This window comes from Dendropsophus ebraccatus, chromosome 13, assembly GCF_027789765.1.
Source record: "Dendropsophus ebraccatus isolate aDenEbr1 chromosome 13, aDenEbr1.pat, whole genome shotgun sequence".
NCBI classification, from domain to species: domain Eukaryota; kingdom Metazoa; phylum Chordata; class Amphibia; order Anura; family Hylidae; genus Dendropsophus; species Dendropsophus ebraccatus.
The window spans coordinates 78,511,805-78,655,983 of NC_091466.1; the positions used below are offsets into that span (position 1 = coordinate 78,511,805).

At 47.0% G+C, this 144,179-nt stretch overlaps 4 protein-coding genes across 8 annotated transcripts in view; 2 read left to right on the top strand and 2 right to left on the bottom strand.

Moving 5' to 3' along the window:
* Positions 1-11,479: 11,479 nt before the first annotated feature.
* CALM1 (calmodulin 1) lies at positions 11,480-18,757 on the top strand. Its single transcript, XM_069951161.1, has 6 exons — positions 11,480-11,592; positions 13,909-13,939; positions 14,902-15,045; positions 15,664-15,770; positions 15,855-15,990; positions 16,496-18,757. Exons 1-6 carry the CDS (start codon positions 11,590-11,592, stop codon positions 16,522-16,524), a joined length of 450 nt encoding a protein of 149 aa, XP_069807262.1. The 5' UTR covers positions 11,480-11,589; the 3' UTR covers positions 16,525-18,757.
* A 13,842-nt stretch (positions 18,758-32,599) lies between these two features.
* Positions 32,600-94,213, bottom strand: TTC7B (tetratricopeptide repeat domain 7B). Of its 3 annotated transcripts, XM_069951213.1 has the most exons (22): positions 93,975-94,213; positions 88,022-88,176; positions 82,446-82,614; positions 79,551-79,681; positions 74,192-74,313; positions 63,857-63,935; positions 63,597-63,769; positions 63,457-63,520; positions 58,689-58,826; positions 57,767-57,850; positions 57,161-57,265; positions 56,961-57,078; positions 56,158-56,215; positions 55,529-55,601; positions 53,165-53,325; positions 51,817-51,933; positions 51,637-51,734; positions 49,537-49,680; positions 48,505-48,558; positions 45,051-45,191; positions 35,821-36,023; positions 32,600-34,248 (listed from the first exon to the last, which is right to left on the bottom strand). In XM_069951213.1, exons 1-22 carry the CDS (start codon positions 94,093-94,095, stop codon positions 34,027-34,029), a joined length of 2,730 nt encoding a protein of 909 aa, XP_069807314.1. In that variant the 5' UTR covers positions 94,096-94,213; the 3' UTR covers positions 32,600-34,026. The 3 variants fall into 3 exon arrangements, with proteins under 3 accessions (XP_069807314.1, XP_069807313.1, XP_069807312.1); XM_069951212.1 differs by lacking the exon at positions 49,537-49,680 and having other exon boundaries at positions 48,505-48,567; positions 93,975-94,211; XM_069951211.1 differs by lacking the exons at positions 48,505-48,558; positions 49,537-49,680 and having other exon boundaries at positions 93,975-94,210.
* Positions 94,214-97,297: 3,084 nt separating this feature from the next.
* Positions 97,298-139,929, bottom strand: RPS6KA5 (ribosomal protein S6 kinase A5). The gene is made up of 17 exons (XM_069951047.1): positions 139,754-139,929; positions 123,744-123,815; positions 120,574-120,792; positions 120,155-120,270; positions 119,079-119,186; positions 118,121-118,204; positions 116,448-116,551; positions 115,938-116,088; positions 115,078-115,239; positions 112,620-112,745; positions 111,858-111,991; positions 111,104-111,197; positions 110,676-110,846; positions 110,230-110,421; positions 109,362-109,521; positions 103,452-103,615; positions 97,298-103,191 (listed from the first exon to the last, which is right to left on the bottom strand). Exons 1-17 carry the CDS (start codon positions 139,809-139,811, stop codon positions 102,958-102,960), a joined length of 2,349 nt encoding a protein of 782 aa, XP_069807148.1. The 5' UTR covers positions 139,812-139,929; the 3' UTR covers positions 97,298-102,957.
* A 318-nt stretch (positions 139,930-140,247) lies between these two features.
* The window catches only part of DGLUCY (D-glutamate cyclase), an 86,252-nt gene continuing 82,320 nt past the window's right edge, over positions 140,248-144,179 (top strand). For 2 of the 3 annotated variants that reach the window (XM_069950724.1, XM_069950726.1), the window contains exon 1: positions 140,248-140,349. The gene's annotated coding sequence lies outside the window, so the exon portion shown is untranslated. The remainder of the gene's footprint in view (positions 140,350-144,179) is intronic. The other variant, XM_069950725.1, reaches the window with a different exon arrangement.

A 144,179-nucleotide genomic window follows, 5' to 3' on the forward strand; every position in this document is an offset into this window, starting at 1 on the left:
CGGCTGTGGGGTTCCTCCTTAGTTGTCCCGGCTGTGTGTTTCCTCCTTAGTTGTCCCGGCTGTGGGTTTCCTTCTTAGTTGTCCCGGCTGTGAGTTTCCTCCTTAGTTTTCCCATCTCCGGGTTTCCTCCTTAGTTGTCCCGGCTGGGGGTTTCCTCCTTAGTTGTCCCGGCTGTGTGTTTCCTCCGTAGTTGTCTAGGCTGGGGGTTTCCTCCTTAGTTGTCCCAGCTGGGGGTCTCCTCCTTAGTTGTCCCGGCTGGGGGTTTCCTCTTTAGTTGTCCCGGCTGTGTGTTTCCTCCTTAGTTGTCCCGGCTGGGGGTTTCCTCTTTAGTTGTCCCGGCTGGGGGTTTCCTCCTTAGTTGTCCCAGCTGGGGGTTTCCTCCTTAGTTGTCCCGGCTGTGGGTCTCCTCCTTAGTTGTCCCGGCTGTGGGTCTCCTCCTTAGTTGCCCTGGCTGTGGGTTTCCTCCTTAGTTGTCCCGGCTGTGTGTTTCCTCCTTAGTTGTCCCGGCTGTGGATTTCCTCCTTAGTTGTCCTGGCTGTGGGTTTCCTCCTTAGTTGTCCCTGCTGTGGGTTTCCTCCTTAGTTGTCCCGGCTGGGGGTTTCCTCCTTAGTTGTCCCGGCTGTGGGGTTCCTCCTTAGTTGTCCCGGCTGTGTGTTTCCTCCTTAGTTGTCCCTGCTGTGGGTTTCCTCCTTAGTTGTCCCGGCTGGGGGTTTCCTCCTTAGTTGTCCCGGCTGTGGGGTTCCTCCTTAGTTGTCCCGGCTGTGTGTTTCCTCCTTAGTTGTCCCGGCTGGGGGTTTCCTCCTTAGTTGTCCCGGCTGTGGGGTTCCTCCTTAGTTGTCCCGGCTGTGTGTTTCCTCCTTAGTTGTCCCGGCTGTGGGTTTCCTTCTTAGTTGTCCCGGCTGTGAGTTTCTTCCTTAGTTTTCCCATCTCCGGGTTTCCTCCTTAGTTGTCCCGGCTGGGGGTTTCCTCCTTAGTTGTCCCGGCTGTGTGTTTCCTCCGTAGTTGTCTAGGCTGTGGGTTTCCTCCTTAGTTGTCCCGGCTGTGTGTTTCCTCCTTAGTTGTCCCGGCTGTGTGTTTCCTCCTTAGTTGTCCTGTGGGTTTCCTCCTTAGTTTTCCCAGCTCTGGGTCTCCTCCTTAGTTGTCCCGGCTGTGTTTCCTCCTTAGTTGTCCCGACTGAGTATTTCCTCCTTAGTTGTCTTGGCTGTGGGTTTTGGGTCATTGTCAGCTGGAAGACCTGGCCATCTGAATAGAGACTTGCTCATTATTATCAGGAGGCTTTCACAATCACAATATGGTTGAATATAGCATTGCCTCTAGTTGTAAGGGTTCAGCCCCAGCGTCCAGAGGCCCATGTTTCAGAGAAACTTGTCCGATTAAAGTTGAATTGGGTGATGGGTCCAGATGGAATCCACCCCAGAGGTCTCAAAGGACTCTGATCTGTTTGACCAATCACTAATCGTATGCTGGGCCGTATAGCTAGAAGAATAACCAGTAGGAAGAGGTGATTGTGATCCCTGTATAAGTCCCATAGTTGGCATCCCAAACCTATTGGCCATTTATGACAGGCGGGGAGCTGCCATACGTGTCTCATACTCATTTTAATGAGCTATTCCAAGATTAAAAGCTGTGACTAGTGTTGAGTGAACTTTCAGAACTGTTCTGGTTTGGCAGCATTCGCAGAACCCAAACACTGGCCATTTGACTTCCGGCGGCTGCAGAAGTTTGAATACAGCCATAGGCCATATCCCTGTCTTTCTGGCAGCCCCAGGGCTGCATCCAACTTCTCCAGCCACCAGGAGTAGGGATGGTCCGAACCCTCCGAGGTTCGGGTTCGTATGAACCCGAACGCTCGGCATCAGGTTCCCGCTGTCTGCCCGCTCCGTGGAGAGGGCGGATACAGTGGGAGGACCGCCTGGAAAACTGGGATACAGCCTATGGCTATGGCTGTATCCCAGTTTTCCAGGCGGTCCTCCCGCTGGATCCGCCCGCTGCACGGAGTGGGCAGACAGCGGGAATCATTACTGAGAGTTCGGGTTCGTACGAACCCGAACTGAACTTGGTTCGGACCATCCCTAACCAGGAGTCAAACCATTCGCATTCGGAGAACGTTGCCAAACCCAAACAGTTCTGCAAGTTTGCTCAACACTAGCTCTGACCTATACACAATAACTAACTAATCAGTGGGGGTCAAATCATTAGGAATCCCTCTTATCACAAGCCCCACAGCCAAAGATCAGCATGCTGCAGTGCAGGGATCGTGCAGCATTGTAGCCAATGAACAGGATCAAACTACAACCCATGTGGTCACATCTGAGCTCTCCAGGAGACATATTTGTACTGCTGGTTTACATCCCAGATGAGTATCTAGACAGGATACAACAGTAGCAAACCCTCAGCTATGAGGAGTATTAGGTCTGTATAGATCTCTGGAGCGGCCCCCTTAAGGTGAGCACGGGATGTAGTGTCAGCTTATTGCGGAGCTTGTGAGGCCGCTCCCTGCCTGAGGGCGTTTTTTTTTCTCTCTAGTGATGTGACATGTATGGCTGCTCTATCAGCTTTTATTGAGGCAATCCTTTCACTTGCACTTTGACCAGTGCCCTGAATATCATAGTAACATAGTTAATAGGGTTGAAAGAAGACAAGAGTCCATCAAGTTCAACCTACAGAAACCCTACTGTGCTAACCCAGGAGAAGGCAAAATCCCTCACGAAGCAGATGTCAATTGCTCCATCACAGGGAGAAATTTCCTTACCGACTCCAATGGCAATCAGAATAATCCCTGGATCAACGTATCACCAGAAATCTAATGCCCATAACTTGTAATATTATATTTTTCAAGAAAAGCATCCAGGCCTCCCTTGAACTTATTTAATGAATCAGCCATGACACCATCATGTGGCAGAGAGTTCCATAGTCTCACTGCTCTTACAGTAAAGAATCTGCGTCTGTGCTGGTGGTGAAATCTTCTTTCCTCTAGACGTAGGATGCCCCCTTGTCATGGTTACAGACCTAGGAGTAAAAAGACCACTACAAAGATCTCTGCACTGTCCATTCATATATTTGTACATTGTGATCAGATCGCCCCTAAGACGTCTTTTTTTTTTCTAAATGTAAATGACCCCAAGCTTGATAACCTATCCTGGTACTGTAACCCCCCCCCCCATTCCCTTAATGACTTTTGTCGCCCTCCTCTGCACCCGCTCCAGTTCAGCTGTGTCCTTCTTATATACCGGTGCCCAAAACTGTACACAGTATGCCATAGGTGATCTGACCAGGGATTTATAAAGAGGCAAAACTATGATTCTACCTCTGTAGCCCCTCTACAAGGTCATTAACCTAAATATTAAAGTGGACCCAACACTGACCCCTGCGGTACCCCACTAGTATCAGACACATAAAAGATGTAATAAAGATTTCAGCACACTGCCACATACCTCAGGCAATTTCTTGTTGCTTTTTGTCAGGGTTGCATGCTTCACCATGCTCATATTGTACGCTGCTACTGAGGGTGCGAGCTGTCATGTGGGTGGTCATAACACCAACTAGGATCAGAAGGACTTGGGAGGAATATATTGCATCAAAAACTCCTGCATCCACAATTGTGTCAATGAGTTACACCCTGAACACTCCCCGGTGACCCCCAGAATACACAGCTTCTTGATATTGGATTCATGGCCCTGTTTCTTAGTAGCTTTGTAATACAGTACAGTCTACGGAAGACAGAAATTACACCAAGAAGAGAGCTATCAAAACTTGTCACCTGCAGAAGCCAATCATTTGCCAGCCTTCAATTTTTAAAGGCCTTTTTAAGAATGAAAGTGATGTGATTGGGCGTACACTCGGCTATGTAAAGTTCTGGATCTCAGTACAAACAGGCAGTGTATGTCCTTAGAGCAACCCATGCGCATGCAGCTTATACAAAACTAGTATTCAGATCCCTCATATCGTGCCCTGGCAGCCAGCATGTGCTCTAATACAGTGTTGCCAACCTTTGTCTCTCCAGCTTTTGCAGAACTATAACTCCCATCATGCCCTGAGGGGTTCCCAACCTGCAGTTCTCCAGCTATTGCAACACTACAATTGAGTGTAGTTTAGACACCTTAGGAGCTTCTTTTTTTTTTTACTCTAAGAGCTGTGAATTTGTGGAGTTGGTTCTTTACTGTAAGAGGGGTAGATCTCTGGAATCTCTGAGAAGCAGTTTTTTTCTTTTTTTTTTTTTTACTGAAATGGTCCTATTAGACAAATGATTGACGATCTCAAACAAGAGCTTTTGGAAACAACCTGAAATTGTTCACCGTCACACACAGAAAGAGCTTGTTAGTTACTATCAATAGTACGATCGTTTACTTCTTCTGATCCCAGCAAAAGAACGTACAATGTGTATATTTAGCGAATGATAAACAATGATTTTATGGTCAACTCAAAAGATATGATACTAAACACACAAACAATTTTACGCACGGTAATTGTCCCATGTGTCCCGTGCTCCAGGCCGCCGCTGAAGCCGCTCCCTGCACCTGTCATGTGTAGTAGATGCCAGATCCTAAGTCCAGGGGCCCGGCGACATCATTTCTTTTGCTGCCGCTAGCAAGCCAAGCAGGGGGTAGCGACCTGGGGATCACTTGCTGCAGCAAGTCTATTCCCCTTGTGGTGGGCGCTGGTGTAGACCAGTAGACCCATGCAGGTGGAGACCTGAGGAGACAACTCGATGTTGGGAGCAGAATCTGTGCCTCTACTGTGCTAGCCCCAACCACTTCTGCTTGAACTGCCCTCAGCGTCCACAGAGGCCAGGAAACTCTCGCACCTAGGTCGGGAAGGAGAGGCCTCCCTAGGTGTGAATATGACCTCTCCACGTTCGCCCTTGCTGGTCACGGTCTGGACTCCTTGTGGACAGTGTTTCCAGTCCAATGCCTTCCTGGACTCCAGTTCTGAAGGCAACTTCATTGCGGCATCCCTGGTCCAGAAGTGGCGACTCCCAATGGTCCGGCTAGCCAAACCGTTGACTATCTCTTCAGTCACCAGAAAGTCCCTGAATAAACTGGTACAATTCCAGACCGAATCAGTGATCCTTCAGGTGGGGACGCTACATACATAGAATATTGCCTTTTACATCTTGTCCCATTCCTCCTTGGCTATACTGGTGGGTCTTCCTTTCGTTTGCAGTCCTCCAGCCTGGACTTCTTCGCCATAGACAGATTTCTTCAAGCCAATCTCCTGCCTCAGTACCAAGTTCTGGCGGTTGTGTTTTCTGAGAAGGAGGCTGACATGCTACCACCTCACCCCCCCCCCCCCCCACTGCCCTATAGACCTTCTTTCTGGTGCTACTCCTCCTCGTGATAGGGTGTACACCCTCTTGGTTCTGGGGACTGAAGCCATGTCTGCCAACATTAAGGAAAACTTGCAGAAAGGTTTAATCTGTAAGTCCACCTCACCAGCTGGTGCCGGTTTCTTCTTTGTCCAGAAGAAGGACGTCCCTTCCACTGATCTCTGAATTGTTAGACCATCTTTGCAGAGCCAGGCTCTTTATGAAATTGGACCTCAGGGGTGTGTACAATCGTGTCCGAATTGGTGTAGGTGACAAATGGATCTTTTAACACCAAGGCTGGGCACTTTGAATACCTGGTCATGCCCTTTGGCTTGTGCAACGCCCTGGTGGTCTTCCAGGAGTTTTTCAATCTTCCGGGATCTCCTCTACACCTGTGTTGTCTATGTGGACAACATACTGATCTATTCTCCAGACTTGCAGACCCACGTGAGACATGTTCGTGAAATGCTGCTAAGGTTGAAAGCCAATCACCTGTACACCAAATTGGAGAAGTGCGTGTTCCATTGGACTAGCCTTCCTTTCTTTAGGTACATTGTCTCAGACCAGGGTCTGCAAATGGATCCGGCAAAGCTCTTGGTGGTTCTTCAGTGGCCATGTCCTATTTGGCTTTGAGCTATTCAGCGGTTCTTGGGGTTTACCAACTATTTTTGGCAGTTCATTCCCCACTTTTCTACCCTAGTTGCGCCAATTGTTTCCCTGATCAAGAAGGCATTAACCAGTGGCTAGTCAAAGCAGAGCAAGCTTTCTCCAAGTTGAAATCTGTCTTTACTTCAGCTTCTGTTCTGTCTCGCCAAGATTCCACGAGGCCATTCTCCCTGTAAGTGGATTCGCCTTCGGGCCATCCTCACACAGAAGGACTTGTCAGGAAAGACTCGAACATGCAAACTTTTTCTCCGGCTGGGAGGAATAATACCATTGGAGATTGGAAGCTACTGGCGTTAAGTTGGCTCTAGAAGAGTGACTTCACCTCCTGGATGGGGCAAGGCACCCAGTTAACATCTTCACGGACCACAAGAATCTTCTTTATCTTCACTTGCCCCAGCAACTAAATTCCCGGCAGGCTAGGTGGTCCCTCTTCTTCTCCCATTTCAGTTTTGTCATACACTTTCGCCCAGTGGAGAAGAATGTGAAGGCCGACACCCTCTCTCTTGAGCCTCTGATGTTCTTGGTCAGGAGGACACTCCCCGCCACATCATACCACCTGAACGTCTAATGCCACTAGCCACCTCAGTTTTTCAGAATCTCCCCCCTGGCAAGACTTATGTATGCCCAGCACTCAGGAGAATAGTTCTAAAATGGGGTCATTCCTCCTTGATCGCAGGTCATGCAGGAGCCCATAAGACTGGACAATTGATTTCTCATCACTACTGGTGGTCGAGCCTATCAAAGGATATCAGAGACAAGGTGGCTTCTTGCACCACTTGTGCCCTGAGCAAAGTTCCCCGCCTGAAACCAGCTGATTTGCTTCAGCTTTTGCCCATTCCAGACCACCCCTGGACCTACTTTGCCATGGACTTTGTCACTGACCCTCCTCCACCTGCAGGTCAACTGGGTGGTTACAGATCGGTTCTTCAAAATGTCCCACTTTGTGCCCCTTCCGCTCCTCAACTGGCCAACCTATTCTTCCAGCACATCTTCTGGTTGCATGGGCTTCCATTGCATATTTCAGATAGAGGATCTCAATTGGTCTCAAGGTTTTGGTGTACCCTCTATTCCCAACTCCCGGTGAAGCTAGACTTTTCTTCGGCTACCCTGAGACTAACAGCCAAGTCGAGAGAGACAACCAGATCCTAGGAAACTATATTTGTTTCTTTGTCTATGCTCACCTGGATGATTGGTCCAGTCTACTTCTATCGGCAGAGTTTCCTTACAATCATCTAGACTCAAGTTCCAAAGGCACATCACCATTCTTTATAATCCACGGGCAACATCTTCACCCTCAACTGCCTCTGTCTACATCCTCCGAGGTAACGGCCATGGATGAATTGGTGACTTTAGGTCCATTTGGGACACGCCAATCCCTGATACGTGCAATCGGTCAGGTGAAATCTCAGGTGGACAAGAAGAGGAGGCCTTCCATAACCTTTGCTCCCAGTAACTAAGTCTGGATGTCTGCTAAGTATGTGTGACTGAAGATCCCTAGCTACATGTTGGGCCCACAGTTTCTCGGACCATTTATAGTGCAGAGACACATCAATCCAGTCGCCATCATTGTATGATGGATCCTATATGTGATCACTGTGTGATGGATCTTATATAATGTGATCGCTGTATGATGCTGCCTATATAAAGTCATTGCTGTATGATGGATCCTATATAATGTGATCACTGTATGATGGTACCTATACAAAGTCATTGCTGTATGATGGATCCTATATAATGTGATCGCTGTATGATGGATCCTATATAAGATGATCACTGTATGATGGATCCTATATAATGTGATCGCTGTATGATGAATCCTATATAAAGGGATCACTGTATGATGAAGCCTATTTAGGCTATGTTCACACGTTGTATCGAACCGGCCATTCCGTGACCCGGCCCAGTCACGTAACGGCCGGTCTCTGCCAAGATCATCCCAACCTGTACTGCAGTACCGGCCGGATGATCTTTATGGCTGTAGTGTTCTGATGCAGGCGCATCAGCGCACGCCCGCATCAGAACTCCCCATAGCGCACAATGAAGCAAGCGGCCGGAGCCACTCGCTTCATTGTATGAACTGACAGGGTTTCCTACGGCCGCAATTCACTGAAAACTGACATGTCAGTTCTTTGCGGCCCGGCATGGGATCCCGGCCGGAGCGTATACGATGTGTATATGCTCTGGCCGGGATCCCATAGAACAATAGGCTATGTTCCCCTCCGCACAAAGTACGGCCGATGTTGCCGATGGCAACAACGTCTTTACTTTTACGTAGTGTGAACATAGCCTAAATGTGATGACTGTATGATGGATTCTATATAATGTGATGACTGTATGATGGATTCTATATAATGTGATCACTGTGTGATGGATCCTAAATAAAGTGGTTGCTGTATGATGAATCCTATATAATGTGATGGCTGTATGATGGATCCTAGATATTGTGATAGCTGTATGATGGATCCTATATAAAGTGATCACTGTATGATGGATCCTACATAATGTGATCACTGTATGATGGATCCTATATAAAGTGGTTGCTGTATGATGGATCCTATATAATGTGATGGCTGTATGATGGATCCTATATAATGTGATCACTATGTGATGAAACCTATATAAAGTGGTTGCTGTATGATGAATCCTATATAATGTGATGGCTGTATGATGGATCCTATATAATGTGATCACTATGTGATGAAACCTATATAAAGTGGTTGCTGTATGATGAATCCTATATAATGTGATGGCTGTATGATGGATCCTATATAATGTGATCACTGTATCAATGTTATATAAAGTGGTTGCTGTATGATGGATCCTAGATATTGTGATCGCTGTATGATGGATCCTATATAAAGTGATCGCTGTATGATGGATTCTATATAATGTGATCACTGTATGATGGATCCTATATAAAGTGGTTGCTGTATGATGGATCCTATATAAAGTGGTTGCTGTATGATGGATCCTATATAATGTGATGGCTGTATGATGGATCCTATATAAAGTGGTTGCTGTATGATATATTATGTGATGGCTGTATGATGGATCGTATATAATGTAATCGCTGTAATGGATCCTTACTGATACTATGTGAGTGTGTAATATAATAGTTTGTATTATGGCATCCGCTCCCTTGTACATACATTACAGCAGAGTATTTATAGTCCTCTGGCTGGTATGCAGACCCGCAGAGTACTGACAGGACACAATCTGATCACTGGCACACTGCACATTCCTGTGACATAATCATGACTGCACTGTACAGGGTGGCACCGCTCACAAGTCAGACCTAGGTGCTCATCCTGAGCCTCCTGGTGCATGAACAGCATTAGAGGAGGGGAGGAGTAGGTAATGAGAAGGTATATGTTATACATGAGGGTTTGTGTGATGTTTATTACTAAGGTCACAGTACACATGGAAGGTTCATGGTTCACATTCTAGTATAACCTGATCTGTATGTGGGCAGGGAGCAGGGAGTGACCGCTGACTTCCACTCATGAATCCTATACTATGGGTTATTACATGGAAGCTGCGACTACACCCCACCTTCTGTTCATTCATAATAAACCCAGCAGCAAGGGTGACAAAAAACTGGTAATGTGCTGGTGAGTGGAAAGCAGGGGTCTCAGTGAGTGCAGTGCTGTATTTAGGGGGTCTCAGTGTGTGGAGTGAGGGTGTCATCAGGGGTCTCAGTGTGTGGAGTGAGGGTGTCATCAGGGGTCTCAGTGGGTGGAGTGAGGGTGTCATCAGGGGTCTCAGTGTGTGGAGTGAGGGTGTCATCGGGGGTCTCAGTGGGTGGCGTGAGGGTGTCATCAGGGGTCTCAGTGGATGGAGTGAGGGTGTCATCAGGGGTCTCAGTGGATGGAGTGAGGGTGTCATCAGGGGTCTCAGTGGATGGAGTGAGGGTGTCATCAGGGGTCTCAGTGGGTGGAGTGAGGGTGTCATCAGGGGTCTCAGTGGGTGGAGTGAGGGTGTCATCAGGGGTCTCAGTGGGTGGAGTGAGGGTTTCATCAGGGGTTTCAGTTAATGCAGTGTGATGTGATAAGGTGTCTGAGTGAAAGCAGTGTAGGGTGGTCAGGGCCCTGAGGGTCTCCTCAGTATCAGGATGAGTGCAGTGTACAGCAGGGCTCTCAGGGGCCGGGGGTCTCAGGGGCCGGGGGTCTCAGTATACAGCAGGGCTCTCAGGGGCCGGGGGTCTCAGTATACAGCAGGGCTCTCAGAGGCCGGGGGTCTCAGTATACAGCAGGGCTCTCAGGGGCCGGGGGTCTCAGTATACAGCAGGGCTCTCAGGGGCCGGGGGTCTCAGTATACAGCAGGGCTCTCAGGGGCCGGGGGTCTCAGTATACAGCAGGGCTCTCAGGGGCCGGGGGTCTCAGTATACAGCAGGGCTCTCAGGGGCCGGGGGTCTCAGTATACAGCAGGGCTCTCAGGGGCCGGGGGTCTCAGTATACGGCAGGGCTCTCAGGGGCCGGGGGTCTCAGTATACGGCAGGGCTCTCAGGGGCCGGGGGTCTCAGTATACAGCAGGGCTCTCAGGGGCCGGGGGTCTCAGTATACAGCAGGGCTCTCAGGGGCCGGGGGTCTCAGTATACAGCAGGGCTCTCAGGGGCCGGGGGTCTCGGTATACAGCAGGGCTCTCAGGGGCCGGGGGTCTCAGTATACGGCAGGGCTCTCAGGGGCCGGGGGTCTCAGTATACAGCAGGGCTCTCAGGGGCCGGGGGTCTCAGTATACAGCAGGGCTCTCAGGGGCCGGGGGTCTCAGTATACGGCAGGGCTCTCAGGGGCCGGGGGTCTCAGTATACAGCAGGGCTCTCAGGGGCCGGGGGTCTCGGTATACAGCAGGGCTCTCAGGGGCCGGGGGTCTCGTTAGGTTACAGCAGGGCTCTCAGGGGCCGGGGGTCTCGTTAGGTTACAGCAGGGCTCTCAGGGGCCGGGGGTCTCAGTATACAGCAGGGCTCTCAGGGGCCGGAGGTCTCGGTATACAGCAGGGCTCTCAGGGGCCGGGGGTCTCGTTAGGTTACAGCAGGGCTCTCAGGGGCCGGGGGTCTCGTTAGGTTACAGCAGGGCTCTCAGGGGCCGGGGGTCTCGTTAGGTTACAGCAGGGCTCTCAGGGGCCGGGGGTCTCAGTATACAGCAGGGCTCTCAGGGGCCGGGGGTCTCAGTATACAGCAGGGCTCTCAGGGGCCGGGGGTCTCAGTATACAGCAGGGCTCTCAGGGGCCGGGGGTCTCAGTATACAGCAGGGCTCTCAGGGGCCGGGGGTCTCGTTAGGTTACAGCAGGGCTCTCAGGGGCCGGGGGTCTCGCTCAGTTACGTCAGGTTGCGGGGTCTCCTCAGTCACAGGACGAGCACACTGAGGTACAGTCCCGGCTGAAGCCAATAGCTCCGCCCCCTCATTCCTCGGCAGTGACAGGCCGGGGGCGTGGTTTAGGGCGTGTCCCCTGCAGCAGTCCCGGCTCCCGGGCGGTGTGTGGCCGTTGGCGGAGGGATACGCTGTTATAAAGCGCTGCGGCTTCACCACACACCCCCAGCACTCTGTGGAGCTCAGTGCGCCGTGCGGACCTTCTTCAGCGTCTCCCGTCACACGGATACCTAATCCTCCCGCCTCACCGCCATGGTATGTATCCGCCGCCTGTTGTGTCACTGCTATCCCCGGGGCCGCTCCTCCGCTAGCCGGCGGCAGCCTCCGCCTCATTGCGCCGCTCTCTCCCGGCTCTCTCCGGGCTGTCAGCGGCGGGCCGGCTGTGAGGCGCCTCTCCGGGGGCGGGGCTCTGGGCTGCGGGCGTTGTTGCTGCCGCGCGCCCCCGGACGAAGACGCGCAGCTGCTGCAGAACCTCTTCTATAGATAGTATGGACTTCTCGTCTACATCTCTGTAGGGCGTTATAGTGCCTAGGGCTCGGCTCTAGTCACGTGGCACGGTCTGTGGGTCACGTGGTGTTGCTGCACTCATTCATTATGTAGCAGCCATATAACGCACTGTCTGCGTTGTGACTGCTCAGAGCTGCGGGGTCCTCTGTCAGTGCATGCTGGGAGTTGTAGTGCAGCCATAGCTTGTGTGCCTGTTATACTAGATCAGGGGATATGTGTCTCAGTAACCTGTCCTGATGTCTCCTGCAGGCTGCACTGCTGCTGTATGGGCTCCTTATGCCCTCTGTGCTGCTGTATGGGCTCCTTATGCCCTCTGTGCTGCTGTATGGGCTCCTTATGCCCTCTGTGCTGCTGTATGGGCTCCTTATGCCCTCTGTGCTGCTGTATGGGCTCCTTATGCCCTCTGTGCTGCTGTGTGGGCTCCTTATGCCCTCTGTGCTGCTGTGTGGGCTCCTTATGCCCTCTGTGCTGCTGTGTGGGCTCCTTATGCCCTCTGTGCTGCTGTGTGGGCTCCTTATGCCCTCTGTGCTGCTGTTTGCCCTGCAGTCTGTGGTGTCATTCATTGCTGCATGCAGAGGTCTTACGTTGCCTCCAGCCGCCCAGGGATCATTGTCTACCATTATTATAGGACTGGGCTCTGTGGCTGGAGGACTAAGGGCCCTATTCCACGGAACGATTATCGTTCATAAACTCGCTCCAACGACCGCTCGTTAACAATCACTAAACTATTTATATTTTTTTTTTGCGAATGATTACACATAACGTGAAAGATATATGTAGTGTAACGATTATTGTGCGGTCGTTACACGGTCATTTAAAACGTTTGCCGGGGTGATCCTGACCTTACAACACACCTACTTTTTTAAACCTTTTTACAGACGACTGAAAGATTTCTAACTTTACGAACCAATTAGCGAATTATCTTTCAAAGACCAACGACTCTTTTTTGACATGCTGAAACAGTTTTGAACGACAGTATAACGATTTCGCCTTGGTCGTTCGCTCGTTAACACCAATTGGACGTATCGGTTATCGTTAACGAGCGGTCGTTGGAGCGAGTTTATGAACGATAATCGTTCCGTGGAATAGGGCCTTTAGATGGCTGCTAGCCGGCTGAAGCTCCATGCTCCTCCATAGAGACTTCCTCCTGTATAGGAAGCTTCATAGACCGTGCAGATGTCTCTAGGATGGGGAGTCCTATAGGTCTATGGTGGTGGCGGCAGCATACAGTGCATTAACCCTTCACGTCAGCACATATGTATGGGTACTCTGGATACAGGATCTGGGCTTACTGTAAAGCACTGTTCCCAACCTGTGTGTATTATAATTTTTGTATTTTTTTTATACGTAGACATAGGAGCAGTTCTTCGCATGCTTGCCTTGCACTGTCTAGATATGGAAATGACAAGTGATACTTGGCATTGCCTATTTAAACATTACTTGTGCCCAGAAATCACATCATAGGGAGGTGGGGGCAGGGCGGCCGAGCTGGGTTACAGGGAGCCATTTATACCCGATACTGGATCCGCTACTCGGGTGTTACTGATCGGAGATGGACAGGGGATCTGTCATTGGGCTGGTGCACCGCCTGGTAATATGGGGGCTTTACGTGCCGCCCCCCCTCACATTGCAGGATCTGACCACCTACTTGCTGACAGTGGTATTTGCCCCTGAACAGGGCTAATAGGACACAATTGTGTTATATCTGCCCCATCCTTTGAATCATTGTTCCACCCTGCTGGTGCTAAACTACAATTCCCAGCATGCCCTGAAATAGCTGAAGAGCCACAAAATAGGGACACGTTACTGTGATTACTTCCCTGCGGGTATAAAGGTCTTTGAACTAATGGCTCAGTATTTGGCAGCTATAAAGGTCCTTCTTGGCATTGGGTTGTGCAGTATTTTGCAGGTCTATAATAGCTGCCTGTATGTCTGGTGCAGCCGCCTGGTCAGGATTCCAGCTCCGCCTTTTATGTAACATGGCTGGTTAATGCCGATCATCCGGTTTCTGTAAGGTTTTTGCTTCTGGGTCTCTAATGCATTATGTTTTTCTGTCCTCTTTAGGCCGATCAGCTGACTGAGGAGCAGATTGCTGGTGAGTAATTGCTTTTTCCAGCGAGCGGGGTAATTTGGTTTGCAGGCTGTTCAGTCCCTTGTTATCCAGCGATGACTAAGCTTGTTTAGAGAGCGGAGCCCGTCTGTCATCAATCACGGCTCCCAGTCCTGCTTCTGCCGGCTACTATACGCCATAAATCGGTGCATGCTACTGCAGAAGTGGACGGCTTGTCTGCTTAGTGTCACTTAGAACCAGCCATGGAGCAGGAACTCTCTCATCACTTCTCTCTGCCTTATAGTGACTGACCCCCCAACAATCTAGCTTGACTGTGCCATATTAGAACCACTGTAAGGGCCTGTTCGCATGTCACTCATGGCAAACAGGCATGACAGTGTTAGGTTGTCTAGCAATGGAGAAACATGGCTGTTTTGTTTTTGGGCTGGGAAACAGCGCCACTCAAGTCCACAAGTTGTGTGTGGTATTGCAACTCAGCCCTGTTATTGCTTAAGCTTACCTGCAATGCTGCAACACAGCCTGTGGTCTGGTGTGGCACTGTTTGTGGACAAAACACACACCCACACACACGAGCCATAGTAATGAGTCTGTAATGCTGATGCAGACGTGGCTCCTCATCTTTACAACTCCAGTCATGCTGAGAAAGATTTCAGCTGTGGGGAAACTATTCCCATCATGCTTTGGCTACCAAGGCATACTGGGGGTTGTATTTTTGCATCAGTGGGAGATCCTCAGGTTGAGAACATTGCTGCGTAGGATCATAGGGATCCGGAATGTGAAGATCATGTACAGACTTGTAACATCTGCCGACATCTTCATAGTTTGTCCTAAAACAACTTGTCTAGAGATTTTGTAGTAACTTGTCTGTGGGTCGTGGCTCTTGTGGGGGTTTGGGGGTCTAGATTTGTTTGGTGCAGGTAGAGCAGCATTGGGTGCATGGCTTTTTATACAATCATTAACTGGCTTTACCCTCTCTTCCCTTTCAGAATTTAAGGAGGCTTTCTCCTTATTTGATAAAGATGGTGATGGCACAATTACCACCAAGGAGCTGGGCACAGTCATGCGATCATTGGGCCAGAACCCTACAGAAGCAGAGCTGCAGGACATGATCAATGAAGTAGATGCTGACGGTAAGTGATGAACGGTGTTCTCCATCTCAGACTACAGCAACAATAGTTGGATCATATTCTTACACAACAAGCCCATCATTGCTGAAGGTATTAGTGGTAATTTAGAATGTTTTGCATGCTGGGATCCCTTGGTGAGGTGGGTGTACCCCCTTGTATGCACTATGATCTGTTGTATTGCAAAAACATTTTTGGCTTTTTGTCTTAGCGCTCATCCTGATTTTTGTTAGATCAGAGGATCATGCTTTGAGATCTCAAGGTATTCTCCTAGAGTGCCAAGGCATTCTTCTCCGGACATGAGCCCTCTGCTCTTAATCATGGTACATTAACACGGCTCTAGTGCTGGACGGCAGCCAGAGGCTGGCGGTGCTGACAGCCACAAGTGGAGCTTACAGGGAACATCCCTATCTTTTTAGTATGTTGTAGACGGCTCAGTGTCTAGTTATGCAGAAAGTAATGTAGAATAGTGAGAGCAGCAGGCATGGGCAGCTGTAGTAGGTGGCCTTTGGGGTTTGCATGGTGGACTCTTCTGCAGCCCTTAGGGGTACAGGTATTCACGAATCAAGCTGTTAGGTGCTTGACCTCCTAATACACTAAGCTCATTTCTCCACTCTTATCCAGGCAATGGCACAATTGACTTCCCTGAATTTCTGACCATGATGGCAAGAAAAATGAAGGACACTGACAGTGAAGAGGAGATCCGTGAAGCATTCAGAGTGTTTGACAAGGTAACCGATCCTGTGAATAACGTGGCTCATTCTGTATCTTGTGCAAGAAATGGATGGGCCAATCTGACAATTGTTTTCTTACAGGACGGGAATGGCTACATCAGTGCAGCAGAGCTCCGCCATGTAATGACTAACCTAGGAGAAAAACTAACAGATGAAGAGGTAGACGAAATGATCAGAGAAGCTGATATAGATGGAGATGGGCAGGTCAACTACGAAGGTAAGAAGTGCTCATGGGGTCCTTGATTTACTGCTACAGAAAGGTCTTAGAGTGGTCTATGAAGGAATTGACATTTTTATAAGCAGTACATGGGTAAGCGATTAAAGAGGTTCTGCAGCTTTATGCACAGTGTGGTAGGGAAGGGGTCTTGTACTAATCCTGATGGAGAGTTAAAGTGGATTTATTGCATTTTGGATGTAGTCAAATGCATTTCATTCACGCCATGCTCAACTTTTCACAGGGAACTTGGTAAATGTTGCACTTGGCATTCAAGTGTTGGCTTTCTGATACTTTGGTGAAGCTTCTGCGTTATCAGGCAATGACACTGCAGAGTATGTGTGGCAGGACAATGCAAACTGGTGGATTGTGACCCTGCTAGAGGGGGGGGGGGTCATCATTTCCTAGGACTGTGCAGGACCTTTTACAGTGCATGACAGCAACCATGTGCTGTGGACCAGGCCATCTATCTAAATCCCAACTAACTTCCATGTTTTCTCCTTTCTAGAATTCGTACAGATGATGACTGCGAAATGAAGAACTCTCCCCAATTCCCCCTCTAGAAGAATCAAACTGAATCTTTTACTTACCTCTTGCAAAAATGTTCATTTACTCATTCTGTTTCTGTATAGCAAAACTGAATGTCAAGAAATACCTTCTGTCCACAAAACAATCTGCATGTAATGGTTGGTGGTCCTGTCCCCAAAATGATGAGTTTAAACATCAGTTTTACAGTATCTAAATACTCGTACTACCTTTTACCAACAAGGAAACACTTAGAGGACTCCTTAAGCTCCATTTGCTAATGATTACTCCACTGTTTGGGCTGGCCAGTTTTACATGCATGCAGCTTGACAATTGAGCACAGTCAGACCTTTGTATTTAAAACCAAGAAAAAAAAACACAAAAAAATGTAAAAAGTGATTCTGCCATCTCTGGTGGATTCGATTTCAATTTGTAGTATAAAATTGTCATAGCTGGTTTACTCTAAAAATTGGTTTATACCTCAGGATGGTTTGCAGCAGTATGGTTGAAGGATACAGATGGCGGAAGCTGCCCCCCTCTCCAATATCTCTGAATAGTTCTTGTACCTGCTGTGCTCCTGGATGACGACACTACCCGGGATGACATGTCTGTTCTAATCTCAGTCTAACATGTGTTTGTGCTGCACTTGAGAGAAGTGAGTGTTGGGCTCTTACCGTTCATGTTTTTAATAACAATAGCTCATCGATGGGGAGCGATCTTTGGACTCTTGGCATTTTTAAAGAAGAAAAAATTAAATGTCTGCACCAAACTTGGAGACGGCAGATTCCTATAATCTCCATAGGACTTCAGCACAACGATTGAGGCTGTTCAAGGGGAAAAAAACCTTCAAAAAATGTCCATTCCAAGTTGTAAATGCTAGTTTTTTTTTGTTTTCCAATAAAAGACCATTAGCTTAATGTTATATATTTTTTTTTTTCTGTTGACACTTTAATTTATTCATCCATCCATCCATGTACAGAGCGCTTCTCATGGCTTTGCTGGTTAGAGATCCTTCTAGTTGCATCTGTTCTGTCTCCCTTGTGTAGGTCCCATAGTGAAGCTTTGTACAGGCTCTTCTGATGGGTCCGGGCCCACGGCAGCGAGTGTATATTTTATAAGCCGTGTCTGCTGAAAATCACCTTTTTTGAATTTTTTTTTTTTTTCATTGACCTTCTAGTCTTAAAGTGTGGCACATGGAGGAGCCTTTTATATGCATGCACAAAGCTGAATTAAAGGCACATTTTGGCTGTTCTGAAAATTGTTTTTTTTTTTTTGTAAAACTGAGGAATTAAGGTGCGAGTCCTAGGTATGAGCACTGCGAGTACCTAGTCAGTGTTGCTAAGCAAGACTTCTCAAGTGTTTATGGCTTTCTCTAAGAGTCTGGAGAGGTGGTGGGTTTTGGGCTGATGCGTTTTTGTTGTGTTGAGCAGGATTTTAGGTGGTGGCCTATATTAACGGCTGGATTTGCCATTGCAGAGTATAGACATTATGACTTGATAAGGCTTCCTGATCTGTGAGTGCTGACTGATTTGCACTGATTTCTATGGACCTAGATGTGTATGCAGTGGATTGTTGGAAAAATGTTTAGGCTTTTGAGGAGTTTTGGGCAGGAGATCAGACGGTGCAGCAGATTCTACCACATCTGGCTGCAGCCTTGGCCAAAAAGCTTTGTAAACAGGCTATGGTCTCCCCTCCTCCCTACCCATATCCATGCAGTCGGATTCTGCTGAGACCTATGTAGGTAAGCTGTATTCGGCTTAGGGATAGTGTAGCGTATGAGGAGACTGGAATATGTTGTTTTGGCTACTTTGGAAAATTATCTTAGTGGGCGCTGCCAGTCTTCATTTCACTTATTGATCTCCTCGGCACCATTAATACATTTTGGTAGCAGAATGCCAAAGATTAGAACATGCATTGGGCGTGGCGGTGGTAGACAACAACACTTGGTGCACATGGGGTAGGCCAGGATGAGGCTTTAAGTGCGTCTCCTGCTTTTCATTTCCCATCTTTGTCATTTCTGGGCCATCGTTGGTGGTGATCACGTGTGGGTCAGTGGACGTGGCACTCCTCCTCCTGCGCTCATTCTACCATGGCTTGACTGGAAGCTTGTGCTAATTCTGAATCTGTGCTTGCACTTTAGGGAAAAAATAAAACAAACACGCTAAGCCTTGAAACAAAAGACCTGGATAGAGTAAATGGCTGTCCTGTATTGCAAATGAAATTAATAAAGCCAAATAAAAACAAATGTCCCTTGTGTTCACTCATATTACAGGGGATGGGTAGATGCAGTCTGCGCTCTATGGGACCATACCACCAAATAGAAGCAAACCATCATGTGTCTGGACCAGACCAACGCAGCTTTACAAACTAGACCTAGAGCTACCGCTGTGGAAGGTGCTATGTCTGGGTCTCTGCCCATAAGATGTGTGTGTAAAGGGCATGTCCAGTGTTCTCGTACACTGTTTAGTGAGTACTCACTGTAAAACATGGTGCCTCTGTTCAGGATACTCTGAGAAAGTATGGGGAGCATCTCTGGTCTCTGAGTACTTGTTCTCTGGTGCATTAGGCCAGTGTGACACAATGCACAGTAGTGTACAATCTTCTGGGCTATAATAAGTGCAGTATCTTTTGCTTTAGACAACCAGTTGAGGTAAGTCTGCAATATGTACTGCATCATGTCTCCTGTGGGAGGGGGGGGGGGGGGTTACTCCGGGTTCAAAAGAGGAAAATATGTCAAATACTTCTAATAAAACAACTTTTTTAAGGTGTAGGAGTTGTTCCAAATAGAGAATTTCTTTTACACATGTTCCTAGTGTTTCTGAATTGTAGCTGAGGTGGCAGTAAGGCTGTGTGTCGTGTAGGACTCACACCGTAGCTCAGAATAATGCTGCCTCTATCCTTATGTGGGAACTCTGGCTAAGAAAAATGTGCAATCCCCACCTATAATCGCATAGGTTTCTATTACATGAATTGGTTTGTCTGCAATACATCCTGACTCACACCCTGAAGCTGCTGGAAATCCTCACTGCCTGCTCCACTTTACCCTCCCCCTCCCTTCCGAGACACAGGTCACGTGATCTGTCTCTTCTGTTGCCAGGCAAGCTGTAAAACCTCAACGGTAACCGAACCCGCAGACAGGCAGGTATCTGACAATAGGTTCTGAGGTCCAATGCAATATATACAGTCCATAGTGACAGTGCATCTCTCTAATATATGCAGTGCGCATATATATATATATATATATATATATATATAAAAAATATCAATCATGTATTATTAGAAAAAGCATCCCAGCTTCAGTGCAATTAACCAAGAAAAAATAAATAAAATTCTGCAATTTGTCACATCCAAATGGGTTTGGCTTCTACAAGGGGCGTGGTATGAAAATCAATTATTCAATTAATGGTGATGTTGATTTAGGCCATAAATGCCCAGCCCTACCCCATACTGGCATTATCTCCAGACATTCGGCTCACTCTTTACTCTCCTTGGAATTTAAAAGAAAGTTAACTGACATCTCTCTGCACTTTTTTTTTCATAGCAGATACCTGGGTGTCAGTCATTGCTGTGTTTTCTTAGGTTATCACTTTCTCTGCTCGGCTGCAGATTTGTCATCGGGTTATGCGGCAGTAGCTGCAGGCTCCATGTTTAGATTTCTTCATAGCAGCTTATGTGATCGGCGAGATGGAATCCAGAGCAGCGATGCCACCTGATGCTGCCCGCTCTCTAGACTCCTTTGCCTTTTAAGTCCTTAGATCCCCTCTGCTTGGTGAGTCCTGGAGATTCCTTCTACTCCTTAGCAGCTGTGGGGGAGGATGGTGCAGGAATCAGTACACACAATGGAAGAACAGGGGTTAACCTTTGGCTGTGATGATGTCTTTCATATTTTGTATGAATTAAAGAGTTGTATGTTTGTAATAGTTGGAGATCCCCAGTTTAACCTTCAACCATCAGGACATTATGGGAGTTGTAGTATTGCAACAGCTTGAGAGCTGCCCATTGACCTTAGGCTCTCAGAGCATGATGGGAGTTGTACTTTTGCTACAGGTTTAGGAACACTGGCTTATGTGATCTGGCAGGGTTATCTTTGGCATATAGTGGATTTGGGCTGTGTATAGCATCTAGGATCTAATCAAAAACTACAATGTGAGACAGGAAATATGGAGGAACAGGTGAAGATCATACAAACTCCATGCCTCTGTACCAATATGCCTCTGTACCAAGGTTCTGTTAAAGTTAACCGATCATCTGGAAATTGAGTACTAACAGTGTTACATTTTACTTAGGGACTTAAGTCTGCTACAAAATAAAGAGCCATAGGGGTGTGGCCCAGACAGTTCTGAGCTCTGATCGGCTGGGTCACACCTCTTTGGCACTTACCTGCAGCATATTTTTAGCAGATTAAAAGATAATATACAGTGCTTGAAAAAAAAGGCAACCCTAAAAGAGCACATCTTAGATCTCCCTGAATTAAATATTCCAGTTGCAAACCCTCATTCATTACGTAGTGGCTCACATTGCAAACAATAACAGATAAAAATGATCAATGCTAATCAAAATGAATATGTTCTGGAAATCAGGCTCGTGACTAATATTCAAAATCACATTAGAGGCTGATACAAGCAGTGGAAATGTCTCAAATCAAGGTAATGAGGCTCAGTAGGTGACTGGATTAAAGCACCAGTCACCTGAACAGTCTCTGTGGCGCAACGTAGCATTGATGGATGGAACAAGACACGATATCCCAGATGTGGTGGGTTAGATTCAGGTCTGGGGGAACGTGCAGCCCAGTGCATAGAATCAATGCCTTCATCATGCAAGAATTGTTGACAAATCCAGCCCCATGAGGCCTAGCATTGTGCTGCATCAGAAGGAACCCAGGGCTCACTGCACCTGCATTTAATCTCACAATGGGAATCTCATCCTGGTACTAACAGCAGTCAGGATATGAAGGCACATTAAGGGCTGTGCGACCCTTCTACGAAATTCCTCCCCACACTATTACTGACCCACTGCCAAACCAGCCACCCGGGAGGACGTTGCAGGCAGCAGAATATTCTCCCTGGCGTCTCCAGACCCATCTGTCATATGCGCTCATTGTAAACCTGCTCTCCTCTGTGAAGAGTACTGGGTGCCAATGTCCAATCTGCCAATCTTGGTTTTCTCTGGCAAATGCCAATTGCCCTGTTGGGTGTTGGGCTGTAAGCACATAAGTAAGTGCATATTGGGCCCTTATATCACTCTCATGGAGTATGTTTATGACAGTTTGCGCAGACACATGGAGATAAGTGGCAGCTAGATGTCATTGTGCAGGGTTCGTGTGGAGCAGGTCCTGGGTTGTTGACCTCCATGTCTCCTGGTGTACTGGCCTGTCTCCTGGTATCTGCTCCATGCTCTGGCCACCACGGTTTCTCAACTTTGACTGGTATCTGCTCCATGCTCTGGACACTACGGCTCTTTCACGTCTCCTGGTATCTGCTCCATGCTCTGGCCACTATGGCTCTTCCACGTCTCCTGGTATCTGCTCCATGCTCAGGACTCTACGGCTCTTCCACGTCTCCTGGTATCTGCTCCATGCTCAGGACACTATGGCTCTTCCACGTCTCCTGGTATCTGCTCCATGCTCTGGCCACTATGGCTCTTCCACGTCTCCTGGTATATGCTCCATGCTCTGGACACTACGGCTCTTCCACGTCTCCTGGTATCTGCTCCAGGATCTGGACACTATGGCTCTTCCGCGTCTCCTGGTATCTGCTCCAGGATCTTGCCACTACGGCTCTTCCACGTCTCCTGGTATCTGCTCCAGGATCTGGCCACTACGCCTCCTGGTATCTGCTTCATGCTCTGGACACTACGGCTCTGGGCATGGTCCTAACCGACACAGCAAACCCTTCTGGCCAAAGCTCACATTGATACAGTGCCATCCTGCATAAGCTGCACTACCTGAGCAACTTGCGTGGGTTGTGGGATATCGCCTCATGCTACCTCTAGGGGGGAGAGCAATAACAAAATGCAAGTGACCAAAACAGTCAAAAAGGATAAGAACAGATGAATAGATCTGTGGTAACCACCTGCAGAACCACTGCTTCATAACTGGACAGGTTCACAGAGGTGTCATTGACTTGGAGATACATTGTGCTGTTTGAGTGCTCCATTTATTTTAGCGAACATTGCAGGTATCTTTTCCTTACGTACTATGTGACACTGTCAGCACTTTGGTCCTGCTATTCCAGGTGACAGGTTCACTTTAAGAGCATTTACCATAAGGCGCCCCTATCTGTCTCTGAGCAGGAAGCAGTATCTGATACTTGGCTGATGTTTCAAAACTTAAATTTCAAGATAATTTTTCTCTATGGTGGAAACAGGAAGGAAATAGCAAAGAGAAGCTGAAGCCTGAAGGTGTAGAAGAGAATAGGCTGGTTTCAGGTGCCAGCTTCTATCCACCTACACCAGATCCTGTCCCTCCAGATACAGGACATCAGGTGCATTAAAGCCAAAGACAATGGGACAAATAACAGCTGTGATATATTGATCTGGTCAGTACAGGCTCGTTTGCTGCAGACCTCTACACAAATATAAACCTAAGTGAGTGTGCATGTATTCTCAATAGAGACAGGTGCATAAGCCACTGGTAGACACCTCTGGCCCTCCACCTTTTATGCCCCCTAGAGAACCTCTGACCTACACTCAAAACCCCTCGGTTATCCCTCCACGCACCCTATGCCCCCTCAAGACTGCTGTTGTCACCCTCCAGACTCTTCCAGATCTTCCAACCTCCTCCAGATTCCTGTGGTGGCATCTTCTCTTCTTAAAGAACAAAATGGTTGGAGATTCACTAAATCCAATATATCCCTGGAATGTCTCCTCCAGATTGTAACAATTCCTTTACCGCCACCTGAGTATTTATGGAGAGCAAGCTTTGCTGCCCCATGTTTCTCTCTTGACGTGTCAATGTCTATCTGATCCACGAAGCAGAAAACGAGCCTCACCGGAGAAGACAACCCCTTACCAACCACCGGAGAAGACAACCCCTTACCAACCATCGGAGAAGACAACCCCTTACCAACCATCGGAGAAGACAACCCCTTACCAACCACCAAAGAAGACAACCTTTTACCAACCATCGGAGAAGACAACCCCTTACCAACCACCAAAGAAGACAACCTTTTACCAACCATCGGAGCAGACAACCCCTTACCAACCATCGGAGAAGACAACCCTTTACCAACCATTGGAGAAGACAACCCCTTACCAACCACCAGAGAAGACAACCTTTTACCAACCATCGAAGCAGACAACCCCTTACCAACCATCGGAGAAGACAACCCTTTACCAACCATTGGAGAAGACAACCCCTTACCAACCACCAGAGAAGACAACCCTTTACCAACCACCAGAGAAGACAACCCTTTACCGACCAGCAGAGTCTAATCCCGATACTGCTGGGAATATCAATATTAATGTGAGTCCATATAGATAGAAAGATAGATAGATAGGAGATAGATAGATAGATAGGAGATAGATAGATAGATAGATAGATAGATAGATAGATAGATAGATAGGAGATAGATAGATAGATATATAGATAGATAGAACAAGGTGGGGCTGAGGGATTCCTTTTAGGAATTTCCTATATAAATCACAAGAGACAACAGATGGGTGTAATGGGGTCTTTGGGTATGAAATGATACAGAGACCTCTGCAGCTATGGATTATGGTATAACCTGTAATATATATTGTAGTTCCTGAGGATGATCCTACACGTTACGGTGAGCCGAGACTTCCAAGAGACTGAGGGTGACAAGATAAGCGCATCCACCCCAGGATCTTTCTTAAAGAACCCTCTTCATTGTAGGAGCTGTATTCAGGATCAGGATATTGTGAGTTCTGGAGACCTTGCCCGTCCCACCCAGTGCGGGGGTCTACACCTCACCCTGTGAGAGAGATGGCGGGTGGATCAGCCACAAACCACCAATAATCTTGGCCATTGGACTTGCCATGTTGTGTAGGACACATTAGATATATGACATTGGCTGCTAGAAGCTGCTGCGTCTCGTCGGGCGGGATGAGCTGCAGCGATCACCATTTGCATGGAGCAGACAATAATTCCATATATGGTGGGAATGGGGCGATGCTGCTTTTCCCAGGCTGCAGGCTTCCGAATAGCTGAGCGCTGTGAGCGGTGACCCTCCATGGGCAGAGGCGGGGGCACAACACAGGGAACTGACCCAGGGGGCTAACACAAGACCGGGCAGGCTGTTGTATGCCTGATACTAAGGGGGGGCCAGCAGCTATATGAATCCACCCGTTACAGGCATGTGGATTATAGGACTTGGTCCCTTTAAATGTTAACCCCCTCGCTGCTGAAACAGCCACCCGCTGACAATAGACACAGCTGCAGTATGAGGGATGTGCACACGGTGCTGGTCCTTCATCTCCGGCTGCAGATCAGTGCAGGAAGGAGGCGAGTGCTATGCTGGTTATTGACAGATCCAGAACATGCCAAAAGCACCGCAGCTCCTCTGCATTGCAGAACTCCTGGGCTCAGCATCATCACAGGGAGGGCAGGCGGAGAACCCAGGGTCACAAGCAGTAGCCATACAGGGATGGGCTGCACTGACTCTCAATACAATGGATGATGCTGTGTGAGCCACCTGGGGCCACACTGGGGTAAAATGGGGCTCTGGGACACCAACCTCTACTCCCATCAGGCCTTGACACTTACGACTGTAGCAAACAAGCCCTTGCATGTAGCCCGACCTGTTTCTCCAGCTACTGAAAAACTACAACTCCCATCATAGCCTGACTGCTTTCAGCCGTTACATGCCGGCACACGTGTGTATATGTGTATTTGCAATATTTGGAGAGCTACAGATTGGAATACACATGCAAGCTACCAGGGCATGATGGGAAAAGTAGTTTTGCTACAACTGGACAGTCACAGGTTAGATGACAGCTGCAGGGGGAAATAGTCAGTATGCTTCCACTTTTCCCATATGGCTCTAATGTGGAATCAGGGAGTAATGGAGACCAGGCTTTGGCCGCCACTCCCTGCTTTCCATTCACTGAAAGCAAGCAGAGGTCTTAAAAACAGCAAAAAAATTAAATGAGACCTTAAAGGGATACAGAACTATCCATCTGGGCCCCTTGTCAGATTGTCCATCATGCAGCAGCCTCCTAGCAGCTATCCCCCGCTGTGTGCCATGCTATCCGTCCCATGATGCCTTGCTGCAGCTTCTCCCCAGGAATACACAGCTACAGACAGATGTCAACTATTCTCGGTTATTATAACTATCTGAAAGGTTTACATTGTGCCATGCAGGATATATCGGATTATTAGAGAGCGCCAGCATTGTGGCTGCAGCTCTGGATGTGACTGGAGCAGAGGTGATAACCTTCCTGGCTGTACTAGCAGTGAATGATGGGCGGAGGTTTAGGATTTTACTGCGATCACATACACAGAATTCATCGACACTACTGCTAAGCGTGCGCCATTGCTGTGAGGGCGATACTGGTGTCCTGGAAGCAGAACATCTGCCTGATCTGTGCCCGGCGACCCGCGGTCCAGCAGGTGGCTGGGGAGACGCATAGATCTGTATCCTGTATCCATAGCGCGCTGTTGACCTGCACAGTCTTTTGTGGCGGTTTCCAGACTGGGTCTCCTAGCAACCGCCTGCTGAGATCTGCCTGTAGGCCGTGTGTGTATGTGTGCCAGAGCTGGGAGCGGCCCCGGCGTGCACCGCGTGTGTGTCCACAGGAAATGATTCACTCCATCCAGCGTGTATATACTATATATGCAGTATACAAGAGGGAGAGAGGGCCGCAGAGCGTGCATATATATACTATATATGCAGTATACAAGAGAGAGGGCCGCAGAGCGTGCATATATATATACACAGTATACAAGAGGGAGAGAGGGCCGCAGAGCACGCATATATATATACACAGTATACAAGAGGGAGAGAGGGCCGCAGAGCGTGCATATATATACTATATATGCAGTATACAAGAGAGAGAGAGAGGGCCGCAGAGCGTGCATATATATATATATATATATACACACAGTATACAAGAGGGAGAGAGGGCCGCAGAGCGTGCATATATATATACACACAGTATACAAGAGGGAGACAGGGCCGCAGAGCGTGTATATAATATATACACAGTATACAAGAGGGAGAGAGGGCCGCAGAGCGTGTATATAATATATATACAGTATACAAGAGGGAGAGAGGGCCGCAGAGCGTGCATATATATATACACACAGTATACAAGAGGGAGACAGGGCCGCAGAGCGTGTATATAATATATACACAGTATACAAGAGGGAGAGAGGGCCGCAGAGCGTGCATATATATATACACAGTATACAAGAGGGAGAGAGGGCCGCAGAGCGTGTATATAATATATATACAGTATACAAGAGGGAGAGAGGGCCGCAGAGCGTGCATATATATATATATCCACAGTATACAAGAGGGAGAGAGGGCCGCAGAGCACGCATATATATACACAGTGTACAAGAGGGAGAGAGGGCCGCAGAGTGTGCATATATATATATATACACAGTATACAAGAGGGAGAGAGGGCCGCAGAGCGTGTATATATATCTATATATCCACAGTATACAAGAGGGAGAGAGGGCCGCAGAGCGTGTATATAATATATATGCAGTATACAAGAGGGAGAGAGGGCCGCAGAGCGTGCATATATATATATCCACAGTATACAAGAGGGAGAGAGGGCTGCAGAGCGTGCATATATATATATATATATATATATATATACACAGTATACAAGAGGGAGAGAGGGCCGCAGAGCGTGCATATATATATACACAGTATACAAGAGGGAGAGAGGGCCGCAGAGCGTGCATATATATATCCACAGTATACAAGAGGGAGAGAGGGCCGCAGAGCGTGCGCATATATATATATATATATATATATATATATATATACACACATACAGTATACAAGAGGGAGAGAGGGCCGCAGAGCACGCATATATATATATATATATGCAGTATACAAGAGGGAGAGAGGGCCGCAGAGCGTGCATATATATATACACAGTATACAAGAGGGAGAGAGGGCCGCAGAGCGTGTATATAATATATATGTAGTATACAAGAGGGAGAGAGGGCCGCAGAGCGTGCATATATATATATATATATATACACAGTATACAAGAGGGAGAGAGGGCCGCAGAGCGTGTATATAATATATATGTAGTATACAAGAGGGAGAGAGGGCCGCAGAGCGTGTATATAATATATATGCAGTATACAAGAGGGAGAGAGGGCCGCAGAGCGTGCATATATATATATCTATATATCCACATTATACAATTGTGCACACGAGAAGGCAGCAGAGCGTGCGCATATATCCACAGTATACAAGTGTGCACACGAGAAGGCAGCAGAGCGTGCATATATATATCTCCACAGTATACAAGTGTGCACACGAGAAGGCAGCAGAGCGTCCATATATATATATATATATCTATCCACAGTATACAATTGTGCACATGAGAAGGCAGCAGAGTGCGTACACACACACACACACACTCGCTGTGGAGCTGGTCGGGGTTACACATTATGTAGAAAAAAAACATTGGGAAAAATCCTGCAGAATTTCTTTAGAATCTCTCCACCTTGTGCCTGACCTCTAGCGCTGGAATAGAGGGGAGCCTGTAGCAAATGCAGAACTCTTTCTCCCCATCAGGGTGTTGGGGTTTGTCCCCAGGGGCAGAAGGGCCTGGTCTTTCCTCTTTCCAGGACCCTTGGGCCAATTCCTTACCCTTTTGTTTGCTAACAATGCGGTTTCTCAGGAGACGGACATTAGAACGGGACCAGCCAGGGCCGGGTTTCCTTCTGACCAAGAGCCACAAAGCTGCCATGTATTCTGCCTCGACTACACTGCCCCCCAAGATGTGCCTCTCCAGGTGCCGCAAAACTACAACTATCATCAGGCCCTGACATTTTGTGCCACGTGCAACCACAACCTTTGCACTCGATAAAAGTGTCCTCCACTATTCAGGTGCTGCAAAACTACAACTCCCATCATGGCCTGACAGCATTTTGCTGTATGGGGTCTTTATACACTGCACTGATCACTGCTTGATAGGAAGCAAGGAGGGGGGGGGGGGGGGTTGCTGCAAGACAGGGCCCTTATACATGACAAGAGAACACTGACAGGGCCCTTATACATGACAAGAGAACACTGACAGGGCCCTTATACATGACAAGAGAACACTGACAGGGCCCTTATACATGACAAGAGAACACTGACAGGGCCCTTATACATGACAAGAGAACACTGACAGGGCCCTTATACATGACAAGAGAACACTGACAGGGCCCTTATACATGACAAGAGAACACTGACAGGGCCCTTATACTTGATGCTATGCCTAGAGCCCTCATGCACAAATTATAGTAATAGTATCATAATAATGCACCATATACAATTATTATATACAGCTAGATATAGTGTATCAGGGTGGCAGAGCATTGCTCCTCTGCAGATTATCACCATAAGTCACGTACTGGTGTTCATTGCTGCTTGAGACGCTTGTGGGAAACGGATCGATCACAGGTCACACGGGGAGAGGAGATGAAACTAGATGGAGGCCGCAACATTTGACTTTCCACAGAGGCAAGAGAAGGTTTATTGATGGCGATGTCTGCAGGAGGCGGCTCCACCGTCCACGTCCTCGCTCACCGCCCCTGTGCCGCCGCTATCCCAGAGAAGGTGACATCAGGAGGATTAACTCATCCGCCACAACCTCCATGTCAGTCATGGGCACTGCAGGAGCAAACACATCAGCGGCCGGAGATTATCAGTCACAGACATGTTATAGAGGAGGAGGGACCCGTAGACAGACAGCCGCCATGGCGCTCACCAATGTATACAGTGCATGCAGCTATAATTACATCATCTTAATGCAGCCCAATAGGCTGGAAACATCCTCTTCTGAAATGCTCTGTGCTGCTGGAGCTGTTATACTGTCAGTTTGGGTGATCAGAGATTCAGATACAGGTGAAATCAGCCTCCTAATTTCTCCTACAAGAACAGAATGTTCATCTCCTGAAATACTTTGTGCTGCTAGCACCTCTTACTAGTTCATTCTCAGTCAGTGATCTCCCACAGGACCAGAACATTAGTCTCCTGAAATACTCTGTGCTGCTAGACACACTGCACCTTCCACTATGTAAATCTGAGACCTCCAAAAGACCAGCACATTCTCTCCTGAAATACTCTGTGCTGCTTGGTTAATTCTGTTCCTTCCACTGTGTACCTCTTAGCCCATGACTACCCCATACATCAGTGGGGGTTACTCCCCTTCCTATAATCCCATGTGGCTGGGCCCCCTGGTATGTAGACCTATTATTATTCCAGTTCAGCTTTGTATTTTTTTTCTTTCACTCCTTTGAAAGAATTTACCTTCCAGAGAAATTCTCCCCATGAAATATTCACTGCGGCACCGGCGCTGCCGCCGTCCGGGGAGATCGGCTGAGGAGATCACAGCCGCCTGTGAAGGCCACATGGATAATTCTGTCTATAAATCGCATCAAACGTTTCCTTCCCTCACAACGCCAGAGTTTTTGATGGTTGCCATGATGCGGCAGAAGTGCGGCTCCGAGGAAGATCTGACGAGCAGCGCCATGAATATTCCATCACATCTGACCGCATCGGCTTTAGTAAAACCTGACAACTCGGAGCATAAGGAAGCGGTGTGAACAGGAGACAAAAACAACACAGGTGTTGATTACGGGTGTAATCTGGCACATCCCTTCACCAGGTAGATTCACCCGAAATGCTGGGTAAGCACAGAAATGGCAGCCCATATTATAGCTGCCTGGCCTCCCTGTGTGTGAGCTCAGTAATGGCAGCCAATGTGGTAGCTGCCTGGCCTCCCTGCGTGCAAGCACAGTAATGGTGGTCCATGTGGTAACTACCTGGGCTCCCCGTGTGTGAGCTCAGTAATGGCGGTCCATGTGGTAGCTGCCTGGGCTCCCTGTGTGTGAGCTCAGTAATGGCGGCCAATGTGGTATCTGCCTGGCCTCTCTGTGTGCGAGTGCAGTAATGGCGGCCAATGTGGTAGCTGCCTGGCCTCCCTGTGTGTGAGCGCAGTAATGGTGGTCCATGTGGTAACTACCTGGGCTCCCCGTGTGCGAGTGCAGTAATGGCGGCCAATGTGGTAGCTGCCTGGGCTCCCTGTGTGTGAGCGCAGTAATGGCGATCCATGTGGTAACTACCTGGGCTCCCTGTGTGTGAGTGCAGTAATGGCGGCCAATGTGGTAGCTGCCTGGGCTCCCTGTGTGTGAGCTCAGTAATGGCGGCCAATGTGGTAGCTGCCTGGGCTCCCTGTGTGTGAGCTCAGTAATGGCGGCCAATGTGGTAACTACCTGGGCTCCCCGTGTGCGAGTGCAGTAATGGCGGCCAATGTGGTAGCTGCCTGGGCTCCCTGTGTGTGAGCTCAGTAATGGCGGCCAATGTGGTATCTGCCTGGCCTCTCTGTGTGCGAGTGCAGTAATGGCGGCCAATGTGGTAGCTGCCTGGCCTCCCTGTGTGTGAGCGCAGTAATGGTGGTCCATGTGGTAACTACCTGGGCTCCCCGTGTGCGAGTGCAGTAATGGCGGCCAATGTGGTAGCTGCCTGGGCTCCCTGTGTGTGAGCGCAGTAATGGCGATCCATGTGGTAACTACCTGGGCTCCCTGTGTGTGAGTGCAGTAATGGCGGCCAATGTGGTAGCTGCCTGGCTTCCCCGTGTGAGCACAATAATGGCGGCCCATATGATAGCTGCCTGGCTCCCTGTGTGTAATGGCGGTCCATGTGGTAGCTGCCTGTCCTCCCCGTGTGTAATGGCGGCCCATATGATAGCTTCCTGGCCTCCCCATGTGAACACAGTATTGGCGGCCTACGTGGTACCTGCCTTCCTGGCAAGAAAATCCATGTGGAACCTCGAATATTTTAGATTTAAAAAAAATCTTTTTTGAGTGAGCAAAGCAAACGCTCCCCCGTTTACAAATCTACGTCCTAATGTATCCAACAGGAAAGAACCCTGCAGGTTCCGATCCCCGCTGCACCACAATGTTGTGTGAACTGTGCCTTAGATTCCCTATGGGTTGTGGATCAGAGAACAAGGCGCTAGGAGGACATCTCTGATATCTTGGGGATTTCTGTATATAACAATAACCGCTACCGTCCGCTCTATTTAACACGACGGCGGCGTCCAGCGAGCACAGGCCCTGCACCCGATCAGTCATGTAAGCAGAGACTGTGACGGACGCTGGATAATGCATCGGATTTATCGCGCCCCATTTCCTCCTGGTTTGTTCCACGTCTCGGCCGGGAATCCTCTGTAGCCCAGACCTATATATCTGTGATTCAGCTGCGCGCCGCTCGCCCAGGAGACCGCACCGTATGTTCATTAATAAAAGCTCACCGTGTGCAGGAAATGTAGGTCAGTGCGTGGGCGCAAGCCATACTGAAACCCGCCCCAGGGGACGCAATGGCGCCGAGCACTACATACAGGATCCCCTTCCCCCGCCCTGTGGTCAGTAGCTCCAATACAGGATACCAATGCCTCTAGCCATAGTGAAGGGCAAACAATGGCAGCGCGCTCCTGAGCTCAGATGTCTCGCTACACAAATGTGTGACATGTTTTCTTGACTGGAGTTTTTATTTAATGTTCGTGCAGTCACATGACGGAGGGGATCGGGAGATTGTTGTCGCATGTGATATCGCGAGGTGTGACTATGTACACCCTGCAGCTATACAACCCTCCCACCTCCACGTTACATCGTATATATCTGGAGCCATGACAACCAGTATAGAAACCGCCATTCTTTACACTGCAGCCTGCCATCTCCCTTTGCATCTATCGGACCCTTTATTGTAAGATATCGCAGGCTTCGCGGTGTCTGCCCTCCATATTGAGTTACCACATAAAACAATAATTCCTTTAAAAATTATTTTATTGATATAATCCATAAATCTCCATAGAACATGAGGAATGTCACCCGAGCATCTTATACGGCTCCATAAATTATCTCTCCACCCCCCCCCCCCCCGCCCCTCCCCGCAAAAAAAACTAAGAAAAAAAAAATTTAAATAGAAGATTTCTGTGTCGTCTTGTAACAGGAAAAAAAAATAAATCTCTGGTAATATAGCGATTTCTACGGCTACAGACAGGAACATTCCCTGACGTCACCTGCCATATGAGGAGGGGCGATGGCGGCACAAGGGGCGGAGCTTAAATACACAGCATCATTCAAGCACAAACAGCAGAAAAACAAAATGGAGTGGTTGCCCTTAGTAACCAGATTCCTGCCCTCTAACTTGCCCCAGAGCAGCTGCCTATGGTAACCAATCCGTTTGTTGCTTTCCTTCAGTAATTTGTAGCAACCAATCAGATTCCATCTTATATTCTACTGACACAAGTTGGAAGGTGAATCTAATAATCTGATTGGTTGCTAAAAGCCATTGTAAAATCTAAGTACTGATCTGACTGGTTGCTATGGTAACCTCCTGCATAGTTACACGAAATGTTATTGATTGTTACTAATCCTGCTATATGCTAATATGCTGCTATGGCAACACTAGGTTAGAAAAGTCACTGGTTGCTAAGGACAACCACATTTTATCTTCACAGATGGTTGCGCTGAAAACACCCGTTCATGGGTTTCTATACACAACGCCATTTACAGCCTGACGTGAACAATGCCGCCATACTGTGCTAAGACATGACCTGACGTCATCCTGTGATATCAGAGGGCGGACATGTCTTTGGCACTTTCGTGAATTTGGCGATAATGATGTCATGGTGTCGTGTGGCACCTCGCTCTGGGTGAAAATACTTTCCCACACCAGGTAATAACATAGAAGCCGCGACAGTCGGGGAAATTCTTACAACACATCCGATTTATGTGGAACCCCAGGGGTGGCGATTAACGTAACAGATATTCCATACTGGACATTACTGGTCAAAAATGGCAATATGCTAATTTAATATGGCGGCATCCAGGTAACGCTAAACTTACCATGAGTTGACAGAGCGCCTGGCGTACAGCGGCTCCGGCCTGCGGGATGTGCATGCTATCTGCATATTCTGCCCAATGTGAAAATAAATTTAGGAAGGAAAATGGCGCAGTCCACCGGCATATCTGGAGCTTGTTACAGCCGCCGGACCGGCTATCGTCTGACACATTGATACGTGCCGATACTTGGATGGCCCCAAATGGCCGCACAGCAGTGAAACATCTTCCTGACGGTCTTACATGCTCGTAGTCGCCGGCCGCCATTTATATCTCCCTGATTCATAACACAGTGCTAACATACGAGGTTTCACAGAACGGAGATCACTGGCCGACTACACAATGCAGACGTCGCCCCGAAGACAACACGAGAGGCTGACCGTGTCTGGTGACGACTGTAACGCTGAAGCAGGACTGATGTGAGGTGGGAGGGTCTCGGCTCATGTGGTCTCCTCCCCACGGACTCCTCATCACAGGACCCTGGGGATGATGGTGAACGGGACGATGGGACTGCTCGCCTCTAGCTCCAGCGCGGTCAGGAAGCACTCGGTGGCGGCGTCATCGTTCCCCTGCGCCTGCAGCACTTCCCCCAGGCTGTTCCACACTTCATGAGCCGTGGAGTTCACCTGCACCGCGTCTCTGAGGATTTTTTCCGCCAGGCTGTAGCGGCCATGATGATGGAGGATAAGACTCTGAAACAGGAAGGGGAGATCAAGGTTACAGTCAGTGGACAATGCTCAGAGGCTGTCACCCAGCTTTCTACAGAACCTGAATGTCACAACCCTGCCTTCCTATGTGTCCAGCATGGCGGCCAGCCCTCTGTGTGGGGGTCAGTTTAGATGAAGAATGGGGAGAAGCTGCTGTTACATTTACAAAAATGACAACTCCAATTATGTCTGGACAACCAAAACTTTGTATTTACACGGGAACACACAGCAACATGGGGGAATGGGGAGACCATCCTCTCTACTACATTGTAGGCCTTAAAGGGGTTATCCAGGATTAGAAAAAAAAAAAAAACTAATTTCTTGCACAAACAGTGCCACCCCTGTCCTCAGGTTGTGTATGGTGTTACAATGTAGCTCAAGTCACCACACCCAAACTGAGGACTAGAGTAGTGCCGTTTCTGGAAGAAAGTGGCCTTTTTTGTAAGCCTGGACATCCCCTTTAAAATAAACTGTTCTATCCTTCCCTGAAAAAGCTGAGTGATGATCATTATTAGAACTACAAGGGTTGATACCCGGCTTTCCCTGATCAGCTCCATTGAGCAGAAATACATTCTGGAAAGCTGGGTGGCCAAATCAGAGAGCGGTAATGGTCATAGCTGTGATCCAGCTTTCCCAGAAACAGAAAAAAAAAAAAAAAAGTTCCTTACAATAAATGGAAACTAAAATGCCTGGCAGCCGGGTGACAGAGGAGAATATGATAAGCTGTAACCTACAGCCGGACTGGGATTTAGAAGAGCGCCCCATTGAGGCTTAGTCTGTGGCACAATGTTCCCACCTGCTGCAAAGCTACAACTCTCAGGGTATGCTGCAAGAGATACAGGCTGGGGAATACTGCGCGGAAGCTTCTCAGGGCATGATGGGAGTTGTAGTCAGGTTGGGGATAAGTCCTACAGCAGAACACCTGGCACCATGTGGACTGTGACTCATCTGGTCCCATAACTCTGAAGGACAGAGAGGGGCACTACAAACCCACTAATGCAAGACCCCAAATATGTCTGCAGTACATAAGAGAAAGGATCCCTGCTGCGCTGTCTGACAAGACGTCCTGGGAAGAACGAAGAACTAGCTGAGCGGTGCAGAACACGGGGTGCATGCCCTCACTGGTAACAAGGCGTCTCTGTTATGTCATTACCATAATCTGAGGCGGCATGACGGGAGCGCTGCGGGGGAGGGGGCCGCACTAGGGATCCAGACACAAAGCGACGTCTGAATCCTATAGATCACTGCACACAGGGCAATAAGGGACACATCTGTGACACCACTCACATCCAGAGCTGCACATCCCTCTTACTCATCATGAGAAGCTTCAGAATCACATTGTATCCTATTCTCCATTCACATCCAGTGAAGTCCTGCCATAAAGCAGCAGAACTGTGAATGCAGCTCTTGAGAAGCAGAATGGCTCAGATTTAGAGATTCTGTGAATAATTCCATGTACCATCCATAGATGTCGTGATATGTCCGGTGCTCTGAGAATGGTGGATGGTTGTGGCGGTCTGTGACCCTGGGGTGAGAGGTCGCTCCCGCTGCACTCACCAGTCTCTGCATGCTCTTCACATGGGTGGGACTGATGGACAGCGCCTCCTCATACCAGCGTTTGGCATCTTCAATGTTTCCTCTCAGCTCAGACACCTGACCTCTCATGTAGAGCACATTGTGCGACATGGGGAAGAGATTAGCCGCCTCCTGGATACAGGCCGTAGCTTCTGATGGTTTCCCTATCCCGATATACACCTCCGCTGTAAAGACATGAGGGAAAGGAAGAAATTACGCAGTCTGCAAATAATAAATCCACTATGAAGTAATCTAGTAACACGCCGGCCTACCTCCCTGTATTCTCCATGGAAACAGTCAGTGAGAAGGTTGTGTAGAGGACGAGGTCCTACGGATATCATTGGGGTCACCTTATATATTGGGGAAATGCTAATATAACTGCTTTTGCTATGTGTAGCTGTGAGATGCGATTCTCGAGGAAACCATCAGCAAGGTGGAAATTGCAGTTAAATGGATCCTCACCATGATAAATCTATCCATGATTATGATGACCTCTTCATCACATAAGATCTGCAGGTTTCTTCCCCTTTTAGACTGCTCTGTTGTCATCAGTAAGGGGGAGCATCAGCAAGACGAGGGGATGCCAGCGTCCGAGCGCTGCAGCCCCCCCGACCTTACACATGTGGTGAGATATTACTCTGCAGCTTACTGCCAGGGGCCGTGATGGTTGTACACAGCGAGAATCATCCTCCATAAGGGATATCAGCAACGCCGGACCCTGGCACACATCACAGGGAAGAACACACAAGGATGGTGCGCCTGCTGCTGGTTGGATGGCGCTGTGCCTTTATATGGAAAGAGAGCGGCCTCAGCAGAGAGAGAGCGCCTCCGAGCCTGCTGTCCTCAATTAACCCTCTGTGCCACAGCAGGATGCCAATCACAGGATGTGCCAGGATGCCTGCCCCCCCTACAGGAGCCTGGGGGCGAGAGCAATCCACCCTCAGCACTCACATCCAACAAATACGATATCAACTATGTACAGAGGAGGTTATATAGGATCCTCCAATCATCCCAAATCACAGAATTCACAGTCAGTGTCGCCTCCTGCTGAGCAATGTGTTAAATTACAAGAGTACCTATAAAAAATTTTCTAAGCACAATACTAAACCCAAAACACAGGGCTCACCTACCACCCACTGTGCCATAATACTGCCTCCTATATACAGGGATATAACTACTATAATACTGCTCCTATATACAGGGATATAACTACTATAATACTGCTCCCTATATACAGGAATATAACTACTATAATACTGCTCCTATATACAGGAATATAACTACTATAATACTGCTCCTATATACAGGGATATAACTACTATAATACTGCCCCCTATATACAGGAATATAACTACTATAATACTGCTCCTATATACAGGAATATAACTACTATAATACAGCTCCCTATATACAGGGATATAACTACTATAATACTACCCCTATATACAGGAATATAACTACTATAATACTACTCCTATATACAGGAATATAACTACTATAATACTGCCCCCTATATACAGGAATATAACTACTATAATACTGCTCCCTATATACAGGGATATAACTACTATAATACTACCCCTATATACAGGAATATAACTAGTATAATACTGCTCCTATATACAGGGATATACTACTATAATACTGCTCCCATATACAAGAATATAACTACTATAATACTGCTCCCTATATACAGGGATATAACTACTATAAATACTGCCCCCTATATACAAGGATATAACTACTATAATACTGCTCCCTATATACAAGAATATAACTACTATAATACTGCTCCCATATACAGTCATATAACTACTATAATACTGCTCCTATATACAGGGATATAACTACTATAATACTGCTCCTATATACAGGAATATAACTACTATAATACTGCTCCTATATACAGGAATATAACTACTATAATACTGCCCCCTATATACAGGAATATAACTACTATAATATTGCTCCTATATACAGGAATATAACTACTATAATACTGCCCCCTATATACAGGAATATAACTACTATAATACTGCCCCCTATATACAGGAATATAACTACTATAATACTGCTCCTATATACAGGAATATAACTACTATAATACTGCCCCTATATACAGGAATATAACTACTATAATACTGCCCCCTATATACAGGAATATAACTACTATAATACTGCTCCTATATACAGGAATATAACTACTATAATACTGCTCCCTATATACAGGAATATAACTACTATAATACTCCCTATATACAGGGATATAGCTACTATAATACTGCTCCTATATACAGGGATATAACTACTATAATACTGCTCCTATATACAGGAATATAACTACTATAATACTACCCCTATATACAGGGATATAACTACTATAATACTACACTTATATACATCAATATAACTACTATAATACTGCTCCCTATATACAGGAATATAACTACTATAATACTGCTCCTATATACAGGGATATAACTACTATAATACTGCTCCTATATACAGGAATATAACTACTATAATACTGCCCCTATATACAGGAATATAACTACTATAATACTGCCCCCTATATACAGGAATATAACTACTATAATACTGCTCCTATATACAGGAATATAACTACTATAATACTGCTCCCTATATACAGGAATATAACTACTATAATACTCCCTATATACAGGGATATAGCTACTATAATACTGCTCCTATATACAGGGATATAACTACTATAATACTGCTCCTATATACAGGAATATAACTACTAGAATACTGCTCCTATATAAAGGAATATAACTACTATAATACTGCCCCTATATACAGGAATATACTACTATAATACTGCTCTTATATACAAGAATATAACTACTATAATACTGCTCCTATATACAGGAATATAACTACTATAATACTACCCCCTATATACAGGGATATAACTACTATAATACTGCTCCTATATACAAGAATATAACTACTATAATACTGCTCCTATATACAGGGATATAACTACTATAATACTGCTCCCCTATATACAGGGATATAACTACTATAATACTGCTCCTATATACAGGGATATAACTACTATAATACAGCTCCTATATACAGGGATATACTACTATAATACTGCTCCTATATACAAGAATATAACTACTATAATACTGCTCCTATATACAGGAATATAACTACTATAATACTGTCACTTATATACAGGGATATAACTGCTATAATACTGCTCCTATATACAAGAATATAACTACTATAATACTGCCCCCTATATACAGGAATATAACTACTATAATACTGCTCCTTATATACAAGAATATAACTACTATAATACTGCCCCCTATATACAGGGATATAACTACTATGATACTGCTCCTATATACAGGAATATAACTACTATAATACTGCCCCCTATATACAGAAATATAACTACTATAATACTGCTCCTATATACAAGAATATAACTACTATAATACTGCTCCTATATACAGGAATATAACTACTATATTACTGCTCCTATATACAGGGATATAACTACTATGATACTGCTTCTAGTCTGGTTTCTCCCAGCTTGTTGCTGTATACAGGGTTAGTGAGTGATGTAATACGGATATCTTGGAGGATTGATGGGTAAAGTTCAGCTATAGAGGAATGATTGGTTGTTGGGCGGCAGAGATAATGTATTGATAAGTATCTTTGTGACCTTGTTGATCAGTATCGGTTCAGTCATCTTGTCAGAACGTGACAGCGCCGCCCCCCCGCACCACGCACATTCCTGTCCGCTCCCCATGTAGATAATGCTCCGCAGATGATCAGGCACGGTGCGGGGAGCAGAACACAGCAGTCATTGTACGGCGCTCACAATGCACAGGGCTGTTACACCCAGCTTTCCTAGAATCCAGGATAGCAGAAAAACCACCGACCAGTGATGAAAATAACACGGATGATCTGGTCATCTGGTAAATATCCGGCGTCGGTTCTATGGAAGCAGGATAATAGGAAAGTGACTGACCAGGGCCGGATAGTGAGGTGTAGACCTCGGGGTCACAGCATCTCCAGAGCGGCCGGTCTTGTGGGGTCCCTGGTATATAGTGGTCAGTACCAACCGAAAGTCTCCGAGGAAGAAGAAACACCACCATAGTGTCTGCAAAGGTAACAGGGCTGGAGCACAGCAATAGAAGGCAGCGTCTGGCCTGACGGGTCACGTTCTCCATCATCTGGATGGCCGGGTGCGTCACTTACCTGGGGGAGAGATGGCACCAGGATGCATTATGGGAAAAAGACAAGATGGCAGCGGGGGCAGTGTGATGGGCAATGTTCTGCTGGAGACCTTGTGTCCTGGCATCATGTGGATGTAACGGTTTAGCGTTGTAGCATTTAGGAGCCTGCATACGCTCGCCTGGTTTGCAGTCATGATCGCTCGTCCAGTTCTGCTACATATTATACTACATTAGCGGAGGCGCCAGATCAGCAGTGAGGATTGTGCGATTGTCTTTGGTCTCAGTGACCAGGAATTATTCCTGCACCTCCGCACCTTCACCTGGGGGGGTGGGGTGTTACAGCGCCCCCCGTGCCTGTCTGCTGGGGGGTTCAGCGCCCCCCCCCACCTGTCTGCTGGGGTCAGAGGTTACAGCCCCCCCCACCTGTTTGCTGGGGTCAGAGGTTACAGCCCCCCCACCTGTCTGCTGGGGTCAGAGGTTACAGCCCCCCCCACCTGTCTGCTGGGGTCAGAGGTTACAGCCCCCCCACCTGTCTGCTGGGGTCAGAGGTTACAGCCCCCCCACCTGTCTGCTGGGGTCAGAGGTTACAGCCCCCCCACCTGTCTGCTGGGGTCAGAGGTTACAGCCCCCCCACCTGTCTGCTGGGGTCAGAGGTTACAGCCCCCCCACCTATCTGCTGGGGTCAGAGGTCACAGCCCCCCCACCTGTCTGCTGGGGTCAGAGGTTACAGCCCCCCCACCTGTCTGCTGGGGTCAACGGTTACAGCCCCCCTAGCAGTCTGCTGGGGTCAGCGGTTACATACCCCCCCCCCCCACCTGTTTGTTGGGGTCAGAGGTTACAGGCCCCGTAGCAGTCTGCTGGGGTCAGAGGTTACAGTCTCTATTTAGATTGGGGATTGACTAGTTTAGTGATTGAGGAAATTGCTTAAACAGCAACTCATTCGTGGAGCGTCTCCTTTAACAAATGACTAGACAGAGGTGGCGGTGGCAGAGCCGGGTTGGCGCCCACACTGACTGGCACCCTGTAATCGCCTCTGATGGGTCTCCGGTGGCGGTCCTGGCAGCCTTGTGCGCTTCGTCTGCTGAGCGCTATTATCTGGTAATGTTATCGGGCCCTGGGGTCACCTGATGAATAATACACAGCAGCTAACGCCTGGTGAGCCGGGTGTAAGGGGATCCGCTCCCTCGCTGATCTCAATTTGTCATCTATCTCCTGATGAGTTACTATCAGGCGTCTGCACCTTTAATAAGGGATGTGATTGCAGCGCTGCCATCAGGTCAGATACGATGTCCACGAGCGGCTGGACCCCAAATCTGCACCAACAACAATGCAGCGCCCTCTGCTCACCCCTCAGTCTGCTGATACCTGCCCCACAGCTGAAGCTTTGTTACAGTATCCAGTCGAGCACCCCCAATCATTCTCTAAGCACAATATAGGGAGAGTGCAAGGTACAGCTCTCCAACTATTGCAGAACTACAACTCCCATCATGCTCTGACAGCCCGCATGTATTTCTCAACCTATGGCTCTACAGATGCTGCAAAACTACCGATCCTCGCCCTCATAAAGAACATGGCCGGAAGAGCGTTACAGGGGAATATGAATGGCCGATACCAGTCCCATACAAAATCTCTGGTGTCGGCTAGTCTACTATCTTGCACTGGTACACTGTAACATACCCTCAGCGGTGTGATTCCGTTCACTGATTGTAACTGGAGCGAAAGCAACACAAAGTCTATCTAAAGTTGCTGAGTTTCTTATTCACATAGTTTGTACGCCGGCCCTTTAATGCCGATTCTTAGAGTGTCCGTCAGTGAAAGATCCTCGGTGAGCCTAACCTTGTTCCAGCGACAGAGATCTGTACGGAAACAGTGATAGGAGACTTCCCCGGGCTGGCTGTAATTTCACCCTCTGACTCTTTAGCGCACAACAACCTTCTGCCCTTTCGTCCTCCTCATCATGGTTTCACATGGGGGCGATGGAATTACAGCGGCTCATGGATGCCGAAACCTGCAGCGGTCCTGCTGCCCCCAGTACAAGGTGACCGCCAGGAAGGGGACAAGGATGACCCAGCTCTAGGGTGCTCACTGGGGTCTCACCGGGACCACCAGAAGCCATGGGTCCTCCCAGCATCTCTGGAAGGGAAGCTAAAATTGCTTGTAAGTGGGAGGTTAACCTACATATTGCAGCACCGATTATAACCATCACGTCAGTGCCGTCCACAGTCACAACTGCAAACTATTCAGAGCGGCACTGCCAGGGCACAGAGTAACCCCCTGCAGGTGATGGGACTGGCTGTATACTGAAGACCACCGACAGGGAGAGGACACATGGAGCAGTAATATCCCATAAGGCTCTGTTCTCCATAGTTACACATAACAAACAAATCCTCTGTAGTCAGGTCCTGTAGTGTCACTCTACCCCAATGATACCCACCCTGTGGCTCTCCCATTATGCCCTGACAGCCTCCATGTCTTGTAGCAGAGATGCCACCCGTGGTTCTTCCATCTTCCCCTGACAGTCTCCATGTCTTGTAGCAGAGATGCCACCCGTGGTTCCTCCATCTTACCCTGACAGTCTCCATGTCTTGTAGCAGAGATGCCACCCTGTGGTTCCTCCATCTTACCCTGACAGCCTCCATGTCTTGTAGCAGAAAGGCCACCCTGTGGTTCCTCCATCTTACCCTGACAGTGTCCATGTCTTGTAGCAGAGATGCCACCCGTGGTTCTTCCATCTTCCCCTGACAGTCTCCATGTCTTGTAGAAGAGATGCCACCCTGTAGTCCCTCCATCTTACTCTGACAGTCTCCATGTCTTGTAGCAGAGATGCCACCCTGTGGTTCCTCCATCTTACCCTGACAGCCTCCATGTCTTGTAGCAGAGATGCCACCCTGTGGTTCCTCCATCATACACTGACAGCCTCCATGTCTTGTAGCAGAGATGCCACCTGTGGTTCCTCCATCTTACCCTGACAGTCTCCATGTCTTGTAGCAGAGATGCCACCCTGTGGTTCTCCCATTATGCCCTGACAGCCTCCATGTCTTGTAGCAGAGATGCCACCCTGTGGTTCCTCCATCTTACCCTGACAGCCTCCATGTCTTGTAGCAGAGATGCCACCCTGTGGTTCCTCCATCTTACCCTGACAGTCTCCATGTCTTGTAGCAGAAAGGCCACCCTGTGGTTCCTCCATCTTACCCTGACAGTCTCCATGTCTTGTAGCAGAGATGCCACCCTGTGGTTCTCCCATTATGCCCTGACAGCCTCCATGTCTTGTAGCAGAGATGCCACCCTGTGGTTCTCCCATTATGCCCTGACAGCCTCCATGTCTTGTAGCAGAGATGCCACCCTGTGGTTCTTCCATCTTGCCCTGACAGCCTCCATGTCTTGTAGCAGAGATGCCACCCTGTGGTTCTTCCATCTTACCCTGACAGCCTCCATGTCTTGTAGCAGAGATGCCACCCTGTAGTCCCTCCATCATACACTGACAGCCTCCATGTCTTGTAGCAGAGATGCCACCCTGTGGTTCCTCCATCATCCACTGACAGCCTCCATGTCTTCTCTAGCAGAGATGCCACCCTGTGGTTCCTCCATCTTACCCTGACAGCCTCCATGTCTTGTAGCAGAGATGCCACCCTGTAGTCCCTCCATCTTACCCTGACAGTCTCCATGTCTTGTAGCAGAGATGCCACCCTGTGGTTCCTCCATCATCCACTGGCAGCCTCCATGTCTTCTCTAGCAGAGATGCCACCCTGTGGTTCCTCCATCTTACCCTGACAGCCTCTATGTCTTGTAGCAGAGATGCCACCCTGTAGTCCCTCCATCTTACCCTGACAGTCTCCATGTCTTGTAGCAGAGATGCCACCCTGTGGTTCCTCCATCTTACCCTGACAGTCTCCATGTCTTGTAGAAGAGATGCCACCCTGTAGTCCCTCCATCTTACTCTGACAGTCTCCATGTCTTGTAGCAGAGATGCCACCCTGTGGTTCCTCCATCTTACCCTGACAGCCTCCATGTCTTGTAGCAGAGATGCCACCCTGTGGTTCCTCCATCTTACCCTGACAGCCTCCATGTCTTGTAGCAGAGATGCCACCCGTGGTTCTCCCATTATGCCCTGACAGCCTCCATGTCTTGTAGCAGAGATGCCACCCTGTGGTTCCTCCATCTTACCCTGACAGCCTCCATGTCTTGTAGCAGAGATGCCACCCTGTGGTTCCTCCATCTTACCCTGACAGCCTCCTTGTCTTGTAGCAGAGATGCCACCCTGTGGTTTCCTTCATTATACCCTGACAGCCTCCATGTCTTGTAGCAGAGATGCCACCCTGTGGTTCCTCCATCTTACCCTGACAGCCTCCATGTCTTGTAGCAGAGATGCCACCCTGTGGTTCCTCCATCTTACCCTGACACCCTCCATGTCTTCTCTAGCAGAGATGCCACCCTGTAGTCCCTCCATCATGCCCTGACAGCCTCCATGTCTTCTCTAGCAGAGCTCCCTAATCTATGGGTCTCCTAATGTTTCTCTGCTACAACACTCCAGCTGTAGCATCATCACTGACCAATGTGCATGATGGGAGTTGTAATATTTGCAGCAGCTGTGGAGTGACAGATCGGGAATATGGCTCTGATGGATAGAGAGGATGTGGTTGCACCTTGGCAAAGAACATCTTTAGCTGCTGCAAAACTATAATGCTGTGATCTACAGATTGGGGAGCACTGCTTTCTAGGGTGCAGAGGTTGTCAGTGCATGAGAGGAGTTGTAGTTTTGTAACAACTGGAAGAACCACAGGTTGGGGAACACATGCAGGCTGTCAAGGAACAATAGGACTTTTGTTACAGTGTATTAGTGCAGATAAAATATCTCATCCAGAAGTGTGGCAGAGGAGAAGGGTGTGTGGTGCATTACATATGGGACTGGTATCAGGTATTCTCTGTGAGGCTGCTATGGCCGTATCAATGTTGGGGGTCAGCACAGAACAATACACTGATGTAAGTTACCTGCATGAAGCCAGATCTGTGCCAGGGTCATCCACGGGTGCAGCGGGCCTTGCTTTGGGGCGCTGCTCTGCAGAGAGGAGGCCACTTCAGAGAGTGCTTGCTCTACACGTGAGGCTGCGATGGACGTGGCGTGGACAGAACCTGTGATGGTGTAAAGAGAGATATCAGAGTCATGAGGTTATAGGGCAGGTATCAAGTGTCAGCACCACGTGCAGTGATCCGGCCAGTGCTGGATATACACACACAGGCGTGAAGCCCCCCAATGTGCCACAGCACACCACACCCCAGGGTCTCCCCCCGGACACTGTACCCCAAGGGTCCCTCCCCAGAAAACGTACCCCAGGGTCCCTGCCAGACACCGCACTCCAGGGTCCCTCCCCAGACACCGCACTCCAGGGTCCCTCCCCAGACACCGCACTCCAGGGTCCCTCCCCAGACACCGCACTCCAGGGTCCCTCCCCAGACACCGCACTCCAGGGTCCCTCCCCAGACACCGCACTCCAGGGTCCCTCCCCAGACACCGCACTCCAGGGTCCCTCCCCAGACACCGCACTCCAGGGTCCCTCCCCAGACACCGCACTCCAGGGTCCCTCCCCAGACACCGCACTCCAGGGTCCCTCCCCAGACACCGCACTCCAGGGTCCCTCCCCAGACACCGCACTCTCGGAGTCCCTCCCCAGACACCGCACCCCAGGATCCCTCTCCAGACACTGCACCCAAGGGTCCCTCTCCGGAAACAACACCTCGGGGTTCCTTTCCCAGACACTACAACCCAGCATTCCTCTCCTGACACCGCACCCAAGAGTCCAAACCCTAACACTGCACCTTGGGGTCCCTCTTTGAACATTGCTCCCTAGGGAACCTTCCTGGCATTGTACCCCGGGGTCACTCCTTGGATTCTGCACCGTGGGGTCCCTCTTTGGACATTACACCCTAGGGACCCTTCCTGGAATTGCACCCTGGGGTCCCTCTTTAGACGTTACACCCTAGGGAACCTTCCTGGAATTGTACCCCGGGGTCCCCTGATGTTCTCATCTCTTCGGTCCTCTCCTCTTACTGGGGGTCTCGATCATTACAAGAAATGATCCAGTGTGAGAATCGTCGCCGTTGTCAGGTAAATGTCAGCGCAGAGAAGGTGAAATATGACTCATTGGGACGAGGTAAATGAGATCATGTCCTGCAGCAACAATAATCGGGAAGCGGAGTATGGGGGAGGGCGGCATGAACCCAGATTTATGAGAAGCCAAGTGCAGACCCGGTGACAGCACATAACGTGAGGCACCAGACACCTCATGTCTCATTACAGGGGGCACACCACACCAAGGAATTATATGGAAGCTAAGGTTTCTGGGGGGAAAGTGCACAGAGTGACCCCAGAGTTATAAGGAAAGAACCTGGAGATGAAACCTGAGGTATCACATGCCTCATGCCCCAGTGAGTATATTGGATGCATACTACTCCATGACATGCTATAGCGTCTCAGTATCCCAGGGTCTGAAGTTTCGGCCGAACATCTGCTAAGGACTTAACTCTTTTACCTCTTAACCCTCTCCTGACCGAAGGTTTCTGCAACTCTCAGATTCCAAATAGCAGAAATACTAGAGGCGGATTGTGCTGCAGGCTGCGGGCAGTGTGCCAACATCAGCGAGAAGCACAGAGAGGCCTGTGATGTGACTGTAAGGAACCTGTCCTGGTGTCTGTGTCCCGTAGGGGTCAGAAACAACCATCTCAGGACCCATCGATAATCGCAGACAGTGATAGTCAGGGGCTCCAGTGAGGTCACAGCGCTGGGCAGTATGGGCACCAACAGGGGCACCGCTAGATACAGACACAGCTCACTGTCACAACCAGGGCTGTGGAGTCGGAGTCGGAGCTAGTTTTGGCAGGAGTCGGAGTTGGAGTCGGTCATGATAAAATTCAGGAGTCGGAATTGAAGTCGGAGCTGCGGCTTACCGACTCCACAGCTCCCTGTCACAAACGCCAAGGCACCCCAAAAACTCTGTGTATGCAACAGGTTGGGTGCAGAGAGGAGGCTCAGCAAACAAAACCCAGGGAGCATGCGGAGGTGTGCAGGCGGACAGACGTGCAGGGAAACGCAGCTTCTGGGACCCTGGGGGGCATGCCTGCTGCAGACTACAATACATGGCCACTCACATCCCTCATATATATTAAAGAGACATCAATGGGAGAGGCAGAAATCATAAGGTAGGTATACTTAGGCAGCCATATCTTGCTTCACTGCATTCAAGTGTTGTCCCAATCTGTGTATACAGCTTCTATGCAGCAGTCACAGCTGCCTCCCTCTATGTGTAGTGTTATCCGTCCTGTGGCAAAACTACAACTCCCATCATGCCTGCTGGAGGGCCACAAATTGGGAAACAAAGTAAAGGTCCTCTTACACAATATGTGGCCTTGCAAGGATGTGAGCCAATGCCGATCAGCGAGATCAGCGCCTTCAGAAGGCACAATCACTGTATCATTTATGCCGCCATCTAAATATTTTGCCATCAGCCACAATTCCGTTTTACATTGGGAGATACGCATCCGATAACAATAAATTATATAGGCCCCGCAGAAGATGCTGGTCGCTGGGACTTTTACACAAGCCGATTGGCTGTTTCTAGCAACAATACTCGTCAATAACCGTCCAGAGTAAAAGGGGATGTACCTGCAGGATCTGACTACGCAGGGTTTGTTTGCAGTCTGTAACCATGGAGACACACAAAGCCGCATAGTAGCTGTATAAAACAAACGGCAAGAGCCTTACAATCAAGATAACGGGGTTATGTTGTTTATGGCTGCTTAAGAGTACATATGGTGTAAGCCAGGGCACGGGGAAGCTGCTGCAATATTCCCATCATGCCTGGACAGCCAAAGCTTTACCTCTCCAGGCATGATGGGAATTGTAGTTTTGCACCAGCTGGAGGACACTACTTTCCTCCCCTCCCCCGCTGTAAGGCCACAACATTCAGTGGTGATGACACGAAAGGGGAGAATATTTTGCTGCAACTTCTTGGAATGGAAAGTGAAATTACAAAAATTGATGGCGCTAGAAGAAATGCAGCTCGACTAACAGAGGCTGAAAATCAAGCAGCATTGGTGTCCCGTACATAAGATACATACGTGTAATGGGCTCGGGTGATGTACGCAGGACCGCTGGCGTCCTTAAGTAAAGTGCCCTCCTGATATAACCACGCACTGAAGTTTGTGGACATGTAATACTGTCTCTTTAATAATTAAAGGGCCAGACCCACAGTATTTAGACCTTGTATTTACCATATGCAGTCAGCAGCATCTCACTCAGCTTAGGTGAGGGGGGGCAAAAACAAAAGCACTGTGCTGCCCCTGCCTGGCAGAGAAGGGTACAGCTGGCAGTAATCACATGACATATCACGTGACTGCTGGGTAGGAAAGGCTAGGTTGCAAAGCAAGACATTGAGCCAGCATTACTTACAAACAGAAAACATGGAGTCAAAACCGTGAGTGTGGGGGATGTCTGGAGAGCGCCCTTCAAACACTGGGTACAAATCACAAATTAAAAGATAATGCACAAGCGTCACTGCAAATAAACTCAGCCCCGACCCCCGCACCAAAACAAAGGTGTTCTGAGGAATCTGCAAACCAAGGCGGCACAGTCATAGCACACATCAGCAGGTACCGTCCCTTTAAGAAAGAAGCTGGCTGTAGACACCTGTTCAGACTTGACCGTCAATCATATCCTGAATGAACGCTCCTCTATGAAATGGAAACTACAGGAGGCCGAGATTATTCATGTGAAATATCTTTCTTCTAAGCTGAGATCTCAGATTATTCATGTGAAATATCTTTCTTCTAAGCTGAGATCTCAGATTATTCATGTGAAATATCTTTCTTCTAAGCTGAGATCTGACCATGTGGCGTTGCATGAGGCTGCACTACTGACGACAGTGCTTCCTATCAGGTGCAGCACAGCTACAGATCACCATCCACATGAATATCTGCATCCTGCCTGGCCTGAATCGTGAATGTATGTAGTAGTCAGATCTTGGCAGTAGTGCAGCATTAAGGTCCTGGCCTGTAACGTTATGCCAAAATAGGATGACCACAATCATCAATGGTCACAGACGTAAGACCACAAATCAGGCCAGGCTGGAGGTAGATCCTGATGTGGCCTCACTCAACCTTGTGTCATCACAATCTCTCAGTAGTGCAGCCTCAGGCTTCAGGCCTGTAACTGCACTACTGACCAGACCTGATGACTGTATACATCACACAAACCAGACAGGATATAGATATTGATGTGGATGATAATTCATGATCACTCTGAATCTGACAGGGATTACAGCCATCAGAATCTCTCAGGATGAGGCTGCACTACTATCATTTTAGAAACTTCTGGATAATTTTCTCGCTAACACACGGATTTGTCCAGTTTGCAGATTATCAGAAAAACAAAACAGAACAGAACAAAACAGGAAGAACTACTGAGAGCAGGAAACCGGTTTACAGTGAGGAGGTTGAGGGCCGGAGGTGAGCTCAGCGATGGCGGGGGCCTTGGTTATAGGGTCGGAGAAAGGAGAATGAGGAAGATGAGAGGTGACAAACAGGTGGAGAGGAGATTCTGGTCTCGAAAGGGAAGAGGAGTCAGAGGCTAGAAGACAAAGGAAGAGAGAAGAATGAAGGACAAGACACAAGGCTGAAGGTGAGGAGCCAGGGCTGATACCACCATACCTGATATAAGGGGCTGGTGGAGGTCACCGCCATGACAGCGTGTAGGTCAGTGATCCTGACTCATAGACTGAGGGGGATCATGTGACCCACTTCACATAAAAGATAAATGGAGGTCACATGATCTCACTTGGCCAGCTGGCACTAGCCATCACAGGCCTTGGTCTCTACTACTCCCACCATCATGTAGTGAGCGAACACAGATGCCCCATGATGCCGGCCCCATGATGGGTATTGTGGTTCTGCAATAGCTGGACTAACACCAGTTGAGAAGCATTGGCTTAAAGGGATTTTCCAGTTTTAAAGTTTAATAAATAAATACAAATAATTTCAGCTGCAACTTTCTTATAGATTTTGTGTTCCAATCCTCCCTAAGTTCAAGACCAGTGCTTGCTGTAAGTGAATGGGAACGTGCTTTACTTCTATCCCCCACCCTGCCCTAGTCCTGTCACACAGCTCGGGGGTCTTGTTACATAACACAGCAGGTTCACTATATCACATTTTCATGGGATTTCTGTTACTGGCAGCGGACTGAGGACTGGTGCTGGGGGAGGGGGATTCATACTGACATCCTATTGGTGAGTGTAAGTAAATTTACTGACATCTGGAATCCAAATGGCAATGATGTTCTGGCTGCGGCCCGGCCCTGACAGATGGCCCCATAATAATTCTCTGGTGGATATTTCTTATAATTAGGGCAGAGACCACGTGGCTCATAGATGATGCTAGGTGTGGGGGAGGGGAGGCAGGGAAATACAGGGGAATTAAGACTTTTAGGAGGAGATATCAGGCAGAGACGGACATGACAGATACCTGTGGGGGATGGGATACATAGCATGGCACTGCAGGAGGAGATACGTAATAAGGGATCGGGTTACATACAGCTTAGGTCAGTGGAATATGGATGTGGCAGCCTGACTGACAGCTGTCACATGGTTCATCAGATACGGGGTTAGGGCGGGGCCTACAGTCACAAACACCCGTATTCGCATCTGTATTTTGCTTGTGTGATACTTCAGGGTTTAACAGACTTCATAGTCAAAGATTCTTTACCATTTCAAGATGAATGCCGGGTGTCAGTGAAAATGATTAAACCCACCTATACAGACTTAAAGGGGCTCTCCAGGGCTAGAAAAACACGGCGCTACCCTGTGCTCAGACTGTGTGTGATATTACAACTCAGCTCCATTCACGTCAGTAGGACTGAGCTGCAATACCACACCCAAACTGAGGACGGCGCTGTCTCACGAAGTAAGCAACTACACTTCTCTAACCCTGGATAACTCAGTTAATATATTTCACAGCGAACCAATGTTCCCCAACTCTAAAAGCTGGTAGTAATGTTTCTATTCACCAACAGCAAGCGGAGGTCTGGTTACTGACTGAGAACCTGTCCACACACACAGAGCTGAGGCCTGTTACAATGTATCAGCGTACCATACCGATACATGAGCAATGGTTTTCGGTCAGGTTCATGTTTCAGACCTTGATACAATGATGATGAATCGAGAGCGGAGAAGCCCTTTAAGGTGTGAGCAGCTGTGATATACATCCCTCACCTCCTGGCGCTTTCTATGTGGGTTGCTTGGGACGCCAGCAGCACAGAGTATTTTAGGAAAGGAGTGTCAGATGGATAATGAAGATGAGTGTGGGGGATAGGAAACAGATCACGGATTAATGCCATTAGATTAAAGGGTTAATAGGTTCCCAGAAAGGTTTACAATGCAGTGAACATCATACACTAGACCACACAATACTGAGGCTGTGCAGAGTATTGCACCCCAGGAGAATGTGCTGCAGCTTATAGTAGCATCAATTACTGTAAACCTCAGTGCTGACTGGATGGGAACAGACGGCCCATTACCCGCTGGGACCTCACCTGTCTCTGGGTCACTGAAGTCCGGCAGGGTGACGGTGTTGAGCTGCCTCCGGTCAGCGATGGCTCGGTCCAGTAAACTGCTGCCACGTCCAGAGTCACTGCAGAAGACAACACAGGTCACTTATACTGTGGGGTGGATGGGCCCCCCGGAGCCCCATCTACATAGGACGACCCCCTTACCTGGGATTAGTGAGGTTGTAGCAGGATTTCCAGATCTGCAGCATATGCTTACAGGACAGGAGTGCCTCATCCGGCCCCCGGCACAGCGTCTCCAGCTTCGCCTTGGTGAATAACAAGCTGAGAAAGAGATGGAAAAACTAAATATGTGACTGCACCAGCAGAATAGTGAGTGCAGCTCTGGGGTATAATACAGGATATAACTCAGGATCAGTAATGTAATGTATATACACAGTGACCCCACCAGCAGAATAGTGAGTGCAGCTCTGGAGTATAATACAGCATGTAACTCAGGATAAGTAATGTATGTACACGGTGATCCTACCAGCAGAATAGTGAGTGCAGCTCTGGGGTATAATACAGGATGTAACTCAGGATCAGTAATGTATGTACACAGTGACCTTACCAGCAGAATAGTGAGTGCAGCTCTGGGGTATAATACAGGATGTAACTCAGGATCAGTAATGTATGTACACAGAATAGTGAGTGCAGCTCTGGGGTATAATACAGGATGTAACTCAGGATCAGTAATGTAATGTATGTACACGGTGATCCTACCAGCAGAATAGTGAGTGCAGCTCTGGGGTATAATACAGGATGTAACTCAGGATCAGTAATGTAATGTATGTACACAGTGACCCCACCAGCAGAATAGTGAGTGCAGCTCTGGGGTATAATACAGGATGTAACTCAGGATCAGTAATGTAATGTATGTACACAGTGACCCCACCAGCAGAATAGTGAGTGCAGCTCTGGGGTATAATACAGGATGTAACTGAGGATCAGTACAGTGATACAATGTATGCTGATGTCCTGTATACATGATAATATAAGTGTACAGTGAGTGATGACAGTGAGAGGAGCGGCAGTCACTATAATAGGATTACTTGGCTCTGGATAACACAACCTCTAGACTTTGCTCTCGGCTCCTGCAGAGTCTAATGAAATGGATGTTATCAGCAGATACAGAAAGCCTCAGTGCGGGGCCCCAGCTGGCGGATAAGGGCCGGCCGTGTGCGTTACCTCGGCCCCAGTCTTAGGTTTCCATATTCTGTCAGATGGCGCATTGTGATGATTTTCAGCGCACAGAGAGAAGCTGTTGGTTAATATTCATTATTTAAAGGGCCGATCTCAGGTAACATAAGTGCATTGATGGCGGAAGGTAACTATGAGATAACCGTGATAGAAAGAATAATGGCAGGGAATAAATATTTCATTGAGAAACACAATTCTGCAGCGACAGGTGGACAGGAGGAAGTGCGGGGTGGGAGCTCTGCGATCGGAGGGCTCCTGTGAGGAAGAGGAGGATGATGATGATGATATTGTTTATTTAATATTATACTGAACTTACATGAAGTTCTCTGGATACTCGCTAAGTGCCATATCTATGATATTCAGTGCATCGTGGTAATGCTTCTGAGCAGAGAGCAGCAGCGCCAACAAGTGGAGGGAGTTGGAGTCATCACCCTGAAGCTGGAGAGCTTGGCGGACATAACCCAGAGCTTCTGGGATCTGAAACAAAATAAAGAATACAAAAAGAACATCACTGAGAATACAGCCTATCCATCACTAGAGATCAGTGACATCACTGAGAATACAGCCTATCCATCACTAGAGATCAGCGGTGACATCACTGAGAATACAGCCTATCCATCACTAGAGATCAGCAGTGACATCACTGAGAATACAGCCTATCCATCACTAGAGATCAGTGACATCACTGAGAATACAGCCTATCCATCACTAGAGATCAGTGACATCACTGAGAATACAGCCTATCCATCACTAGAGATCAGTGACATCACTGAGAATACAGCCTATCCATCACTAGAGATCAGCAGTGACATCACTGAGAATACAGCCTATCCATCACTAGAGATCAGTGACATCACTGAGAATACAGCCTATCCATCACTAGAGATCAGTGGCATCACTGAGAATACAGCCTATCCATCACTAGAGATCAGCGGTGACATCACTGAGAATACAGCCTATCCATCACTAGAGATCAGTGGCATCACTGAGAATACAGCCTATCCATCACTAGAGATCAGTGGCATCACTGAGAATACAGCCTATCCATCACTAGAGATCAGCGGTGACATCACTGAGAATACAGCCTATCCATCACTAGAGATCAGCGGTGACATCACTGAGAATACAGCCTATCCATCACTAGAGATCAGCGGTGACACCATTGAGAATACAGCCTATCCATCACTAGAGATCAGCGGTGACATCACTGAGAATACAGCCTATCCATCACTAGAGATCAGTGGCATCACTGAGAATACAGCCTATCCATCACTAGAGATCAGCGGTGACATCACTGAGAATACAGCCTATCCATCACTAGAGATCAGTGGCATCACTGAGAATACAGCCTATCCATCACTAGAGATCAGTGGCATCACTGAGAATACAGCCTATCCATCACTAGAGATCAGCGGTGACATCACTGAGAATACAGCCTATCCATCACTAGAGATCAGCGGTGACATCACTGAGAATACAGCCTATCCATCACTAGAGATCAGCGGTGACACCATTGAGAATACAGCCTATCCATCACTAGAGATCAGCGGTGACATCACTGAGAATACAGCCTATCCATCACTAGAGATCAGTGGTGACATCACTGAGAATACAGCCTATCCATCACTAGAGATCAGTGACATCACTGAGAATACAGCCTATCCATCACTAGAGATCAGCGGTGACATCACATACAGCCTATCCATCACTAGAGATCAGCGGTGACATCACTGAGAATACAGCCTATCCATCACTAGAGATCAGCGGTCACATCACTGAGAATATAGCCAATCCATCACTAGAGATCAGCGGTGACATCACTGAGAATACAGCCTATCCATCACTAGAGATCAGTGACATCACTAAGAATACAGCCTATCCATCACTAGAGATCAGTGACATCACTGAGAATACAGCCTATCCATCACTAGAGATCAGTGACATCACTGAGAATACAGCCTATCCATCACTAGAGATCAGTGACATCACTGAGAATACAGCCTATCCATCACTAGAGATCAGTGACATCACTGAGAATACAGCCTATCCATCACTAGAGATCAGTGGCATCACTGAGAATACAGCCTATCCATCACTAGAGATCAGTGATATCACTGAGAATACAGCCTATCCATCACTAGAGATCAGTGACATCACTGAGAATACAGCCTATCCATCACTAGAGATCAGCGGTGACATCACAGTGATATAACTCTTTTCCTAACAGTGAGTAACCGGTTAACATTAACCCATTGCTGTGCATCTGTTGATATTACATGGTTTGGCAGGACAGGGGCAGGAGGATCGGGGGGTGGGGGGGGGGGATGCAGCTGTTAAGCCTTCAACAAGCAGCATAAAGCAGGCGGCATTTCTTGACTATTCAGGTTATGCAAAACGTCTAAGAGAAGCTTCTCTGCTAAAACCGGCATCACACATGAAATATGCAAAGCGGCAGCATGAAGGCGGCAGCTCGGTGCCATCACTCACACTGAACACCGCTGCTGACCCCAATACATACAATTATGCTAATGTTCTCCATAACCGGGACCGGATCCATCTTCTTCTCAGGAATAGTCTACAATCCAGGGGCCACGTCTGCAGATCGCACCCAGGATAGAGGAGTCCCCCCTGGCTGCCCACATCAGCAAATTAGACCGCCCATATAGGAGATGTCACTTACCTGCCGGGATATTGCCAGCTGCAGCGCCAGGTAAAAGGCAGCTTGATGGTCGGTGGGTGACAGGCTGTGCGCCCTGAGTGACACAATCAGACATTTGTCAGTACATTAGAAGAACTACACCTTTAAGCGTGCCCTAACATAAAAAACTTCAACAACTCCAGAGACTAGAGGAAACATGCCGCACCTTTGTATTTGAGGGGTGACATAGGCCGGGCCCCTTAGGATTTTACATCACAGATCTCCTAGTGATTGTTAATGTATTACATTGCTTAGAGGGATTGTCCATCAGTTCAGGACCCCTCCTCTTTATGAGCCAGAGCTGTAGCACTGAATGGCTCTGGAGCAATCCTTTACAAAGGCCAATATGGGGCCGTGCACGGTCAGAGAGTCTGTCACTTGTTTGCCGTTCAAGATATGAGCTGTGTATCATTCGTGTGGCCATTTACACAGAGATGTGCGGCCAATAGTGATCAATTATGAAGCCCCACAAAAGATGCGATCAGTCGATGAGTGTCTATTTTCCCGCTCCTCGGCTGATCGCGGACACTTTTACACAGGCGTTTCTAAATAAGCAGCCCGTCCTTACGAACCTGTGCAGTCCTTGTCCTATACAGGCGGCACACACTCACCTCTGGAAGGCCAGAAGAGCTTTCCTCTGCAGATCTTCCTGTAATCCCCTCAGTGATGCTACAAGACAAAGACGTGATATTACCCATCTGTCCCCATACCAAGTGCCAGGTGAGAGACAAGAGGTGCATCAGTTTTAAGCTCCAGTCTCTGATTATATTCATCTCATAATGGAGTAAAGATGCAGTGTAAAGCATGGGGGAGACCAGACCAACTGAGCCTCCAAAAAAAGCCGGAAAGGGAGGATTTCTGGTTACATGAGGGCAGCAGGGCACTAAACTTAGTGCAGGTAAGTATGATGGCGTCATCAGGGTAGAGGTGACCCCTGATGTCATATACAGTATGGCTCCCATGGATCCTCACCATCAGAGGCCTGTAAGCTGAGTGCAGGTAAGTATCCCCCATGAAGTACAGTAATGGGGGTAGAGGTGACCCCTGATGTCATATAGTGTATGGCTCCCCTGGATCCTCACCATCAGAGGCCTGTAAGCTGAGTGCAGGTAAGTATCCCCCATGAAGTACAGTAATGGGGGTAGAGGTGACCCCTGATGTCATATACAGTATGGCTCCCCTGGATCCTCACCATCAGAGGCCTGTAAGCTGGGTTCAGGTAAGTTTCCCCCATAAAAAACAGTAATGGGGGTAGAGGTGACCCCTGATGTCATATACAGTATGGACTCCCCCTGGATCCTCACCATCAGAGGCCTGTAAGCTGGGTGCAGGTAAGTATCCCCCATAAAGTACAGTAATGGGGGTAGAGATGACCCCTGATGTCATATACAGTATGGCTCCCCTGGATCCTCACCATCAGAGGCCTGTAAGCTGTACGTCAGCCCCAGTGCCAGGTAACCTTTGGCTTTGAACTCGGAGCTTTTATCTGAACATTCAACAACCATTTTGGCAAATCTTTCAGCTTCGTCCATCTGCAAAAGGTAAAAATAATTATTGGTTATCAGTGTCAGAGTAACAGAGAAATACACAGGACAATCCTCCACCGACACCTACCCAGTGCAGGGAGCCCATGCACAGCTTAGCGGCGAGGAGCGGGATGGTGGCGTCCTCAGGCTTCAGCCGGATACATTCTTTTAAAACGTTGACAGCTCTAGCGGACTGGAAAAAGAGAGGGAAAATCACTGGGAGAACCGGACACATACAGTCCAATAGTCCAGCATCAGCACATCCAGGTATAGCAATAATACAGACAACACGGCTGACCAGCATTACATCAGATCAGTGGCTGAGGTCCCAATATGCGGCAAAGGATGCCCAATGGCTGCCATCTATAAGTATCCAGCCAATCCCAGGGACACCAATGAGAAATTAGTATTGGGAAGGGGGATGGTGAATAAAGGGGCCACAGCTTTAACATGGTCTGATAATGTACTGCGCCATACTTATACATGTGGCTGTGCCTGGTACTGCAGGCTCAGGCCATTGACATGAGCTTAGACACAGCGTTGTGAATGGATCTATGTCCAATAGACAATGAAGGGCCTGAACACTCCAACAAACCCACAGCCCCTTTCTTCTGGAACATTCTAAAGGCCACAGAGACTGCATGTAATGCAGAATAATGATCTCAGATGTGGAGAATGCAGTGGAGGACATTACCTTTCCTGCAGCCATGAGGGAGAGGGCAAACTGGTACCAAAGGTGGAACTCCTCAAATGCAAACTTCATGGCTCTCTCCAAGCACTGCCGGGAGGAAGGAGAAGAGGTTAGAATCAGCCGCTCCATCATACGTCCCCAAAACCCAAGGATATAGGAGGTGGTCAGGGGAAGAAACGACACGGGCGGCTACTCATGTAATACATGGATCCCACCCCAGTCAGGACCCAGAAGACCCTGTGAGTTTGGTGCTCGTAATGCGGCTTCACATTACACAGCATAGTGTGCCGGCAGTCACAGCAGGAGAAATGGCCCCATTATTATTACCTACCCCTCACCCTATTACTCACTTTCAGGGTGATAACCAAGGCCGTACCCCTCTAAATCCCCCCTCCTATTATTCTCCTCTGGACCCCTCTGTCCCCTCCCTCCGGACCCCTCTGTCCCCTCCCTCCGGACCCCTCTGTCCCCTCCGGACACCTCTGTCCCCTCCGGACACCTCTGTCCCCTCCGGACACCTCTGTCCCCTCCGGACACCTCTGTCCCCTCCGGACACCTCTGTCCCCTCCGGACACCTCTGTCCCCTCCCTCAGGACACCTCTGTCCCCTTCCCCCGAACCCCTCTGTCCCCCTCCCCCCGGACCCCTCTGTCCCCCGGACCCCTCTGTCCCCCTCCCCCCGGACCCCTCTGTCCTCTCCCCCCGGACCCCTCTGTCCTCTCCCCCCGGACCCCTCTGTCCCCCTCCCCCCGGACCCCTCTGTCCCCCCGGACCCCTCTGTCCCCCTGGACCCCTCTGTCCCCCTGGACCCCTCTGTCCCCCTCCCCCCGGACCCCTCTGTCCCCCTCCCCCCGGACCCCTCTGTCCCCTTCTGTTCAGCAGCTTTTTAACTCCTGTAATGCCCCCTGCCTGGTCATGTTGTGTACCTCTGACAGCATCTCGTACTGCCCCCTCCGTCCCAGGGCTATGGTCAGCAGGTCATACACCACCGAGGCGCTCTGCAGGCTGATGATACGATCGTTTTTATGTTCTGGGATCCGGCTCAGCACCGCGTCCCTGTTGGCCTGAAGATTGCACAGCGTTCAGTGCTTTATGTCATTTACATTGGGAAAGCTGGGTAAAATCCAATATGGCCGCCACCGCAACACACCCACTGGGATTGTTACCAAAGCATAATGCTGAACTGTAAGCTGCTCTGTAATGCTGCAATGACTCCCCTATACCCGTATCCTAGTTGGGGGGAGGGGGTTATGGCGGCCATATCTGTGTACCCCAGCTTTCCCGGAAGCAGATAAGACAGATAAGGCTAGAACGTCACACAATCAGACTGATCAGGGGCAGAATCCTTACTGCTTAGGTTTTTGGTCATTTACATTTGTAATGCTATTGGCCAACCAGAGTCACATGACCAAGTAGTCACACTGGCCGGCCTTAGCTCCTGGATACAAAGCTGTGGCTGATGAGCGCCATCCGCAGGCCTCATATGAGAGCCAGGACCCGGGCGCGGTCGCGTCTGTTTATAATCTGCCTCCCGCCCCCGGCCAAAGCAAATAGGAACAATCTGGGGAAGCCGCTGTTGTCATGGAAACCTCTAAATTTAGGAGTCTAATAAAAAGCAGCTCCGAAAAACACTGAAATACTTCAGTACGAGATGGCGTCATGATGGGGGCACAATCCAGCCTGACCGGATACTTCTCACAGCTGAAGGGCTTGTTACAATGTATCGGTGCATGGAGAGAGAACTGTCTACACTGATACACTGCAACAAACCATCAGCTGTGTGAGTGTGCAGAGGACCGACCAATGACAGCGAGCAGGAACAAAGGGTTAAAGTATGACAAATGAGAAAGCTGTAAAACATGTCATAAAGCAAACAAATGCATGTATCTAGGACCTGCAGCGTATACAGGGCGCACGTATCTAGGACCTGCAGCGTATACAGGGCGCACGTATCTGGGGCCTGCAGCGTATACAGGGCGCACGTATCTGGGACCTGCAGCGTATACAGGGCGCACGTATCTGGGACCTGCAGCGTATACAGGGCGCACGTATCTAGGACCTGCAGCGTGTACAGGGTGCACGTATCTAGGACCTGCAGCGTATACAGGGCGCACGTATCTAGGACCTGCAGCGTATACAGGGCGCACGTATCTAGGACCTGCAGCGTATACAGGGCGCACGTATCTAGGACCTGCAGCGTATACAGGGCGCACGTATCTAGGACCTGCAGCGTATACAGGGCGCACGTATCTGGGGCCTGCAGCGTATACAGGGCGCACGTATCTGGGACCTGCAGCGTATACAGGGCGCACGTATCTAGGACCTGCAGCGTATACAGGGCGCACGTATCTAGGACCTGCAGCGTATACAGGGCGCACGTATCTAGGACCTGCAGCGTATACAGGGCGCACGTATCTGGGGCCTGCAGCGTATACAGGGCGCATGTAGGGCGCATGTATCTAGGACCTGCAGCGTATACAGGGCGCACGTATCTGGGACCTGCAGCGTATACAGGGTGCACGTATCTGGGACCTGCAGCGTATACAGGGCGCACGTATCTAGGACCTGCAGCGTATACAGGGTGCACGTATCTGGGACCTGCAGCGTATACAGGGCGCACGTATCTGGGACCTGCAGCGTATACAGGGCGCACGTATCTAGGACCTGCAGCGTATACAGGGCGCACGTATCTAGGACCTGCAGCGTATACAGGGCGCACGTATCTGGGACCTGCAGCGTATACAGGGTGCACGTATCTGGGACCTGCAGCGTATACAGGGCGCACGTATCTGGGACCTGCAGCGTATACAGGGCGCACGTATCTAGGACCTGCAGCGTGTACAGGGTGCACGTATCTGGGACCTGCAGCGTATACAGGGCGCACGTATCTGGGACCTGCAGCGTATACAGGGCGCACGTATCTAGGACCTGCAGCGTATACAGGGCGCACGTATCTAGGACCTGCAGCGTATACAGGGCGCATGTAGGGCGCATGTATCTAGGACCTGCAGCGTATACAGGGCGCATGTATCTAGGACCTGCAGCGTATACAGGGCGCATGTATCTAGGACCTGCAGCGTATACAGGGCGCATGTATCTAGGACCTGCAGCGTATACAGGGCGCATGTATCTAGGACCTGCAGCGTATACAGGGCGCATGTATCTAGGACCTGCAGCGTATACAGGGCGCATGTATCTAGGACCTGCAGCGTATACAGGGCGCATGTATCTAGGACCTGCAGCGTATACAGGGCGCATGTATCTAGGACCTGCAGCGTATACAGGGCGCATGTATCTAGGACCTGCAGCGTATACAGGGCGCACGTATCTAGGACCTGCAGCGTATACAGGGCGCACGTATCTAGGACCTGCAGCGTATACAGGGCGCATGTAGGGCGCATGTATCTAGGACCTGCAGCGTATACAGGGCGCATGTATCTAGGACCTGCAGCGTATACAGGGCGCATGTATCTAGGACCTGCAGCATAAACAGGGCTAGAACACTATAGCAGCATATACAGGGCTATACCATTCCAGCAGCGCATACAGGGCTATACCTTTCCAGCAGCTTAACAGGACTATACCATTCCAGCAGCGTATACAGGGCTATACCATTCCAGCAGCTTAACAGGACTATACCATTCCAGCAGCTTAACAGGACTATACCATTCCAGCAGCGTATACAGGGCTATACCATTCCAGCAGCGTATACAGGGCTATACCATTCCAGCAGCGTATACAGGGCTATACCATTCCAGCAGCGTATACAGGGCTATACCATTCCAGCAGCGCATACAGGGCTATACCATTCCAGCAGCGCATACAGGGCTATACCATTCCAGCAGCGTATACAGGGGTATACCCATTCCAGCAGCGTATACAGGGCTATACCATTCCAGCAGCGTATACAGGGCTATACCATTCCAGCAGCGTATACAGGGCTATACCATTCCAGCAGCGTATACAGGGCTATACCATTCCAGCAGCGTATACAGGGCTATACCATTCCAGCAGCGTATACAGGGCTATACCATTCCAGCAGCGTATACAGGGCTATACCATTCCAGCAGCGCATACAGGGCTATACCATTCCAGCAGCGTATACACGGCTATACCATTCCAGCAGCGCATACAGGGCTATACCATTCCAGCAGCGTATACACGGCTATACCATTCCAGCAGCGTATACAGGGCTATACCATTCCAGCAGCTTAACAGGACTATACCATTCCAGCAGCGTATACAGGGCTATACCATTCCAGCAGCGTATACAGGGCTATACCATTCCAGCAGCGTATACAGGGCTATACCATTCCAGCAGCGCATACAGGGCTATACCATTCCAGCAGCGTATACACGGCTATACCATTCCAGCAGCGTATACAGGGCTATACCATTCCAGCAGCGTATATGGAAAATGTTGCTTTAGTAAAAGAAACGTAAGCTGTGACTGGTTGCTATGGGCAATAAAAACTGAGCTGTGACTGGTTGCTATGGGCAATAAAAACTGAGCTGTGACTGGTTGCTAGGGGCAATAAAAACTGAGCTGTGACTGGTTGCTAGGGGCAATAAAAACTGAGCTGTGACTGGTTGCTAGGGGCAATAAAAACTGAGCTGTGACTGGTTGCTAGGGGCAATAAAAACTGAGCTGTGACTGGTTGCTAGGGGCAATAAAAACTGAGCTGTGACTGGTTGCTAGGGGCAATAAAAACTGAGCTGTGACTGGTTGCTAGGGGCAACAAGGGTAATTTTACTATAAGACAGCACCATTATCTCCCCCTGTGCGTAACCTTCCTCATTAAGCAGAAGGGGAGAGGATGTGGTCACTGACCCCACTAGTCACATCTAGCACTAATACACACAGCGAACCCCCAGCAGTCACCAATCCCTACAATAGTAACATACCGTCACCTCTCTTCCCAGTCAGTCCCCTAACGCCACAGTCAGTCCGCCCCCTCTCGTCTCCCAGTCAGTCAGTCCGCCCCCTCTCGTCTCCCAGGCAGTCAGTCCGCCCCCTCTCGTCTCCCAGGCAGTCAGTCCGCCCCCTCTCGTCTCCCAGGCAGTCAGTCCGCCCCCTCTCGTCTTCCAGGCAGTCAGTCCGCCCCCTCTCGTCTCCCAGGCAGTCAGTCCGCCCCCTCTCGTCTCCCAGGCAGTCAGTCCGCCCCCTCTCGTCTCCCAGGCAGTCAGTCCGCCCCCTCTCGTCTCCCAGGCAGTCAGTCCGCCCCCTCTCGTCTCCCAGGCAGTCAGTCCGCCCCCTCTCGTCTCCCAGGCAGTCAGTCCGCCCCCTCTCGTCTCCCAGGCAGTCAGTCCGCCCCCTCTCGTCTCCCAGGCAGTCAGTCCGCCCCCTCTCGTCTCCCAGGCAGTCAGTCCGCCCCCTCTCGTCTCCCAGGCAGTCAGTTCGCCCCCTCTCGTCTCCCAGGCAGTCAGTCCGCCCCCTCTCGTCTCCCAGGCAGTCAGTCCGCCCCCTCTCGTCTCCCAGGCAGTCAGTCCGCCCCCTCTCGTCTCCCAGGCAGTCAGTCCGCCCCCTCTCGTCTCCCAGGCAGTCAGTCCGCCCCCTCTCGTCTCCCAGGCAGTCAGTCCGCCCCCTCTCGTCTCCCAGGCAGTCAGTCCGCCCCCTCTCGTCTCCCAGGCAGTCAGTTCCCCTCTCGTCCGTATACCCCTCAGGTCAGTCTCTGGGGTATCGGGGGCTCTTACCATGGACTCGCTGATCAGCAGGAGCAGCAGCGCCTCTTCTGTGTTTTCTTGAGGACAGAAAATGCTATAAAACAAACAAATGTGAACCCGATGCAAAACAACGAGAACCCACCGACCACCGAGTGCAGGGTAACACTCACTTCTCCCCGGAGTAGACCCGTGGCCGCCGGCTTAATGCATAGCTTTTTGTGTTGAATCCTTGTCGGAGCGGGTCATCCAGGGGCGACTGGTTGGGGGGGTCCTCCAGCGGGTTCCAGTAACTTTGCTCGCACATTCCCCGGAGCAGGATCTCCGCCAGCTGCCGGGCAATCGTCTGACAGACAAAAGGTGTATCAAGGGAAGTCGCGTCGGCCATTTTCCTGGGTATGACTGGTATAAGACACTGAAGCGCTGCACTCACCATCCGCAGGTTCTGCGTGGTCCGGGTCTCCACTGCCCTCAGGATCTCCCGGAATCGGCCCACTCCTCGGGTCAAGTTCCTGGATGAAGAGGGAGACACCATCAGCTCTGGCTGCACCATGTTACTATGACCTGTAGCTGATTAGACTGTCAGTTCTGCAGGGACCTTGTTCTATTCACTGCATGTTGCACCCTTCCCACAATGCACCTGAAAGGAAACCTATCAATATACAAGTCCCTTACAGGGTTATTCTCATCTTAACCAATATACTTGTAGGTGACGTCAACTTAAATGGTTTTTCAAATAAAATCATTTAAACAAACTGCTCTTTCCCTTCCAGCTCATTGTCTAGGTCACTGACCACCACTCTGCTCTAAAAGCAGTGATCTGACTGGTGTATATATAGATAGAGTGTACAGATTTATAATTATATACAGTATATATACACACTAAAGTCGTACATCTACGCTATATCTATATATCCACCAGTCAGACCACTGCTTTTAGAGCAGAGTGGTGGCTGGTAACCTAGACAACAAGCTGCCAACAATGAAAGGAAAAGAAGCTTAACAGGAGTTTACTAAAATATTTATCTGGATGAGTCCTTCCAGTATAACTAAGTTAGCTGAGATGAGAATATCCCTTTAAGAAGAATTAAAGCATGCCGGATCATCAGATGGCGGACCATCAGATGTGTGACTACTGTGTACTTTATACAGCGCGGTACATGTCTGTGTTCCTTCACTATAGACACCAAGGGAGTGAGTGCGTCCCCAGAGGCGGTGCGGTAATGTATCTCACGATCCGCTATTGATTTTAATTCTCCGCTGCCTCCCGCGTGTCGTCTATGAAGCGCTGAGGCCGTTCCCTACATTTACAGCTAATTTATGTTTCTGACATTTACTTGGCAGCGAATTAACCCCCGAGAACCTGAAAGCAGAGGAGGCGGCGTGGCTGAGACGGGCGACAGAGGGCGGATCTCTGCCAGGCACGAAGAGTTAACAGAATCTCGTGCCCGAAGGCGACGCTGATGAAGTAATAAGGTGAAATCCATCAGGAGCAGAAAGAGTGCGCGGTGCCGAGTCCCTGCAGGCGGATCTGACGCCTAACAAGCCGGCCATCTTATTACTGACGCCTAAATACCGAACCACTGTGATAGTCACCGCAGACGCGACAATTGTATTTACTCTCCAGATGGGGGATCAGAAAGGGCAGTGATATGGCGGGGAATCTGCAATGGGATCTGGGACGGGGCAGTGATATGGCGGGGAATCTGCAATGGGATCTGGGACGGGGCAGTGATATGGCGGGGAATCTGCAATGGGATCAGACAGGGCAGTGATATGGCGGGGAATCTACAATGGGATCAGACGGGGCAGTGACATGGCGGGGAATCTACAATTGGATCAGACGGGGCAGTGATATGGCGGGGAATCTGCAATGGGATCAGACAGGGCAGTGATATGGCGGGGAATCTGCAATGGGATCTGGGACGGGGCAGTGATATGGCGGGGAATCTGCAATTGGGATCAGACGGGGCAGTGATATGGCGGGGAATCTGCAATGGGATTTGGGACGGGGCAGTGATATGGCGGGGAATCTGCAATTGGGATCAGACAGGGCAGTGATATGGCGGGGAATCTGCAATTGGATCAGACGGGGCAGTGATATGGCGGGGAATCTACAATGGGATCAGACGGGGCAGTGATATGGCGGGGAATCTACAATGGGATCAGACAGGGCAGTGATATGGCTGGGAATCTGCAATGGGATCAGACAGGCAGTGATATGTCGGGGAATCTGCAATTGGGATCAGACAGGGCAGTGATATGGTGGGGAATCTGCAATTGGATCAGACAGGGCAGTGATATGGCGGGGAATCTGCAATTGGATCAGACGGGGCAGTGATATGGCGGGGAATCTACAATGGGATCAGACAGGGCAGTGATATGGCGGGGAATCTGCAATGGGATCAGACGGGGCAGTGATATGGCGGGGAATCTACAATGGGATCAGACAGGGCAGTGATATGGCGGGGAATCTACAATGGGATCAGACAGGGCAGTGATATGGCGGGGAATCTGCAATTGGATCAGACGGGGCAGTGATATGGCGGGGAATCTACAATGGGATCAGACGGGGCAGTGATATGGCGGGGAATCTGCAATGGGATCAGACAGGGCAGTGATATGGCGGGGAATCTGCAATGGGATCAGACGGGGCAGTGATATGGCGGGGAATCTGCAATTGGATTAGACAGGGCAGTGATATGGCGGGGAATCTACAATGGGATCAGACAGGGCAGTGACATGGCGGGGAATCTACAATGGGATCAGACGGGGCAGTGACATGGCGGGGAATCTACAATGGGATCAGACGGGGCAGTGATATGGCGGGGAATCTACAATGGGATCAGACGGGGCAGTGATATGGCGGGAATCTACAATGGGATCAGACGGGGCAGTGATATGGCGGGGAATCTACAATGGGATCAGACGGGGCAGTGATATGGTGGGGAATCTACAATGGGATCAGACAGGGCAGTGATATGGCGGGGAATCTACAATGGGATCAGACGGGGCAGTGATATGGTGGGGAATCTACAATGGGATCAGACGGGGCAGTGATATGGCGGGGAATCTACAATGGGATCAGACGGGGCAGTGATATGGCAGGGAATCTGCAATGGGATCTGGGATGGGGCAGTGATATGGCGGGGAATCTACAATGGGATCTGGGATGGGGGACCATGATGTAAAGATTCTTCACAATCTTTCCATCTCAGTGAAGGGAACCAGAGCCGAGCTGGGCGGCTAGTACAGTACTAGGCAGCATATGGGGGAAGAAGGGTTACTGATGCTCTGGGAGAACAGAAAGGAAAGACACAGCAGCAGCACGGCATATACAGAGAGGGGGAGCAGCACTGAGGACATACAGCAGCACCTGCATTAGTATTCACACCAGAACAGCTGCCCTGAGCTCTATGGGAGAGAATTTACCTTTGAGGAGCAGAGTGGATCATCTTCAGCAGGCAGACTGGTTCACAGATATCAGTCTCTCCCTCTCTCTCCTGCACATAGCACATGCTTAGCCCTACCCCGCTTCCTGTAACTTGTCCTGATTCACCAGGTAGCAGAGACAGATTTACCCTACCAACAAGCAGTAGACAGAAGGTTGCAGAGAAGTGAGATACCTAGTGGCCAAGACTATAGAGCTTTTTTTTCTGGGGTTTGGAGTAAATTTTGGTGAATACAATTTACAAATCTGTTAGAAATCACTTAGACTATCACACCCCAACTCCAATCATCCCTTACCTTTCTGTGCCAAGGGGACTCCACAACCCCTGTACCCCATAAAGCAGTGTGCTTCAGGCCTATGGCTTTCCAGCTGCTGGAGCCACAGGTCGGGGGTCACTGTCCTAGAAGGCATTTGCCATTATTACAGGATGTATTACTGTTGCCTACATATCACATCCTGATGCCGTTTAAAGGTTGCAATGTGCTGCAGGAAAACAAAGCACAAACAGAAGGGCGCTTCCTGGTGCAATATAGTCAATTTCAAAGAAAGAAAGAGCAGTAGAGACACCCAAAAAGGGTAAACTGTACACTCACCTACTAGGGTTGTGCAATTAGGCACAACGCTAGTTAACACATGAAGTGCATCACCGCAGCACACTGGAGGGACCACAACAAACGTTGAGTAGAAGTAACCAAAGGGTAGTTCACTGCCAGAACCCGGCAGATAGCAAATTGTCCTCTCACAAACGGGCGCAGGTGATCAGCAGCGGCAATCTGTAACTATACCGTATTCGTTAGGAATCCGATGTTGCATAAATGCGCACATCCACTTGCAAACGAAATTTGGTATGTATTGTACTCTTATGATTTGTTACATTTTACAACTTCTATAATTTGTCCGCAATGGATTTATGAGTTTTGGATGTGTGCATACCGACCGGAAGCGCTCTCTTTTTTCCTTGACTTGCTGCTGTATAAGGTTACACTTGCTATATGTTTGTTAGAGCTTGAGAAAGGCCCTCTCAGATTAGAGGGCAGAAACGCGTTGCCACCAATAAACTATTTTAAGTATTTCATGGTTTACTATGGACGGCATTTGTTTATGCAACAGCGGATTCCTAACGGATACGGTATAGTTATAGATTGCCGCTGCTGATCACCTGCGCCCGTTTGTGAGAGGACAATTTGCTATCTGCCGGGTCCTGGCAGTGAACTACCCTTTGGTTAATGTGCTGCAGGAACATATCCTCCATATGACTATTGCAACATGAAACGGCTGGGAACCTGCCTGCGGTGCCATCATGGTCGTGTACCTTAAAACCTCAAAACAAAGGCAGAAGCTTCTACTCCAAGTAAGCTACAGGGTGGAGCATTATACTGCTATATTAGTGACCGGCACGAGGACCCAGACCAGAACTTGGCTGTAACTCTCAGCAGCCAGAACATTCCCCACCTCTTTCCTCTGTGCTGCTGTGGGCACTGCCCCTTCCTCTATGTGATTCCTGATATATGTGACCTCTCATTAGATCAGCACGCTCTTCGTCTAAAACACTCTGTGCTGCTGGGAACTTCTTCCACTATTCACTTCGCACAGGATCAGTTTATTCCTCTCCTGAAATACTCTGTGCTGCTAAAGATTACATCCAAGTTGCTGATGTCATTTTCCAATAATTGGACCTGCAGGCGGTTAATGAAAACTGCAAAAAACAATCAAAAAGTCAGGAATCATGGCCTTGGCCCTGCGCTGGGGTGCAGTGCCGCCATCATCCACCACATCACCGCACTCCGTGTGATCTCCGGCTCAGCCAAATAATCACTTCACAGGTCGATTTAATAGGATTGAGACCTGGAATGAACTTGTAATCCGCAGCGACTGACCGGGTCAGTTATAAAACCACATGACCTGCATGATCTGACCCCGGCAGAGATTATACTGACCCGTACTAAACCGAGCAAAAAGTGAGAATAAGGGAGCAGTCTGCCCAGATACAGTGTAAGCGGCACAGACATCACTGCAACACACACAGACAATATGCAATATACTGCAATGTCACAACCAGCCTGTAGGGGGCTGTCAGCATTCAGTCAGCAGCAGGCGGAGGTCACCGAGGACTCACTGCTGCCCCCAACCTACCATCACTGGTCACTAATCAGAAATTATACCAATAATCCGACTTATGTCAGGTCAAAGTTTAAGCCTGTGTTTCACAACCCCGACCTCAGACCACCCGGGTGCCACATCATTACACAAGAGAGCAACGCTCCATACAGGGAAGCCCATATATATATATATATATATATATATATATATATATATATATATATATAGATAGGAGCAGTATTATAGTAGTTATATTCCTGTATATAGGAGCAGTATTATAGTAGTATATTCCTGTATATAGGAGCAGTATTATAGTAGTTATATCCCTGTATATAGGAGGAGCAGTATTATAGTAGTTATATTCTTGTATATAGGAGCAGTATTATAGTAGTTATATTCTTGTATATAGGAGCAGTATTATAGTAGTATATTCCTGTATATAGGGAGCAGTATTATAGTAGTTATATCCCTGTATATGGGAGGAGCAGTATTATAGTAGTTATATTCTTGTATATAGGAGCAGTATTATAGTAGTTATATTCTTGTATATAGGAGCAGTATTATAGTAGTATATCCCTGTATATAGGGAGCAGTATTATAGTAGTTATATTCTTGTATATAGGAGCAGTATTATAGTAGTTATATTCCTGTATATAGGAGCAGTATTATAGTAGTTATATTCCTGTATATAGGAGCAGTATTATAGTAGTTATATCCCTGTATATAGGAGCAGTATTATAGTAGTATATTCCTGTATATAGGAGCAGTATTATAGTAGTTACATTCCTGTATATAGGAGCAATATTATAGTAGTTATATCCTTGTATATAGGGTGCAGTATTATAGTAGTTATATCCCTGTATATAGCAGCAGTATTATAGTAGTTATATTCCTGTATATAGGGGCAGTATTATAGTAGTTATATTCCTGTATATAGGGGGCAGTATTATAGTAGTTATATTCCTGTATATAGGGGGCAGTATTATAGTAGTTATATTCCTGTATATAGGAGCAGTATTATAGTAGTTATATTCCTGTATATAGGAGCAGTAGTATAGTAGCATATTCCTGTATATAGGGGGCAGTATTATAGTAGTTATATTCCTGTATATAGGAGCAGTATTATAGTTGTTATATTCCTGTATATAGGGGCAGTATTATAGTAGTTATATTCCTGTATATAGGGGCAGTATTATAGTAGTTATATCCCTGTATATAGGGGGCAGTATTATAGTAGTTATATTCCTGTATATAGGAGCAGAATTATAGTAGTTATATTCCTGTATATAGGGGGCAGTATTATAGTAGTATATTCTTGTATATAGGGGGCAGTATTATAGTAGTATATTCCTGTATATAGGAGCAGTATTATAGTAGTATATTCCTGTATATAGGAGCAGTATTATAGTAGTTATGTGGCACAAGCGAGGAGATAAAGGAGAACCGAAGCACTCACCGGATTGCAGTAGTCTTCAACAGTTTATTACATAAACATCACCTTTACCTTCGCATTTCAGAATTCCCCATTAAACAATATCATTGCCAATAGTATACACAAACATTGGCATTTGCTTGAACAGGACGAAGAACTTAAAGAGACAGCTACATTAGGCCCACTCATCACTTATCGCAAGAATCGCACCATCGGGGATGTTCTTAATGTGAACATGTCCCAAAAAAGAGTGCGGAGCGATTGGTTGAGTCAGAATGTTATAAAGGGTAATAAACGCTGTGGTACATGTAACTATTGCTCCCAGCTCATCCCTACCGACTACATTAAACTCAATGGTGTAGATTGTCAGATTGATAGCCTTATCACATGTAGAACCCCCTTTACCGTTTATGCTATTATATGCCCATGCGATCGGTTTTACATCGGCAAAACAAAGAGACCAATGTGGACACGATATAAGGAACATGCATACTCGGTCAGAACGGGAAAAGGGGTCCCGCGACTTATTGATCATGTGAACAAGGTTCATGCAGGGAACACTAAATGCCTTCGCTTCCTAGGCTTAGAGCGTATTGATTCACATGAAAGGGGAGGCGATAGGCATCAAAGGTTACTTAGACATGAAGCATTATGGATTGCTAAGTTAGACGCTACCGGCCCTGGGGGGCTCAACGAAAGAAATGATTGGAGCGTCTTTTTGTAAGATATGTTTGTATTTTTCTTTTTCTAATCACCTGTGTTTTTGCTTTTCATTATTCATTCATGCACACTGTTTGTATATAAGACACACCTACCCCGGTAGTGACGTACTCTGAACTTGACAAAGCGCTTCGGCGTGAAACGGTTGTTTGCAGAGACGCTCCCGCACCTTTTCCACCATCTCCCCTCCCTGTGATGTTTATGTAATAAACTGTTGAAGACTACTGCAATCCGGTGAGTGCTTCGGTTCTCCTTTATCTCCTCGCTTGTGCCATCTTACTACTGTGCTTTCTGCCGTTGCACCCCGGAATCAGTCCTATACACCTGTAGTGTATGTCTATCCATTGACGCCTCACCTGTATCAATTACCCTTATACACCGATAGTGCGGGCACTACGTTCTCACCGATTTATCCATTATAGTAGTTATATTCTTGTATATAGGAGCAGTATTATAGTAGTTATATTCCTGTATATAGGAGCAGTATTATAGTAGTTATATTCCTGTATATAGGAGCAGTATTATAGTAGTTATATTCTTGTATATAGGAGCAGTTTTATAGTAGGTATATCCCTTTATATAGGGGGTAGTATTATAGTAGTTATATTCCTGTATATAGGAGCAGTATTATAGTAGTTATATTCCTGTATATAGGAGCAGTATTATAGTAGTTATATTCTTGTATATAGGGAGCAGTATTATAGTAGTTATATCCCTGTATATAGGAGCAGTATTATAGTAGTTATATCCCTGTATATAGGAGCAGTATTATAGTAGTATATTCCTGTATATAGGAGCAGTATTATAGTAGTATATTCCTGTATATAGGAGCAGTATTATAGTAGTTATATTCCTGTGTATAGGAGCAGTATTATAGTAGTTATATTCTTGTATATAGGAGCAGTATTATATTAGTTATATTCCTGTATATAGGAGCAGTATTATAGTAGTTATATTCCTGTATATAGGAGCAGTATTATAGTAGTATATTCCTGTATATAGGGGGCAGTATTATAGTAGTTATATCCCTGTATATAGGGAGCAGTATTATAGTAGTTATATCCCTGTATATAGGAGCAGTATTATAGTAGTATATTCCTGTATATAGGAGCAGTATTATAGTAGTATATTCCTGTATATAAGAGCAGTATTATAGTAGTTATATCCCTGTATATAGGGAGCAGTATTATAGTAGTATATTCCTGTATATAGGAGCAGTATTATAGTAGTTATATTCCTGTATATAGGAGCAGTATTATAGTGTTATATTCCTGTATATAGGAGCAGTATTATAGTAGTTATATTCCTGTATATAGGAGCAGTATTATAGTAGTTATATTCTTGTATATAGGAGCAGTATTGTACAAATGAAGCAGTATCATGCTGAAGCTCTGAGTAGTTGTCACCTCCCCTCCCCCACTCTTCATTACGGAGCATGAGGAGACAACAAGTAAAGTATCTAATCTGAGTGACTATAAATCTGCGTTAATACGATGGGTTTTCAGTATAAATATTCAGGATATTAGTGAAGTCTATGTGACTGATGACACTAACAGTAAAGTACCAGGAGGTCATAATGATAATGGTTTCCGACAATTCCGGATGATAACATGGAGTTTGCTGATGGCTTCCGGAAAAGAAGGATCATTTATCTCGGCCTCTGCTGCAGCCTCCTCCTCCTCCTCCATGACACCATTACGGGGTCAGTCCCTGCATTAAACCACCCTAAGCTGACAATGGAGGAAGCCACTGTCAGCCTCTGATGCATAACAGCCCAGCTTGTGGCTTTCTAGGTAACGCCCTGCATGCTGGGAGCTGTAGTTCTGCACCAGCTGGAGAGCCGCATGTTGGGGAGCATAGGAGTGCTGCCATATGTTCTGCACAGATAGGGGGTGCTGTGCATCATGGGAGATCTAACCTGACTGCATGTAACATAGTGTGCCGCACTGTCAGCTCTGCACACCCGAGGGACCGGCCTAGTATCCCGCTGGTCTAGTGATGGCGCTTTCGGGTTGCCACAGTAGCATCAACAGACCACCATCTGTGCATGGACTTCCTGTCATGTGACTTCCAGTGTGGTAGAATTGGGGGTCACATGACAGGAAGTCTAGGCACAGATGAGTTGCAGGTGCAGATGCTACCATGGCAACCCATATCTAATGCAGCACAGAGGAATCAGGAGGCGCTCCAGCATCACAGCACACACATCATCATACACACAGAGGGGAATCACAAGCCTCAATTTCAAAACTTGGAGCAATCCAATGACCGGGGGCAGAGATACAGCGGCCGTCTCTGCTGAGGTGGAAGATGGTCAGAACTACAGCTCCCAGCACGTCCAGGTATGCTGGGGGTTGTAGTGTTGCACCAGCAGGAGAGCCTGGGGTTAAAGGTTACTGCTTTAATATAATATCTTAAAACTAATTTTCTGCACCCCCTTCCCGTAACACAATGAGGGAATAAACCGCCACATAAAGCTCTATCCTCCTCCTGTCACACCCAGAGCTGCACTCTATATTCCTTCCTGACCTCACCTGTTACTGCTGACCCCTGCTGGTTCAGGGTCTGCACAGCACAGGCTCGGCTGCATTGCATTGTTAATGATGGAGTGTACGGACTGCTGATAAACACTCCCGACTGATGAGCATTATGGGGATACCTCCTCAGGGCAGACACTGAATCAGCAGGGGGTGCAGGGTGCATGGTGGACAAGTCCTCTCCAAGGTTTGAAGTTGTGTAAAATGAATACAGACAAAAATTCTCTATTCATTTTCATTATTCCTGGGGAAGTAACTATGAAGCGGGAAACGTCATTGAGTCTGAATCCTACGGGAACAGGGGGGGTTAATGCGCTCACATACACAAGTCTAAGGGGCCTCTAGAGGAGTGACACGTAATGGCGGTATACGTACTGTTCATCCTCGTGTAAGTTTATCCTGCAGCAAAATGTTATAAACAAACAGATAAAAAGATCCACAAAAAACCCAAAGAAAAATAAGTGCCCCCCCCACTCCCCGCAGCCACACAAGATATCGGAGATGTAACGGCCCGCCGCCGCCGCTCACCCGTTCTTGAAGTAGAGGACATGCGCTCGCTGCAGCCCGGTCTCCAGGAAGAAGCTCATCTCCTGGTCCGGTGCGGCCGGTCCTGGCTTCGGACTCCGGTTCTGAATATTGGCCATTTGTGCCTAAAAAAGAGAAAATAAAAAAATCACAACTATTACGACTGATATCAGTCACTCCTCTTATAACGCTCCAGTACTGATATATCCTCCTATTACATATATGACTGATATCAGCAGCTCCTCTTATAACGCTCTAGTACTGATATAACCTCCTATTACATCCTATGTGACTGATATCAGCCGCTCCTCTTATAACGCTCCAGCACCGATATAACCTCCAGATATTACATCCTATGTGACTGATATCAGCCGCTCCTCTTATAACGCTCCAGTACTGATATTACCTCCTATTACATCATATGTGACTGATATCAGCCGCTCCTCTTATAACGCTCCAGTACTGATATAACCTCCTATTACATCATATGTGACTGATATCAGCCGCTCCTCTTATAACGCTCCAGCACTGATATAACCTCCTATTACATCCTATGTGACTGATATCAGCCGCTCCTCTTATAACGCTCCAGTACTGATATTACCTCCTATTACATCATATGTGACTGATATCAGCCGCTCCTCTTATAACGCCCCAGTACTGATATAACCTCCTATTACATCCTATGTGACTGATATCAGCCGCTCCTCTTATAACGCTCCAGCACTGATATAACCTCCTATTACATCATATGTGCCTGATATCAGCCGCTCCTCTTATAACGCTCCAGTACTGATATAACCTACAGACATTACACCGTATGTGACTGATATCAGCCGTTCCTCTTATAACGCTCCAGTACTGATATAACCTCCTATCACATATGTGACTGATATCAGCCACTCCTCTTATAACGCTCCAGTACTGATATAACCTCCTATTACATCATATGTGACTGATATCAGCGGCTCCTCTTATAACGCTCCAGTACTGATATATAGAGACATTACATCCTATGTGACTGATATCAGCCGCTCCTCTTATAACGCTCCAGTACTGATATAACCTACAGACCAGGGCTGTGGAGTTGGAGTCGGAAAAAAATGTACCAGCTTTAAAAGAACAATTTAAAATTGAGTTTTGATATGAATTTTATGAAGTTTTGCTCATCAATATATATTGTGAGCAACATTCTAATAGGCCATTTATCAAGCAGCAGGAGTCAGAGTCGTTCCTGATGAAATTCAGGAGTCGGAGCTGTGGCTTACCGACTCCACAGCCCTGATCCAGACATTACATCCTATCTGACTGCTATCAGCCGCTCCTCTTATAACGCTCCAGTACTGATATAACCAGGGCTGTGGAGTAGGTAAGCCGCAGCTCCGACTCCAACTCTTTAATTTTATCAGGACCGACTCCCGACTGACTCCTGCTCCTTGATAAATGGCCGGTCATATACCAGGGGAGTTATCTATCACACCGGCTCAGCAGCTTCTCCCTAATGTCCTACATGATCCTGGGGCGACTTCTGAGGGAATATATACTGTATATACAGCAGCTTCTCCCTAATGTCCTACATGATCCTGGGGCGACTTCTGAGGGAATATATACTGTATATACAGCAGCTTCTCCTGTGTGTGCAGAGGATGCCGCCAGTCTCCAGCCTCCATGTCCTGAACTACTCACAACTGGACTAGAAGGAGCAGGTGGGCTTTTCCTGCTGATAATCTTCTATGTTTCTAACTAAATATTCACCATACACACAGAAACACTGCTAACACTGCCAGATCCCTGTAATATAGAGGTCAGACATAGTGATATAGAGAGGGGTCACACATAGTGATATACAGGGGTCACACATAGTGATATAGAGAGGGGTCACACAGTGATATAGAGAGAGGGGTCACACATAGTGATATAGAGAGGGGTCAGACATAGTGATATAGAGAGGGGTCACACATAGTGATATACAGGGGGTCACACATAGTGATATAGAGGGGTCACACAGTGATATAGAGAGGGGTCACACAGTGATATAGAGAGGGGTCACACAGTGATATAGAGAGGGGTCACACAGTGATATAGAGAGGGGTCACACAGTGATATAGAGAGGGGTCACACAGTGATATAGAGAGGGGTCACACAGTGATATAGAGAGGGGTCACACAGTGATATAGAGAGGGGTCACACATAGTGATATAGAGAGGGGTCACACATAGTGATATAGAGAGGGGTCACACATAGTGATATAGAGAGGGGTCACACATAGTGATATAGAGAGGGGTCACACATAGTGATATAGAGAGGGGTCACACATAGTGATATAGAGAGGGGTCACACATAGTGATATAGAGAGGGGTCACACAGTGATATAGAGAGGGGTCACACATAGTGATATAGAGAGGGGTCACACATAGTGATATAGAGAGGGGTCACACATAGTGATATAGAGAGGGGTCACACATAGTGATATAGAGAGGGGTCACACAGTGATATAGAGAGGGGTCACACATAGTGATATAGAGAGGGGTCACACATAGTGATATAGAGAGGGGTCACACATAGTGATATAGAGGGGGGTCACACAGTGATATAGAGAGGGGTCACACATAGTGATATAGAGGGGGGTCACACATAGTGATATAGAGAGGTCACACATAGTGATATAGAGAGGTCACACATAGTGATATAGAGGGGTCACACATAGTGATATAGAGAGGGGTCACACATAGTGATATAGAGGGGTCACACATAGTGATATATAGAGGGGTCACACATAGTGATATATAGAGGGGTCACACATAGTGATATAGAGAGGGGTCACACATAGTGATATAGAGGGGTCACACATAGTGATATAGAGGGGTCACACATAGTGATATAGAGAGAGGTCACACATAGTGATATAGAAGGTCACTGTGGGGGCACGCAATAGCACGCGCACACACACAGCCTGCTGCAGCCATAGCATACACACACACACACACACAGCTGCAGCCATAGAACACTGAAGAAAAACACACAATCTTCTCCCAGAGAGAAAACACCACAGGACAGAGGTTCCTGCTACACTACTTATGTCTTCTCTTCCTCCTCTATATTGCACAGGATATCTCCATATTACACTGTTGCTCATATACAGTCATCCAGCATCCAGGAAGAGACCAGCACAGATCTCCCCCCCCCACACAATGGACTCTTCCAGCTCAGAAACAAACTGCCAAATAGTGACCCACAACTTTTTCATGACCCCTTATGTATTAGGGCCAGTGTCCTATTACTGATATATTCCCCGACCACCCTTATCTAATAGGGCCAGTGTCCTATTACTGATATATTCCCCGACCACCCTTATCTAATAGCGCCAGTGTCCTATTACTGATATATTCCCCGACCACCCTTATGTAATAGGGTCAGTGTCCTATTACTGATATATTCCCCGACCACCCTTATGTAATAGGGCCAGTGTCCTATTACTGATGTATTCTCCGACCACCCTTATGTAATAGGGCCAGTGTCCTATTACTGATATATTCCCCGACCACCCTTATGTAATAGGGCCAGTGTCCTATTACTGATATATTCCCCGACCACCCTTATGTAATAGGGCCAGTGTCCTATTACTGATATATTCCCCAACCCCCCTTATGTAATAGGCCCAGTGTCCTATTACTGATATATTCCCCGACCACCCTTATGTAATAGCGCCAGTGTCCTATTACTGATATATTCCCCGACCACCCTTATGTAATAGGGTCAGTGTCCTATTACTGATATATTCCCCCGACCACCCTTATCTAATAGGGCCAGTGTCCTATTACTGATATATTCCCCCAATCACCCTTATGTATTAGGGCCAGTGTTCTATTACTGATATATTCCCCGACCACCCTTATCTAATAGCGCCAGTGTCCTATTACTGATATATTCCCGACCACCCTTATCTAATAGGGCCAGTGTCCTATTACTGATATATTCCCCGACCACCCTTATGTAATAGGGCCAGTGTCCTATTACTGATATATTCCCCGACCACCCTTATGTAATAGGCCCAGTGTCTTATTACTGATATGCTCCCTGACCACCCTTATCTAATAGGGCCAGTGTCCTATTACTGATATATTCCCCGACCACCCTTATCTAATAGGAACAGTGTCCTATTACTGATATATTCCCCGACCACCCTTATGTAATAGGGCCAGTGTCCTATTACTGATATATTCCCCGACCACCCTTATGTAATAGGGCCAGTGTCCTATTAGAATGTTGCTCATAATATATATTAATGAGCAAAACTTGTAAAATTCCTATCAAAATTCAATTCTACATTTTTTATAGATTTTTTTAAAGCTGGTACATTTTTTTCCGACTCCAACTCCAGCCAAAACTAGTTCCGACTCCACAGCCCTGGATGTAACCTCCTATTACATCCTATGTGACCGATATCAGCCGCTCCTCTTATAACGCTCCAGTACTGATATATCCTCCTATCACATATGTGACTGATATCAGCCGCTCCCCTTATAACGCTCCAGTACTGATGTAACCTCCTATTATATCCTATGTGACTGATATCAGCCGCTCCTCTTATAACGCTCCAGTACTGATATATCCTCCAGACATTACATCATATGTGACTGATATCAGCCGCTCCTCTTATAACGCTCCAGCACTGATATAACCTCCTATTACATATGTGACTGATATCAGCGGCTCCTCTTATAACGCTCCAGCACTGATATAACCTCCTATTACATCATATGTGACTGATATCAGCCGCTCCTCTTATAACGCTCCAGTACTGATATAACCTCCTATTATATCATATGTGACTGATATCAGCCGCTCCCCTTATAACGCTCCAGTACTGATATAACCTCCTATTATATCATATGTGACTGATATCAGCCGCTCCTCTTATAACGCTCCAGTACTGATATAACCTCCAGACATTACATTATATGTGACTGATATCAGCAGCTCCTCTTATAACGCTCCAGTACTGATATAACCTCCTATTACATCCTATGTGACTGATATCAGCCGCTCCTCTTATAACGCTCCAGTACTGATATATCCTCCTATTACATATGTGACTGATATCAGCCGCTCCTCTTATAATGCTCCAGTACTGATATAACCTCCTATTACATCCTATGTGACTGATATCAGCCGCTCCCCTTATAACGCTCCAGTACTGATATATCCTCCTATTACATATGTGACTGATATCAGCCGCTCCTCTTATAACGCTCCAGTACTGATATAACCTCCAGACATTACATCCTATGTGACTGATATCAGCCGCTCCCCTTATAACGCTCCAGTACTGATATAACTGATACTTGTCCCCAGCACTCACCCGCTCCACCTCCTGCAGGTACAGTAAGGCGATGTCTCCGGCTTTCTCGTAGCAGGTGATGATCTCTTGGTCCCGGTCCACATGGAGACTGTTGGTGGAGGACGAGGTCGGCAGCTTTTCTAGACAAAGACCTAGAGAACAAAGAGCAGATCAGGGGGGTCAGGGCGGACATTTTGTCTTCTATGGGGATATCCTGTACAATGTGAGGGGCCGATCCAGCCTTCTCATACGCATATCCCTCCTGACCTAATACTTCTTACAGCTGAGGGTTTGTTACAACTGTTCCCAATCTGTATCTACACTGTAACAAACCATCAAGGCGGGAGGGGGATGTATGCCGCCCCCGCTGTTTAGTATGATAAATGATATTACTATACAGTGACAGCAAGCAGAGTTCCTGACCCCAACCTCACCATCCACTATACAGAGCTGCAGCCAGGGAAATTGCTGCGATGACTGGATGAGCGGGTGCGGGGTGCGATGTGAGGGATTACAGCTCGTACCCCCAGCACCAGCGACTGGCTGCTACATCAGTGCGGTAACCGGAGCCGCACCACCACCAGAATCATCTGCTAATACACCAGGATTAGTCAGGGTTATGTAGCAGAGCTCACTGTGCGCCAGATACAAGGAAGCAGTGCTGCAGCTCCCTCAGCCTATATAACGTGCTGCAATCAGGATACCAGAAAAGCTGGGTGACAACCCCCACTATAGGGCTGATCTGGGGGGAGACAGACCCCGGATTCTCATGGTCGGTGGGATACAGGTTCTGATTATAGGAGATAATATACAGCTGGCACATGCTGATCCCCGCTGTACACTGCTGATCTCCGTTATATGATCAGTAATGTGCACAGCAGACTGATCCACTGATCACCAGCTCCACCGCCGCCACTTTGTGGTGATGACTCGGCGGCACTAATGACATAACCGTATTAATGGCGGCTTCACGAGAAACTGTCACTTTGTCGCGGAGGCCGAGGGCTGAATGCAATCTGATCCATAGACCAGCTGGGACTGCGAACCAGAGTGAGGACACAGCGCCCCCTGCTGCCCGCACTGCGGAAACACACAGACACTACCATGCAGCAGAAGAGAAAAAGGAGAACGAGACCGAGACCACCCGAAACCGATATAACAGAAGTATACAGGGACAGGTATACAATCCAGTGACGTCACCGCTGATCTCTAGTGATGGATAGGCTGTATTCTCAGTGATGTCACTGCTGATCTCTAGTGATGGATAGGCTGTATTCTCAGTGATGTCACTGATCTCTAGTGATGGATAGGCTGTATTCTCAGTGATGTCACCACTGATCTCTAGTGATGGATAGGCTGTATTCTCAGTGATGTCACCGCTGATCTCTAGTGATGGATAGGCTGTATTCTCAGTGATGTCACCGCTGATCTCTAGTGATGGATAGGCTGTATTCTCAGTGATGTCACTGATCTCTAGTGATGGATAGGCTGTATTCTCAGTGATGTCACCGCTGATCTCTAGTGATGGATAGGCTGTATTCTCAGTGATGTCACCGCTGATCTCTAGTGATGGATGGGCTGTATTCTCAGTGATGTCACCGCTGATCTCTAGTGATGGATAGGCTGTATTCTCAGTGATGTCACCGTTGATCTCTAGTGATGGATAGGCTGTATGTGATGTCACCGCTGATCTCTAGTGATGGATAGGCTGTATTCTCAGTGATGTCACCGCTGATCTCTAGTGATTGATAGGCTGTATTCTCAGTGATGTCACCGCTGATCTCTAGTGATGGATAGGCTGTATTCTCAGTGATGTCACTGATCTCTAGTGATGGATAGGCTGTATTCTCAGTGATGTCACCACTTATCTCTAGTGATGGATAGGCTGTATTCTCAGTGATGTCACCGCTGATCTCTAGTGATGGATAGGCTGTATTCTCAGTGATGTCACTGCTGATCTCTAGTGATGGATAGGCTGTATTCTCAGTGATGTCACTGATCTCTAGTGATGGATAGGCTGTATTCTCAGTGATGTCACCACTTATCTCTAGTGATGGATAGGCTGTATTCTCAGTGATGTCACTGCTGATCTCTAGTGATGGATAGGCTGTATTCTTAGTGATGTCACTGCTGATCTCTAGTGATGAATAGGCTGTATTCTCAGTGATGTCACTGCTGATCTCTAGTGATGGATAGGCTGTATTCTCAGTCATGTCACCGCTGATCTCTAGTGATGGATAGGCTGTATTCTCAGTGATGTCCCCGCTGATCTCTAGTGATGGATAGGCTGTATTCTCAGTGATGTCACCGCTGATCTCTAGTGATGGATAGGCTGTATTCCCAGTGATGTCACCGCTGATCTCTGGTGATGGATAGGCTGTATTCTCAGTGATTATTATGGCTTTTCCTCTGTGATCCTGGATACATGTGCAGCTGGTGGAAGGGACTGTATATTCCCTGATCATCTTGCTTACCTCCTAGGACTCAGATCATTTACCACCACATTACACTTGGAGGATGGATAGTGGGGGTCAGGCTGCTCTCGGCTTACTGAATGCCAGAGAGCTGCGTACTTGAGATCAGATCCCTGCGGCCTGGGGGGGGGGGGGGGGTTACAGGGACGCGGTCTCACACACAGTCAGACATGACACATTCCCATCACACAGCTAAACTCTATCCCTCCGGCTGGGAACCTATCGAAGATGATGGGAGTTTCCTCATTGCTTTTCTGCTCCATCTCCTGATTCTCTATAGGAAAATGCTGACTTTCTGGATTCCAGGATGCCGCATTAAAGCAATTCCCTGTGTGTATAATGTCTGACTGGTGGGGTCTATAACTGCAGACTAGAATGCAGGAATCACTGGGCCAGACCCCACTGGGAGGAAGACCCTGGGATAGCAATGCTATCCTCCTACCTTTGGTTGCGTAGGCTTCAGCGATCATCCGCAGCTTATACGGGGGGGACGCCACCAGCTGAATCTCATCCAATCCCACCTGAGAGTAAATGGCCAGAGCTTCTCTATAGTCGCCTTCTAGGTAGTCCAGCTTGGCCATTATCATGTTGGCTTCTTGCATCAGGTCTGACTGTAAAGAGAAGGAAACAATAAGATCACGTAGGTTCACGGCCTGCGGATGAGGTATACTGAGCAACATGTTATAGGGTACAGACAGAATTCATCTATGTAACCTGCAGTGTATTCCAGAGCTGCACTCACTATTCTGCTGGTGGGGTCACTGTGTACATACATTACTGATCCTGTATTATACCCCAGAGCTGCACTCACTATTCTGCTGGTGGGGTCACTGTGTACATATTTTACATTACTGATCCTGAGTTATACTGTATTATACTCCAGAGCTGCACTCACTATTCTGCTGGTGGGGTCACTGTGTACATACATTACTGATCCTGAGTTACATCCTGTATTATACCTCAGAGCTGCACTCACTACTCTGCGAGCTGCTACCAGACAACCCCTTATTATCCATATATCAGTGGAGTGCTATGAGGAGTCAGTGATCGCCTCCCATCTGTCCTCAGTCATTATAGTATTAGACTACTGGCCGGCGACCAAATCACAGATTCAATAAACTAATTGTGCATATTATGCACATTAACCCCGCGCTGACCACAAAGTATTAACCCCGCGCTGACCACAATGTATTAACCCTGCCCTGACCGAGGACTCTGCAGAGTAACAGAGAGGACATCAGGAGGATGAATTATAGAGGAATAAGGATAACTCCACTACTTATCAGACTGTATCACACACCACAGATGCTGTCATAATCCTTAAAACTTCACAGCTGAAGAGACTGTAAGCTCTTGGGATCAGGGATATCCTCCTCATAGACTGTAAGCTCCTGGGATCAGGGATATCCTCCTCATAGACTGTAAGCTCCTGGGATCAGGGATATCCTCCTCATAGACTGTAAGCTCCTGTGATCAGGGATATCCTCCTCATGGACTGTAAGCTCCTGGGATCAGGGATATCCTCCTCATGGACTGTAAGCTCCTGGGATCAGGGATATCCTCCTCCTCATAGACTGTAAGCTCCTGGGATCAGGGATATCCTCCTCATGGACTGTAAGCTCCTGGGATCAGGGATATCCTCCTCCTCATAGACTGTAAGCTCCTGGGATCAGGGATATCCTCCTCATGGACTGTAAGCTCTTGTGATCAGGGATATCCTCCTCATAGACTGTAAGCTCCTGGGATCAGGGATATCCTCCTCATAGACTGTAAGCTCCTGGGATCAGGGATATCCTCCTCATAGACTGTAAGTTCCTGGGATCAGGGATCTTCTCCTCATGGACTGTAAGCTCCTGGGATCAGGGATATCCTCCTCATGGACTGTAAGCTCCTGGGATCAGGGATATCCTCCTCCTCATAGACTGTAAGCTCCTGGGATCAGGGATATCCTCCTCATGGACTGTAAGCTCTTGTGATCAGGGATATCCTCCTCATAGACTGTAAGCTCCTGGGATCAGGGATATCCTCCTCATAGACTGTAAGCTCCTGGGATCAGGGATATCCTCCTCATAGACTGTAAGTTCCTGGGATCAGGGATCTTCTCCTCATGGACTGTAAGCTCCTGGGATCAGGGATATCCTCCTCATAGACTGTAAGCTCCTGGGATCAGGGATATCCTCCTCCTCATAGACTGTAAGTTCCTGGGATCAGGGATCTTCTCCTCATGGACTGTAAGCTCCTGGGATCAGGGATATCCTCCTCATAGACTGTAAGCTCCTGGGATCAGGGATATCCTCCTCTTAGACTGTAAGCTCTTGTGATCAGGGATATCCTCCTCCTCATAGACTGTAAGCTCCTGGGATCAGGGATATCCTCCTTTTAGACTGTAAGCTCTTGTGATCAGGGATATCCTCCTCCTCATAGACTGTAAGCTCCTGGGATCAGGGATATCCTCCTCCTCATATACTGTAAGCTCTTGGGACCAGGGATATCCTCCTCCTCATAGACTGTAAGCTCTTGGGACCAGGGATATCCTCCTCCTCATAGACTGTAAGCTCCTGGGATCAGGGATATCCTCCTCCTCATAAACTGTAAGCTCCTGGGATCAGGGATATCCTCCTCCTCATAGACTGTAAGCTTCTGGGATCAGGGATATCACTCCTCAGACTGTAAGCTCCTGGGATCAGGGCTATCCTCCTCCTCATAGACTGTAAGTTCTTGGGATCAGGGATATCCTCCTCCTCATATACTGTAAGCTCTTGGGACCAGGGATATCCTCCTCCTCATATACTGTAAGCTCCTGGGATCAGGGATATCCTCCTCCTCATAGACTGTAAGCTCCTGGGATCAGGGATATCCTCCTCCTCATAGACTGTAAGCTCCTGGGATCAGGGATATCCTCCTCCTCATAGACTGTAAGTTCTTGGGATCAGGGATATCCTCCTCCTCATAGACTGTAAGTTCTTGGGATCAGGGATATCCTCCTACTCATAGACTAAGTTCTTGGCATCAGGGATATCCTCCTCCTCATAGACCGTAAGCTCTTGGGATCAGGACCCTCAGGCTTATAAATAACCCAACAGCCGCCATCCTCACCTGCTCCTCTGGGAGATTTGAACCCCGGTCATCTGTGTGTGTGCCCCTTTAAGGGCTTCTCTCTATTCACAGGATAGGATGTAGGTATCTGATCATGATGCTGAGCCGCTGGGACCCCCACTAATAAGAGCAGGGGTCCCGGGAGTGTGCGTGCTCAGCCCTCACTCCAGTCTCTATGGGACATCCGGATATGTGAGAATGTTCTGGTGTCTCATAGAGACTGTGTGGAGCGAGGGCTGAGCATGCGCACTCCCGGGACCCCTGCTCTTATTAGTGGGGGTCCCAGCTGATCAGTATCACGATCAGATACATACATCCTATACTGTGACTCGAGAGAAGCCCTTAAAGGGGCCGGACAACCAGGGTTCAAATCTCCCAGTATCCCCTTTAAAAATCACTAAGAAAAAAACAGGTGGAAATACGAGGAGCGAAGGGTTAACGCTGATCCAGAATGATCAGCACTCTGCTGGGGTCACACACTCTCATTTGCTGAAGTCATTAGTATTTTCTGGCGTCCGATCCTCCCGTCATCAGCAAAGCAAGCGGCTTCCGCTCCAGATCTCTGCTAATATCACTAATGGACAAATTAAAGGGCCGGCGTCCCATTTCCTGCTGCCCACGTCCGAGTGTAAAACTCGACTACAGAGTAATGGACTGGAGGATGTCTTCTTAAAGGGGATGTCCACCCATCAGCTGCTCATAGTGACTCATTCTGTATTATGGAGATCAGGGATGGACGTCCCCTTGAAGAAAACTTCCTGGGACAGAGAGGAAGGAGCCGAGCGTCACCTGACCCCTCCATGCAGATGACGTTCAGTCGCATCGTTCATTCCACATCCTGGAAATATTGTGCAAAGTAGGATCCACGGCCGAGGCTCCGCCCCTCCATGTACACGATAACCATGAGATTGCTGCTTGTGTAATCCACAGAGACCCCCCCCCATATCAGACACCATCCCCCGCTGTATTATACCTGGATATAATATACACCCCCCCCATATCAGACACCATCCCCCGCTGTATTATACCTGGATATAATATACCCCCCCCCCATATCAGACACCATCCCCCGCTGTATTATACCTGGATATAATATACACCCCCCCCATATCAGACACCATCCCCCGCTGTATTATACCTGGATATAATATACCCCCCCCATATCAGACACCATCCCCCGCTGTATTATACCTGGATATAATATACACCCCCCCCATATCAGACACCATCCCCCCTGTATTATACCTGGATATAATATACCCCCCCCCATATCAGACACCATCCCCCGCTGTATTATACCTGGATATAATATACCCCCCCCCCATATGAGACACCATCCCCCCCCTGTATTATACCTAAATATAATATACCCCCCCCCATATCAGACACCATCCCCCCCTGTATTATACCTGGATATAATATACCCCCCCCCCCCATATCAGACACCATCCCCCGCTGTATTATACCTGGATATAATACACCCCCCCCCATATCAGACACCATCCCCCGCTGTATTATACCTGGATATAATATACACCCCCTCCATATCAGACACCATCCCCCGCTGTATTATACCTGGATATAATATACACCCCCCCCATATCAGACACCATCCCCCACTGTATTATACCTGGATATAATATACCCCCCCCCCATATCAGACACCATCCCCCGCTGTATTATACCTGGATATAATATACCCCCCCCCCATATCAGACACCATCCCCCCCTGTATTATACCTGGATATAATATACACCCCCCCATATCAGACACCATCCCCCGCTGTATTATACCTGGATATAATATACCCCCCCCCCCATATCAGACACCATCCCCCGCTGTATTATACCTGGACATAATATACCCCCCCCCCATATCAGACACCATCCCCCGCTGTATTATACCTGGATATAATATACCCCCCCCCATATCAGACACCATCCCCCGCCGTATTATACCTGGATATAATATACCCCCCCCATATCAGACACCATCCCCCGCTGTATTATACCTGGATATAATATACCCCCCCCATATCAGACACCATCCCCCGCTGTATTATACCTGGATATAATATACCCCCCCCCCCATATCAGACACCATCCCCCGCTGTATTATACCTGGATATAATATACCCCCCCCCCATATCAGACACCATCCCCCGCTGTATTATACCTGGATATAATATACACCCCCCCCATATCAGACACCATCCCCCGCTGTATTATACCTGGATACAATATACCCCCCCCCCATATCAGACACCATCCCCCGCTGTATTATACCTGGATATAATACCCCCCCCCATATCAGACACCATCCCCCGCTGTATTATATCTGGATATAATATACCCCCCCCCCCCCCCATATCAGACACCATCCCCCGCTGTATTATATCTGGATATAATACCCCCCCCCATATCAGACACCATCCCCCCTGTATTATACCTGGATATAATATACCCCCCCCCATATCAGACACCATCCCCCGCTGTATTATATCTGGATATAATATACCCCCCCCCCCATATCAGACACCATCCCCCGCTGTATTATACCTGGATATAATATACACCCCCCCCCCATATCAGACACCATCCCCCGCTGTATTATACCTGGATATAATATACCCCCCCATATCAGACACCATCCCCCGCTGTATTATACCTGGATATAATATACCCCCTGCCCATATATCAGCCCATCGCCCCCTGTATAATACCTGGATATAATATAACCCCACCCCCACTGTATTATAACTGAATGTACCCCCCTAATATTGGGTCATCCCCCGCTGTTTTATAACTGGATATAATATATCCTCCCCCCCCGTACTATAACTGGATATAATATCCCCCCCAGTATTAGGCACCATCCCCCGCTGTATAATAACTAAACATAATGTAACCCCCCTCCCCCACCTTCAGGTTTCCCCGGTCCAGGGCCGCTGTCAGGTGTTTGCGGATGTCGGTCAGCTTGGGCCGCGGTCCTCGGGGGCTGGCTCCCTGCTTCAGGGGGTTCTCCTTCAGGTACTGCTCCAGTTTGGCTTCTCCGAGAAGAAGTTCAGCCATGTCATCTGCCCAGGAAGAAGAGCAATTATATGAAGTGTATACAGCACCGTCATATACTATCCTGTATATATAGTACAGCTGTATAGTCTCCTGTATATAGGGATGTATATATATAGTACAGCTGTATAGTGTCCTGTATATAGGGGGGATGTATATATAGTACAGCTGTATAGTGTCCTGTATATAGGGGGGATGTATATATAGTACAGCTGTATAGTGTCCTGTATATAGGGGGGATGTATATATAGTACAGCTGTATAGTGTCCTGTATATAGGGGGGGATGTATATATAGTACAGCTGTATAGTCTCCTGTATATAGGGGGGATGTATATATAGTACAGCTGTATAGTGTCCTGTATATAGGGGGGGATGTATATATAGTACAGCTGTATAGTGTCCTGTATATAGGGGGGATGTATATATAGTACAGCTGTATAGTGTCCTGTATATAGGGGGGATGTATATATAGTACAGCTATATAGTGTCCTGTATATAGGGGGGGATGTATATATAGTACAGCTGTATAGTGTCCTGTATATAGGGGGGATGTATATATAGTACAGCTGTATAGTCTCCTGTATATAGGGGGGATGTATATATAGTACAGCTGTATAGTCTCCTGTATATAGGGGGGATGTATATATAGTACAGCTGTATAGTGTCCTGTATATAGGGGGGATGTATATATATAGTACAGCTGTATACTATCCTGTATATAGGGATGTATATATATAGTACAGCTGTATAGTGTCCTGTATATAGGGGGGATGTATATATAGTACAGCTGTATAGTCTCCTGTATATAGGGGTGATGTATATATATAGTACAGCTGTATAGTCTCCTGTATATAGGGGTGATGTGTATATATAGTACAGCTGTATAGTGTCCTGTATATAGGGGTGATGTGTATATAGTACAGCTGTATAGTGTCCTGTATATAGGGGGGATGTGTATATATATAGTACAGCTGTATAGTCTCCTGTATATAGGGGGGATGTGTATATATAGTACAGCTGTATAGTCTCCTGTATATAGGGGTGATGTGTATATATAGTACAGCTGTATAGTCTCCTGTATATAGGGGTGATGTATATATAGTACAGCTGTATACTATCCTGTATATAGGGGGGATGTATATATAGTACAGCTGTATAGTGTCCTGTATATAGGGGTGATGTGTATATAGTACAGCTGTATAGTGTCCTGTATATAGGGGTGATGTGTATATAGTACAGCTGTATACTATCCTGTATATTGGGGTGGTGTGTATATATATATATAGTACAGCTGTATACTATCCTGTATATAGGGGTGATGTGTATATAGTACAGCTGTATACTATCCTGTATATAGGGGGGATGTATATATAGTACAGCTGTATAGTGTCCTGTATATAGGGGTGATGTGTATATAGTACAGCTGTATAGTGTCCTGTATATAGGGGTGATGTGTATATAGTACAGCTGTATAGTGTCCTGTATATAGGGGTGATGTGTATATAGTACAGCTGTATAGTCTCATGTATATAGGGGTGATGTGTATATAGTACAGCTGTATAGTCTCATGTATATAGGGGTGATGTGTATATATATATATATATAGTACAGCTGTATAGTCTCCTGTATATAGGGGTGATGTGTATATAGTACAGCTGTATACTATCCTGTATATAGGGGTGATGTGTATATATATAGTACAGCTGTATAGTGTCCTGTATATAGGGGGGATGTATATATATATATAGTACAGCTGTATAGTGTCCTGTATATAGGGGTGATGTGTATATATATATAGTACAGCTGTATAGTCTCCTGTATATATGGGTGATGTATATATATAGTACAGCTGTATAGTGTCCTGTATATAGGGGTGATGTATATATAGTACAGCTGTATAGTGTCCTGTATATAGGGGTGGTGTATATATATAGTACAGCTGTATAGTGTCCTGTATATAGGGGGGATGTGTATATAGTACAGCTGTATAGTCTCCTGTATATAGGGGTGATGTGTATATAGTACAGCTGTATAGTCTCCTGTATATAGGGGGGATGTATATATAGTACAGCTGTATACTATCCTGTATATAGGGGTGATGTGTATATATATAGTACAGCTGTATAGTGTCCTGTATATAGGGGTGATGTGTATATATAGTACAGCTGTATACTATCCTGTATATAGGGGTGATGTGTATATATATAGTACAGCTGTATAGTGTCCTGTATATAGGGGGGATGTATATATATATAGTACAGCTGTATAGTGTCCTGTATATAGGGGTGATGTGTATATATATATAGTACAGCTGTATAGTCTCCTGTATATAGGGGGGATGTATATACAGTACAGCTGTATAGTCTCCTGTATATAGGGGGGGATGTATATATAGTACAGCTGTATAGTCTCCTGTATATAGGGGGGATGTGTATATATATAGTACAGCTGTATAGTCTCCTGTATATAGGGGTGATGTGTATATATAGTACAGCTGTATAGTGTCCTGTATATAGGGGTGATGTGTATATAGTACAGCTGTATAGTGTCCTGTATATAGGGGGGATGTGTATATATATATAGTACAGCTGTATAGTCTCCTGTATATAGGGGTGATGTGTATATATAGTACAGCTGTATAGTGTCCTGTATATAGGGGTGATGTATATATAGTACAGCTGTATAGTCTCCTTTATATAGGGGTGATGTGTATATATATATAGTACAGCTGTATAGTGTCCTGTATATAGGGGTGATGTATATATAGTACAGCTGTATAGTGTCCTGTATATAGGGGTGATGTGTATATAGTACAGCTGTATAGTCTCCTGTATATAGGGGGGATGTATATATAGTACAGCTGTATAGTGTCCTGTATATAGGGGTGATGTGTATATATAGTACAGCTGTATAGTCTCCTGTATATAGGGGTGATGTATATATATAGTACAGCTGTATAGTGTCCTGTATATAGGGGTGATGTATATATATAGTACAGCTGTATAGTCTCCTGTATATAGGGGGGATGTATATATAGTACAGCTGTATAGTGTCCTGAATATAGGGGTGATGTATATATAGTACAGCTGTATAGTGTCCTGTATATAGGGGTGATGTGTATATATAGTACAGCTGTATAGTGTCCTGTATATAGGGGGGATGTGTATATAGTACAGCTGTATACTATCCTGTATATAGGGGTGATGTGTATATATATATATATATATATATATATATATAGTACAGCTGTATAGTGTCCTGTATATAGGGGGGATGTATATATAGTACAGCTGTATACTATCCTGTATATAGGGGGGGGGGGGTGTATATAGTACAGCTGTATACTATCCTGTATATAGGGGTGATGTGTATATATATATATATATATATATATATATAGTACAGCTGTATAGTGTCCTGTATATAGGGGTGATGTGTATATAGTACAGCTGTATAGTGTCCTGTATATAGGGGTGATGTGTATATAGTACAGCTGTATAGTGTCCTGTATATAGGAGTGATGTGTATATAGTACAGCTGTATAGTGTCCTGTATATAGGGGTGATGTATATATAGAGTACAGCTGTATAGTGTCCTGTATATAGGGGTGATGTGTATATAGTACAGCTGTATAGTGTCCTGTATATAGGGGTGATGGATATATAGAGTACAGCTGTATAGTGTCCTGTATATAGGGGGGATGTGTATATAGTACAGCTGTATAGTCTCCTGTATATAGGGGGGATGTATATATAGTACAGCTGTATAGTCTCCTGTATATAGGGGTGATGTGTATATATATAGTACAGCTGTATAGTGTCCTGTATATAGGGGGGATGTATATATAGTACAGCTGTATAGTGTCCTGTATATAGGGGGGATGTATATATAGTACAGCTGTATACTATCCTGTATATAGGGGTGGTGTGTATATATATATATATATATATATATATAGTACAGCTGTATACTATCCTGTATATAGGGGTGATGTGTATATAGTACAGCTGTATAGTGTCCTGTATATAGGGGTGATGTGTATATAGTACAGCTGTATACTATCCTGTATATAGGGGTGATGTGCGTATATATATATATATATAGTACAGCTGTATAGTGTCCTGTATATAGGGGGGATGTATATATAGTACAGCTGTATAGTGTCCTGTATATAGGGGTGATGTGTGTATATATATAGTACAGCTGTATAGTGTCCTGTATATAGGGGGGATGTGTATATATATATATAGTACAGCTGTATACTATCCTGTATATAGGGGTGATGTGTATATATATAGTACAGCTGTATACTATCCTGTATATAGGGGTGATGTGCGTATATATATATATAGTACAGCTGTATAGTGTCCTGTATATAGGGGTGATGTGTATATATATAGTACAGCTGTATACTATCCTGTATATAGGGGTGATGTGTATATAGTACAGCTGTATACTATCCTGTATATAGGGGTGATGTGTATATATATAGTACAGCTGTATACTATCCTGTATATAGGGGTGATGTGCGTATATATATATATATAGTACAGCTGTATAGTGTCCTGTATATAGGGGTGATGTATATATATATAGTACAGCTGTATAGTGTCCTGTATATAGGGGTGATGTATATATAGTACAGCTGTATAGTGTCCTGTATATAGGGGTGATGTGTATATAGTACAGCTGTATAGTGTCCTGTATATAGGGGTGATGTGTATATAGTACAGCTGTATACTATCCTGTATATTGGGGTGGTGTGTGTATATATATATATATAGTACAGCTGTATACTATCCTGTATATAGGGGTGATGTGTATATAGTACAGCTGTATACTATCCTGTATATAGGGGGGATGTGTATATAGTACAGCTGTATAGTGTCCTGTATATAGGGGTGATGTGTATATAGTACAGCTGTATACTATCCTGTATATAGGGGTGATGTGTATATATATAGTACAGCTGTATACTATCCTGTATATAGGGGTGATGTGCGTATATATATATAGTACAGCTGTATAGTGTCCTGTATATAGGGGTGATGTATATATAGTACAGCTGTATACTATCCTGTATATAGGGGGGATGTGTATATAGTACAGCTGTATAGTGTCCTGTATATAGGGGTGATGTGTATATAGTACAGCTGTATACTATCCTGTATATAGGGGTGATGTATATATATATAGTACAGCTGTATAGTGTCCTGTATATAGGGGTGATGTATATATAGTACAGCTGTATAGTGTCCTGTATATAGGGGGGGCATGTATATATAGTACAGCTGTATAGTCTCCTGTATATAGGGGTGATGTATATATAGTACAGCTGTATACTATCCTGTATATAGGGGGGATGTATATATAGTACAGCTGTATACTATCCTGTATATAGGGGTGATGTATATATAGTACAGCTGTATAGTGTCCTATATATAGGGGGGATGTGTATATAGTACAGCTGTATACTATCCTGTATATAGGGGTGGTGTGTATATATATAGTACAGCTGTATAGTGTCCTGTATATAGGGGTGATGTGCGTATATATATATATAGATAGATAGATAGTTATATATAGATATACATATACACACACATGTAGTGGATCTGTATACAAGGGGGTGAAGTATATATGTAGTGGAGCAGTATACAGGGGGTGTATATAGATGTTACAGGTGCACCGTGTTGGCTATGGAGGGGGGGCACATACTTTTCCGCCCCCGGTGCCCCCCGGTCCGTCTCCCTCCTCCACCCCGCAGGCCGCACTCGATCCCCGGCCTCTCCCGGCCGCTCGTACCGTTAGAGATCAGCTTGGCGGAGAGCTGCTTGACGAGCTCGTGGATCCGATCCCACTGGCACTCAGAGCGGCATCGCTCGATCTCCACCTCCAGCCGGGATCCGGCCTTCCTGGCGGCCATGACGGAGAGCAGCGGCCCGGCCCGTACACAGGCCCCGGAGAGCTGAGCCGCCGCCGGCCGGCCGGACACTGACAGCGGGGAGCGCAGCGACACCTGCCGGCGGGATGGAAGAACTGCAGCCGGCTGTGAGAGGCAGACTGCAGAGGAGGCAACATCACCACCTGCTGGATGTTCTGCGGTACTACTGCTACATTAGAATAACCTGGCTTCTTTACTCCCACCTGCTGGATGTTCTGCGGTATTACAGCTAAATTATAATAACCTGGTATCTCTACTCCCACCTGCTGGATATTCCGTGGTATTACACCTACATAATAATAACCTGGTATCTTTACTCCCACCTGCTGGATATTCCGTGGTATTACACCTACATAATAATAACCTGGTATCTTTACTCCCACCTGTTGGATGTTTGGCGGTATTACAGATACAGTATAATAACCTGATATATCGCTACTCCCACCTGCTGGATATTCCGTGGTATTACACCTACATAATAATAACCTGGTATCTTTACTCCCACCTGTTGGATGTTTGGCGGTATTACAGATACAGTATAATAACCTGATATATCGCTACTTCTACCTGCTGGATATTCCGTGGTATTACACCTACATCATAGCTTACAATTAAATAAACTCAGTTAGCCTCCAAAAGGTATCACTTGATTTCTTCTCTATTCTATCTACATCATAATAACATAATGGGGGAGATTTATCAAGTGGGGTAAAATTTAGACTGATGCAAACTGGCCACAGCAACCAATCACAGCTCCTCTTTTCTTTCACCAGAGCTGGAAGCTGAGCTGTGATTGGTTGCTGTGGGCAGTTTGCATCAGTCTAAATTTTACACCCTTTGATAAATCTCTCCCAATATCTCTACTCCCACCTGCTGGATGTTGTGTGGTATTACACCTACATCATAATAACCTGATATCTCTACTCCCACCTGCTGGATGTTGTGTGGTATTACACCTACATCATAATAACATAATATCTCTACTCCCACCTGCTGGATGTTGTGTGGTATTACACCTACATCATAATAACCTGATATCTCTACTCCCACCTGCTGGATATTCCGTCGTATTACAGCTTTATCACAGTAACCTAATATCTCTACTCCCACCTGCTGGATGTTGTGTGGTATTACACCTACATCATAATAACCTGATATCTCTACTCCCACCTGCTGGATATTCCGTGGTATTACAGCTTTATCACAGTAACCTAATATCTCTACTCCCACCTGCTGGATACTCTGTGGTATTACACCTACATCATAATAACCTGATATCTCTACTCCCACCTGCTGAATATTCCGTGGTATTACAGCTTTATCACAGTAACCTAATATCTCTACTCCCACCTGCTGGATACTCTGTGGTATTACACCTACATCATAATAACCTGATATGTCTACTCCCACCTGCTGGATATTCCGTGGTATTACAGCTTTATCACAGTAACCTAATATCTCTACTCCCACCTGCTGGATACTCTGTGGTATTACACCTACATCATAATAACCTGATATCTCTACTCCCACCTGCTGGATATTCCGTGGTATTACAGCTTTATCACAGTAACCTAATATCTCTACTCCCACCTGCTGGATACTCTGTGGTATTACACCTACATCATAATAACCTGATATCTCTACTCCCACCTGCTGGATATTCCGTGGTATTACAGCTTTATCACAGTAACCTAATATCTCTACTCCTACCTGCTGGATACTCTGTGGTATTACACCTACATCATAATAACCTGATATCTCTACTCCCACCTGCTGGATATTCCGTGGTATTACAGCTTTATCACAGTAACCTAATATCTCTACTCCCACCTGCTGGATACTCTGTGGTATTACACCTACATCATAATAACCTGATATCTCTACTCCCACCTGCTGGATATTCCGTGGTATTACACCTACATCATAATAACCTGATATCTCTACTCCCACCTGCTGGATATTCCGTGGTATTACAGCTTTATCACAGTAACCTAATATCTCTACTCCCACCTGCTGGACAGCTTTATCATAGTAACTATTTACATAATTAAAAAGTAGTTTTTTTTATTCAAAGATGTTTTTTTTTTTTTTTTGGCAGAATCAAAAATACACGTTGGCTTTGCCAGAGGGGGAATAATGGAATAAAGAATGGGACCCCCAGGGGTTGGGGTATTTAAGTCTGAGGCATATCATGCATGCGAGCAGGGCCCTCACTCCTCATGTATGGATAATTATATGTATCTCTCTGTAATGTCTATTTTCTGTCTATGTATGTACCCCAGAATTGTAAAGTGCTGCGGAATCTGTTGGCGCTATATAAATAAAAATTATTATTATCATTATTATTATCATGTCCTTCTCTGACATTTTGCTCACTGTGTTCTCTCCCTCCTCCACAGAGGGGAATTCTGGGAAAGGTAAAACAGTCTTGTGAATTATGTGTCCCTCACTGCTGAGTATTTGGAGCAGTGTAGCAGTGGTCCTCATCCTTCACGGCCTCCTGGTGGCCCTGCTGGCACAGTCTGCTCTCCCCTGGCAGGTGCATCTGTTCGTGCCAGCCTTAATTGATGTCCAGGCTGTGGGCGCTCAGTCTGTAGCAGCTCAGGATCTGTCGGTCTCTGAGGTTCTTTAGTTTCTCCAGATATGGGGCCAGTCTATAGCCTCACTGCTGCCTCTGCTGGTTGCTCTGCAGTATTACATTCCTATCAGACATAACACTAATCCTACCTGCTAGATGTTCTCAGACTCCAATCCTCAGGTTCATCCTCCAGGTCCGGAGCTGAGGATTTCTTTAGTATTTCACTGGATATACAGTCAGCATAATGCAAGATTATATATATATATATATATATATATATATATATATACACACATATATACATACACATATACATATAAATATATATATATATATATATGAGACAGGGAGATGGTGATGTAGACTGGAGGGGTGGGGCAGGGGTGGTGACATCACTCAGGGGAGGGACTAAAGCTCAGACACAAAGCATGTGTTGTCTCCAGAGGGGGGGGGGGATGGAGACACCACCACACGGATGAGAGGACTGCCCACCTTCCTGTCGGTGTTACTGATTATACTATATTAGTGATAGTTATACATCTGGGAGTGATGGAAAACCCCTGTAAGAAAGTAAAGAGGCAGGAACCATGAGGCGTTTTCGTTGCAATGTGACAATGATTTATTACGTGTAATTATATTTGTTCACACAAAGCTTTTTGCACAATATTATCTGTTTCTCGCACAGATCTTCTCCCCTCCCCCGTCCCTTCGGTCATCATGCATCTAATAACAGCCCCATCCACCCATCATTCACCAGTTTTGTAAATTTTCTTTAAAATCTCTGGTTTCACAAGTTGATGCAACTCATCCCAGAATTCCCTTCACTTAAAGGGACATGAACACGTGTAAAATACAGAATAAACCTCTCCTATATATAGAATGCTCTGTGTCTGTTAATCTGTTACCAAAAATCTTTACATTCTCAATAAATAGCCCCTTATAAATTCCCTTATTTAAAAATAAAATAAAATAAAAATGATAGCGACAATAAGGAACGCCCCCTTGACCTCGGGTGACCCAGATCACAGACATGTGGCCAAGTGGACGCACAGAAAGAACAGAGACCCGGATACCAAGAAGCAGAGAAGGAGGATCTATCGTATTGCTGAAACACACCGGCCGGGCAGCGGCTACCGGAACACTGCGACTGTGCTGAGAAGTCACCGCCAGGGCTATGCTCAGAGACCGCGGCCACATCCAGACAGCAGTTATTCATTGCCTTCCATTATGGAGTATAGTGAGCAGATTTAAAGGGGAACTCCACATTTCTCTATCTTTTGCTATACAAACTTGGAAGAATAAACCACCCTAAGCCCGGAGACCCCCCACATCAAGGCAGAGGTCTCCCCCCGGCAATGCCTCTTGTCCACACCTCTTCATTGTAAGGACAGAGGAGGGTTTCAATTTGCAGACTTTCCTCGGCCATTGTTATTCTCATCTTCAATGTTTCTAGCATAAGGGCGGGTTCAGACTACGGAATTCTCGCAGATAAATTCCGCTGAATTCCGTTGCCTGTACGCGCTTACGGCTGCGCACCTTTCCGCCGGCTCCATAGACACCATTCTATGAGCTGGCTGATTCCGCTATCTGCTGAAAGAATTAACGTGTCAATTCTTTCGGTGGAATGCGGAATCCGCCCACGCATAGGATGGTGTCTATGGCACGGGAAGAGAGGCACGCGGCCGTGAGCGCGTACAGGCAACAGAATTCAGCGGAATTTAATTGATGAGAATTTCGTAGTCTGATCCCGCCCTCAATCAGAATAGAAAGTGGAGTTGTCCTTTAAGCTACATACTATCTGTGACTCCCGGGTATAGGGGGATCATATGTGAAGCTGTCAGCTGCCTCTTCTTCTATAGGAATATAAAGCTAGGATAGGGGCCCTCCAAGACCTGAGGGCCACAGCTGCAGGGACAGGGACGCGAGCACTTCTGCAGGAAGAGGATGAATTCAGGGAAGCCTCACACTACAATCCCGAGTACATTGCCTCAAACCAAGAAGTTCAGGGTTTAAGGGGTTAAAGATTAAGGTCCATTTACACAGAAAGATTATCTGACAGATTCTTTGCCAAAGATTTGAAGCCAAAGTCAGGAATGGATTTGTAAAGAGGAGAAATCTCAGGCTTTCCTTTATGACCTGATCTCTGTTTATAGTCTGTTCCTGGCTTTGGCTTCAAATGTTTGTCAGATAATCTCTCTTAATCCAGGTAGTCCGTCTGCACAGCAGGTGTAAAGTGGGATGCTATTTATCCCAAGGCGGTCTATTCTGGTGACATCTAGTGGCTAATATGGGAACTGCAATGTAAAAAGTTTTGCATATAAAAAAATTAGTGAACATAAAAAGTTGATTTATCGATGATAAATTCCCTTTAATGATTCTGGAATCACAATCCGCCCTCCAATAAAGCAGCAACCGCAGGGCAGTAAACTCTGTCCCTTGTCTCTAATTACCACCAAAAATCCAAGCGGCGTCACGTGACCCTTATATGACGACAAGCCGCCAGACGACGAAGATACACGGTAAACCTATTCTGTAAAACACGGGATAAAACAATGGCTGCTACTGTGAAGGATCCATCACATACAGGCAGCGATCTTCCTCTATGATTGGGGGGGTGAGGGGGCCGTAAGCCCCTCCAAGGCCAGTGTGATGTGCTCCCCACCATCTAGTTCTCTATATAGTAGAAATGTACCTAAAACAATGATTATTATTAATGTAAGACGTAAGAATATAAAAGACGTGACGCCAAAGGCATCAAAATGGATTGCGGATTCTTTAAAGGAATCCGAATAAGACGCATTCACGACATAAAATTCTACACAAAAAAAAGTCAATCTGCAAAAGTCCTATCCTCTAGTCCCAGCAAAAGCTGCAGGCACAATCCTGCTGGTGTTCGGGGAGCAGAGAGAAGTGCATTATGGGAGGGAATAGGCCCGTAAGAAAGAGCTCCTGCAGAACTACAACTCCAATAATGCCGAGGGCCGTCATGGCACAACGACCGGAAAACATGCAGGGCCACAGACTGGAAGATACTGCTCAGGGATTTCGTGGCATGATGGGAGTTGTAGTTTTGAAACAGCTGATAAGCGTCGGGTTATGTAATGTTAGGTAGCGCTGGTGTAGTGCAAGGGTAGGGAATCTCGGCTCTCCAGCTGCTGCAAAACTACAACTCCCATCATGCCCAGAGAGCTAAAGCTTTGGCTGCCCAGGCATGATGGGAGTTGTAGTTTTGCAACAGGTGGAGAGCCGAGGTTCTCTACCCCTGGTGTAGTGACTGCAGCTCTGGATGTGACTAGAGGATACGATGTATCAGTAGTGAAGCAGAGAATGTGTAGTGTCCCTCCATATTGTCATATTGCAGATACCGCAGCTTGGGGGGGGGGGGGGAGACACAGATCCTTGCAGAGAAGATGGCGGCGACAGATAAGTGCTGGATACTTCACCTGTCAGGAACCAGACGAGACCTGGAAGTGTTAGTTGTGAATGATACATAACCCGCATCCCCCACCGCAACGCTCCAAAACGTCCGCAACGTAAACTACACCCAATGCCCCCCCACCTCCATATTATATATTATGGTCTCCCAGAACTTGGACTCCTTCCCCCTGACCCTCTCAGCATTTATTATATAAGTTGCGGTTATATCATCAGCTGTAAGACCCCCACTCAAAAAACACAAAATCCTGTAACCAGCTCAAACCTGAACACTATAGTATCGGATAGGGAGCCGGACGCCTGCAGACAGATGCATGGTACCTGCACCGATACATTGTGACGCAAGAATGCCCGCCCTGGCTTCAGCCTCCTAGGAGCAGCGGCCCTCCATGGGGTCCCACAGCAATCACATAGTCATCCCCCATCCCAACTTTATACTCTGTGACTGCGGTGTGAACGGACGGGACCCCGATGGGATCACCACTTCTTCATTCACTGACCGCAAGAAATACATCTTAAAGCTAAAATCCTAACAAAGTCTACCAGAAAATGGCGGAGGTGGAATCTAGAGTCAGGGGGGAGGAGCTAGGACCCCCCCATTATAAATATATATTATATACATACACATCCCTCCATTCCTCGTCTCCCATCACTATAAAAATATATGATTCTCTGCTGAAGCTTCAGGAGATTCCTCTTCTTTATAGTCTCTCGCTGTACACATCCGTATAAAACTACTAAGGTAACAAATCGTACATAGATTTCCTGCAGAAACCAGAATAAAGGGGTCCCCCGTCCTCTCATGCGAGGCATAAAGCGCCGTCTGTAGGATAAAGGAGGCCGTGTACAAGGAGACGGTTCCAATGGGGGGCCTTATCATAAGCAATACGCCATCACTTCAGGAGATGGAAATATCCCCCATAACAAGGGGACCCCATGGATCATCCCCATTCAGGCAATGGGTTAAAGGGGTCCACTAGTATTAAAGGGGCATGTGTCATCACTTTTATGCTGGCTGACCCATGAGTCATTAGGGACGCCCCTGCCCAGTGGCTTCTGTCTTGGCTGATCTGTCTATCAATTAAACCTAGTGGGCGGAGAGAAACCGCCCCTATGACTCTTGGTTCAGGTTCCCTTTAAGTAAATTGCATAGTGAGAAGTTCTGCCGTTTTCTTACAGACTTTGTCTTTCAATTCTTCATCACCGCTTGATCTTTCCTCACTCACACAGCTGCTGTTTGTTACAATGTAACAGCGAGCGGAACGCAGCAAGCGGCCAAAAGAAACCTCTCTCTTAAGCTGGAGCGGGATGAGGTCTCTGGCCTCCCATTCATGGACAAGGAACAGACATCTTGAAACTGGTGAAGAATTGAAGGTCTAAGGCAGGGCTAGGGAAGCTTGGCTCTCCAGCTAAACTACAACTCCCATCATGCCTGGAGAGCCAAGGTTCCCTACCCCCGGTATAAGGTATATCAGAAATCTGTAGAATTTGCAGTCATAAGCTTTATTGTCCGGCCCTCTAAGGCTTTCTTCTAGTGACGGACGCCCTTTACCGGACAGAGGATACAATAAATATAAAAGGGGGACCCCAGCCCTTCCTGTCACATGACCTAAAGGGAGAACAAATAGGAAGCTGTCCATTCCCCTCCCTATAACAATGGCGTAAACAGATCTCGCCTGCTGGACCCGATAAAGGAGCCGAATAAAAGTCCATAAAAGCCGATGTGTAAAAATCCATCAATGCATCCAGGATCAGGCCGAAATGACAATAAACAGCACACGGCCGAGCCGACAAAATGGCGTTCCCATAACTGGGCTACGAAAAAGTCAGGACTCACAGAAGAGACGGGTCTCTAGGCTAAAGCTGCGGACTAAAAAAAGTCGTCTATTGCATAAAACATGATAGAGACGGACAAGATGCACAGAGAAGGGACAACGGCCGAGCGCTGGCCGTGTACAGGGCGCTGCCGCTCCGCACCCGCTACAGTACAAAAGCTTCAAGTCTGATTCATGTATAAAAAGAGGCAGCAGGACAAGGCGCCAACCCCGCGCTGAGATCTTCCCGATCTAGTGCAGTAAACTCACAGTGGAAAAACCTCTAAAACATGGCGGAAATTCTCCTCTCTGCTACTTCAAGTTCTAAAAACCAGCGCAAAACGTCACTTGAAAGTTCACAGAAAGCTACCGTAATAAAAATTATCGCTCCCCGTCTGACGCCTCAACCGCGCCCAAGTGCATTCTCCTAATAATCGCCATAGAAATAATAAAGAAAACCAGCAGGTCGGCGAGCGGTACGTGCTGGAAACTTGCCTGGCTCTACTTGAAATGAAGGACTATGATGGGCCAAGCGCAAAGGGTTAAAGACAGAGCCACCTTTCACAGTACAAAATGCTAAAATCTCTAAGGTGGAGGGATGGGGGTCACCAGATAGGAAACTGAACAACAAGTCTCAGCATGCCCTAGCTGCTGCTGGAGAGCCAAAGGTTGCATAGGCCTGCTCCATCATATACGCAAATAAAAGCCACCCCAGGTGACCACTCTCTTGGCAGGTAGGCTGAACCTTATGGTGATAGGTGGCGGCCTTACCAGCAGCCGAGGGGTTAATTAAGGCGAGATATGCGATTGTCCGCAGCAGCCCTTACGAGATGTTAAAACTCCTCACTCCTGAGCAGGAGAGGAAGGGAAGGGGGTCGCATGCTGAAGTGATCACACCTGCCCCCCACTCCCATAAGCCCTTGCAGCACCATATGGTTCTTATGAACAGAGAATGGCTAATTGCTTGCAAGCCCACGAGCGGCGTTCTGCGGCACGGCACCCACCGCCTCCTGGTGTCTAGTCCGTGAACTGGAAGATAGTGTCGGGGTTATTGCTGTCGCTGTGGCTGGCGGGCTGCACAGTCTTTGTGGGAGAGGTCTTGCCGTGGGAGTGGGAGGAGTGGGAGCTCTCGCTGGAGCTGCTCCGGGTCTCCGTGCTGGTGCTGGTCTTCTTCATCTTCCTGCGCTTGGCCAGAGGAGCCTTGTCCACGTTCTGGAGGAGGAAACCTTCCCGCTTGTACTTGTTGAAGGCCTGGGGAGAGACAAACTGGTTCAGCGGCTTTACAGCGAGAGCGAGTCGGGGCCTGCAGAGTACACAAAGCAACAAACCCGTCTCAACTACTCCAGTCACTGACTACTCCAGATTACTGAGGTCTAATGCCGACCCCTGCCCTCTACACTAAACACATCCCCAATGCCGGCTGTAGTTAGGGCAATCAGACCTTCTCCAACTACGAGGACTATCTGCATTGTTAGGAATCATAGGGTCATTGTCTATAGGGGAACTCTTACATGAAATGTGGCTTTGACGTGAGTGTGCACCGTGGCTCCGGCCGAGCCCAGGACGTCAGGGGTCATGAGCGGGTTGGAAGATAACTGGCTGCCGTTCTGAAGCCATTCATTATACCTCAGGGTAGACATCTTGATTCTTTTATTAGGATCTACAGTAAGAAGCCCTGAAGGGAAGAAGAAAAAACAATATGTGAAGCCCCTTAAACAAGATAAGGCTGATGCAAAACTACAATTCCCAGCATGCTCTGAGGGCTGAAGGCGTATAGGTGAAACAGCGTGAGAGACACAGGTTAGAGAGCCCTGTATATAAAAGAAGAAACTCAAAGTGGCTGCCCCATCTATAGTGAAATATACATCACAGGACTGAGCACATATATGTGTATACATCACAGGACTGAGCACATATACGTGTATACATCACAGGACTGAGCACATATACGTGTATACATCACAGGACTGAGCACATATACGTGTATATACATCACAGGACTGACCACATATACGTGTATACATCAGAGGACTGAGCACATATACATGTATATACATCACAGGACTGACCACATATACGTGTATACATCACAGGACTGACCACATATACGTGTATACATCACAGGACTGAGCACATATACGTGTATACATCACAGGACTGAGCACATATACGTGTATACATCACAGGACTGAGCACATATACGTGTATACATCACAGGACTGAGCACATATACGTGTATATACATCACAGGACTGAGCACATATACGTGTATATACATCACAGGACTGAGCACATATACGTGTATACATCACAGGACTGAGCACATATACGTGTATATACATCACAGGACTGAGCACATATACATGTATATACATCACAGGACTGAGCACATATACATGTATACATCACAGGACTGAGCACATATACGTGTATACATCACAGGACTGAGCACATATACGTGTATACATCACAGGACTGAGCACATATACATGTATATACATCACAGGACTGAGCACATATACGTGTATATACATCACAGGACTGAGCACATATACATGTATATATAACAGGACTGAGCACATATACATGTATATACATCAGAGGACTGAGCACATATACGTGTATACATCACAGGACTGAGCACATATACGTGTATACATCACAGGACTGAGCACATATACGTGTATACATCACAGGACTGAGCACATATACGTGTATACATCACAGGACTGAGCACATATACGTGTATATACATCAAAGGACTGAGCACATATACATGTATATACATCACAGGACTGAGCACATATACGTGTATATACATCACAGGACTGAGCACATATACATGTATATACATCACAGGACTGAGCACATATACGTGTATATACATCACAGGACTGAGCACATATACGTGTATACATCACAGGACTGAGCACATATACATGTATACATCACAGGACTGAGCACATATACGTGTATACATCACAGGACTGAGCACATATACATGTATATATAACAGGACTGAGCACATATACGTGTATACATCACAGGACTGAGCACATATACGTGTATATACATCAAAGGACTGAGCACATATACATGTATATACATCAAAGGACTGAGCACATATACATGTATATATAACAGGACTGAGCACATATACATGTATACATCACAGGACTGAGCACATATACATGTATATATAACAGGACTGAGCACATATACATGTATATATAACAGGACTGAGCACATATACATGTATATATAACAGGACTGAGCACATATACATGTATATACATCATAGGACTGACCACATATACGTGTATACATCACAGGACTGACCACATATACGTGTATACATCACAGGACTGACCACATATACGTGTATACATCACAGGACTGACCACATATACGTGTATACATCACAGGACTGAGCACATATACATGTATATACATCACAGGACTGAGCACATATACATGTATATATAACAGGACTGAGCACATATACATGTATATACATCACAGGACTGAGCACATATACATGTATATATAACAGGACTGAGCACATATACATGTATATACATCACAGGACTGAGCACATATACGTGTATACATCACAGGACTGAGCACATATACATGTATATACATCACAGGACTGAGCACATATACATGTATACATCACAGGACTGACCACATATACGTGTATACATCACAGGACTGACCACATATACATGTATACATCAGAGGACTGAGCACATATACATGTATATAACAGGACTGAGCACATATACATGTATATACATCACAGGACTGAGCACATATACATGTATACATCACAGGACTGAGCACATATACATGTATATACATCACAGGACTGAGCACATATACATTTATATACATCAGAGGACTGAGCACATATACGTGTATACATCAGAGGACTGAGCACATATACGTGTATACATCACAGGACTGAGCACATATACATGTATACATCACAGGACTGAGCACATATACATGTATATACATCACAGGACTGAGCACATATACGTGTATACATCACAGGACTGACCACATATACGTGTATACATCAGAGGACTGAGCACATATACATGTATATATAACAGGACTGAGCACATATACATGTATACACCACAGGACTGAGCACATATACATGTATATACATCACAGGACTGAGCACATATACATGTATACATCACAGGACTGAGCACATATACGTGTATACATCACAGGACTGAGCACATATACATGTATACATCACAGGACTGAGCACATATACATGTATATACATCACAGGACTGAGCACATATACGTGTATACATCACAGGACTGACCACATATACGTGTATACATCACAGGACTGACCACATATACGTGTATACATCAGAGGACTGAGCACATATACATGTATATATAACAGGACTGAGCACATATACATGTATACATCACAGGACTGAGCACATATACATGTATATACATCACAGGACTGAGCACATATACGTGTATATACATCACAGGACTGAGCACATATACATGTATACATCACACTACTGAGCACATATACATGTATACATCACAGGACTGAGCACATATACGTGTATACATCACAGGACTGACCACATATACGTGTATACATCAGAGGACTGAGCACATATACGTGTATACATCACAGGACTGAGCACATATACGTGTATATACATCACAGGACTGAGCACATATACATGTATATACATCACAGGACTGAGCACATATACGTGTATACATCACAGGACTGAGCACATATACATGTATATACATCACAGGACTGAGCACATATACGTGTATATATAAAAGGACTGAGCACATATACGTGTATATATAAAAGGACTGAGCACATATACATGTATATACATCACAGGACTGAGCACATATATATACATGTATATGTGCTCAGTCCTGTGATGTATACATGTATATGTGCTCAGTCCTGTGATGTATACACGTATATGTGCTCAGTCCTGTGATGTATATACATGTATATGTGCTCAGTCCTGTTATATATACATGTATATGTGCTCAGTCCTGTGATGTATACACGTATATGTGGTCAGTCCTGTGATGTATACACGTATATGTGGTCAGTCCTGTGATGTATATACATGTATATGTGCTCAGTCCTGTTATATATACATGTATATGTGCTCAGTCCTGTGATGTATACACGTATATGTGGTCAGTCCTGTGATGTATACACGTATATGTGCTCAGTCCTGTGATGTATACACGTATATGTGCTCAGTCCTGTGATGTATATACATGTATATGTGCTCAGTCCTGTTATATATACATGTATATGTGCTCAGTCCTTTGATGTATATACATGTATATGTGCTCAGTCCTGTTATATATACATGTATAACAGGACTGAGCACATATACATGTATATACATCAAAGGACTGAGCACATATACATGTATATACATCAAAGGACTGAGCACATATACATGTATATATAACAGGACTGAGCACATATACATGTATATACATCACAGGACTGACCACATATACGTGTATACATCACAGGACTGACCACATATACGTGTATACATCAGAGGACTGAGCACATATACATGTATATATAACAGGACTGAACACATATACATGTATATACATCACAGGACTGAGCACATATACGTGTATACATCACAGGACTGAGCACATATACATGTATATACATCACAGGACTGAGCACATATACATGTATATATAACAGGACTGAGCACATATACATGTATATACATCACAGGACTGAGCACATATACGTGTATACATCACAGGACTGAGCACATATACATGTATATACATCACAGGACTGAGCACATATACATGTATACATCACAGGACTGAGCACATATACGTGTATATACATCACAGGACTGAGCACATATACGTGTATACATCACAGGACTGAGCACATATACGTATATACATCACAGGACTGAGCACATATACATTTATATACATCAGAGGACTGAGCACATATACATGTATACATCACAGGACTGAGCACATATACATTTATATACATCACAGGACTGAGCACATATACGTGTATACATCAGAGGACTGAGCACATATACATGTATACATCACAGAACTGAGCACATATACGTGTATACATCACAGGACTGAGCACATATACATGTATACATCACAGGACTGAGCACATATACGTGTATATACATCACAGGACTGAGCACATATACATGTATACATCACAGGACTGAGCACATATACATGTATATACATCACAGGACTGAGCACATATACGTGTATACATCACAGGACTGAGCACATATACATGTATATACATCACAGGACTGAGCACATATACATGTATACATCACAGGACTGAGCACATATACATGTATATACATCACAGGACTGAGCACATATACATTTATATACATCACAGGACTGAGCACATATACATGTATATATAAAAGGACTGAGCACATATACATGTATACATCACAGGACTGAGCACATATACATTTATATACATCACAGGACTGAGCACATATACGTGTATACATCAGAGGACTGAGCACATATACATGTATACATCACAGGACTGAGCACATATACATGTATACATCAGAGGACTGAGCACATATACGTGTATACATCACAGGACTGAGCACATATACATGTATACATCACAGGACTGAGCACATATACGTGTATATACATCACAGGACTGAGCACATATACATGTATACATCACAGGAATGAGCACATATACGTGTATATACATCACAGGACTGAGCACATATACATGTATATACATCACAGGACTGAGCACATATACATGTATATACATCACAGGACTGAGCACATATACGTGTATACATCACAGGACTGAGCACATATACGTGTATACATCACAGGACTGACCACATATACGTGTATACATCAGAGGACTGAGCACATATACATGTATATATAACAGGACTGAGCACATATACATGTATACATCACAGGACTGAGCACATATACATGTATATACATCACAGGACTGAGCTATGTGTTGGATCCATAGTGTGATATATTCATATACTGCAGACATACAAAGAGATAATGGAATCCTGTTTCCCTATACTTCTACAGTAAAACCTGAGAAGCAGCAGTATGGAGGCCATTATAGAGCAGTACTGAGCGGTGTAAGCTGTGAACCGAGCAACGGGGGAGATATAACACTCCCTACAGCTGTCAGCAGCTTCTTTGGACTTCTATAGACAGCCGTAACCTGATCCCTCAGTGAGTCTGTCTCTGGATGGTTTTAAGCATCTTACTGAATCATGGAGTTTGAGGGGAGGACATGAGTTTGCTGAGTGAAGAAAGAGGCGATGTAGCGGCATCTGTACCTTGTATTAAATCTTTCGCCTCCTGAGACACGTTCTTCCAGCTTTCTCCTTCAAAAGAGAAGTCGCCCTGTTTAATCTTCTTCATGATGTCCTCGGCGCTGGTGCACATCAAGGTCTTCTCGTGACACTGGAAGGGCACCTGACCCGACAGCATGGTATACTGAGAAGAAGAAGACGCCTTGTTATCATTATCATACACAGTACATGGTGGTAAGACGGTCACAGATGAGGGGGGCATACACAACAGTCAGATTACTGGGGTCCCCGTCAGGCAGCAAAAACTTTACAATCCCCAGATTATAATTTATTTTTGACCGACAGCAAATGAATGGAGCAGACGTGACCACAGCTTCATTCATCAAGGGGGACATAAGGCAGCCATTTTCCTGAACTTTAAAGGGGTTGTTCACAAAAAAAACTCCAGTCTTCCAGTACTTATCAGCTGCTGTATGTCCTGCAGGAAGTGGTGTATTCTCTCCAGTCTGACACAGTGCTCTCTGCTGCCACCTCTGTCCATGTCAGGAACTGTCCAGAGCAGCAGCAAATCCGCATAGAAAACTTCTCCTGCTCTGGACAGTTCCTGACATGGACAGAGGTGGCAGCAGAGAGCACTGTGTCAGAATGGAGAGAATACAGCACTTCATGCAGGACATACAGCAGCTAATAAGTGCTGGAAGACTGGAGATTTTTTTAATAGAAGTAAATTACAAATCTCTGGCACTTTCTGGCAACAGATTTTTATTTTTTTTTGCTGACCAACCCCTTTAAGAGCTACCGGATAGAGAGAAACTTGGGGTGAAAGCTTATATTGGGGTACCCTCATGATAGTGACTGCCATATCATAGCCATAATTTCTGCACAGACTTACTAAAATGACCCCCAAGCTCCAGAGGTCACATGACTCGTCGTAGCCGCTTGCGTTCAGGAGTTCGGGCGCGGCGTAATGCAGAGTGAAGCAGGGGGTCTTTAGTGGCTGGTTATCCGGTGGTTTTAACCGGGCAAATCCAAAGTCTATAATTTTTATTTCGGAATTATCGCTTTCGTCTGTGAACAGGAAATTCTGCACAGAAAGTAAGAAAAAAGTTAGATCTACAAACGTTTTGTCGGTTATAGATGGTCAGAGTATGCGGAAAGGTGAGGTTCTCCAACAACTGGGGTCCTAAATCGGAGACCGGGATTCCTCGGCCCTCCAGCTGTTGCAAAACTTCAACTCCCATCATGCCTCCATAGGCTGTAAGTCTCAGGGCAGGCTGGGAGCTGTAGTTCTGCCTCAGGATGGATGAATTTGTGCTTATTCTCATTATAAAGACGTACCTCTGGCTTCAGGTCCCGATGTACAACCCCCACGTCGTGCATATGGCTGACAGCCGACACCAGTTTCCGCATGATGTGGCTGGCCTCCGACTCGCTGAAAGATTTCTTCTTCTTGATGCGCTCAAATAATTCTCCACCTTTTAATAACTCCATCACAAGGAACGTGTGAAGCTGAGGAAATGTACAGAAGGGAAGAGGTGAGAAATCCTGTAAGAGCCAGGGATGCAAGCTACTGCTCCCTGTTATCAGCCGCTGAGGAGGGAACAGAGCACAAGGTATCAGCCGTCAGGACATGAAGCATCACCAGAGAACAATGGTCGCTGATGTAACCAATATACTCCGTGTTCTAGAATTACACAAAGAGGGCTCCATCCACAGCAGAAGGATTGCTCCACCCTCTCAGGCTTCACCCCACTCGGGGTCCTTACCTGGTCATGGTAGACATCATGTAACTTTACTATATTCGGGTGACCTTCACACAACTTCATTGCTGTGATCTCTTTGTGGGTGTTACTCTCCATTCTGAATATACAAGACAAAGAAGGAAAAGGTTTTATATGTATTATGTAAAGAAGATAAAAGATACAAAAGGAATCTAAAGCAATACATTACTGTACTGATCCTGAGTTACATCCAGTCTTATACTCCAGAGCTGCACTCACTATTCTGCTGGTGGGGTCACTGTGTACATACATTACTGTACTGATCCTGAGTTACATCCAGTCTTATACTCCAGAGCTGCACTCACTATTCTGCTGCCGGGGTCACTGTGTACATACATTACTGATCCTGAGTTACATTCTGTCTTATACTCCAGAGCTGCACTCACTATTCTGCTGGTGGGGTCACTGTGTACATACATTACTGTACTGATCCTGAGTTACATCCTGTCTTATACTCCAGAGCTGCACTCACTATTCTGCTGGTGGGGTCACTGTGTACATACATTACTGTACTGATCCTGAGTTACATCCTGTCTTATACTCCAGAGCTGCACTCACTATTCTGCTGGAGGGGTCACTGTGTACATACATTACATATCCTTTACCTAGAACATTCCCCGCCCTTCCAGCTAGTGTGTAACCCATTAATCTTCTGTATAGCGTCTGCCCTACCCAGCTGTCTATAGAATAATGGTGTCTCTCCGGTCACCCAGCTCTAGGGATCATCAGGGTCACGTACCGTTTACTGATTATTTTCACAGCGTACTCCAGGTTGGTTTTTTTGTGCAAACACTTTCGACAGATGGAGAAGCTTCCCTCGCCCAAAGGCTTCTCCTTCAGATCCAGCTCGTAGTGCTGATAGAAGGGAGAGTCCTGCCGGGATAGGAGCGGGTCACACGTTAGCATTTACAGGGAGGGAAAGATACAGGAAAGTGAGATGAGAGGGAGGCCGGCTGCAGAGCGAACAGGGAGGAGCGGACACTGCTGCTCTAAGACAGACATGATGTGTCAGGCCTCTAGCATAGATGAGTGGATTTAAGGGAAACTCTGGCTAAATGTTCTTTTTCTTTCAAATCAGCTGTAAACAGAAAGTTATATAGATTTCTAAATTACTTCTATATAAAAATCTACAGTCTTGCAGTGCTTATCAGCTGCTGTATGTCCTGCAGGAAGTGGTGTATTCTCTCCAGTCTGACACAGTGCTCTCTGCTGCCACCTCGGTCCATGCCAGGAACTGTCCAGAGCAGGAGAGGTTTTCTATAGGGATTTGCTGACATGGACAGAGGTGGCAGCAGAGAGCACTGTATCAGACTGGAGCGAATACACCACTTCCTGCAGGACATACAGCAGCTGATAACTACTGGAAGACTGGAGATTTTTTTTATATAGAAGTAATTTACAAATCTATATAACTTTCTGACACCAGTTGATTTAATAGAAAAAAAATTTCACTGGAGTTCCCCTTTAATGTATTATAAAGGAATGACATGTGCCCTGGTACCTTCATCATGGCGCTCCTCGCTATGTTAGTGACTCCCGGACGCTCTGTTCCCAGGTGATACTGGACGGTGTCTGCAATAGCGGCATTGGGCTTGAACAGGATGGATGGAGCGACAAAGGAATAGCCCTGCAGACAGGAAGAATACTCAGGCTGTAATCTGTAATCCTCTGTAGATTAATGTGTATGTACAGTATGGGGGATGTGACCGTCCGGGGGTGCGGAGCGCTCTGTAGATTAATGTGTATGTACAGTATGGGGGATGTGACCGGCCGGGGTGCGGAGCGCTCTGTAGATTAATGTGTATGTACAGTATGTGGGATGTGACCGGACGGGGGTGCGGAGCGCTCTGTAGATTAATGTGTATGTACAGTATGGGGGATGTGACCGGCCGGGGTGCGGAGCGCTCTGTAGATTAATGTGTATGTACAGTATGCGGGATGTGACCGTCCGGGGGTGCGGAGCGCTCTGTAGATTAATGTGTATGTACAGTATGCGGGATGTGACTGGCCGGGGTGCGGAGCGCTCTGTAGATTAATGTGTATGTACAGTATGCGGGATGTGACCGGCCGGGGTGCGGAGCGCTCTGTAGATTAATGTGTATGTACAGTATGCGGGATGTGACCGGCCGGGGGTGCGGAGCGCTCTGTAGATTAATGTGTATGTACAGTATGCGGGATGTGACCGGCCGGGGTGCGGAGCGCTCTGTAGATTAATGTGTATGTACAGTATGGGGGATGTGACCGGACGGGGGTGCGGAGCGCTCTGTAGATTAATGTGTATGTATAGTATGCGGGATGTGACTGGCCGGGGTGCGGAGCGCTCTGTAGATTAATGTGTATGTACAGTATGGGGGATGTGACCGGACGGGGGTGCGGAGCGCTCTGTAGATTAATGTGTATGTATAGTATGCGGGATGTGACTGGCCGGGGTGCGGAGCGCTCTGTAGATTAATGTGTATGTACAGTATGGGGGATGTGACCGGCCGGGGGTGCGGAGCGCTCTGTAGATTAATGTGTATGTACAGTATGGGGGATGTGACCGGCCGGGGGTGCGGAGCGCTCTGTAGATTAATGTGTATGTACAGTATGGGGGATGTGACCGGCTGGGGTGCGGAGCGCTCTGTAGATTAATGTGTATGTACAGTATGTGGGATGTGACCGTCCGGGGTGCGGAGCGCTCTGTAGATTAATGTGTATGTATAGTATGCGGGATGTGACTGGCCGGGGTGCGGAGCGCTCTGTAGATTAATGTGTATGTACAGTATGGGGGATGTGACCGGCTGGGGTGCGGAGCGCTCTGTAGATTAATGTGTATGTACAGTATGTGGGATGTGACCGTCCGGGGTGCGGAGCGCTCTGTAGATTAATGTGTATGTATAGTATGCGGGATGTGACTGGCCGGGGTGCGGAGCGCTCTGTAGATTAATGTGTATGTACAGTATGGGGGATGTGACCAGCTGGGATGGGGGGGGGGGGGGTCGTCACGTGTTTAAACATGGCACGGACGGCAGAAATAAAAGGGATAAAAATACATTGCAGCTGTTCCTGCACTTGTGAAACCATTCAGAGATGCCAAACTCTGCAGAAATACACGGCAATAAGGCACGTCAGCCATTGTTTAATAACCCTTGGTATTCTCAGGGCAAGACACCGGCGTGCGAGACACTTCACCTCCACTGCACTACAGGCAGCAGAGAAGCCGGAGTGTCAGCTCAAAATGATTTACCTCACAGGTGGCAACTCAGGCCCTCCAGCTGTGGCAAAACTACAATTCCCATCATGCTTAGAGAGCAAAAGCTTTGGCTGCCCAGGCATGATAGGAATTGTAGTTTTGCCACAGCTGGAGGGCCGCAGGTTTGACACCCCTAATCTACATGAGGCAGAGGTCATACAGCACTATAGAACTTCATTCAGACCACTCCAGCTGCTGTAAAACTCCAATTCCCATCATACCCTGAATATGCTGGGAGTTGTAGTTGTCTAACATCATTGTTCCTGCATTGTCTGATTGCTAAAAGCTCCAGTCCTCTTGCAGCAATGAAGCTCTGGCCTCTCTACTAACCTGCGGACCCTGTATAGTGTTGTCTTCGCTAAGGTGGACGTTCTTGCTGCAGCTAAGCTCTGGCATGATACAACGCAGGAGACTAACCCCAGTCTCTGCAAATATCCCACCAGGAATCAGCTTTAGAGGGTCAGCTCCTATTCTAATACTCCTCTGAAGGCTCTGCTGAGCCCTATAGGAGAGGCGTTTGCTGTATACACATCACTAATAATAACCTGAGCTTCCTGCTGGATACGTAGCCCGCTGTCCGCTACAAGACGTCTCGGTTTGCAGCTTCAAGGAAACCTCAATCTGTGACTCAGCAGAGCACATTGAGCAATGAGAAGAGATCACCGGTGAGGAGCTGGCAGCCGCTCACAACCCCCCCACCCCCGTGCCAAGCTTCAGCCTCACGTACCTGAAATATCCGGTCAGCGTTCATAGGGAGAGCGGCGGGAGAGTAAGTGGGATCCATTTCTGTAAACTCTTCTGCAAAGTTCCCCACGTCCAGCTCGTCCTTGATCACCGGCTTAAATGGAGCAGGAACTTTCTTTGCCCCTAAATCCTCCCAATTCAGGGTCTGAAATGTACAGAACGGCAACGGTCACTGTCACCATAGAAAACTTCTGAATGGTCAGAGACATGTCAAAAGTTTTGATCGGTTTGTAAGTTCAGCCCCGTACCGATCAGGAGAATGAGCCGGGAGAAGACTGCGCTAAGCACGGACCTTTCCTGTCTGTGTCACATGATCAGTCGGGCTTATGATGTAAGTCTGTGACACCCGACTGATTATGACACAGAGCCGAGAGTGGATATGCTGCAGCATGGTCTTCTCCCGGCTCGTTCTCATGATCGGCACAGGTCAAAACTTTTGACATGTTTCTATGACGTCTCTGTGACATGTTAAAAGTTTTCTATGGTGACAGTAACACTACATGTAAGGGTAATCTGTGTAGTGTTTGTTTATTATAAGACTAAGTCTACAAGAAGGAGGAGGGGGATGCAGCTGCAGATGCTCCCTCTCTCTCTTGTTCTGTGCCTACAAGCTGCAAGAAAGGATAAAGAAAGAAGACTGGATAAGACCTGCGCCCTGTAATATGGCCTCTCTGGGCGGCAAGGGACTGCACATAGTAAGGGAAAACGTTGGGGCAAGAAGAGCCGGACCCCGAGCAAAGATGAAGACAGAGAGAGACTGTGAGTATTCCCAGGAAGGAAGGACTGAACCCCTCTAATATACACGTGTGCTTATAGGTCCTGCATATCATATACATTACTCACCTGGAAAAAGGGATGCCTCTTGATTTCATCAGAGCCAGCTGGCCCGCAGCCCAGCCGCTTTTTAGGATCTTTCATCAATAAGCTTCTAATAAGATCCTTCACTGTCTCGCTCATCTCTTGAGGATAGGGCGGGTCGCTTTTTAATATTCTCCTGAATAAAAACAAACCACATCTGTATCTGGTCCCGAAAAAAGGGATATAATGGAGGCGACACAGCTGTCCTCTCGGGGGGAGGATCATAACTCTATATATTGTGGGGTTATGTTATTATAATACAGAGAAGACAGGAAAGGAGCAGCACATAGTGGAATGAGAATTGTGTTCAGCAGCACAGAGCATTTCAGGTGTGCTGAACGTGTGAGATAGGCCAAGAGTTAAATAGTGGAAGACGTGTGTTCACAAGCAGCACAGAGTATTTCAGGATAAGATGTAAGTGAGGACAGGTGACGCAGGCAGTGGTGTCCTGAAGTGATAAGAGAGGAGGCCAAACCTTGAACCTTCAGGACATACTTCGAGATTTCGGCTTGGGAATTTTTCTCTCCATCTACAGTGAAGGGCGACGCTCCTGTCAGCAGCTCGTACATCAGGACCCCCAGACTCCACCAGTCCACCGCCTGAAATACCACAACAATGGCCATAAGACTTTACATCCAATTATGCAAAACAACAACAAAAACTTTTTAAATGTATCTATTTTAGCCCATGGCTCATTCTCATATTCCTGCTTTCCAAGGGATGAACCTTTCTATTTTCTCACTGACACGGTTATATATGAGGGGATACAAGGGTGGATTTCACTGAAAGTATTTTTGGGGCAAATGAAATGGATATAATCATCCTATCTTTCTTCTTCAAGTTCAGTTTGGTTACAATAAAACCAAATTATATCTAGTTTTTATGTTTGTTTGTTTTTTAACTTTTGTGCAATAAATCACTTAAAAATACTTTGCATATCCATTCCTAACATTAAATTGACCATTGTTAGAGATCAGCGGTGACATCACTGAGAATACAGCCTATCCATCACTAGAGATCAGCAGTGACATCACTGAGAATACAGCCTATCCATCACTAGAGATCAGTGACATCACTGAGAATACAGCCTATCCATCACTAGAGATCAGCGGTGACTTCACTGAGAATACAGCCTATCCATCACTAGAGATCAGCAGTGACATCACTGAGAATACAGCCTATCCATCACTAGAGATCAGCAGTGACATCACTGAGAATACAGCCTATCCATCACTAGAGATCAGCGGTGACATCACTGAGAATACAGCCTATCCATCACTAGAGATCAGCGGTGACATCACTGAGAATACAGCCTATCCATCACTAGAGATCAGCGGTGACATCACTGAGAATACAGCCTATCCATCACTAGAGATCAGTGACTTCACTGAGAATACAGCCTATCCATCACTAGAGATCAGCGGTGACATCACTGAGAATACAGCCTATCCATCACTAGAGATCAGTGACATCACTGAGAATACAGCCTATCCATCACTAGAGATCAGCGGTGACATCACTGAGAATACAGCCTATCCATCACTAGAGATCAGCGGTGACATCACTGAGAATACAGCCTATCCATCACTAGAGATCAGTGGTGACATCACTGAGAATACAGCCTATCCATCACTAGAGATCAGTGACATCACTGAGAATACAGCCTATCCATCACTAGAGATCAGCGGTGACATCACTGAGAATACAGCCTATCCATCACTAGAGATCAGCGGTGACATCACTGAGAATACAGCCTATCCATCAGTAGAGATCAGTGACATCACTGAGAATACAGCCTATCCATCACTAGAGATCAGTGACATCACTGAGAATACAGCCTATCCATCACTAGAGATCAGCGGTGACATCACTGAGAATACAGCCTATCCATCAGTAGAGATCAGTGACATCACTGAGAATACAGCCTATCCATCACTAGAGATCAGCGGTGACATCCATCACTAGAGATCAGCGGTGACATCACTGAGAATACAGCCTATCCATCACTACAGATCAGCGGTGACATCACTGAGAATACAGCCTATCCATCACTAGAGATAAGCGGTGACATCACTGAGAATACAGCCTATCCATCACTAGAGATCAGCGGTGACATCACTGAGAATGTTTCATGAAGTATATAAATAGAGACCTATATCTCTCAGTACCTTGTCGTGTCCGGAATCTCCGCCTCTGACAATCTCTGGCGCCATGTATTCTATAGTCCCACAGAAGGAATAGGCTCGTTCATTCTGAAAGTAAAAGAAATGATTCATTTGATCTAAAATAGAAGAGATACAGACGCTGAATACTCCTCGGATGGCGCTGTGTGTTATAGTGTACAGTGCATATGTAACGCAGCGCCCCCGTTCGCCATGTTTTATCGCCTTTCCATAATCTATCACACAGTAACATTACATCGGACTGGTGGAGGAGAGACCCTCTGAGCCTGCAGCTTACACAACATTTACTTCTGGTGACTCATAAAGGTTACCACTTACAATCAGTGACGGGATACAGGAGGGAATATAACCCCCATTCTCCTAAGCCCCTATATGTAGTATTGGGGTTCTCCAACCCCCTGCGGGGCTCTTACAGGGCTGCATTTCTATACATGCTCTTGGATCAGGCAGCTATTCCTGTTGTGGTGGAGTGTTTGCTGCTCACCTATACCATAGCGCTCTGCTCCCTCTCACAGGCACACAGGACAAGAAGATCCCCCTGCATCCCCCTCCTCCCATCCTCCATCACTTATAGCCAACCTGTAGGTCTCCTTCTGATGCAAGACCACAACTCCCAGCATGCCCTGACAGCCACCCGCTAGTTTTACAACAGCACGAGAGCAGCAGATTGGGGAACACCACTCTCGATTAGACGAGAGATCCGCTGCTGCCTCGGGTTCTGACTGCCTGCCATGGCTTTGGAGGTGGATTGGCCCCATATAATTTCTGCCGATTAGAATTGGAAACCATATCACTCATTTCCTTCATGCACCATGTCCAGAATTGCAGATTCCCATGAAAAATAATAAAATAGGGAACGAGTGGAGAATTGGTGCAGACACCAGTGTGGAACAGACAGACAACCGGGTCCGCGCCAACATCCGCCACCGAGAGAGTCACTTACTTCATCCGACAGGAACTCCTTGCTGAGGCCGAAGTCTGTGAGCACCACATGGCCGCTGGAGTCCAGGAGGATATTTTCCAGCTTTATATCCCGATAAATGATCCCCAGCTGCAAGAGAAGCAGAAGCAGAGGAGATCCTGACAAATGACTGTGCACAGATGAAGGAGCTGCAGAGAAGTCCGCCATCCAGCACATAAACACCAATAAATCCACCAGGAAGAGACCACAAAACGCATCGGCTTCAGTTTACGAGAGAAGCTCTGGAAGGAATGCGCAATCTCAGGAGTCTCATCAGACATTCTCCCCTGTGCTGAGGGTTTGTTACAATGTGTCAGGCTACTCTCACTAATGGTTCCCATTCTCCAATCACACTGTTCTGCAATCTGCAGCTGTAACAACAAAACAGACAACACTACACTACACCAGTACTTTGCACTGGGAAACTATTAGGAGACGTAGTATACTGAGAAGGTAGAGAGGGGTCCCATACCCAATTATCCTTTAAAAGGGATTGGTCATTCAAAAATGTTGTCTATCAGATCAACTAGTGATAGAAAGTGTCAGAGATTTGTAAATTTACTTCTATCAAAACAATCTCCAGTCTTCCAGTACTTATCAGCTGCTGTACATCCTGCAGGAAGTGGCTTATTCTCTCCCGTGTGACACAGTGCTCTCTGCTGCCACCTCTGTCCATGTCAGGAACTGTCCAGAGCAGCAGCGAATCCCCATAGAAAACCTCTCCTCCTCTGGACAGTTCCTGACATGGATAGAGAGCACTGTGTCAGACTGGAGAGAACACACCACTTCCTGCAGGACATACAGCAGCTGAGAAGTACTGGAAGACTGGAGATTTTTTTGTAATAGACGTTAACTACAACCCTTTAAGTGCCTGTATTTACAAGCACAGCTGCAATGGAAAAAACGGATAGAATTGAAGCGGTGTTCAGCCAGTCACTTATGTCCGGGCCCCCTACAGCCGACACCAATTTATAGCGACCTCAACCAGTAAAGCAGTGGTGCCTCCCTGGCCTCCTGGGGATGCACTATATGCCTTAGTACATGAAAAAAAAGCCAACCTTGTGCAGGTGCTCGAGGGCCAGGACAATCTCCCCGATATAGATTTGTACTTCACTCTCGGTGAATTTTTCCCGCTGGGATAAGTGCGTAAAGAGCTCGCCTCCATTAATGTAATCTGAGGGAAAAGCAAAGAACAGCCGCCCTGGTTATAAGAAGCGGCAATGCACACCTCACAATATGCAATCTCTGCTTCAATTCTCCATAGTCAGGATCTCTGCTTGCTGTTATTACTTCTCACAGCTGGGTGCTTGTTACAATGTGTCAGTGTAGGCCAGGGATGGGGAACCTTCGCTTTGGCTCTCCAGGCATGATGGGATTTGTAGTTTTGCAACAGTTGGAGGGCCCTTACACAATCCTTATCCTCTTCTTCATGCAAGTTCACCAACAATTACTGTTCCCAAAAGGAAATGGTTCTTACCCAAAATGAGATGAAGTTTTGTATCGGTCTGGAAAGCGTAATGCAGCGTAACCAGGAAGGGGGACTGGCGGATGTGCTCCAGCACCTGGCGCTCCGTTCGCGTGTGCTCCGCCGTCTTGGCTTTCTGGATTATAGTCGCCTTTTTTAAAACTTTCATTGCGAAAAGCTTCCCGGAGTCATGGCCGCTGATTTTCCGTACCAGGAAAACTTTGCCATAAGCTACAAAGAAGAGGAAAAAAGGAAGGGAGGAGGGAAGGGGGTTACTATACGTCTGACCACAAGGAATATACCATCCTAACTAACCTCCCTGCCATGTTACCCCCTGTAAGGCAATACCTCTGCTAGCTGGCCGAGCACATAGCCTCCAGGTTACAGTCCTCCAACCAGTGACTCTCCACCTACGTTAAGGAATACGGTTATACAGCAATATATTGGCTGTCAAACCATGATTGGAGTTGTAGTACCCAAGTAGTATTATAGCTGCTGGAATAGGATGGGAGTTGTGGTTTTGCAGCAGATGGAAAGCGACAGGTTGGGAAAGGCTGCCATAAAGCAATGTGTTTGCTGTGAAGGAATGATGGGAGTTGTAGCTTTACTGCTATGCTGTCAGAAATACGGCTATCCCAACCTGACGAGCCCAGAAGGAAGGATAACCCCACCGCAGTGTCTCCCCCATAAAGCACAGAGAAGGTTTGTCTGTTTAGATTAAAAAGAGCTGCAACAAAGCCGCAAAGGGATGAAGGAGACGTCCATGACCAGACAATCTGCGGACTTCCCCTGCCGGGTTGTGTAACACCGTATTACAGGGAACCCACAATGACACACCTAGTATTGTGTTATACATAATGCAGGGTTTACAGCCTGATCCCTCTGCTGACAGGTGTGCGATTATCTCACAGGAGAGCCGAACACATTTATAATACAGGCCCTATATGATGGGAGGGGAGAGCCGAACACATCTATAATACAGGCCCTATATGATGGGAGGGAGAGCCATACACATCTATAATACAGGCCCTATATGATGGGAGGGGGAGAGCCGAACACATCTATAATAAAGGCCCTATATGATGGGAGGGGGAGCCATACACATCTATAATACAGGCCCTATATGATGGGAGGGGGAGCCATATACATCTATAATACAGGCCCTATATGATGGGAGGGGGAGCCATACACATCTATAATACAGGCCCTATATGATGGGAGGGGGAGAGCCGAACACATCTATAATAAAGGCCCTATATGATGGGAGGGGGAGCCATACACATCTATAATACAGGCCCTATATGATGGGAGGGGGAGCCATATACATCTATAATACAGGCCCTATATGATGGGAGGGGAAGCCATACACATCTATAATACAGGCCCTATATGATGGGAGGGGGAGAGCCGAACACATCTATAATACAGGCCCTATATGATGGGAGGGGGAGCCATACACATCTATAATACAGACCCTATATGATGGGAAGGGGAGACATACACATCTATAATACAGACCCTATATGATGGGAGGGGGAGCCATACACATCTATAATACAGGCCCTATATGATGGGAGGGGGGACATACACATCTATAATACAGGCCCTATATGATGGGAGGGGGAGCCATACACATCTATAATGCAGGCCCTATATGATGGGAGGGGAAGCCATACATATATATATATATATATATAAAATACAGGCCCTATATGATTAATGTGTAAGGGAGGGCGGTTGTTAGAAGGGTTTCACATGACCCCTGCCCCGTGTGCCTACATGCCCCTGTGGCACAGATCTGCATGCTATCTATAAAGCCGCTGATCGGTGTGATAGATCAGACCCGTAAAGTCATTGTTTATAGATTAACATTCAGTGTCATTGATTGAGAGAACAATCCAACGAGCCGCCCACACAGAGAACTCAGTATATGGAGGTGTGAACTATAAGAAAATGTCAGGATGAGAGCCGGGGGGGCTCCCAGCTGGGTATTACTTATTAAAGGGATCCGAGGACTAAGATCAGCTGCAATCTGACCAACATGTCTGAGGACCCAATGATTATACCGCCATATCATGCTCTGCCTGAGCTAAACTAAGGGCCCTATTCCCCCGGACGATTATCGTTCAGATTATCGTTAAGTCGTTTGATTCTAAGCGATAATCGTTCGGTTGAATAGCAGTTAACGATTAACGACCGAACAAGAAATTATTGATCGTTTAATAAGACCTGGACCTATTTTTATTGTTGCTCGTTCGCAAATCGTTTGCATTGAATAAGACGTTGTTCGGTCGTTTGCAGTAGTGACGAGCGCAATAGTGACGACAAGACGACCGCAGGAACGATCATAAGTAACGATTATCGTTCCATGTAAATGGGTGAACGATTTCAGGTCTTTCGCAATAGCGGTCATTCGGATCGTTTATCGCTAATGATTATGCGAACGATAATCGTTCCGTGGCATAGGGCCCTAAGGATGGCCATACACATTACCGCTGCATCAACTCACTGAATGTGTATGAGGACACCCCTACAGCAGATGTGACTCTGACATGCACAATCTGCCTCCATGGGGGTATGGGGCACCAGCCTTCTCCCCTCTACCCATTCAGAATACACACATATGGCTGAACCGAGCCTGCATGTATGTGGGGGGATAGGGAAAATGTCTGCTCAGCTTTACACTCCTGTATGTACATGGTCAATGAAGCACACAGAGACCCCTTACTAATGTATGTGACCCTTCTACAGGTGCCCTATAGGCATTAGAAAGGGGCAGATCAGTGCTATGGGGGGGGCAGTGCTCCTAGCGGTCTCACCGGACTGTGGAGCAAACTACTAACTGCACCAGAACAGCACAGAGGAGGAAGGTAAGAGACACGCTATAAGAGACGCGCTATAAGAGACGCGCTATAAGAGACACGCTATAAGAGACACGCTATAAGAGACACCCTATAAGAGACACAATATAAGAGACACAATATAAGAGACACACTAAGAGACATACCCTCCTCCTCGGCGTCTCGTGTGCAATAGGGACATATCAGCAGGTTAGATTGGTCTCACCTGCTGATAGATCTAATGGACGTATTAAAGGGGAACTATTGACATGGAGCAGCTCTGCATAGTCCAACTAAGCAACTACTGCAATCGATTGATAGAAACCCCTTAAAGGGACTTACCTCCCGTGCCCAGGACCTTCAGCAGCTCAAAGTTCTCAATCCCCACCTTTTCTGCATGTCCAGTCAGATTTGCTGTAAAACAGAAAGAAAAAAAAAAAAAGAAGATAAGTGATGTATGAGAGGAAGGCGGCATCAGAGCGGCCATATATTAGCTTTATCTCCCGTTATTGATCATGGAAATGTGGATAGGTCAGGCGGAGGCGGCTTACATCTAATCACTCAGATTGATCCATTCAGTCACCGCTGGATTAATTACAATGAGAAGCTATTAGAGAAGTGTAAGAGCCTGAGTCATCGGGAGGGATGGGGGGATAGGTGTACGGAAAGAGAGCCCCTCATGTCCATATACTGGGTGATGGAGCCATCACAGGCAGGGGCAGTGCTGGGGGCACACTGGCAGCATTGTATGGAAGAAACATCAGGAACATCCGTCCTGCTTTCTCATGACTGCAATGGGTTTTACTTCATTATGGAAACGGCCGGACCCTTGTTTGCACAGAATGGGTTGTTATACATCAAGCATGGGAAACCTGCGCCCCTCCAGCTGTCACAAAACTACAACTCCCATTATGCCTGGTTGGCCAAAGCTTCAGCCATTGTAGTTCTGTAACAGCTGGAGTGCGGCAGGTTCCCTATCTCTGATGTACATGGACAATGGCAGGAGACGAATGACTGATGTGACCTTGGACAGTAATGGGCCCGTTGGGTCTTACACCGGCCTAGTCACCGGCATTCCTATGTTGGCGCCATTACATTCTCTTACACAACCGCACGTCCTGGCAATGATTTCTCTCCTTGGTTATAAGATACATGAATGAATGCGGGTGACATGAATGATGCCAAAGCTGCAGCTTAAGAGGCTTGGTCACCTTATTGACCTCTACCAGATGCCAAAGGGGCGCTGTCCTTAATTTGTCACTGGCCGAGGATTACTTATACTAAAGATATACGCTATATACTAGAACAAAGTACAATGGGGGACATTTATGAAGTCTGGCGTTTTTTTACGCCGGGCTTACAAATATTCCCGCAGCTCAGGGGATTTATGTAGAGGCGCAAAATTTTGAAACCTACGCCAGCTCAGAGCTGCCGTAGGTTTCAGTATAATTTTTTCACAGAAAAAATGATAAATGCGGCGCACGCAGAGGCCGCATCGCCTCCTCTCCTGGCGCAAATACGAAAAAAATATTCACAATAGCCCTATGGCCCAATGGCCCTTTGCGAATATTTTTACACCGATTTGCCCCATCTGCGCATAAAAAAGGCATTTACGCCTTTTCATACATGTCCCCCAATATATATCGTATAGGATGAACAGTACTATACTATGCATCCGTAGTATAAATGGTGCACAGTACTGGTATATACCTTGTATCACTAGTGCATACGGTGCACAGTACTGGTATACACCTTGTATCTCTAGTGTATACAGTGCATAGTACTGGTATATACCTTGTATCACTAGTGCATACGGTGCACAGTACTGGTATATACCTTGTATCTCTAGAGTATACAGTGCATAGTACTGGTATATACCTTGCATCACCAGTGCATACGTTACACAGTACTGGTATATACCTTGCATGTCTAGTGCATACGGTGCGCAGTATTGGTATATACCTTGCATCTTTAGTGCATACGGTGCGCAGTATTGGTATATACCTTGCATCTCTAGTGTATACAGTGCATAGTACTGGTTTATACCTTGCATCTCTAGTGCATACGGTGCGCAGTATTGGTACATACCTTGTATCTCTAGAGTATACAGTGCATAGTACTGGTTTATACCTTGCATCTCTAGTGCCTACGGTGCGCAGTATTGGTATATACCTTGCATCTCTAGTGCATATGGTGCGCAGTATTGGTATATACCTTGCATCTCTAGTGTATACAGTGCATAGTACTGGTTTATACCTTGCATCTCTAGTGCATACGGTGCACAGTACTGGTATATACCTTGCATCTCTAGTGCATACGGTGAGCAGAATTAGTATATACCTTGTATCTCTAGTGCATATGGTACGCAGTACTGGTATATACCTTGTATATTTAGGGCATACAGTGCACAGTGCTGGTATACACCTTGCATCTCTAGTGCACACAGTGCCCAGAATTGGTATATACCTTGTATCTCTAGTGCATACAGTGCGCAGTACTGATAGATACCCTATATACCTAGTACTTGTTGCATTTAGTACTAGTATATATAAATGTATACATGAAGAGATACACTGTGGATAATACGCATATACTTCATGCATTAAGAATATATTGCAGATACCAAGAACACATTAGGATATGCCATAGGTATTGGGGATACACAGTCAGTATAAGGGATATGCCATAGGTATTGGGGATTCATAGTGGGTATTAGGGATATGCCAAAGGTATTGGGGATACATAGTGGGTATTAGGGATATGTAATATTGGGGATACATAGTAGGTATTAGCGATATGCCATATTTGGGATACACAGTAGGTATTAGGGATATGTCATATTGGGAATACACAGTAGGTATTAGGCATATGCCATATTGGGGATACACTGTATTACACAAGCTGAGATCAGGACTAACAGATGCTTCATGTCCCTTACTAGCGCAGAGTTCTGGACAGGACACGGTTAAACCCTTTAGAACCTCTCCACATTATAGCCATAATATTACTAGCCGAGCACAGACTGTTCTAGAGAAAGAAAGTGATCAACAATCCTATTAATATAATAGATGAAGCCCCCACCATGCTACTACCATATCCTGCTATACAGGATGAACCCGAACTGTATGCAGTGTAGGAGTAGTACCTTGTACAGATCTTACACCAGGTCCCTCTGTACCCGGCAGCTCAGTGTAGCAGCAGTATGTTGCAGAGATCTTACACCAGGTCCCTCTGCACCCGGCAGCTTAGTGTAGCAGCAGTATCCTGCACAGATCTTACACCAGATCCCTCTGCACCCGGCAGCTTAGTGTAGCAGCAATATCTTGCACAGATCTTACACCAGGTCCCTCTGTACCCGGCAGCTCAGTGTAGCAGCAGTATGTTGCAGAGATCTTACACCAGGTCCCTCTGTACCCGGCAGCTCAGTGTAGCAGCAGTATGTTGCAGAGATCTTACACCAGGTCCCTCTGCACTCGGCAGCTCAGTGTAGCAGCAGTATCCTGCACAGATCTTACACCAGATCCCTCTGCACCCGGCAGCTTAGTGTAGCAGCAATATCTTGCACAGATCTTACACCAGGTCCCTCTGTACCCGGCAGCTCAGTGTAGCAGCAGTATGTTGCAGAGATCTTACACCAGGTCCCTCTGCACCCGGAAGCTCAGTGTAGCAGCAGTATCCTGCACAGATCTTACACCAGATCCCTCTGCACCCGGCAGCTTAGTGTAGCAGCAATATCTTGCACAGATCTTACACCAGGTCCCTCTGTACCCGGCAGCTCAGTGTAGCAGCAGTATGTTGCAGAGATCTTACAACAGGTCCCTCTGTACCCGGCAGCTCAGTGTAGCAGCAGTAATCCTGCACAGATCTTACACCAGGTCCCTCTGCACCCGGCAGCTTAGTGTAGCAGCAATATCTTGCACAGATCTTACACCAGGTCCCTCTGTACCCGGCAGCTCAGTGTAGCAGCAGTATGTTGCAGAGATCTTACACCAGGTCCCTCTGCACCCGGAAGCTCAGTGTAGCAGCAGTATCCTGCACAGATCTTACACCAGATCCCTCTGCACCCGGCAGCTTAGTGTAGCAGCAATATCTTGCACAGATCTTACACCAGGTCCCTCTGTACCCGGCAGCTCAGTGTAGCAGCAGTATGTTGCAGAGATCTTACACCAGGTCCCTCTGCACCCGGCAGCTCAGTGTAGCAGCAGTATGTTGCAGAGATCTTACAACAGGTCCCTCTGTACCCGGCAGCTCAGTGTAGCAGCAGTAATCCTGCACAGATCTTACACCAGGTCCCTCTGCACCCGGCAGCTTAGTGTAGCAGCAATATCTTGCAGAGATCTTACAACAGGTCCCTCTGTACCCGGCAGCTCAATGTAGCAGCAGTATCTTGCAGAGATCTTACACCAGGTCCCTCTGTACCCGGCAGCTCAGTGTAGCAGCAGTATCTTGCAGAGATCTTACACCAGGTCCCTTTGCACCCGGCAGCTCAATGTAGCAGCAGTATCTTGTACAGATCTTACACCAGGTCCGTCTGTACCCGGCAGCTCAGTGTAGCAGCAGTATCTTGTACAGATCTTACACCAGGTCCCTCTGTACCCGGCAGCTCAGTGTAGCAGCAGTATCTTGTACAGATCTTACACCAGGTCCCACTGCACCCAGCAGCGCCCCACCCCTCCCATGTCTCAGGTTATACTGGGAGCCTTATGATTAAACATCACTTTATAATAACAGATGTGCCATGAAAACAAGTGGCGCAGACGTCTTCTCTCTCCAGTGAATTGTGATGAATATTTCCTTATGCCGAGAGCCTGAAAACATCTCGATAATTTACTCTGTCGCCTACACGGCCTCCAGACTGTGGGAGAAGGAAGAGAAGCTTTCGCTGCTGTACATAGAAGAAAATCCCGGCTCTCACCACCCGTTCATGTTTCCTCTTTTTGCTTTTCTACCAAAATCCTTTCTAATGAAAACTTCCTCTCCATCTGGTAACACATCAGTCTGTCCCTCCCCGCTGAGCTAAGTGCAGTACACAACGGTGGTGCAACACCAGAAAGGGGCAAGAGATGTACGGGGGAGGAACTACAGGTCCCAGCGTGGCACAGATTACCTGCAGTAATGGGAATTGGAGCTTGTACTCTCTTTCCGGGGACATCTGTTAGATTAATTCCTGTACACGCTCAGTCTTGGCTCAGGGCTTTGCCGGCAGATAAACAGCAGATTAGATAAAAAGAAGATTGAGTGCATGGAACTAGAGACTGGGGGTATATACCGTATATACTCTACATCCTGCGGGCCCAGCCGCTGACAAGCTACAACTCCCATCATGCCCTGCTAGCTTAAAGCAAGAGAGACTGGGGATATATACTGTACATGCTGAGGACCCTGGTGCTGACGAATTACAACTCCCATCATGCCGACAGCAAGAGAGACTAGGGATATATACTCTACATCCTGAGGACCCAGGCACTGACGAACTACAACTCCCATCATGCCCTGACAGCTTATTGCAAGAGACCAGGGGTATATACTGTATACTGTACATCCTGAGGGCCCAGCTGCTGACAAACTATAACTCCCATTATGCCCTGACAGCCTATTGCAAGAGACCGGGGGTATATACTGTATATACTCTACATCCTTAAGGCCCAGCCGCTGACAAACTACAACTCCCTTCATACCCTGACAGCCTACAGCAAGAGAGACTGGGGATATATATACTTACATCACATGTCCTGAGGCTCTCCAGACAACGGCTATCAGTGCATGATGGGAGTTGTAGTTTTTCAGCAGCTAGATGGCCATGTTACATGGAGGATATACACTGGGTAACGCAATCTTCAGCTTTTTGCCAGGAGCCTTGCAGCGTCTCATGCTCATCAGATCTTATATCAAAGGAGATGTATGTGATAGGAAATCCCTTTAAGGAAGCAAAGTTGCAGGCTTCCTTTATATCAGCATTAAAGGGGCCTGGTGGGTGACCGATCAGCAGATATTCCTGGATCAGTAGTGCATAGCCTTTGGATGTCCAGGTTTGGTGGGAATTGTAGTTCTCTAACTGGAGGGCTGAAGCATAGTTTTAAAGTGTAGACCATTAGTGAGTGCGGACAACCAAAATCTCCAAACCATGAAGGGATGGCATATCCAAGTGGCAAGGCAGCAGCTTATATAATGAGATTACCCCTGGAATTGCATGGGGTCTCGGAGCAGGTAGTCTTGTGCACTGGGTATATGCTGCGGCCCATGTATATTCACCCCTCACTCCACCGGTTCGGAGACATCAATGTGCAAAAGAGAATGAAGATCTGTGCTGGAGAGCAGAGACGCTGCTGAGAATCCACTGACACTATTCTTGTCTGCAAGATTTCCAGACCATCAGATTAAAGGAATCAGTAATTATACAGGAAGGTGTACGGTCAGGGGTGTAAGTGCAGTCTGTCATTCCTATTGGAACAATAAGTACCTTACGGTTTTGGCGCATCTGATCCTATGTGCCCGGACTTGTTCCTGACTAGTACGGGAGGGAGAATTCCTAAACAACAAGGTGAATTCTACAAGTATAAAGCATTCAAGATCTCTGCTTACCATCATTCCATATCCCTGGGGTCCATATGCAGGACCCCCCCCCCCCCCCCCCCCCGTGATTATAAGAATAGGGGTCCCCCGAGTCTCCTTTTACAGTACAATGAGTAAGATACCATATGGCTCTCTATTCTATTTGTGGGAGCCATCATGGACAATGAATATAGTGACCAGAAGACTTGGGACCCTCCGTTTTGTGGCTCACAAGAGGTTGGTTGTATATGTATCCGATGTAGACAATCGTCTCCATAATGATACATCTCATCTATACATTGTAGCTGCTGACAGTGTCTTCACATCTGTACAGATACATTGTAGCTGCTGACCCTGTACTCCCATATGTACAGATACATTGTAGCTGATGACCTTGTACTCCCATCTGTACAGATACATTGTAGCTGATGACAGTGTCCTCACATCTGTACAGATACATTGTAGCCGCTGTCAGTGTCCTCACATCTGTACAGATACATTGTAGTCGCTGACAGTGTCCTCACATCTGTACAGATACATTGTAGCTGCTGACCCTGTACTCACATCTGTACAGATACATTGTAGCTGCTGACCCTGTACTCACATCTGTACAGATACATTGTAGCTGCTGACAGTGTCCTCACATCTGTACAGATACATTGTAGTCGCTGACAGTGTCCTCACATCTGTACAGATACATTGTAGCTGCTGACCCTGTACTCCCATCTGTACAGATACATTGTAGCTGCTGACCCTGTACTCCCATCTGTACAGATACATTGTAGCTGCTGACCCTGTACTCCCATCTGTACAGATACATTGTAGCCTCTGACCCTGTACTCCCATCTGTACAGATACATTGTAGCTGCTGACCCTGTACTCCCATCTGTACAGATACATTGTAGCTGCTGACAGTGTCCTCACATCTGTACAGATACATTGTAGCTGCTGACTCTGTACTCACATCTGTACAGATACATTGTAGCTGCTGACCCTGTACTCCCATCTGTACAGATACATTGTAGCTGCTGACCCTGTACTCACATCTGTACAGATACATTGTAGCTGCTGACCTTGTACTCACATCTGTACAGATACATTGTAGCTGCTGACCCTGTACTCACATCTGTACAGATACATTGTAGTCTCTGACCCTGTACTCACATCTGTACAGATACATTGTAGCTGCTGACAGTGTCCTCACATCTGTACAGATACATTGTAGCTGCTGACCCTGTACTCCCATCTGTACAGATACATTGTAGCTGCTGACCCTGTACTCCCATCTGTACAGATACATTGTAGCCGCTGACAGTGTCCTCACATCTGTACAGATACATTGTAGTCGCTGACAGTGTCCTCACATATGTACAGATACATTGTAGCCGCTGACAGTGTCCTCACATCTGTACAGATACATTGTAGTCGCTGACAGTGTCCTCACATCTGTACAGATACATTGTAGTAGCTGTCAGTGTCCTCACATCTGTACAGATACATTGTAGTCGCTGACAGTGTCCTCACATATGTACAGATACATTGTAGCCGCTGACAGTGTCCTCACATCTGTACAGATACATTGTAGTCGCTGACAGTGTCCTCACATCTGTACAGATACATTGTAGCCGCTGACAGTGTCCTCACATCTGTACGGATACATTGTAGCCTCTGACCCTGTACTCCCATCTGTACAGATACATTGTAGCCTCTGACCCTGTACTCCCATCTGTACAGATACATTGTAGCTGCTGACCCTGTACTCCCATCTGTACAGATACATTGTAGCTGCTGACCCTGTACTCCCATCTGTACAGATACATTGTAGCTGCTGACCCTGTACTCCCATCTGTACAGATACATTGTAGCCGCTGACATTGTACTCCCATCTGTACAGATACATTGAAGCTGCTGACCCTGTACTCCCATCTGTACAGATACATTGTAGCCGCTGACATTGTACTCCCATCTGTACAGATACATTGAAGCTGCTGACCCTGTACTCCCATCTGTACAGATACATTGTAGCCGCTGACATTGTACTCCCATCTGTACAGATACATTGTAGCCGCTGACATTGTACTCCCATCTGTACAGATACATTGTAGTCTCTGACATTGTACTCCCATCTGTACAGATACATTGTAGTCTCTGACATTGTACTCACATCTGTACAGATACATTGTAGCTGCTGACCCTGTACTCCCATCTGTACAGATACATTGTAGCCGCTGACATTGTACTCCCATCTGTACAGATACATTGTAGTCTCTGACATTGTACTCCCATCTGTACAGATACATTGTAGCCGCTGACAGTGTCCTCACATCTGTACAGATACATTGTAGTCTCTGACATTGTACTCCCATCTGTACAGATACATTGTAGCTGCTGACATTGTACTCCCATCTGTACAGATACATTGTAGTCTCTGACATTGTACTCACATCTGTACAGATACATTGTAGTCTCTGACATTGTACTCCCATCTGTACAGATACATTGTAGTCTCTGACATTGTACTCCCATCTGTACAGATACATTGTAGTCTCTGACATTGTACTCACATCTGTACAGATACATTGTAGTCTCTGACATTGTACTCCCATCTGTACAGATACATTGTAGCTGCTGACAGTGTCCTCACATCTGTACAGATACATTGTAGCTGCTGACCCTGTACTCCCATCTGTACAGATACATTGTAGCTGCTGACCCTGTACTCCCATCTGTACAGATACATTGTAGCTGCTGACAGTGTCCTCACATCTGTACAGATACATTGTAGTCGCTGACAGTGTCCTCACATCTGTACAGATACATTGTAGCTGCTGACAGTGTCCTCACATCTGTACAGATACATTGTAGCTGCTGACCCTGTACTCCCATCTGTACAGATACATTGTAGCTGCTGACAGTGTCCTCACATCTGTACAGATACATTGTAGCTGCTGACAGTGTCCTCACATCTGTACAGATACATTGTAGCTGCTGACCCTGTACTCCCATCTGTACAGATACATTGTAGTCTCTGACATTGTACTCACATCTGTACAGATACATTGTAGCTGCTTACAGTGTCCTCACATCTGTACAGATACATTGTAGCTGCTGACAGTGTCCTCACATCTGTACAGATACATTGTAGCTGCTGACAATATCCGCACATCTGCACAGATATATAACAGCCGCTGATACAGGTGTGATGCGCTGGGTCCTCAGCCAGGAGATGCATTGGGTGGGTACAGATTTTCAGACTTAAGAATGATTCTTTTCACTGAAAGCAGAAAGGAGATAACTTGATGATCATGGGTAACCCCACCCATACTGAATGAGGGAGCCCTATCCTTGACCTCTGCTCTATTCACTTTCTTTAGGACCTCTGGGCTTCACCATCTCCAGGAGCACAATAAATCCTGGGGAGCGGGTGCAGACTATAGAGAAATACAATGCACCCAGGACACTCCGCTATCTAAAAGCCTATCATGTCTCCTGGAGCAGCCCTTTAAATCTGGACATGTGCAGCTAACACTGGGCTGATTATCTATGATGCAGAGCAATGCTCACAGCTCTGCAGTCCCTGCTCTGCGTCGGACCACCAGATGTCAATACCGCGCGTTCCAAGTTCCTGATCCTTCCCAAACATTGTGTGCCGAAAACCAACACTTCTGCAAGGAGAAAGAACAAAGCGGCTAAATATAAAGCATCTCCATGAGCCCTATATATAACCAGCATGCGTATTGATCATCCACACCCTGGATTACAGCAGAGTGGGCAATGATATTAGGGGATGCGGGGGTCCTCCACTGACTAAAACAACATGGTGGAGGGCTAGAAACCCTGGATCTGGGTCTCTGCTCCCCCATCTTCAGCTGCTGCACAACTACGTATGTTGGAAGTTGTAATTTTGCAGGTTGCACAGCACGGACCTAGGTGTACATGAGGATAAAAACAATGAGCAGATGGGGAGATGGGACATGTACACATGGCGCGCCTGCCGTCAATGTGTTCACTTTACAGCGCTGAGCGAGGGGCTGGAACTGCTCCAGGAGAACAGACAGTCACAGAGACACTCGCACACTCAAAAAGGAAAACAGATCCTGTTTAGACAACAAATGGCGCTTTCATCTTCCGTTCCCTCCGCAGCGACACATATGGACACAGGAGCAGTGAGGACCTCCACAGACGCCATGTATCATGGAAGCGGCAGACCACACCAGAAGCTGGAATAGCCTACAGAAAACACTGCAACGTTCATCCCAACGCTACGTGTGACTAGGATGGGCACCGAGAAGCATCTGCCAATTTAGCTTCAACATCGTCTTGTGAAAAGTTCTGCAATTTTATCTTGCAGTTTAGTTCTTCACCTGGTTCATTTTCCCGCTTGCTGTGCAGCGCCTGAAACGATCCCTACTGTGTATGGTGGATGGTCACTGCCCCTCTGATAACAAAGGGGTATCAGCAGTAAAGGCTTCAGCGTTCCCATCACTACCAGGATTAGACGCTGATGGGTAAAGGGTCGTCTTCTCCAATGGTTGGTAAAGGGTCGTCTTCTCCGATGGTTGGTAAAGGGTTGCTTTCCCCGATGGTCGGTAAAGGGTCATCTTCCCCGATGGTCGGTAAAGGGTCGTCTTCTCTCCTGGTTGGTGAGGGTTGTCTACTCAGCTGGTTGGTAAAGGGTTGTCTTGTCCGATGACCAGTAAAGGGTTGTTTTCTCCGATGGTCAGTAAAGAGTTGACTTCTCTCCTGTTTGGCAAAGGATTGTCTATTCAGATAGTCGGTAAAGGGTCGTCTTCCCTGATGGTTGGTAAAGGGTTGTCTTCTCTCCTGGTTGGTAAAGGGTTGTCTGCTCTTATGACCAGTAAAGGGTTGTCTTCTCCGATGACCAGTAAAGGGTTGCCTTTCCCGATGGTCGGTAAAGGGTTGTCTTCCCCAATGGTTGGTAAAGGGTCGTCTTCTCCCCTGGTTGGTAAGGGTTGTCAACTCAGTTGGTTGTCTTGTCCCATGACCAGTAAAGGGTTGTCTTCTCCGATGGTCAGTAAAGAGTTGTCTTCTCTCCTGGTTGGTAAAGAATTGTCTTCTCCGGTAAAGGGTTGTCTTGTCTGCTAATCAATAACGTGTCGTCTTCTCCGTAGAGTCTCAATTTCTGCTTCATGGATCAAACTGACAGCAGCGTGTCAAGGAACATACATCAGAGGGAAAAAACCTGCATCCATAGCTGGAAGAGCACAAGCCAGTGGGGGCAGCGTTATGGTCTGGAGGATGTACCTGGAGGATATTTTCTGGGCCACTTATCCATGTGGAGGCGTTCTCAGGCGGTCTGAATACAGATCCATCCTTGTAGATGACGTACTACCATACATGTTAATTGTTTCCCCTGGGGCGGATAGTATCTTTCAACAATGCGACATGTAATACCACTAGAAATGGCCAACTTTGGTTGGAAGATCATGACCACAAATTTCCGGTACCACAACCCTAATTCCCCACACTTGAATCCCTTTGTTCATGTATGGAACCTCAATGGTGGTGCTGGCTCTATAGACCCTTCAGCGGCTGCGAGATGACGTCAGCATGGCTCCAGATACCTGTCACACCTGCCAGGACCTTAGAGTCACTGCCCGTCTGGGTGCACATGGTGGTTATGCTGGATATTAGATGCTGGTCACAATAATGGGACTGGACAACAAAGGATTTAAGAATATTTGAACTGGATACAACTAAAACAAACCCTCAGCTGTGAGAAGTCCCAGACACGTTTTTAGAGGCTAGACGTAACCAAGAATGTTTCCTTTCATGACAGCAAGCAGAGATTGTAAACATGGTGAACATGCAATATTGGGGATAGCTGCAGTGCCTGCCCCTTTAACAAGATGAAAAAAAAAAACACAGCGGTCAGGGGTCAATACAGGAGGGCAGAGGGCAGATGTATACAATGCATTACAGCGGCAATAGAGAGAACTGATGCATGGAAGCTGCACAGAATGTGAACACCGCCTAAGGTTCTGCTACACAGCCACATAGGCAGTACTGTGCACTCTAACAGACAAGGGAGCAGTCATACTGAGCTGGGTGACATACTGAGGGAGAGAGTGCACGGGGAGGCAGTAACTCCTGGGCTAAGCGCGGGCGTGTGGACTGATACTGTGCAGGGTATAGGTCACCATGACATGTTCTGGCCCAGTGCTGAGAAAGATCAGCGGCAGACGGACAGGATGAGCAAGTAATGAAGGATGGGATCAGTGATACTGTGCATGGGAGAGTGCTAGGTGCAAGACATCGGTGTACTGTGCATGGGGGGAGTGCTAGGAGCAAGACATCGGTGTACTGTGCATGGGGGAGTGCTAGGTGCAAGATATCAGTGATACTGTGCATGGGGGAGTGCTAGGCGCAAGATATCGGTGATACTGTGCATGGGGGAGTGCTAGGTGCAAGACATCGGTGTACTGTGCATGGGGGAGTGCTAGGTGCAAGATATCAGTGATACTGTGCATGGGGGAGTGCTAGGTGCAAGATATCAGTGATACTGTGCATAGGGGAGTGCTAAGTGCAAGATATCAGTGATACTGTGCATGGGGGAGTGCTAGGCGCAAGATAACGGTGATACTGTGCATGGGGGATTAACATGTGCAATATATCACGGATACTGTTCATGGGGCTACTATGTGCAAAGGGTATTATGGACAGAAGCGGTACTGAGCACAGGACACGAAAGAAGGTCAGGGGTACTGTGCATAGTGGAACATTGAGATAAGAATGCAAGGACAGATCAGAAGTACTGTGCATGGTGGGAGAGGGGCATCAGCTCATTGGCCAGTGAGAGAGTTGGATACAGGAGTATACATCACACAGTGGGCACAGGACGGCACTGAGATGCAATGCCGCAGTGTACAGGATGGGGGGTACACATGGGGTTACTAGTGGGAGTACTGGGAGATCAGTGGTACTGTGCAAGGTGGTAGAAATCATGTCAGTCGTACTGAGCATCAAATGTGAAAAATTCTATGTGATACTGATGCTGGTAAGGGAGCTGTCAGTAGTACTGTGCGCTGGCATGGCACCATAGCTGGGAGAGAGCCTGATGGGGGATGCATGCTGCAGGGGTCGGGTCAGGGGCTGAGGGGGGTCCGGAAATTCTGCCAGGTTTATGTATGCAGGAGAGATACATAGCGGTAGTGACTGCAGCAACAAGAAACAGTGCCAGAGGTGTCAGGAGTACTGTGCATTAGGAGGGGTAAGGAGTACTGTGCATAACAGAGGTGTCAGGAGTACTGTGCATTAGGAGGTGTCAGGAGTACTGTGCATAACAGAGGTGTCAGGAGTACTGTGCATTAGGAGGTGTCAGGAGTACTGTGCATAACAGAGGTGTCAGGAGTACTGTGCATTAGGAGGGGTAAGGAGTACTGTGCATAACAGAGGTGTCAGGAGTACTGTGCATTAGGAGGTGTCAGGAGTACTGTGCATTAGGAGGGGTAAGGAGTACTGTGCATAACAGAGGTGTCAGGAGTACTGTGCATTAGGAGGGGTAAGGAGTACTGTGCATAACAGAGGTGTCAGGAGTACTGTGCATAACAGAGGTGTCAGGAGTACTGTGCAGGGGGTGACACTGAGAAGGGCCAGAAGTACTGAGCAGAGGGTGGGGGTACTCAGGAGTACTAAGCGGGGGGGGGGGGGGGGTAACACTGGGTCAGAAGTACTGTGCATTGGGGGGGGGGGAGTCAAGAGTACTGTGCATAAGGGAGATGTCAGGAGTACCGTGCATAAGGGAGGTGTCAGGAGTACTGTGCATAAGGGAGGTGTCAGGAGTACTGTGCATTGGGGGGGAGGGTCAGGAGTACTGTGCATAAGGGAGGTGTCAGGAGTACTGTGCATAAGGGAGGTGTCAGGAGTACTGTGCATAAGGGAGGTGTCAGGAGTACTGTGCATTGGGGGGGAGGGTCAGGAGTACTGTGACACGGGGTGACGGGGGGGTTGGTCAGAAGTACTGAGCAGGGGGTGGGGGGACACTGAAGAGGGTCAGGAGTAATGAGCAGGGGGGTGACACTAAAAAGGGGGGTCAGGAGAACTGTTTAGGGGGGGTGACACTGAGGAGGGGGGTCAGAAGTACTGTGCAGGGGGTGACACTGAGGGGGGTCAGGAGTACTGTGCAGAGGGCGACACTGAGGGGGGGCAGGGGTACTGTGCAGGGGGGTAGTCGGGAGTACTGTGCAGGGGGGTAGTCAGGAGTACTGTGCAGGGGGGTAGTCGGGAGTACTGTGCAGGGGGGTAGTCGGGAGTACTGTGCACCAGTGACCTGTGGATGGGGCAGTACTGTGCACCGGTGACCTGTGGATGGGGCAGTACTGTGCACCGGTGACCTGTGGATGGGGCAGTACTGTGCACCGGGGACCTGTAGATGGGGCAGTACTGTGCACCGGGGACCTGTAGATGGGGCAGTACTGTGCACCTGTGACCTGTAGATGGGGCAGTACTGTGCACCGGTGACCTGTGGATGGGGCAGTACTGTGCCCCGGTGACCTGTAGATGGGGCAGTACTGTGCACCGGGGACCTGTAGATGGGGCAGTACTGTGCACCGGGGACCTGTAGATGGGGCAGTACTGTGCAGCGGTGACCTGTAGATGGGGCAGTACTGTGCACCGGGGACCTGTGGATGGGGCAGTACTGTGCACCGGGGACCTGTAGATAGGGCAGTACTGTGCACCGGGGACCTGTAGATGGGGCAGTACTGTGCACCAGGGACCTGTAGATGGGGCAGTACTGTGCAGCGGGGACCTGTAGATGGGGCAGTACTGTGCAGCGGTGACCTGTAGATGGGGCAGTACTGTGCACCGGGGACCTGTGGATGGGGCAGTACTGTGCACCGGGGACCTGTAGATAGGGCAGTACTGTGCACCGGGGACCTGTAGATGGGGCAGTACTGTGCACCAGGGACCTGTAGATGGGGCAGTACTGTGCAGCGGGGACCTGTAGATGGGGCAGTACTGTGCACCGGGGACCTGTAGATGGGGCAGTACTGTGCAGCGGTGACCTGTAGATGGGGCAGTACTGTGCACCGGGGACCTGTAGATGGGGCAGTACTGTGCACCGGGGACCTGTAGATGGGGCAGTACTGTGCACCGGGGACCTGTAGATGGGGCAGTACTGTGCACCGGGGACCTGTAGATGGGGCAGTACTGTGCACCGGGGACCTGTAGATGGGGCAGTACTGTGCACCGGGGACCTGTAGATGGGGCAGTACTGTGCAGTGGTGACCTGTAGATGGGGCAGTACTGTGCACCGGGGACCTGTAGATGGGGTAGTACTGTGCACCGGGGACCTGTAGATGGGGCAGTACTGTGCACCGGGGACCTGTAGATGGGGCAGTACTGTGCACCGGTGACCTGTAGATGGGGCAGTACTGTGCACCGGTGACCTGTAGATGGGGCAGTACTGTGCAGCGGGGACCTGTAGATGGGGCAGTACTGTGCCCCGGGGACCTGTAGATGGGGCAGTACTGTGCAGCGGTGACCTGTAGATGGGGCAGTACTGTGCACCGGGGACCTGTAGATGGGGCAGTACTGTGCAGCGGTGACCTGTAGATGGGGCAGTACTGTGCACCGGTGACCTGTAGATGGGGCAGTACTGTGCACCGGGGACCTGTAGATGGGGCAGTACTGTGCACCGGGGACCTGTAGATGGGGCAGTACTGTGCACCGGGGACCTGTAGATGGGGCAGTACTGTGCACCGGGGACCTGTAGATGGGGCAGTACTGTGCACTCGCCTCTGCAGTCTCAGATGTGACACTAGGAGTGCAGCACTCACCGCTCCGGAGCTCATGGGTCACAGTGAGCAGGTCACCTTCCCGGGAGGGCCCCTCCATGACCCGTCAGGCGGACAGACAGTAACCACACGGGGAGACGTGCCAGGAATCCTGCGCTGTTCGCCCCGCGGCGCTGCCCGCTCCCTCCCTCACTCCCCGGGCGCCGCTTCAGCCCCCCGCCCCGGACCACTACGGCGCAGAGCAACTCATCCCCCTGCCAACCGGCGCTACCTAACCTGGGCAGCTCGCCGCACGCTCATTGGCTGGCGCCCAGAGGAGGGAGGCGGGGCCCGGCGCGCCCCAGAGATTCCCTTCCTTACTCCCTCAAGGTTGACTGACAGATTGGGTGGAGTAACGGGCACGTCAACAAACCCAGTGCCCAATCACAGACCAGTATTTCCCTCCACTACCAACAGACTGCTGATTTGTGATTGGATGGCTGACTGGCTTGGGATGAGGTGATTGGCTGGTGGGAGTTGTCTGGTAATGAGACGAGTTCCCGCCTTTTTTAATGTCTTCATTGCCATTGAGGTAGAATCCTGTCAGACGCGCAATGACAGCCGTGAGGGGAAGAGCTGTGATGTGAAGTGTACGAAGAGTAAGGAATATCAGTGATATACAGGAATACACAGCAGGTTATATCAGTGATATATACAGGAATACATAACAGATTATATCAGTGATATACAGGAACACACAGCAGGTTATATCAGTGATATACAGGAATACACAGCAGGTTATATCAGTGATATATACAGGAATACACAGCAGGTTATATCAGTGATATATACAGGAACACATAGCAGGTTATATCAGTGATATATACAGGAATACACAGCAGGTTATATCAGTGATATACAGGAATACACAGCAGGTTATATCAGTGATATACAGGAATACACAGCAGGTTATATCAGTGATATATACAGGAACACACAGCAGGTTATATCAGTGATATATACAGGAACACACAGCAGGTTATATCAGTGATATACAGGAACACATAGCAGGTTATATCAGTGATATACAGGAACACACAGCAGGTTATATCAGTGATATACAGGAACACACAGCAGGTTATATCAGTGATATATACAGGAATACACAGCAGGTTATATCAGTGATATACAGGAATACACAGCAGGTTATATCAGTGATATACAGGAATACACAGCAGGTTATATCAGTGATATATACAGGAATACACAGCAGGTTATATCAGTGATATACAGGAATACACAGCAGGTTATATCAGTGATATATACAGGAACACATAGCAGGTTATATCAGTGATATATACAGGAACACACAGCAGGTTATATCAGTGATATACAGGAACACATAGCAGGTTATATCAGTGATATATACAGGAACACATAGCAGGTTATATCAGTGATATATACAGGAACACACAGCAGGTTATATCAGTGATATACAGGAATACACAGCAGGTTATATCAGTGATATACAGGAACACATAGTAGGTTATATCAGTGATATACAGGAACACATAGCAGGTTATATCAGTGATATATACAGGAACACATAGCAGGTTATATTAGTGATATACAGGAATACACAGCAGGTTATATCAGTGATATACAGGAACACATAGCAGGTTATATCAGTGATATATACAGGAACACACAGCAGGTTATATCAGTGATATACAGGAACACATAGCAGGTTATATCAGTGATATATACAGGAACACACAGCAGGTTATATCAGTGATATACAGGAACACATAGCAGGTTATATCAGTGATATATACAGGAACACACAGCAGGTTATATCAGTGATATACAGGAACACACAGCAGGTTATATCAGTGATATATACGGGAACACACAGCAGGTTATATCAGTGATATATACAGGAATACACAGCAGGTTATATCAGTGATATATACAGGAATACATAGCAGGTTATATCAGTGATATATACAGGAACACACAGCAGGTTATATCAGTGATATACAGGAACACATAGCAGGTTATATCAGTGATATACAGGAATACACAGCAGGTTATATCAGTGATATATACAGGAATACATAGCAGGTTATATCAGTGATATATACAGGAACACATAGCAGGTTATATCAGTGATATATACAGGAACACAGCAGGTTATATCAGTGATATACAGGAATACATAGCAGGTTATATCAGTAATATACAGGAACACACAGCAGGTTATATCAGTGATATACAGGAATACATAGCAGGTTATATCAGTGATATACAGGAACACACAGCAGGTTATATCAGTGATATATACAGGAACACACAGCAGGTTATATCAGTGATATACAGGAACACACAGCAGGTTATATCAGTGATATATACAGGAACACACAGCAGGTTATATCAGTGATATACAGGAACACACAGCAGGTTATATCAGTGATATACAGGAACACATAGCAGGTTATATCAGTGATATATACAGGAACACATAGCAGGTTATATCAGTGATATATAACCTTCTGTATATTCCTGTATATCACTGATATAACCTGCTGTGTATTCCTGTATATATCACTGATATAACCTGTTGTGTGTCCCTGTATATCACTGATATAACCTGTTGTGTGTTCCTGTATATATCACTGATATAACCTGCTATGTATTCCTGTATATATCACTAATATAATCTGCTGTGTGTTCCTGTATATATCACTGATATAACCTGCTGTGTGTTCCTGTATATCACTGATATAACCTGCTATGTATTCCTGTATATATCAGTGATATACAGGAACACACAGCAGGTTATATCAGTGATAAATACAGGAACACATAGCAAGTTATATCAGTGATATATACAGGAATACATAGCAGGTTATATCAGTGATATATACAGGAACACACAACAGGTTATATCAGTGATATACAGGGACACACAACAGGTTATATCAGTGATATATACAGGAACACACAGCAGGTTATATCAGTGATATATACAGGAACACATAGCAGGTTATATCAGTGATATATACAGGAACACACAGCAGGTTATATCAGTGATATACAGGAACACACAGCAGGTTATATCAGTGATATATACGGGAACACACAGCAGGTTATATCAGTGATATATACAGGAATACACAGCAGGTTATATCAGTGATATATACAGGAATACATAGCAGGTTATATCAGTGATATATACAGGAACACACAGCAGGTTATATCAGTGATATATACAGGAACACACAGCAGATTATATTAGTAATATACAGGAACACACAGCAGGTTATATCAGTGATATATACAGGAATACACAGCAGGTTATATTAGTGATATACAGGAATACACAGCAGGTTATATCAGTGATATATAGAGGAACACACAGCAGGTTATATCAGTGATATACGGAAATACACAGCAGGTTATATCAGTGATATATACAGGAACACATAGCAGGTTATATCAGTGATATATACAGGAATACACAGCAGGTTATATCAGTGATATATACAGGAATACATAGCAGATTATATCAGTGTTATATACAGAAATATATAGCTGTTATAACAGTGATATACGGGAATGCAGGTTATAGTAATGGTTTTACGAAGAATTGATTGTAGTTTTGTAACAGCTGGTGGGCCAATGGTTCCCCATATCGGGCTACCTGGTGCACTTTGGCCACCACATGTGACATGGTTTCATATGCATGCAGCAACCTCAATGTTAGAATATACCCTAACACCTGAGGGTGCTGTTCTGGTGGCCTTATTGGTTGTCACCCAGCTTTCCAAGAAACAGTCATGAGATCTGTTAAAAAACCTAAAGGAGAAAGCGATTCCAGCTTATATACATCCACGGGTATGCATTCATATTGTGAGCCTACATTGGTTTCATTGTGGTTTCGGTGACTATATTTAGACTCCTGTGAGAAATAGATAATTCAGGCAGTGGGCAGGAGACTGGTGGAGTGCTGTTTCCATCTGAACAGACCCTTGTGTGCTCTGTATACTCCCCAATTCTTGGAGAGAAGGAAGCTCAGGTCACTGCAACGTTTGTTTAGTGCAGGAAAAAAAGACGCCAGTGCTTAAATAAAGCACTCACGTAGGCGTCATGTGGTTATACAGCTTATAATGTGCCCCGTACCGACCTAGGCAGACCACTAAATATAGTCCATTATCCAGAACCCTGACCTGCCTGTATACCCAGGAGCGTGTACTCCTAAGGCTAGGTTCACACTGCGTTTTCAGCATCCGTTTAACGGATCCCTTTTTTTAACGGTCAAAAAAGTAGTGTCAACAGTACTTTATTGTGCGTAAAAAAAAACGCATCCATTTTGATCCCTTTTTCTTTTTTATAAGGGAAGTCAGTGAAAAACGGATGCACACAAATGAATCAGTTTTTTGCAAAAAAAAATCCGTTAAATGGATGCTGAAAACGCAGTGTGAACCTA

Excerpts from the sequence above, each read along its gene's own strand:
- RPS6KA5 (XM_069951047.1), bottom strand. The coding sequence starts at position 139,811 with ATGGAGGGGCCCTCCCGGGAAGGTGACCTGCTCACTGTGACCCATGAG. Across the intron at positions 123,816-139,753 it reads GACCCATGAGCTCCGGAGCG|CAAATCTGACTGGACATGCA; the intron begins GTGAGTGCTGCA and ends TCTGTTTTACAG. Across the intron at positions 116,089-116,447 it reads TCCCAAGCCGAAATCTCGAA|GAGAATATTAAAAAGCGACC; the intron begins GTATGTCCTGAA and ends GTTTTTATTCAG.
- CALM1 (XM_069951161.1), top strand. Across the intron at positions 15,771-15,854 it reads CATTCAGAGTGTTTGACAAG|GACGGGAATGGCTACATCAG; the intron begins GTAACCGATCCT and ends GTTTTCTTACAG. Across the intron at positions 15,991-16,495 it reads TGGGCAGGTCAACTACGAAG|AATTCGTACAGATGATGACT; the intron begins GTAAGAAGTGCT and ends TCTCCTTTCTAG.
- TTC7B (XM_069951213.1), bottom strand. The coding sequence starts at position 94,095 with ATGGCCGCCAGGAAGGCCGGATCCCGGCTGGAGGTGGAGATCGAGCGA. Across the intron at positions 79,682-82,445 it reads TGAAGCCTACGCAACCAAAG|GTCTTTGTCTAGAAAAGCTG; the intron begins GTAGGAGGATAG and ends TTTGTTCTCTAG. Across the intron at positions 36,024-45,050 it reads ACAGATCTGGCTTCATGCAG|CGGAGGTGTATATCGGGATA; the intron begins GTAACTTACATC and ends ATGTCTTTACAG.